This window comes from Carassius auratus, chromosome 14, assembly GCF_003368295.1.
Source record: "Carassius auratus strain Wakin chromosome 14, ASM336829v1, whole genome shotgun sequence".
In the NCBI taxonomy this organism is placed as follows: Eukaryota; Metazoa; Chordata; class Actinopteri; order Cypriniformes; family Cyprinidae; genus Carassius; species Carassius auratus.
The window spans coordinates 13,475,957-13,597,852 of record NC_039256.1 but is presented as its reverse complement, the minus strand read 5'-3'; the positions used below and the strand labels follow the sequence as shown (position 1 = coordinate 13,597,852).

The window sequence follows — 121,896 nt, the reverse complement described above, 5'->3', positions numbered from 1 at the left end:
AAATACAACTTTTACACTTCTCCAGTACTTTAAATTAATAAATATTTTGTTGTAGTTTTAAAAATCATAAGTCAAATAGCTTTTAAAGCAATGGATTTCCTGTTGAACATTCAGTGGTGTGTTATAAGGTTTGTGGTTTCGTTCTACGACTTAAAAGGCGCACAGTTATACCTGAAACGTGACTTTTGTAGTGTTTTCTAAAGAAGGCCTACCAAACACATAAATTTAGATCTGTGTGGTAGATGCTGTCTTTTCTTTCTTTCTTTTTTATCCTTTTTTTATTGCACAAAAACTTGTACAAATATACAAAAACAAGGAAGCGAGACATAAATACACTCCAACAAGAAGCAATCATAAAATAAAAAAACGACATTATAGATTTGCATATCAAATTAGTATTATTGATACATAAAAGTGCAAAAATAAACGTACATTCTTTTGGAAAAGGTGTCATAATACATCAGAAAATAACCACTTTTTTTGTTATTTGTAAGTCTAAGAGATGAAACAAGAGAGTCCAATTCCAAAAGAAAAAAGGGGAAAGACAAAGGAGACTTAAGCCATTTCTGTTTATGAATGAAGAATTTTGCATTCACTATAAGAAAATTAACAACATATTCAACAGATAATAGCTTTGGATTTTCATAATAAAACATAACATCTTTGAGGACAAAGGTATGGGACACATTTGTAAGGTTAGAAACATAGGCGCCCGGCTTAAGTCAACCCATAATTTGTTGGTAAAGTGCGGTAGATGCAGTCGATATTTAATTGCCTACAAATTGACGTCACTGCAGTGCAGCCGGTTACGCCCAAGTCACGTGACACAGATTCCATTCGCAACGCGTGTTTCCTCGAGCAGCGTCCGTCAACTCGAGCTCTGGCCGTACGGAGGTGAACATGGCCGAGGTGTCGGAGAGGACGGAGAGGTCGCTTTAGTCGTTTCGTTTGCGGCTGGTTTCATCGCCGGTTGGCAGGCAAACAGAATGCGAAGAAGGTTCTTGGACTGGCGGAAAAAGAGGTTACAAGACAAGCTCGCAGAAACACAGAAGAAGCTAGACCTGTCATGACATATCACGAAGTCGACCTGGTGAGACATGTGCTTTTCATAATGTCATAACTGTTCTTATGGCTTTAAATTACTTTCGTGTGACTCTATAACCGGTTTACCAGCTCTTTTACTTTCTAGTGCCTCAGTCATCGGTCAATACTAACGTAGTATTCCTGACTTCACAAACAGAACGAGGAGTCTATCAGCACCTCTCCAGCTCTCAGCAGGATCGGGCTTTCAACCTTGGATCAAAGACACAATCTTCAGGCTGGAGTAATGCAATACAACTTTCCCAAAGACTGTACACACAGCAGAATGTTGAATTCTATAAAAATCCGTCTGTGCTTTTCCTTTTCTCTGTCATTTATAATAAATTGAAATATTTTATTAACTGTGGACTCATTAATATTACCGTTATCTGCACGTTATTGTGACATTGAGCTCAAGTTTGATCCAACAAAAAGCTGAAAAGTGAACAACAGTGTTCATGAAATCATTGACGGACAGAACCTCAAATCAGGGAATGTGTTTCTGAGACATCTTAGTATACTTATATTTTGCTTAAAAATCTCCATGACTTTTCCACAAGCTTGTAAGATTTTATTACAGAACTTTTTCAGAACTGAAATTTACAGATTTGTGGGTCCCGAGAAACTTTGAATATGTAATTTGTTGCTAAATATGTTAGAATTCCTGCTTTAGACATATGCTTTATTTACTTAGAAGCACCTTTTTTCAAGAAAACTGTTTTACCACGTGTACACAGTCACAGCCCGAAACAGAAATGCATTGGGTTCAGTCAAAACAAAACTACATTGCAGGTTGACTTCAAATAGGCTACATTTACACATTTTTCAACAAAAATATTTAATGGTTTCAATAAACAAGATTTAGTTATAAAAAAAAAAGTCTTGGCAACCTTCTCTGGAGTGTCTGTCAGGGCACCTCCGATCAAGTCTGTTTTACTAAATCTGAGCACGACTGGGACATTTAATCAAATCGCACATTCAGAATAACGAGTATGATCAAATTTTCTGGTGAGTTGTGTTGAGGACGAATAGAAGATGACCTCTCAAAAGAATGATTGACTAAATTAAATGTTGTTCTTTTGCTATAGTGCGCACTGGATTTGATAATAAATCTACTTTTATCTTTCCTGAAGATGGATAATATGGTGCTGTTGCTAAACCAGACGCATCAGAAGTCTTCTCTGCCTCTCCAAGGTCTCTGTCCTGTCTGACGCATCTGGTTTAGCAGCCTGCTGCACCACACAATCCAGATAAAAGTAGTTAGAGTAGGCAGAGATTTATAAATTTTTACTTTTATACATATTAAATAATTAATATTTAAATTATATATATATATATATATATATATATATATATATAATTTATTTAATTTTTTTTACAATAAAAAAAAATTTTTTGGCCACATAGGATGGCCAGACCTACAGTTCATCTCAGTCAGAACAGGGGAATGAGGAGGAAAATAGTGATGAAGAAGATGAGAGCTCTGAGGATGAAGGTGCTGAAGAAGTACAGGATGATGATGATGTTGCAAATATTGGTCCAACTGCCAGAGGACAGGGTTCTGTCTCTTACGTTGCACTAAATGCATTTACGGGAGAGGAGAAAGGGGAACTCAGCATCCAGAGTGTATCATTTTATTTTAGTTATACAATCCTTGAATTCAGGTTATTTTCTTGCTTCTAGCAATTTGTCTTTGTTTTTGCCTTGTTTCAGAATGGAGAGGTTTTAAAAGTTCTCTCTAAAAAATAAGGATGGATGGTGGCTGGCTAAAAACTCAAAATGCCAGAAGGGCCTGGTTCCCAAAACCTTCTTGGAGGTGAGTGTAATATCACAGACACTCAGTGAGTGTGTTTACATGCACAAAGTAAATATATGATAACATGAAAGTCATTTACACACATAAAACTGTGTTTAGATCATAAACTTGGATGAATTACATCTGTAAATGTATTTTAACCGTGCGTTTTCAGATGGCTTCTCTGTATGGTAGTGAGAGAGAGAGAGAGATAATGAGGAGTGAAGAAGAAGAGTACAGTCTGACATAAAGTCCAGGTGATATTTCCTCTCTCTCCACTAAATGGCAGCATTGTGTTCATATGTTGTTGTTTTGTGTATGTCTGTTCTTTTATATTAATTAAAGAGCAGTGAATATAGCTCACAATTTCAGTCATTTCTAAAACTGAATAAATAAAATTAATAGTTAATAGGCAGCCTATATTAAAGAATTTGTAAAAAAAATTTTAACGTTTTACATTTTTCAGCAGCCACTACTCCAGCCTTCAGTGTTTCATGATCCTTCAGAAATCATTCTAATATGGAAATCGTGATCCTTTTATTTAGCAAGGACGTAATGAATTGTTCAAAAGTATAAGTAAAGACGTGTAATGTTAAAAAGATTTATATTTCAGATAAATTCTGTTCTTTTGAACTTTCTACTCATCAAATACTCTTGACAAAATAAATAACAGTTTCAATAAAATTATTAAGCCACAAAATGTTTTCAACACTGATAATAATAGAAACTATTATTAATAATTGAGCACCAATAATAATAGAGCAGCAATTCAGCATATAAGAACGATTTCTGAAAAATCATGTTAAAATTTAACATTGCTGTCACAGAAATAAATCACATTTTAAAAGTTATTGAAATAGAAAATGGTTATTTTAAGCTGTAATAATATTTCACAATGTCCCAGTTATCAAATAAATCTAGCCTTGGTTAGCACAAGAGACATCTTTCAAAAATAGTTAAAAAATCTTAATTAATCCAAACTTTTGACCTATAATATAGATAGAAAAAAAGAATATGTATGTGTGTATTTGTCAAGGTTCACGGACGCCTATGTTTAACCCTGACCCTGTGGAGTTGTTGAATGATCCCATCCTCTGGGGTCGGGTTACAGGTGCTCAGCAGACACGTTCAGCTCTGTGCATTTAACGATACACACACACAAAAACACTGCTGCACCTACAACCGGAATGACAGCCTCTTTATGATCTTAAAGGAGTGAGATTGGCGTACAGTAATCAGGGTGGAACCAACCTAAAACAAAGGACAAAACATCATGAGATTAACTGCTGCGGTGCTTGAAATAATAAGGTTACAATCCAAAAGCATGAGTGTAAAATAATACAGCATATTTGAGTCTTAGAGTTTAATCATTACTTGTTATCTGTACATCTTTCACAACTCTGGATTTGTTTTTTGTTTTTAGCGCACTGTGGATGTGAATTTTGTTTGATTACTTATTTTCAGTCATTTAAAATGTTTAGGGGAGAACCAAGAAATGTTTCAGTGCATGTTTATTGATGACAAGTGGAGTATCATTGTGTAACGTTCAGCATTCATTGTGCACAGTTATTTTTTGGTCAGTCATTCGGTCAGTCACATCAGTCTTTGATGTTTCTGAATGAGCCAGTTAAGTCATTGTAAATGACTTAAAATGCACATTCAAAACCCTTTGCCTTCTCAGTGTTTATTGTAAACTGGTGTCATCTTACTCATTGTTCCACCTGTTAAGTTTACTTTAATATTTTCCTTGTAAGGTTTTAAGTAGCATTCACACAGTCAAAGCTAATAACTCCAAAAACCAATAACTCCAAGATCCCAAAGACCTGGAGATTTTCTCCACTGGTAAGACTAAGCCTCACTTAAACACATGCAAATGCATAAACAAAATCGAAGGCCACTTAAAAAATGTTCACGGTGTGTGTGTGTTTGTTCACTTTGGATGGGTTAAATGCATATACTTTTATGTAATCTCACAGTAAATATGTTTGTGCTCTCTTTCAGTCCACAGCTGTTGCTTGGCATTCCTTAAACTATTTAATGAAACTATTTAATGATTTAATGCTCTACGGTACACATTAACTAACTTATTAGAATATGATAGATACATATCAGTTATATTTTTTCCTTACATACTTACTCACAAACTATATATAACTAAATAAACCCTCTTTTAGTAGCCGTGTTCTCATTAGTAAACACTATTTATGTTTCTATAAAAAATAAGTATAAATCCTACCCTGTACCTGAACTCTTCTTTTAACAGAAAATATTATATTATTATTACATTTGTATAATTATTATTGTTATTAATATTAATAATAAATATGTTTTATTTTTTTAATAATATGAATCATTAATAATTTAATTTAACTATAAAATAAACTGTTGTTGAAATATATTTATTGATACATTTATATACCAGAATATATTTTTTGTCTAGTTAAATTAACTTCTAGGGACAAAAGTCTGCATAACATACTTAGGGTGTGCTTGTTATAGATGGGTGTATATTATTAAAAATACTACTCTTAAACTTGATTAAACAGAAATCATGGACCGAATCAGAGAGTAACCTGAGAAGATCTGAAAAGGTACTGTGTGTGTGTACATCACATGATTGCTACAGTATTAATTTAAATGGTCCTATTATGCTTTATAGCTTTTTTTTTACTGTGCCTTTTTTTACTTTATAACTTTTATTTAATCTGTAATGTTGCTATCTGAGCATAAAAAAGATCTGCAAAGTAACAAAGTTCAAAGTCCACTTCAAAAGAAAATTTCAAAAACCTTTTCAAAAACTACAACGAACAACTCGTTTGGACTACAACACCTATTTTCCAGGATTTGTGATATCACAAATATCGAAGAAATGGGACGAGACCTGGTTGAGCTGCACTACAAAAAAGTCAACGAGTGTTATCACTATGTTGGAGACATGCTAGCTTTCCCAAAGCAGACGAATTTAGAGTAGCGACCAAATAGATTTGATTTTGACACAACATTTACACTGAAGCTTGCAGACAGCTTTGGTAAGGGACATGACATTTCCCGACCAGGCGCTGAGTGCAGCCAGTCACAACACACACTGGCTCAGCTAACCAATCACAGCATATTTCATATTTCAGAAGGCGGGCCTTCATTTGATACATGAACTATTCGAGCTGTTCATGCAAGACTGGGGAGAGAGGTCTTGTAATAATGTAAAATATCTGAAAAATAGTATGGTTTTCTATATGCCTGTTCTAGTACAACCCCAAAACAAAATCAAGACTTTTTAAAAGAGCATAATAGGATCCCTTTAATTTATTTATTCATGCTGTTTACATGCAATTTGTGTTTCTGTGTACGAGTCTGTGTAGAGACTGACTAATCACATGGTCCTCTAAAAGTGTCCAATTGGCTGAACGTGTGATTCTATTTTTTTTTTTTTTGTCTTTTTGAAATGTGTTTAGATATTAAACATACTGTATAATTAAAACTTTTGAATCTCTCATATCCAGCCCAGAAACCGAAATTCACAGTTATGTTGATAAGGAAATCGTGCCATACTGTACGCACAGCATTTGTGCATGTGATTGTTTTCCTTTCCCATGAAATTGTAAAACATCCCATGACCACCTTCCCTTAAATAATGGTCTATTTTAAGCACCACACCTCCTAAATAAAACTCCTCCCTCCTTCTTTCTCATTTTTTTTTTTCTCACACAAATGCATAACTACGTGATTTAAGTCCACACCTCTCTGTCTTTAACACAAGGCTCATGTTTGAAAATATTCCACTCCTTTAAAACAATTCGTACACTTAGAAACCTGTTCCTATTCTTTCCATGTCTGACACACCGCCTCGCCCAGCAATCCCGAGGTGTGGTGTCAGATGCTTATAAAGATGGAGACATGAATCAACATGAATTGTTCTGAAGAAACCCTACCATAGTATCGCTGATGGAAAGAGGTGTGACTGATAACATGCCAACTGTTTAATCTTCTTATACTGAATTATATAAGTTTACCCATAACTTATATTTGTGCTCTAATCAGTGTATTGTGAATCACAAGTAATGCTGCAACCACCATACAGTAGACAATGAGAGGATACATTCCCCCAATATCAAAATGGTGGCTAATCAAATGACTACAGATCAAGAATTAGATATGCTGCTGAAAAAAATGTTAGCTACATTAACAACTTTTAGTTACTCGTTGAGACCATCTGTAGTGTTTTATTGTGTTGGCATGCTTCTGACATAAAGACTGATGAAAAAGTTAAAGGAACACTCCACACTCCGTTTTCGAATCCATTTAGCCAATCCATTAAACCATTTAGCGGTAGCATTTTTAGCTTATCTTATAATAGATTATTGCATCTGATTAGACCGTTAGCATCTTGCTCAAAAATGACCAACAATTTTTTATATTTTTCCTATTTAAAATTTGACTCTTCTATAGTTACATCGTGTACCAAGACTAACGTCCGGAAAATGAAAAGTTGCGAATTTCTTTGCTGATATGGCTAGAAACTATACTCTCATTCCAGCGTAATAATCAAGGAACATGCTAATGGTCTAATCAGATTCAATGATATGCTAACCTAAGCTAAAAGTGCTACCACCAGACCTGGAGATTGACTGAATGGATTTGAAAATGGTAAACTCAACTGTTTAACTCTGTAAAATTAGCTGTTTAATTTTAAAAACTGTTTAAATTAGCCTATTTTCAAAAAAGTGGAGTGTCCCTTTAAGTAACTTGATGCTGATATTGTTGGTCAAATTCTAAAACTGAATCATTGTGTTATGAAGAAGGCAATCTGAAAAAGCATTGCAACGAGCTCAGAAAGAAATAATTCAAGGTGGCAGATGGGGCCATCATATTGAAGAGAAATGAGTGATATTCATTCAGTACTGCTAAATACTGATAGAAAAAATAGTTCAGTGAAACTACAACTTAAATATTTTACCCAATATTTATATGGACTATGTTTTTGTGCTATAAAGGAAAAGTTCACCCCAAAAAAAAAGAAGTGTTGTCATCATTTACTTAACCTCATGTAATTTTAGCATGGTTTTCTTTTCTTTCTTTTTTTATGGAACAGCTAAAACAAAAATAATTCAAGCATTCTTCTTTTTTTGATTTTATCAGTGAATTATGATAGAATTTTCATTTTGGGTGATCATACTCCAAATGCTTCTGACGTTAAATTCTAGGACAAAACAAACACATATCTGTCATTCTATTATATATCTATTATATATCTATTATATTTTCACCATATTTCATGCATAAAATTTAATGTAAAAAGTGTTATGTAATATTATTATATATAATGAATTATGCTATAACAGTCTGTGTTTGTGTTGAAAACGGTAAGTCACCAGGAAATTATTTTTCCCTGCTGGTTTCTGTACGTCTCCACACTCCTGGTCTGACAACATTCCATCGTTTACTATTACCTGTTAGAATTCCACCCTATCTGTAAGCATATAGAGTTTCTTCCCTGGCATTGCATTGCTCATTCGATCGTAAAATAACTTAGTCTTCCATCCTCATTTTTCAAGACAACATGAACAGAAAGCTTGTAATTAGTTGTCATTTGTGGAGTAAACTTCTTCAATACATTTTTTAAGGAAGATGTGAGTATTTACATGTGCGTGGGTGAGTATCAGGCCTGTCTAAATGGGTGGGTTCCAGAGCGTTCATATTTCACCACCGCAGGGAAACACTAGTTAAGATGACACACCCGGGTGAACCTGCTGTAGTGACAGAAAAGCATTGGAGCTCAGTCACAACACACACACATTTAAGACTAAATTTTAATTCAAGAAGAATAAATAGCTAAGTTGTGTAAACTCACACCTCAAGTATAATATAGTCTGTACCTTTATGTGTTCGTACAGTATGTGTTGATAGTCAATATAGCTAAAATCACATTTGCTTTCAATATAGCAATACTTCGTCTTAGTGTGGTTTCAGATCAAATCACATTGAGTGTTTTATACCTAAAATCCCCTAAACTTTGTATATGATGCATGCTGAATTTCTCAACTATCAGCATAATACATTATGGTGCATTTGCATGCTCGATCTCCATGGAACAATAAAATTTGCTCAAGGTCATTGACAGGTCATCCCTCCTTGGGACTGAATTATTCACCTTGGTGCTATTATCTTGATTTTATTTTGTGAATTATGAGGCATTTGTGCATCTGTACTGTTTTCTAGGGCTGTTCATTTTTATTTGACATAATTAACAATGCGTAAAATACCTTATTTTCCCTTTTAAAATGGAAGTAAATTCCCACATCAGAGAAAATAATAGTAATAATAATAGTTATATATTATAGACTTTGTTTCATAATTGCAACCTAATTTCTCGAGATAGTGACTCCATATAACACAATTTGATTTTATATTTCAAAACTGCACTCTGTGGAAAGACCTGCATTGATGATTCACAGTTGTTTTACTAAAATTTTGAATTATGCATTGCTTTGTGTTTTGTTTTAGGGTTGAAAGAAATGTTTTAATTAAATTTTATGGAAAAGGTACTACTTTATATATTACAATTATGACTTTACTGCTCACAGTGTGACTTTATTATTTTTAAATGTATTCTCACATATACTTTTTTATTTTCTCAGAAACGTATTTTTTTATGTAAACTGACTTCCATATTAATAAAAAAGGGACATTCATGGTTATTGAAAAAAAATGAAAAGAGAATGGGATGTTTAACAGGCTCTGGTGTTGACTGAGCTCCCTAGATCTGATGGTTAAACATTCACATGAATTGTTTCCACAATGTAAATATTTTCTATCTGGAATCAATCTGAATCTACAGTATATTTTTATATTATATATATATACACACACACACACACACACACACACACACACACACACACACACACACACACACACACACACACACACACACACACATATATATATACATATATATTTATTTTTGAGTAACCTGATAGTATCACATCACTAATCTACATATGGGTGTAAAGGCAAGTAATTTCTTCACTAAGTAAACTGCTTTTGCTGCCAGATCAGGTGACATAACAGCAGGATTCACAGAAATATCCTGCCTGAGCCGGATGATTAGGGCAGAGGCACTAGAATTTACATTTAATCATCTCAAACACTGTTTGCAAGCTGCTGTGTAAATGGGAAAGTTTGAGATTCACACTTCTTATAAAATACTGTTTTCAAACTCCTGTATGTAACCAGCTGTTTAATAATGTGTGCACTGTGTGTTTGTAGGCATATATAAATGTATTAATGTTTTTATATGAGAGACTTTGTGTTTAGGTTTGCTGTGTGTGTGTGTGTGTGTGTGTGTGTGTGTGTGTGTGTGTGTTTTTTTTCACAGGTGTTTGGTGGATTGGTGTCGACGCTAGTGGCCTCCAACAAAGTGGAACCAACAAATCCTCAGGGCTGGGTCATGCTTGTGTCCCTTTTCTGCTTACTTATTACCACTCTCTGGTTCTTAATATTTATTTCTGGCATAAACCAGAGCAGCATCTGGCCTGGCTTGGTAAGAAACATATGTTTTTGGTTTTAACATGTTTTTTGTGCATAGGTTTTGGAAACTGCCTTGATATACCATATTATAGTCTCCAAAGCCTATGACTTAAAACCATCTTCAAGCCTACAAACTTATGTCCTTTTTTGAAAAAATAAATAAATAAATCACTGGGATATTACAACATATAGTACCACTACAGTACATTTTTGCATTGGTTTCCATGTTCAAAGTTTGGTTTCTCAGATCAGAATCAAAAAAAGCTTTATTGCCAAGTATGCTTGTGCATACAGGAATTTGCTTTAGTGACATAAGCTTTCAGTGCACATAGACAACAACTAAAAACAAAAACAAATTGTAACAGTTTAGTAGGGAGATGGCCTGTGTGGTGAGAAGCTGCTCCTATGCCTAGATATTCTAGTGACTAGTGTTCTGAGTGGCCAGCAGGACAGCAATATATATGTTGTGACCAGGGTGAGTGGAGTCTGTGATGATTTTACCTAGTACTAACTAATAATCCTTCTAGCAGTCTTAACTGCCTGTTGTAGTCTCCTGATGTCTAATTTGGCAGCTAAACCAAACCAGGCAGTTACAGATGACAGTTACATACTCTTTTTGTATATTATATGTCTGTTAACGCTGCCTTGTGTTGTCAGATTCTTTAGTGTTCTGCCGTGTCCAGACAAGCGGATTGTCTCCTGTTCCTCGATCCTTTCTGGTCTCTTATTCCTGTTGGGCTCCACTGTCCTGGCGATTGGCTGCCCATTGCATCCCTGCGCTACTCTGAGTTGCCTGCTTTCGCAAGAGCTTGTTGACACTCTCTCCTGGTTGAACCTTTATGTCAACTGTTCAATAAACTGTTCATTTATCTGCACTTGAATCCTTCTGTCTTATTTTCCATGACAAAAACTGCTTAACTTTCTTTTGTGTCATTTCTGAATGCTTGAGACTATAAAATCAATCAGACAACTTTATTAATAAAGTCATAGCCATAGTATGTAACTTTTTAAACTATGTTTTAGCATGCTTACTGCTCTTAATTCACTTATTTTATTTGTTTTAACTAATAATAATTTATTTAGAAGCACACTCAGTAATTCCTCAGTGACTAATATCTTCTGCTTGATTTAATTACAAAAATTATAAAAGAGGATGAAGCAGTTTTCGATTTTTTTAAATTAATTTATTTTTGCTTTTTTTGATAATATTTAATCTTTTAAAATGTTTTATTTTATATGTGTAATTATAGTTAGTTTTGTTTTTTTTTACTTCCATAATATTTGGGGGAGGGGCACAGCAATACAATTCTGCTTATAGGGCACCCATTTGGCCAGCAGTGGCCCTGCACACGAAGACTCAAAGTTCATCACAAGTAGCTTTTCCACAAGCTGAAGTTTATTCTAATATACAGAAGTGAGTCATTCATGCAAACACAAAACATTGTCATGGTAACACTGGACACTTAGATAATGCAATAATCATTCATTAAACAACAGAATAAGTAACATAAAACCGAAGTCCCTTTAAGGCAAGTCATGTCACTCAGCTGCCATCTTTGAAACGCTTCTCGGTCACGTAAGTGCATCTCCTATCTCTTTGAATGGAAAACATAAAATTCTCCAAAACTGTTTACCAAGCTTAAGATTAAGCTTAAGATTTCATATTTGAAACCACCAATGAAATCTGACAACTGTCTCATAAATGTTGTTTCTTTTGCTCAAATAGCATTCAAATTAGACCAGCCAGAGCATGCGTCATGAGCCATTTCTATAGCAAACATGAGCTGTTTCTATAGCAAACGGGACTTCTTGGCAGCTGCAGTGACGCGATGACTTTATCGTTTAGCGATCGCCTCTTTTACTCAGAAGACGGGGCTTCTTTCGATATAGTGGCCATACAGAGCGTTACATTTTCCCCCATCAAAAAACTATTCAAGTTACACGTCTTGGGTCTTCTATAGTCTATAATAAATCCCAAATGTAAATAACTGATAATAAAACTATTACTGAAACTTAATTATTTAAATGTGGCGTGTCAGGCAGTGAATTCTGGGAATATCAGTTTACAGTTTTTTGACTCTAAATTATCCACTGATCTGTTCTTTTTTTACTTCTAAAAACTGTACAATTAACAGTAATAAATGTAAAGTTATATGAAATGTCTGGTTAGATCTATGACAGTTTTCAACCCGTATATAAAGTAGTACTGGAGTATATAGTATACCTATTAACAGTTTTTTTCTCTGTAGTGATTTTGCAGTGTTACAGTTATTTTACATTACACTCATTTTCAGTGTGCTTTGATGAGCTGATAACTGATTAAGTGGAAAAAGTGAAAATCTGTCAAAGATATCGAACTGATTATCTCAACACCAAACCAACCAATCACAAACCAATCAAGAGGATATTAGAAATAGATCCTTAACCTAACTAGTCAAATAACAAGCAGAATATCAGGATCACAACCTCCAAATATAAGAAGCAACCCATCTTAAGCAACCAACAAAGGGATTTTTGAGGAGGTGCTTGAATGAAACTAGTAACAGAGATATGTTGGCAGTGCTTCTGTATGGCCAAATACTTCCAGTGCATTCTGCAGCAGATAGGCAGAGAAATAAAAAAAAGAGTCCATAAATGAATTGTAGCTTTATTTGAGCTGTAAAAAGCCTCATTGTACTTAAAGTGTGTATTTAATCTGAGCATTTAAAAAAAACATTGATATACAGTATATTACTGATAATTTTTGTCTATATTATTTGATTGTGTATATCATCAACATTTATGTCAGAAACTGACAGCGGTCGAAAATAAGGAATGATAACCAAGACATAGGCTATATTTTACAAGAGTAATGTTCCTACGAGTACTACTGATTAATGAACCTCACCCATATTTTATAAGCTTATTTAAAGTTATGATGTCAACATTGTTCAGAACTATGCCCTTGAAGAGAGAAGGGACACTCCTTGTCCTTATCGACTGTTAAATACAAAAGACCTTTTTCAAAGTAAAGGCTGTACAAAATAAACGATATTTATTTTTTTTTGCATTGCTTTCATGCACTTATTATACTTTCTGATACAATCATCATGTATTATATCAAATTGGGGTCGATCAAATAATATTTATATAAAATATATTATTAATATTCAAATAAAATGTATTAAAAAATAACTGGTTTTACCATCTTAAACGTGTTATAGTCTCCGGGTTTGAGCACATTGACTGGACAGCATTATACTGTCGATTATGATAAGACATTAAAACCGAGTTTTCCTCCAGCAGTAACATAAGCAGATTCTCATTTATCTCATGCTGAGAGAAAAAAGACCTAAGATGGTTGGCTGGTCTGAGCTGGTTTTAGCTGGATTAAGCTAGTCTCCAGGCCTGGCTAGGCTGGTCAAGCTGGTTTTAGTTGGTTGATCCAGTTGGTTTCCCAGCCTAACCAGCTAAAGAAGTGGTCAAAACCCTTCTAAAACCACCATGCTGACCCACTTTGACCAGGCTGGATGACCAGCTAAAACCAGCTAAAACCAGATAACCAGCCCAGGCTGGTTTTAGCCAATTTCTTTGTTTTTTTTGTTTTTTTTACTATGTTAACAATTTTCTTGCCTAGTTCAGTGTTTCATGTTCAAATGGAAGATTACACATATGGTAGGGCAGGGGTTCTCAAACCTCTCAATGAAGTACCCTCAGCGCTGCACATTTTGTATGTCTTCCTACAGTATATCTGACACCCCTACTTCACTTCAGGTCTTGCACTAATGAGCTGCTGAACTGAATAAGATGTGGTAATTGAGGGAGGCATACAAACTGTACAGGGCAGGGGGTACTCCAAGACAGGTTTGAGAACCACTGTGGTAGGGTATCATCTAAGACTAAATAGACCGTTTACTGATGTTTATTGTCAAATTTAAAAAAGTTAGTTTAATTCACTTGTCAAAAGCCTAGTGACATAATGCAGGCAGAATTTTTTATGCTACCAATCAAAACCAGATGTGATGACCGCTGACTGTGAATAAGGCCTATTATGCCACACTGTTAGCACTGTTTTAGACCCCAATTTTATTCACTCAGCAAGTATCTTCCCCTCCACAAACACTTAGTCAGCTGAGTGTGTCTTAAGGATGAATGATATCACTTATTTTGTTTTCTATATGATACCGGTACTTTTAATGCCATTGATATCGATACTGAAACAATTCCTTTAAACTGAACTTTTAAATTATGAAATTTATAAATTATTAAATTACTAAGAGTACAGTGGGTAATAATACCTAATCAGATTTATATTTGAAACATTCAATATGCCTTAAATTGCAACTTATTAGGTTATATTTTTGATTACACATGGTTAAAATTTTTACTTTAGTGGTAACCATGGAAATCTACAAATACTATAGTTAAACTATCAAAACTTCAGGAAAACCATGGTTTATTTTCATGGGAAATGTCAGTATGTTGCATGCATGAAATGCAAACCTTTTTATTCGGAGGGTGTGATTTATATTAACTATACAGAATAGAACATGAGCTTATGAACTTTCAATTGTCAAATTTAAATAAATGTACTGCACAATCTAGGGTGGGCTACTATGTAGGACTAAACCTGCAGAATTTAAAAATGTATTAATTAATATATAAATAAAGAAATGTAATAAAAGGAAAATACGTTATTAAATGATGTCATAAAAAAAATTGTTCATTTGTAATAAAATGTAATCCTGAATTTATATTTTAAATATCCCTTTTCCTTTATGTATTTTCTGTATTTATTTTACATTTATTTTTATTTTACTTATATTTCCTATTTTATTTACTTTCATTAATTTTATACATATATTTTATTTATTCATTTATTTTTAAATGTATTTATTATTTTCCTTTTATAACATGAATTAATTTATTTATCTATACATATGTATTTATTTCTGCAGGTTTGGTCCTCCATAGGTTACAATTTCAGTTTGTTTATTGTGAAATAACTTAAACGGTTTTTTTTTCCCCTGCATTGTTCTGCCCTGCCGTTCCCCAAAACAAATGCTTTCTTATGATAGGCTACTTTTGGGTAAGGCAGCTCTATTTAAATGCATTGTCAGAAGTGAGTAAACGCTCTCTGTAATTGATTGATTCTGCCTTGCAACATTTGCGTGTGTTCATAGTCTGTATAAAAACAGGTTCAGATGAGCAGGAAAATCCCTCCCACACAATTATTGGCTAACATAGGTTATTCTTCCAATTTAATGCGTATTGTACCAATAAACAGACAAAATCACTTGTAAATAATTGATATCGATATTTTTATTTGAGTATCGATACTTCAGGATTGATTCGCCCATCCCCAGTGTGTCTGTATATGCGAACACCTGAGCTGACTGACCTGTTCAATATTACTCAACCTGTCCTGTTGCCACACTGCACCCACATAAACAAGTCTGTGTTCCTCAACCTCACATCCCGCTCAGAAAAAAAGTGGAGTTTAAGTAATGGAAGAGCAGGTTTTTCAAGTCTCCAGTGGACATTGAAAAGACGCGCTCGTGGCTCCGTTACTCCATTCATTCCACTAGACTAGAGGATAGCGAGAACGTGACCATGGCAGCAGCCACGCAGCAGATGTCGAGTCTGCCCAGCGGACTCCGGATCTGTACCACCGTACCGGACATCCTCTACCTGCCCGAGCTGGTGCGTGAACGGAATATTTAATGCTCAAAATTAAGTTTTATCCTATTTTTGTAAATATCAGATTTTTAACGACCAGTGTAAGATTAAAAGAATATTTACCACTTAATTTTGAAATTATAATGTTAAACGTTTGTAAAGATAAAGTACTGTTATGTTATTAAATTAATTCAGTTTTTTTGAGTATTTCTACAGTTCAAGGTCAAATTTGATAAGTCATTATTATTTTTTCCCTCAGAACATTAGGCTATAGGCTATGTTGGCTGGACACAGATCATTTTCTGAGTTTTATTTAGGCTATTTATATTAAAAAGGAGAGTGGAACAGTTAGAAAGAAAGGGTTATTATTTAGGCTACTCAAAAATATTTTATTTATATTGTATTATGATATTTATGTATTTATAATAGGCTACTGGATGTAACTAACTGCTGCTTTCTAGAGGTAGCTATCAGTTCAGCACCCCAAAACACAGAGGTTAATGAGAGGCACATTATACAGTTCATCTACAGAACCCATACACTTGAATTAAACTGTGAGAATGGATCAAAGAATGGTGTTTGAAAGAAAGAGTTTGTTTTGTGGTAGGCTACTGGTTCTTGTCTGATCACCGTATAGGAACTTTGAAGGGCATGAATGTGAACTCAGGTCATGTATCAGACTCTCAAAAGAAAGATGATTCTGTGTGTGTTTGGAAGATTAGTGCAACACACAGAAATGCTTTTTCATCAGCTCATCTCACCATCTCTGTTCTCTGATGTATGAGCTATGCTTATACATTTATTCATAACAAAAGACGGTTTTTATGAAAGGATTTATTTGCTGATTTATGAAGCCTACTTGTGGCTACTGAAATATCACGATAGTTAAATGACATTTTGCCTTTTTGCGTATAGGCAATTTTTGTCATGAGAGTAAATTAATCTATGGGAGAGAGAAATGCATGTATAATGTTATCGTAAAAGGAGAGTGATGTTGCATCGCATGTTCAGGTTTTGTTAATGTTGGGAATGTAATTGTCATTATTTGTTTGTTTGTTTGTTTTGTGAAAATAACCCAAAAAACGTGAACTACAAATCTAAGCCTGTCATCATCAGAAAATAAACATCAATTAATTAATTTAAATAATATATTTAAGTAGTTTTAATTATATTTACAATTATACGATTTGAAGTGACCAAAGACTATAAAAAACGGAGGTGACGTGATGTGGCCAAATATGGTGTCCCATAATCGGAATAACACTATAGGGCTGTTACCAATCAAATTAAATCGGTATTAACAAAACCAATCTTTCCACTGCAGAAGAACCAGAATCAGCTGAAGTGGCATTTAGATGCATTTACACAGACAGTTTAATGAAGCTGAAATGTAGTATGGATGCAGTTACAGGGAAAAAGTTTAGAAGTTTTAAATCATTATTAGTATTATTATTTAATACAAATATGAAATGTTGGAAAAAATGCACTGGTAAGCTACTTTTAAATATGAAAGTAAACCACCAATAGGTGGCAGCAAGTGTGTGTCTTTTACTGAGTGAGTCATTGATGCATTCATATACGGCTGCTCTATAGAGCGCTGAATCATTGACTCAAATTAAAAAACGCAAATTATTAAGTAAATAGCAAATTCAGTCAGCGGTGCTTGCTTCCCCAATCAGATGTTTTAACCAGATTATTTGTCTGGTGTTCTGTCGATTTACCCTTTCAGATCTCGCTACCTCCCATTAAAACAGTGGGTAGTATTCGACGACAAAAAATGATAAGGGTAAAATTATGGTTTATTAACATCTATACCTACCATAACCCTAAACCTACCCTTACAATAATGCAAATATAGTTATTATGTGTTATAGTCGCAGTTGAAGCTAGAAGGGATACAGCTACAGGAAACCAGCAATAATAAAAAAAACTACCTATTCAGTTGTGCCCTTTTAAAGTCTACACCTATCCTAACCCTAAATCTACCCTTACAGTAATAAAATAAAATATTGTTATTTAGCAAGAGAAAAAGGGTGCAATAATGATGTGCGCAGTAAACCCTGGTAGGAAACTGACAGGATGAGATGTCAGGAAACCTGTTACACCAGTTGGGGAAGTAAAATTCTCTTTCACTGATTAGAATATTCCAGCGCATCATGTAATAAATTAGTAGGCCTACATTTTTGTTAATTATTTTTGAGGAGCTGTTGTGTATGCCTATGTGAACATTTAAAATGTTTATCTGTGCTGGTCTAGTGAGCTGTAATTATAAGCTTTTTATGGGTTTGTATTGTTGTGTACAGACACATCATGTTGAAAACGTTAAACAGCTTATTATCTAGATTCAAGGTCTAGTCCAATCATTTGGATGGTTGCACTATAGGTATGCACAAATTACCATACTAAATTTGCATTTGTGTGTGTGTTTGTCTGTCCCACAGGTGTTTGGAGGGCTGGTATGGATCCTGGTAGCATCCACACGTGTGGCAATGGCCTCATTTTTGTCATTGGCCTTACTTATAACAGTGCCAAACCCTCTAGGATGGGTGATGTTTGTATCAGTCTTCTGCTTTGTGATGACCTTCCTCTGGCTCATCATCTTCGCCTCTGGAGGGCACAAAAACAGCAGCAGCTGGGCTGCAGCGGTGAGCAGAGAGCGAAGTATTCTCTCTCTCTGTGTGTGTGTAATGAACCTGCTTTGATTAGGATTTCTGTGTGCAGGACTTCTTGTATCACCTGGTTGCTGTTGTATTCTATCTGAGCGCCTCAGTGATCCTGGCCAATGAGACTATCGCCATGAAAGCGTTTTCGAACGTATTATATCAGTACTATCAAATCGACATTGCAGCTGTGGTAAGCACAAAATACACACACTTTATTGGTAATTGTTGATACTGAATTGTATTTTTTTTTTCAATATAATTTCCCATTATTTATGTTAACTGTATCATCATCTAACTCTCATTAAAAATAATTATAATTTTTAATAATCTTTAGCAAATCTTAATTTCCATTTTTGGAAAAAACCTGTTTAAAGTTTTTAAAACTTAAACTTTTAGCTGAATGTTTTACTCTGTCTTCCTCAGGTATTCTCGTTTGTTGCCACATTGCTGTACTTCATCCATTGCATCTTTTCTGCTATGCGATGGAAATCCTTCTAATCAAAGTATCTGAGCAAAAGAAAAATACATTTGACATGAATTGTTTAAATATGTTAAAATAAACACTGAAAAACCACTGGGGCTGAAAAACTAATTTCAGGGGTCAGTCCTGTCCATGTCTTCTACTCAAAAACACAAAACCACAGAAATCATGATGGAATAAACCCACTTATACTTTTAATAATGTATTATTCTAACTTCAGTACTTTTCTAATGATGATGTGTTCTTTTATTTGGGGGAAGGGACAATTTGAAATGCTGTCTGTACTAGTACACTGACACCTCGTGTAGATGTGGATGAAGAAAGATTGTGGATTTTGTATACTTCTTGTAACTTTGTAACAGATATATGAAGTGTTGTATATTTAGCTACTACACACTATGAACAACATACTATTTTAATAAAAGAATATGAACTGGACAGAATTCCCTGTGTTATTCATTCCCCCAGCACTCAAATTGTATTAAATTAATTAATCTATAACGAAATAGCTTTCAAAATATTGCTGACTAAATTACACCTATGACTATTTTGTATATTTAAAAGAACCGACCAAAAGAGCCATATAGACCCTTTAAAATAACTTTACTTTTGCATTTAATTCATGTTAACTCAATTATAAAGCTTTGTGTGCAAGACATTGTTACATATAAAATAGTGATGTACTATATAAAGGGTCTTTCAAATGGAACAGGTTTTTGCATTACATTGTTTTTCAATTTTTTCTATATAAACATGAGATGGGTGGGCATATTTGAACATTGTGCTTTTCATCAACTTTAAAAAAAAACCACCTTTAGTCTTATAGTTTTCATGGCCGTAATCCAGTCATTACAACATGAATCCATGCTATTTTTGTGGGAGAGTGTCACATTTTTCTCATGTTTGAAAATGACTTCTTTGTGAGCTGTGCTTCATATATCGCTACAGCATTGATAAATAGCAGACACTTTTGGTCGCATCACCTTGCTGAAATTACGCTACTGTGACAATACCTTTAAATAAAACATAAACAAGATTAATGACTTGACACTGAATGTGGGTTTATTGTAGGTTTATTGTTGCTCTTCCAGTCCCAAGTCATGTGTAGGTAAGTCTCTCTTTATACATTCACTTCCACGCTCCTCTTTCATGGGCTTGTGACATATAAACACCCATTTCTGGGGTCATGTAGAATTTCATGACCTTCACTGTGTGGTCAAATAGTGGTTTAACAGCATGATTCCAATCCAATCCGTGCTTCAATGCTCCCCAGCAAACGGTTGTCAGTCCTGCACTAGAGTGTCAGACTGCTGTACAGACTGGCTGGACATTATCGTTCAGATCACCAGATGGTCCTTTTAACACCTGGCCACACTGATCTCTTAACGCCCTGTGAGGCCTTCACGTCAGCCCAGTGCAGAGGAGTTTTGGGCACATTGTCCTCCACTTCAGGCTCATTACGGGCACCAAGCTGGGGTCGTGCCACCACGATGGGCAGAGCACCTTGTTCTGCCCTGAACTCCACCACATTCAGCTGCTTTATATCAGATAGATTCTGATGAGTCTCCTGTAGTATGACAGTGGAGAGGAAGTCCATTATAAGCATGAAAAGTACAGTGACACAGTTTAGAGGGATCTTAGTTTACTATGATCAATACATTCTCAAAGGAATAATAAAGGACTCAGCGACTGAAATGATAAGGATTTAGCCAGAAGTCTTTGCATTTGTTCCTTTAAGAAGTTCCAGGATGTTTAATGGTCTTGGGACAACATTCCCAAAAACCTTCAATCTGACTTTAGTGTCAGAGTTAGGGATGGAGTAGAGGCTTGAACAAAATATCCTCATAATATCCTTCCGACTTTATAGGTGAGGGGTAGGGCAACAACTAAGGTTATCATGAAACATTTTATTAGTGAATATTCACATATTAGAGTTAGAGCTAAGTAACCTGGATGTTATTGAACCCACTTGATTGAACCCAGTTAAATATCATTTAAGACTATGTTTGACAGGATTTGTGCTTCCAGGACTAACTGAAGATACTTGGCAAAATAATGGTCACTTTATCAGATAAGCCACTGAGACGTGTATAAAGACTCATCTGATTGGCTACTGTTCTGTTATAATCTCTCACCTGATTGGCCAGGCTGTGGAAGAGAGCCCTGGTGATGTTGAGGACCTTAACTGAACCATCTACTTTTGCATACATATCCTCAATCCCAATCAGTTTACAGAGAGTGATTACTGCCCGATGACAATGCAGACTATAACCTGAAAGACAGAAAATAACATGATTATATTCATCTTTTTTGTGTATATATATATATATATATATATATATATATATATATATATATATATAGATTTTGTGTGTGTATATATATATATATATATATATATATATATATATTGTCACGGGAGGAGCACAAGACAGACACAGTGGGCGTGGCGTCAGGCCTCGGAGAGGATTTTATTAACAGAAATCATAAAACAAAGGGAATAAAAGTGGCCAAAGGGGGAAAGTGTCCAAAATAACAGGGAATCTGGTGTCCTCGTCGTGCTGCGGGGTTCGTGTGGGTAAGGCAGTGTTCATGGAGGAAGGGTCCAGGTAAGGGGCGGAGTCCGGCGGCCGCACGCGCTCCCCTCCTTGGTCCGGGGCGCGAGGGGCGGCGGCTTCCTCTAGCGGCCGCATCTCTCTCGTCGGCCGCGGCGCTGGTAGGGGATGGACGGCCCGGCATCCTGGCCCGTCGGCCGTGTATACGGGTGCGGTTCTCCTCCGGATCGCGGGTCCGGCTGCTCACGTCTTGGTGGCGCGGGAGTCCCTCAACGCACCCTTCCTGGACCCACGAGGACACCAGTGTGCATGCACGGGGAAGAGACCGGTCTCCTGAGGAGAGGCGCGTTGGGCTTTTAAACAGCGGCGGTAATGAGGCTCCACTTCCTTCAGGTGTGCCCCATCACACGCCGCCAGCCCTGACTCGTCCAGCGCCCCTCCTCTCACACACCCACTCCAGTCGGGAGCCTGGTGAAGGGCGGCGATTTAGGACGGGGTGCCGGTGATAATCAGGGAGGAGGCAGCTGACTCGTCACAATATATATAGTTTTGTCAACAATGCCCTATATAAGCTTTGTACATTTTTATTTATTCAGTAACTGAATAAATGGAACTTTCCTCAGTGGAACACAACACAAGATATTCCCCCTTCCCTTTCCCCCACTTCAACTGTATTTTTTCTCCAAGTCAACAGGAACTGAAACTGCTTGATTACCAACATTTTTCAGTCATACAGTCATACAGGTTTGGAGTAACATAAGTAAATAAAAATGTTTATTTTGGGGTGAACTAATGATAATACATAAAAATGTGTTACATACACTAAAAAAGGTTTTTTATTATAAGCAAATGTGTCAATTCAATTAACATATTTTTCATCTTGTTTCATGTTGAAAAAGAAAAATCCTGTCAACAAACATTTTCAAGGGTGAGATTAACAATGGAACTCAGAACTCAATTACCATCAGCCACATCTCAGATCTGAACTTCATCATTTTAGCTCTGATGTCAGGAAAGAAATAAACCCATTGTAGCTCAATGGATGTGAAGGGAATTCTGATACTCTATGCGAGTACAGGTCTGGATATCAGGAAAACATTTGCTTGACCTGAAATGACAGAGTCTAATTGGCATTTTTTTAAATGAAACATTTAAAATAAAATACAGTAAAAAGTGAATAATAATATAAATGTCAAAAAATCATTGTGAATATATTATGAAATTAATATATACCACCCAGCCCTACAAGAGATCTTTCAAAAATACATGGAATATTAAAACATGGAAACCACAGATTACGTAAATGTAAATAATTAATACTGTGACTCAGTAGAATCCTTCTCTCACACCGCACACGAATGCACACATTTCCACATGAGATTTACGATGTCTGTTTGTTATATGATAGTCAGTGACCCACATGTCTAACACTCGCATATGCACAAAGAGTAGTGTGCGACTCACTGGTATGATCGTTGTAGCTCTCAATGTAGTAGAGGTAATGCATGGCTCTGATTTTTTGCCTGTAAATCTGTATGTCCAGATGATTTAATTAAAACCTGATCTGGTAGCTCTAACACAAACATTAGATGTTCAAATATTGTAAGTGTGTCATGTGAACTGAGGAATTATTGAGCTCACAGCCCCGTTCTGTCATTATTGTGCCCTTCGGCGAGTCATTTAATCTTAGGTTTCTTCATTTGGGAATTGTGCCTGCAATTAGAGTCCGGTATGTGATTTGGTTCGTGAGTGAATGAGTGCGCATGTGACTTACTTTTCTAAGTGCGGTGTTCTTGTCTGCTGCTTTCCCCAGTGCAACCTCTGCAGAGAAGTGAATAAAACAGCTCATTATCACTGATTATAGCCATTGTATTTTTAGCAGCCACATATTCAACTACTGCATTGTTCCATCTACTCCAGACCACAGACGTGCCAAACTGCATACTTTCAAAATCAACTTGTCAGTGAGTTGCCTTAACAACTACTTGAGGCTAGTTTAATAAGGCCCACCTGTTGTCAACACACAAGGCTAGTGATTAATACTAGTGATAAATAATAAGTAAATAAATACTTTTTATTATATGCAGTTCTTTATTTTCATATATAATGCTCCATTTTCATTGCCCACAGCAACCAAAGCGCTGATGGATCTTTTCCTGCTCTCTTTGGCCGTGACGTTAAACATGCTCTTGACCTGTCAATCAAACCACAAACATCACATATGACTGTCTATATCTGCGAGGAATCAATCTCTGTATATGTGCTTCCTTGAATCAACCAGCAAGAGGCAGTACAAGCCTACTGGAAAAGGCTAATACGCTCCCTTTGAAATGCTTATCAAATACTGCAGTCTTGTCACACATACACACTCATACTCAGATGTTCAGATGTGTGCGTAATTGCATAGTATAAAGTACTTGTTCAGAATAACAGCATTCTCGCTCCTGATCCTTACTGCAATCCGTTATGCAATCTTTGCTGTAGGAGTATTATTGATATGATGAGATATATGTGCTGAAAGAAAAAACCCCACTGGCAAGAACTAAACACATTCAGAGGAAGTTACAAGGTTGATTTCAGCCTGTTCAAAGAGCTCAAGCACATACATTTATAGGCTGATTATGTCCTAAACCAGCAGTCAGTAACCTTTTGAAGTGTCATCTTGTTTCATTATAATAGTGTGCTGAGACTTACCCGTCTCATTTTGCAGAAGGCCTTGCTTGTGGCATCTAAATAAAATAGCTATTAAATGCCAATGGTAGCACACATGCGTTTGCAAAGGGTGATCCTAAATCTTCAGTATCATTAAATTTGACCTTTTCAGATGTTCCTTTTCTGTTTATCAGTGATTTCGTTTCAAGGTCTTTACTTCAAACTATTAAATGATAAGAGTTCAGTGTCTCATTAGAAATACATAACTGAAAAATTCCACCATCGTTCAAAAGTTTATGAACAGTAAGTTTACTTAATTTGTTTTAAAAGAAGTATTTTATGCTTACCAAGACTGCATTTATTGATCAAAAACACAGATAATTGTAGTATTGTGAAAAAAAAAATGTTTTCTAAGATGTAATTTATTCCTGTGTTGGAAAAGATGAATTTTTAGCAGGAATTGTTGCAGCATTCAGTGTCACATTAGCCTTCAACAATCACTCAGATATCAAATATGCTGATTTGGTGCTAAAGAAACATTTCTTATTATTAATGTTAAACAGTTGTGCTGCTTAATATTTTTGTGAAAACTGAGATACATTTATTTCCAGGAACCTTCCAGAATGTCCCAGTGAACAGCATTTATTTGAAATCAAAGTCTTTTGTAACTACGTAAGCCCTTTACAAAGTTTTGATGAAATTAATGCATTCTTGCTGAAAGTAGATTTTAATTTCTTTAAAAATAAATAAATAATACTGACCCGAAACAATGTAAATTTTTAAGGATAACACATTTTACCACTTAGTCACAAATACTGACGTATCTACTGTATTGGTTATTACCCAAGGTAGTCTTTGGGCACTTGAACCAATATTTTATGTATATAAACATTGCTCAGTGAGAAAAAAAGTCACCCACAACCCCATCTCAAGTGAACCCAGGTTGAGAGCCTCTGATGTATGTAAAAACACATCTCTTCCATCTTTCTTTGACCCTCTAACTCTAGCACTCTCTATTCTAATTCTATTCTTTATAAAATAAAATAAATAATTAAATAAAAACGTATCCCTTTTAGATTTGGACTTGGGGTTTATTTACTAACTGTTTATTTCTTAACAACAAAAACTTGTTTCTTATTTCTTAGTTTATGTATTATGTGTTGTTAGCCTCTCTTAAGTAGGTATTAAGAGATACAAAATGAGTGCTGTGACACCCATATTTGAAACAATACAGTAATATTGCTGTAATTACTATGGGGATTTGAAGATTTAATAATCCTGGCTAGCTAATATGTCTGACATTATATCTTTGGGGTGAGACTCTGGTGCATGTCATTTATAATTTGCAAAGATAAACACACTCATAATGCATTTTTTTTTTATCCCTGAGCATCACACAGTGGTGGTTTTTGCATTTAATTTAAATGATAATTTCGGGTTGAGCCAACGGTTGTAGTGATTGCATAATGACATGACCCAGACCTAGTACAACAAATGCGCAGATGTGCATGTGTTTCTATACAAATGTCTGTCATTGTTTGGAACAACTTGTGTTTGGTTTCCTTCAGAAGAGAATTGTTTTGATTTTACTGGAGTGTGTGTGTGTGTGTGTGTGTGTGTGTGTGTGTGTGTGTGTGTGTGTGTGTGTGTGTGTGTGTGTGTGTGTGTGTGTGTGTGCGCGTGTGTGTAAGTGGTCTTGAACAGGCATGTATTTCAGCATCACACTGACAGAATGCAGAGTAAACATTGTTCTTCTTTTTATCCCCATCATCCATTTCATTTAGTGCTTTCAGTTGAACCACACAGTGTCCCATTATTTAGACCCCAGTGATTTAGAAACCGAGGTAACGACTGTGGTGGATCTTAGAGAGAGAGAGAGAGTCACATGCTACAGTCGCTAGTGATTCCTGTAAGTGTATTTATCAGTTAACCATGTGTTTGAGGGGATGCACATACATTATATTACATTTACATTTAGCAGATGCTTTCATGCAAAGCGACTTACAAATGCGCCCTCCCGTGGCAGGACCTACAACCTGTCCCTTTAAGGGGGACAAATTTGTAAATTATGCATTTTGTAGGTCTGAGCATGAAGTGTAAATCATGTCTTGAAAGTACTTGAAAACAGCATAAAATAACCACACAATTTAACTAACTACATGGTGAAATATGCTAAACAATATAACTACAGAATAATATTTTGATAATTGAACCTCGACTAATGTAAAATATGAAGACATAATGTAACCTTGACTACTGTAAATTCTCACAACATAATGTAATTAACAACAGTGTAATGTATACCAACAAATTTAACCTGAACTGTAAGATATTTACAAATGTAAATTAACTACATTGTAAAGTGAGGCTACACAAAATAAAACTGAAATGATCATGCTGCACTTTAAGTTTAAATAATGTCGGCATATTTCTGAGTCAACCATGGCACTGATCCAATGTTTTGTAACTATAACAGAATGACTATACTGTAAAGTCTGCCGACAATGTAGTCAATTTTATAGTGTAAAACATGCCTAAAGAATAGTGTGATAACGATATCAAAGTACTGAACTTGACTAGACAATGTAAAGTGTGAAATGGTGTGTAAACTGCAGAAAAGGAGAATAAGATAATTCAACCATTCCCAACTACAGATGGGAACCTAAAACCTCTTACTTTAATCTATCACGTTCCTCTTACTATCAGCCATATCTCATGCCCTCCTCTGTCTGTCTCGCTCTCTCAGTCTTACTCATGTATCATCCGCTCTAGAGCATTATGGCTCTCTTGGCAGACATCATGTGTCCTTGAGAGAAGTTCTTGAGTTAACAAGAAATATTTGGCTTAATTAATGTGGCTTTATAAGTACTTGGGCACTTTCAGTCTTTACTTGTGCTTTTTCTAGGACACCCAGGAGACAGCACGAAGGGGGGTCGGGGGTGAGGACTGCACCACTTTAAATGCAAGCCTTATAATGTCACCAAGTTTTTCAGAACCTCTTCAAATGAATCTGCATCCACTGAGACAGGGGTTCTGGAGAACTGCAAATACTCTTCATTTCTGTGTAAGCCCTCTAGTGTGTCTTTACTGGGTTATCTCATAAATTCTGGCGTAATGTGGGGACAGCATGCCACCATGTGCTTGATCACATGCGATATATAGTTGTCCAGGCTCGGAGCTAATGTCCTGGACACTGAAAAAGACTGAGGGGGTCTGACTTACAGTCTGTGGTGGTTCATCTATTGCCAGTGGCCATAAAACATCGATCAAAATGATAGAACAGAGGAAAACAGTGACAGAATAGTTATTTACAAAACCCAGTGAGCTGTTTTCATAGGCAGTATTGTGAATTCTGCTCCCAAAGGTAGGTAATTTCATTATGCGGCCTGCTAAGACATCGTTTTGGCAACACTGCATGCAACTTTTGCATAGACCGAAATAATATATATTATGTACAATTACAAGCTCAGTGAAAAAAAAAAACAAAAAAAAAAAAACATCCAAGGTGGATTTGCCTCAGTATTTATTTAATGAATTTATTTATTATTGATAATATACAAAATAGTTCTATAAATAATCGAATGAATGCCGTTCTTTCAAATTTTCTATTCAACAAAAAATTCTGGGATTAATATTTTTTTTTTTTTTTAAATATAGAGGTTCCATGAAAATAATGAGCAGAACAACTGTTTTCAACAAATTATAGTTACACAAAAAAATATGCAATTAGGAGATAATTACTTTTTAGGACAATGTAAATGCCTTGTAATATTTCACATCTTTAATTCAATTCATTATTTGTAACGTGCCTGCCAAGCAATACGTTTTGTGCTTTGTTACTTTCAATCAGAAATAAATGATCAGTTTTCAATTCTCTGAATTTGATAACAAATATATGAACTATAAACGTGTTTTTTTTTGCCACAGAAAGACAGCAAAACACAAAATGTCACATAAAGTCACAATTACCTCAGGAAAGACATTCATTGTACATAAACTTTATATTCAGCTATATAAAAAATATATAACTCAAGAGAGAAACATTGTATTACATTTATTATATTTTACTTAACCTTGATTAAATCTGTCATGGGAGTGCGCAGGGAGACTTCAAATATAAAAACATGAATTGTTAGGAAATGAAACTCAATTAAATCATGGTGGGGAGGCTACACTTAGGTTGTGTCTTGAGCAATTCAGTTCTATATTAATAGTCTTAGCCATTGCGGCTGTGAACGTTGTGTCAGCTATATCTATAACTGCTGGAGAAAGTGCTGGCATGGACGTGCATTGTCTACGCGGGCCGTAGTTGTGCCTGATCATAGTTTCAGTTGGTAAAAACAGGTGTAAATATTTAGCATAAAGTGGGACGTTGCAAAGCCCAGTGTAGGGCTACCTTTGTGCAACCAACCCCAGGTGTATGAGACAACCTTTGTGGGCAGTGGGCAATGAGGCAGCCCACAAGGTTTTGAAACAGAGCTAATGAGAGTGAGAAGAAAGGAAATCACTTCACCTAAATCATTAGCCTTCCATTTGATTCCATGCAGAGTTCAGACAGAGATGACAAAACTTTGGCTGTAAACCTGTCCACTTCTTTGCCAAAAAAGCTTTATGGAAATGAAATAATCAGAGGATGAAAGAAAGACAATACGGAGAAGGCAGTAAAGTGAAAGAGAGACGAGGACCCGAGGTAAACTTCTGAACTGATTTCCATTCTAAAATCAGCAACATTTATGCCAAATGAGTCTAGTGGTGCCAGCCAGGGGCTCTATACAGAGGTTTGTTTATCAAACGTTCATTGTTGTGTATAATTAGATAATTCTCCAAATACTCCACACTACATGGTAATTTTGTGCTGAGCAGTTTTTGTGCCCAGACTGCCTCCCATTTAGGAGTTCAAGAGAGTGGTTTAGAAGCGCTGAGATACACGCAAGCAATCACACACACAAAGGTGATAGACACACTAAACAACACACACAATTCTAATGGCAATCAATGAAGAAACAAGACAAAGCAGATTAAATTAACCCCTTGTCGCATATAGGAAATATTATTAAATTCAAGTTCAAGTTCAAGTTCATTTATTTATATAGCACATTTAAACAGCCGCTAGACAAGTGCTTTACAGAACAAGCATATAAAAATAAAAATGAAATAAAAAATAAAATTGTTAAACCATAATAAAATAATTCACTTTTAACAATCCAATCAAATCTTAATTAATATATATATATATATATATATATATATATATATATATATATATATATATATATATATATATATATATATATATATATATATATATATATATATTATATTTATATAATTTATAAGATATGCACTTGCAATTTCATGTTAGTAAGACACATGGTTCTGCTTGTACTCACCTCTATCATGCGTCGAGTCAAAATCTGCATACGTTTCTGAAAAGACGAAATAGTACAAAGTCAGAACTGTTTATAAATGACAAAAAAAACATAAGGTCATTAGCACAGGTTGAGATTGCTGAAAAAGGCTCACACAGCCTATTTGTTTTTGATTAGGGACAGCAAGCGTGTTAAAAGAGATTATGTGAGTGGTCTGTTATGACCTATAACCCCAGGGCTGTGCTGTTGCCGCAGTAACTCATTACAGGTGTTTCATTTTGCCTGCGAGAGACAAGCATTTTTCCTCGATTTAAAGGAGGAGGTGTTGCTGTGGTGACTCAGGGGTGAGAAGTTGTTGGAGCAGATCTAGGAATGATTTAAACACCAGGCCTCACCGTTGCTCGGCAATCCATCACCACGACTACCAGAGATTGCACCCACATCCCGTTGGCCAATCAGACGACAGGAAATCTATTCCCACTGTAAGATGGTGAGCGGCAGAACAGAGATGAACAGCAGTGTAAATTACAAGGAAATTGCATTTTCTGCATCTCGTTTCACTGTGTGTGTGTGTGTGTGTGTGAATGTTGAAGCAATCGAAGTGTGTAGATGCAGGTGTTGTGCAATACATCCTATTATATGATCAAAGACCATGTTTTTAATCAAACTGTTTGACTATTTCAGTTACATCCATTATAAATCAACTATACAGCCATGCATCTCCTTTACCAAGCATTTTCAGTAGAAAGGGACAAATCAAAGAGCTGTCCAACACACACACCTCCGTTGGGACCCGGATCCGGCTGATCCCACCCCAGGAGTGGCCAGTCCAGCCCCTCTCTTCCTTTATCTTAGTCTTCCAGCATTTGTCCCATTCATCTCTCTAGCGTTCCAGGGCTGCTGTCACCTCCTTCTGCAGTGTCTCTCCCCGCTGTTATGGAATATTCAGACCGGGCCACAGGTAGCCAGCATGACCTAAAGAACACACAAGAAAGGCAATTATCAAATCATAATAGAGATTATTTACATATAAGTCTTAAGGTAGCGAAAAGTAGCAAAAATAGCGAGTTTAATTACTTGGGTTAGAGAATGATGTGGTGTTTTTGGTGTTGTTGTTGTCTTTGAATCTTTGAGCAAATACCAAATTGATAAAAAGGCAGTAAAGACATTTATAACAATACAAAAATGTTCTATTTCAAATAATTGCTGTTCTTTTTACTTTCATAATTAATCAGAAAGAGACCTGAAAATACTGCATCATGGTTTCCACAAAAATATTAAGCAGCTGTTATAACTTTAATGATAAGACTAAATTATTATTCAGCACCAAATAAGCATATTAGAATGATTTCTGAAGGGGTATGTGATACTAAAGACTGGAGTGAAGGCTGCAGAAAAGTCACCTTTCTAATCACATAAATAAATTACATTTGAAAATATACTGAAACAGAAAACAGTTATTTTAAATAAATTGCAATTTTTAAATTGCAGCAATATTTAACAAAATCACTGTATTTTTCAATCAAAAAAAAAAAAAGCCTTGTTGTAAGGCTAAAAAATAAATAAATAAAATGTGTTTAAAAATAAATAAAACCGACAAACCCCGAATTTTTCTGAATGTTGATGTGAATTAAATCTAATTATAATCAAATGTAAATTATGATTTGATTTTCTTATTTAAAAGTTATTGTCCTTATTTAAATTATAATGTTTTGGTACAAGAAATATAAGTTTAAAACTAAGCCCCATAAAATGTTTTTAGTGTGCTCTTTCAATGCTGTGAAGTAGTCAAAGGTAACAGGAGATTACGGGTAGGATGTACCTTCTCCAAGGTTCTGGCCTCTCTTCAGATTTTTTTTTCATTTTATGTTTGGTTCTCTTTCCTCTTCCCTTTCTGGCACCGGCACTTGATTCAGCTAAGACTCCCCACCAAAGCTTGTCTGCTGTCACTAAGGTAATGATGTCAATAAATCACACACATCTACAGTCGCATCACTAATACAGTCTATAAGTGTACAGTCTATAAGACTCATACACACTCAAATAAGGTGAAGAATGAATAATAAAGCTATGAGTAGTGTGTTAACCTGTGTATTTAGATAATGACTGCACAGTAAAAGTCAATTCCAGCTTTTGGTTTTTACCATGCAATTATGAAGTTTCATCTAAATTCTGTGTGTGTGTGTGTGTGTGTGTGTGTGTGTTTAGAGGGGTTGGGTAATCTGGGACGTTGGGAGTTGCTTGATGTTGTTCTGATTTAATTAGCACTTAATTAGATGAGACAGAGAGGCCTGCCAGGCTTAATGAAGCATCCGATTCCAACAAAAGCAATTCAAGAAATTTCATAATTCTATCTGACAAACAGACATCTCCAACGCACACTGATGCATACAGTATTCAAACAAACACTCATGTGTGTACACGCAACCACACCATCTGCAAGAGAGATGCTGAAGGCATATCCCTACATGGATTTAAAAGTTTAAAAACTTTTAGATGATGTTTTTTAATTTAATATTTAGATTTAATTTCAGCTTTTTCAATTAAAGTTTTTTGTTCGTTTGTTTGTATGTTTTTTTTAATAGTGTTAGACAGTTTTAGTCAATAATAATTACCCTGAACTGCATGCCAATGATATGCTTCTGTTCAATGGATTTAATACAGTATTAAAATATTGATTGTTTTTGCATTGTTTATTGAATGCTTTACTCATCTTCCGCAGTATCTGCAGTCATAGTCCCCTCTGGAGTGACCTGAGGTTAAGCACTATTTTCAAGAGTACATCGGTGAAAAGAGATCTCATTAACTCCATCCTCATGCTATTGAGAGTCAAACCTGTGACCATCACTCCAGGATCTTGACTGACACTCACCAAAATCAAACAAAGCCTATCACAGCTGCTTACATTTGATAAAGAAGCTTGAATGGAGCATAGTGGGTGGGACTGGGACCTGCCAAATGGGAGAGGTGAGCAGCGCCCCCTAGAGCTCTCAGAGCTCCAACACCTGTTGACAATAGAGACAGAGGACAGGACATTTCTTAAAAGCTAAACTAAAAGTCATGGGCCCATATTCACAAAGGCCAAAATTTGCTCATAACTTGCAGACTTATGATAAAATCTTAAAAATAATGGCAGTCCTGAATTTAGGACTCCTAAATTTTTGCTCTACTGCTATTTCACAAAGCGTTTTAGTGCTAAACTACCTCCTACATCTGTGAAATGTTAGGAGTAGTGAAAAGGAGTCCTGAGTCACTAAGATCAAAACACAAACTATTCCTAAAATGGCATTTGAGAATCCTCTTAATCCAGCATTGAGAATAGGTTTTAAGACAAAACTTAGCAAAAAATATTACCTCTATTTAGGAGAACTCGTAGTGGTTACATACAATTTTTGTGATTATGGACCCTGATCTGTACCTATACTGAACAAAGCCAGATGCACAGAGGTTATTATCCATTTTACTGGTTCATAGTATATGCATGTACATAATTATTCAACACCCAAAAGTCTAAATTTGTGTTTATTGTTTATGATACGTTGCCTCCAAGTGCTTAGAAGCTTATGTTACCTCTCTACAGAAATCTTAGTCCACACCTTGTACGCAAACCTTTCTAAATTGATGAATATATTTGGTTTGCATATATTATATAATACATGCAGATATATTATACTGTACATTTGGACCACTAAAAAAACTAATAAATAAACAAAGAGTACACGTAATGTGCTTAAACATTTGATGAAGTCAAAGTCAGGTCACAGTTCCTTGGATACATTAGTCATTTATAGTACTCTAAACAAGCAAAAGCTACCACTAAGCAGCTACTTGCAGCTTTTCACACAACATCATGTAAGGTCAGAGTTCTCATATTTCAGCTCACAAATTACAAAGATATTTGAAACAATAACAACAAGAGATTGCGAAATATATTGTATAAATATATTGTATAATTTTGCAGTGTATCTAATAAAATAAAATAAAAAAAAATAAATAAAAAAACATTGGCTATCTTTATTAACACCGAGTCAGCAGAACAAACACAGATTAGTAGTCACTTTTACTAGCCTTGCTTTTAGACATGACTACAAATTAAGAAAGGGGTTTTGGAATTGGAATGAGTATTTTTTTGGGTTGAAGTATTTCTTTAAATAGATTTTTATGCCAATTTTATCATCTGCATATCATATGTAGGCCAGCATGAACGTAATTTTGGATGATTAAGGCCACGTATGCAATGCCTAAAGAAAAACATGAAAAATTGCATTGAAAAGCTGAGGGCTATGATCTCCAGAATCATATTCCTCAGCTTTTCAGTGCAAGTTACAGAGCTCTGGAGCTCTCTTCAGGGCACACATTGATGTCTGTGCTGTCTTTTGGGACATTACACCCATCTGTGCTCTGCCTGTGATACAGACTGGAGGAATAACACCTGCGTGTTCAGTAGAGCCTAGCCTCATATCCTTTAATCAGCAGCTCCGTTATCAGCTTTAGTCAGACTGTGTACTGTTCAGGCTGCTTCAGAATCACAGGGGAACGTGCCTGAAAGAGGTGACTAGAGAATCTGAATCAGTGCAAATGTGCTCGTAAAGAAGAGAAGAAGAGAGTGGATAAAATGGGAAATGATAGGGGTAAAAGGCTGTGTCACATTCCACATTCCATTAGATCCCTATGGCATCAAGCAGTATATTAAAAACATATATTTGATTGCTAGCAAAGACATTGATCTTTTAAAAATTAGGTCATTTGTGAAAAAATTCAATAATTCAATAAAAATTCAATAACCTAATTTTAAAAAATTAGGTCAATTGCCGAACATAAATTAACAAATTAATAGAAATATAATCTCTAATTCAGGGTTGTTATAGTTAAAGTTATAGTTATAGTTATACTTTTTCACTTAAAATAAATAATAAATATTAACTGAAATAAAATAGAAAATATTATAAAATTAAACTTATTTTAGTTGGCAAGGCAGCATTTCAAACGTGGTGGACTGGTATTTAAATAACTCAAACTAAAACTAATTAATAAAAATGAATATTTAATAAAACAAAAACTAATCAAGATGACACAACAAAATTACAAAAGTTTAAACTAAAATTAAAGTGAAAACATAAAATATGAAAAATAATAATGCTGAATAATAAGATAAAAAAATAACACTGCCCTAAATAAAATAACACTGCTCTACTAGAAGGATTTTTCATGGAAATAGTGAACAAAATGTCAAAAAGCAATATAGACTGTGTGTGTGCGTGCGTGCGTGCGTGTGTGCGCGCACAATAGAAATGTCTGACTCCCTAGTTAGTAGACTTGCTACTGAACTACAGTAGGGAGCTGACTAAGACATTCTCAGAGAGAGGAGAAGAGCAAGGGGGCAAGAAGAAGTACAGAGGGTGAAGAACCAAGATAACAGCCAGGAAAGGCATAAATAACAAGATAGGGGGGAAAGGAGGAGAGAACCTAAACAATACATAACATGAAGAGTTGCTTCAGTGACAGTTTGATCCAGGCTGTCAGAGAAGGGCAGCTGACTGGAAGAAGCAGTTGAAAGAAAGGAAGAGGACAAGAGTTTACAGAACTGTCAGGCTGATAAATGCTGTCTACAATTTTAGAGTGGTGTTCCTGCGTGCATCCAAACACAAGCTTTTCCAATTCCCTGTGTGACAGCCCAAGCCATCGTCAGTGTGACAGGAAACAGATTAAGTAGCCTCTGCAAGATCTCTGTCAGCATGATGTGGATGTTTATTAATCAGTAGAATAATCTTGATATTACACGGGTGGAAGGAGAGGTAATTGGTTTGGCTATTCTGTGTCAGCCGCAACACAAGGATGTGTTTTCTGCATGTATTTATGCTTTGATTTGAATGAAAACAGCACATCCATGTGGCACGCCGGCTGACACAGAAGAGCACATACTGCTTTGCATTCAGTTCATAATCTCCAGAAGGGTGCTATGCTGATTCGGAGAGACACAGAGGAGACGAATTGTTGAAAAAAGTCATTATTTTTGTTTTATTCACATACAAAAAGTATTCTCGTCATTTCATAACGTTACGGTTGAACCACTGATGGCAGATGGACTATTCCGATGATGCTTTTCATACTTTTCTGGACCTTGACAGTGCATTTTACTTGGCAGTCAGTGGGACAGTCACAAGCCTCCTGGTTTTCATCTAAAATATCTTGAATTGTGTTTCGAAGATGAAAGAAGCTTTTACGAATTTGGAACAACATGGTGGTGATTAATGACAAGATTTTCACTTTGGGGTGGAGTATCCCTTTAAGATTCTTGAGCCTTAAAATTGATTTACTAAAATGAGCTGGCAGTATATACTTTAGTTCAGTATTGGGACTGCAATGCTTGTTCTGTGTGTTTTGGATTCAGTTAAAAGAACTTACTAATAAGAATTATTTGTTCAGCAAACAGACTTGATTGCTCATGCTGAAATGTTTTTGATTCAGTTAAAAATAAAAATAAAAAGTAATTTGTTTGGGAATCAAAGCCACACTGGATGGGCTGTATTTTTTCAATTTTCAGGACTTTTTTTTATTTTTTATTCTTGTCATCTGTCGGGAATCAGACTAGACAGATTGCACTGTATGTTCTTTATTTATTAAACACAACCGACCCCTAATAATTATTTGTTTAGGAATTAGACTACAATGGCTACATTGTATGTTTTCAATTGACAAAAAATAGTGGCCCAAAATATATTTTGTTCTGAATTTCTGACTCTTTTATTGACAGTATATTCACTGTGAGGAAACCAGTCATCATTAGTTTTCTTTTCAGATGGTTCCTAATTTTGCATGTGATTTAATTTGGAATAAGTAGCCTACTGAAAGTTATCATAAGAAATAAATGCCCAATTCTTGATTTGTTTAAAGTAACACTGATTGTTTTTAGTGTTTTCATTAACATCACAACCGAATGTGTCCTCAGGTAGAGCCTCTTGTGGTGAAGCTTCTCTGTGGGTTCTGGGTCTGCAATCACACACTCACCAGTGCCACTGAACGTAATTGGCAGCCTCTGGGTTACATAATCATCTGAGATGGAGACCAAAAGAGTGTTCTCTCATCTGTGAGTCCATGCAGTCCTCTGAAATTATACTTTACCTGTGAGCATCAATCAGAGTCAAGGAGACAAACTACAGACCACACACGAATAGTGAGGATCAAGAGTGTGATTTGACAAATCTAGAAAGATTTAATTTAATTCAAGGCACATGGCAACACACACATTTGTCAATCTCACAAACTTCATAACATCCATAAATTAGCCTTTTTATCAGTCTAAACACACTGATGAGACACATACAGTAGTGACATTTAATTAAAATGTGTTTTGTTACATTGATTTGGAAAATACAGGACTGGTTCTTTTATTGCTTAATGCATTTGTCAGACTGCATTTATGATAATTTGTAGCTTTTTCCTGCAATTCTATAATAACTATAACTGTTAATTTCCAGGTTAGCCTTCAGAGCAAATAAGATATTTCTAGGCTAAAGTTTTGTGATGTTTTCTAGCCCGATATTGATCGCTGTTTTGCAGAGCTGCTCTCATTAGCATAAATTTTACAAGGATGCCATGAAAAAAAAAAAAAAAAACATGCTTGAGAGAGCCAGGGAATCTCGACGTAAATAAAAACAGACGTTTTCATTCTCATTGAGTTTTTTGGGCCTTTGCAGCTTTTCAATCTCTTATACGCACACTCATGCACACATACAGATGCTTGAGTGTGAATACACCCATGGATTCATTATTTTATTCTGTGTAATACAAATGTGGCTTTCCACAAAGTGCATCTCAGCCAGAGATTTGTTTTGAAAATATCAATATATGGAGCGGCTGTGTGTGTGAATTCATGAGAATGTGAGAGATGGATAAAGACAGGAATGTTTGTCCTATGCTCAGTACATAATAGACTGACTTTTTCCATAGCCGCACAGCTAAACAACCATAACAAACTCAATAGTCTATAAACATTTACTGTATAAACAATGTTCAGTTGTTTATATCAGTAATGGAAGAGAGGTGTTGTAAAAACAAAGCACAAACCATTTGTTTTCCTTTATCCGTTTATATGTAAGCTTTTTTTTTTTTTTTTTTTTTTAGTTTTGTTGTGTAGGCCAACACACATATTTTTGAGTCACTAGATATTAAAGTATGTTGTTGATATAGATGTAGATGAGTTTATTTCTACATTGGAATAGACTTTATTAGAATAGATAGGAATAGATCAATTTAGCATAACTCCACTTGTTCATCAATAGATTCTTTGCAGTGAATGGGTGCCATCAGAGTTCAAAGTTGATAAAAGCATCACAATACTCCACGAGTAGTTCACATGACTCCAGTGCATCAATTAATGCATTGTGAAGTGAAAAGCTGAGTGTTTGTAAAAAACTAATCCATCAACACAATTGTTTCCCTTCAAACTGTTTCTTCCAGCTAAAATAGATGTCCTCTATACGTATTTTTTTTTTTTTTTTTTTTTTATTAATCAACTGGAGTCATGATGTGGATTATTGTGATGTTTTTTATCAGCTGTTTGGACTCTCAGTTTGATGGCGACCATTCACTATAGAGGATCCAATAGTGAGCAAGTGATGTTATGCTAAATTTCAAGATGTCTTGGCACTCTTGCAGTACTTTTTTAAAGATCAATTCTGCAAGACTTCAAGTGTACATCAAGTATGCCATCCTGGACAGAGTCTAAAAGAGATTGGTGCAAGGGTCAAAAATACATGGCCAAAAAGGTGGTTGCAGACTTATTACATTTCGATGAAAGGTTGCAAAATCTTCTTTGTATTCACATTCACTGGCAATAAAAGGTAATGTCTAATATAAAAAGTATCATGTTTACTTCATGCTGACTTTAATGCCTCATTCAAAAAAGTGAAATTAACAATTGTAACAATACACTAAAATAATACATAGCTCTAAATAATTTAAATAGAGTTTGAGAAAATTGCAGAACCACATGAATAATAAACGAGATTCTGTGTCAAATTAAACATTCATGATGTCAGATGATGTAACTTTAATTGGTAGGAGTTTTTGTTGGAAACCCTGACCTCCAAAAGAGGTCATTTGAGAGAATAGTGGAAGAAAGAGAGTTTGAATGAGTTTGAGCATAGAATTGATTGCCAAGCTTTCATTTAACATGCTTGAAGTAAACTAGATTTAGTATACAGGGATCTCTTCTGTTTGGACTTCATCAAACCAATTTAAGGTCCCATACATATGAATTAGGTTAATTAACATTAGACAGACAACCTCCATTATTACAGAAAAAAAAGAGAGAGCAAGGAAATTAGACTGAAAGAGATAAAAGGGAGGGGAGGAAAACAAAAAGAGAGAAATGGAAACAGACTTGCAGTTGGGCAGACATGTGGGAGAGAAGTGACCCTTGAAGAGAGCAAATGGAGGAGCAAAGGAAAGAGTGGAGAAGAACAGACCATTACACTAACAGCAGATTTGAAATGACAGCAGGCAGAGCGCAGATAAATGAGACAGGAGAGGAGGTGACCCTGTAGTGCGAGCACATTCGAGTGTTTGATTTCCTGTCACGGTGGGGACTTTCTGTCAACTTTGTGTTTTGCTATCTTAATATTTTAAATATTAACTCTCACAAAAAAAAACATTTTGCACTTTTCATCATCACCATCAAAATAGTTTTTATAATTTTTGATTATACATATTATTGAATGGATCTTTTTTCATATTTTCCTAAATGTTTTATCTTCAGAAATTTTAAGTATTTTTATGTATAAAGGGAAATGAACAAATAAATGACACATGCATCTTGAGACAAAGTCTAAATATTACTTTAATATTTAATTATAACCTTGAAATCAGACTTAGGTATAAAATATTTGCTTCAAAATCATTCATATGTGAAAATCAGTTGAACAAAAGCATTCTAACCTGGCTCAGGTTAAAATAAAACCAAAAGGGATACAAAATGCATATCATAGGTGTTAAAATAGTGTGACATGCTATATTATTATACTATATTACCTATGTTATTATCACATATATTATTATAGTTAATTTCAGATTTTACTCTGTTTTTTTTTTTACTCAGATTTTACTACCTTCTTAACTCTGAGGACGCTCCAGGCATTACAATGTGAATTACTGATTTGCATAACAAGCATTAGTTTTGCTCCTCCCTGGTACCTCCTCCAAACATGCACGATATTACAGCATGAAGAGAAACACATAAGGGAGGAGAAAACATCAAGTCTAGAGGAATGATGGGATGGAGGAGTGAATGTCAGAGAGAGATGGATTTGTGTATCAGTGTATAAATCAGTGTAATTCAGCATGTGGCACAAAGCCTAGAGCAGGTGAGCAGTGTGTCATCTCTCTCTCTTCATTGCTTATGTCATCCCACATTCTTCACTCCTCCAGTCCAAACCTTCAATCCAATCACTTTCTTTCCATTGTAAGACAACTCAGATAACAATATTGTGAATACACTTAACAACTAATAAAAATCCAGTATTGACTGATGCGATATATCATGCACCTCTTCCTCCTTTTCATCCATTTGTACTTGTCTATTTTTAAACTGGGGCCCAGCCTAAGTTGCAGCTGGAAAAATGTGCTTGAAATGATTCCCCCTCCATTATTCAGGCTTGCATTCAGAGGTTATTATGTTTTATGAATTATGAATGAACCTTAATAATTTAGTGTCACATAAAAATGGTTCAGCATTAACATTGAGCACAATTAGCTAAATGAGTGCTGTATCAGGCAGAGCTAAGATACCACAACAACTCCTCTGAGATTACATGTGTGTGTGTATATGAACACCTTCCTTTATGAATTATTCTACATAGCAATGTAGCAGTTGGCGGTGTGTGTGTGTGTGTGTGTGTGTGTATGAGGAAGTATGTGAGTTAAGAGCGTGTGCAAATTTGTTTGGATATGCATCTTTGAATATTTTAATAGATTTTAAGGAAAGATTTCCTTATTTGTCTTTCCAAATTCTGTAGTTTTTCTGCTTAATCCCAGTTTGAAATATTTACTTGATTAATCAACATCTGTCAACCAGCTGAATAAAATTCATGTATTATTAATCACTGTGATTACAGTCTTAAAGAGAATTTAAATGCATTAAGTCAGATAGCATAATCCTGATGTAAATATCTACACTACATCTCAATTTTACATATCAAACTTAATGTACATTTTAATGTATTTTCTTCTAATTGTTGATGCACAAACAATGCTAATTGGAGTCCATTAAATGCATAGGATTTTAATAAGGGATTGAACAGATACATGGAGAAAAAATTATCACTGCAGGCTAGTGGGTTATTGCATGGTGATCAAGAATGTCAGCCCTGTGCATCCAGAAATATTAATTTATTAGCTCAATTTACCCTTATAGTTGATGGCCTAATGTGAATGTTATGAACTTTGTAATTTGTATAGCAATACACTAATCTATAAAACATAATTGCATAAACAGACAATCTTTGTTAATTAATATGATACTAATTTGTAAGCATCTTATATTGTTATAGAAAGCAGTTTGCTTACCTGGCCGACCCTCAAAACAAACATTAGTTTGCAACTAATTGGGCTCCTAATGCAGTAGAGAATTGATCTTGAATTAACCTTTTTTCTCTCCATTTTCATATAGTTTTTAGCAATGTGTTCATAGAGAACACTCAATTGTGCTTAAAATACATGCTTAAAATAACTAAATATAAAATAGGCCTATGAGAAGATGAACAGAGGAAAATTATATACTGCAGTTTTGCTTCTCAAGCTTATCTTATTGTTTTGAAAACAAGAGAAACAATTGATTATGTAAAATATTTTTGAAGTGCACAGTTAGTCTGCTAAGAATCAACTGAAGTAACTACATAATGTTTGTGTTAATTTCTATCACTTAGTCACCATGGCAATGAATTAGAAGACAAACCTACTCCAATATTTACAGCACACACGCTCACACACTTTTCATTAGCATTCACCTTTCACCAGACAGAGGGAAGCAGGGATGTTTGTGTGGAGAGATAAAAAGAGGTGGAGGGTGTATTGGAAGGAGAAGTGAAAGAGGGGAAATGTGTTTGTGAATATTTGAGAGAGAAATCTGAGATCAATTCTTTTCCTTAAATGGATGTGGGTGTATTTGCTCTAGTCACTTTCATTCATCTATCAGAACCACAGAAAAAGGTACCAAACAGACATTAAGTGTGTCACCACAGAGACTTTATTCAACATCATTGGATGAGGATCATCCACTCACTTTATCACAAACACACACAAACCCTGAGATTTTACTACCACTCAGTCCCACATAGCAATTTCTTTTCTGGCCCAGCTCTGGTCTACACATATCCTTTTCCCTCTGCCCACTGACGAAAAGATGGATGGCCTTGGAGTGGACCGGATCTGGATTAAAGACAGAGGCCACACATGGGCCATAACTGGCCGAGCCTGAATAGGTTTTAGCACTGCTACTTATTCTCAGCCAGAAGCCCCAAAACTGAGCCATACCTGAGCCTTATATAGGCCAGACATAATACAAAATATTAAAGTTTTACTGAATTGCTAAAACACATTTCTTAAAACCTTCTCTCATTTTCTCGAAAACATAAACACAAATCCAAACCTTCAAACTAAATTCACCAAAAAAAGAAAAAAAAAAAACATTACATTACACTAAAAATTATTTTGAAATACTATAAACACATACACACACACACACGCACACACATATATATACAAAATAAATCACACCTTAGTTTGGTGAATATATTGGAGAAAATACAAATACTCAATTTACTCTCAAAAGGGAAAACACACACACACACACAGTGTAAACGTATATGTATACTGTATAACTGATTATGGTGGCAACTCTTTGTCCTGCGTCTGTCGTTCCATGAACAAGAACATGGTCTATCACAGCATCTCTGATTTTATATGAAATGACTGTTCTTGGTCTTGCTCTTCCACATCTTCCTCTTCCTCAATCTCGAATATGCACTTCCTCTACCTCTCAGATTGATGGATGCACCCATGCCATCTGTGAACTTTGAACTGGCTTATTTTTTGTACATTCACATCTTTAGAAACAAGTGTGAACAGTTTTGAATTATTGTGTATAAATGATGATAGCAATGTTGCAGTTGTGCTTTCCTTTTGCTTTCTTCTGTTTAGGGTTTTGCATCACAAGTTTATCATGGTGCAAATTGCATTTTACTGAGTGAGAATGTGTTTAGAGTTTTGCAAAAAAAAAAAAAGTGCATGAGATCTGCAAACAGTGTCTAAACTTCCAGAATTTGTTCACGGTTTTGCAGAAAGAATGACTTATTTGACATATTGGTTTAGGCTATTAAGAATTTGGTTCAGAGAATGGGGTTTAGCATCTTAGCAAATGTGAAACACTGTAATATTTGATATCATTGCATTATGTATTTCTTTTACAGTAATTGCCATTATTTTGGAAAACACAAACTTCACCAATAAAGTACATTTAACTGAATCAAAATGGGGAATGACCCAAGGCACTGTTTTTTTTTTTAGAATCAGAATAAACTTTCCTTGTCAAGTACATAAACACACAAGGAATTTGTTATGTTTCCCCATAAATCATCTTTAGACTACTCGGAAATGTAAAACCCTGCCTTTTTACAGGGTTTGTCAGCTTGTAAAGGATAGAATCATATAGAGTGAAAAAGCCTTGGATAACTGCTGCAGCCATTGTTCTCAGCAACTTTGTGACAACTTTTCTAACGTTGTTAAAGTCTTATCTAACTGGCTAGTTTTGGTCCAGTTATTATATAACTGGCACTGTTCTGCTGATTTTGTGAAACTGACAGTACTTTTTGTGTGTACGTGTTGTGGTTGTAAGTTTTATTACTTTAATTCTGTTGTAATGACATCTTTATGAAATCACAGATTTGAAAGTAAGTAAATGCTACAGAGAGTAAATTGGTCATCTCTGAGAGTAAATAGTACAAAGCTAAATAAATAAATAGCCTTACTGCTTTTTTTTACCACAACCTCTCTGTTGTTGGACATTTTCTTACAGAATAAATTGATCATATTTTTTAAAAATCGTGTGGACCTTTAAAGTTGGCATGGAATGAAAATTCACCCCATCTGTTTTCTAAATGCATGTTATATCAGTATTATTGTGAATGATTTATCTACTCATCCACCATAACCCTTTTGCTTACACTCAGATCTGCCTCCATCTAATCGACAACTGATGGATAGAACCAAGACTCTGCTCCTAATTTTGTTTTCAGTCTGTTTCACTTGGATATAAGTCACAATATGGAAGAAAAAAATGTCATTACTTCTTCTGAACTTTAAAGACCCATTTACATGATTTATGTAAAAATTCACTGAACTCGATGAAGTGAAGAAACAAGCTACAGTGTTGCCACTATAGTTTTATAGTTAAATAAGGAAGTCAAAGTCACTGAGAGATTTGTTAAAGCTGTGATGTGGTCATGCAAGCATGTTCTATAATATATATTAAATGGAGGTTGTCTACAAAAAGCACATGAAACTGGTCTTCCATTCTTCTTCCATCTTCTGTTTCCTTTCGTTATTCTTTCCTGTTTTGAAGTTCACTCTGAAGATTGAGGCGGTAGCTTTCTGCTGTTTTCCTAGAGATAAGGCTACCATCTAAAAGCCATTTATTCCCTATAGGGACTGTCATTCAACTTTGCTTTGCACTGCCTTATATTTGCTATAAGCGCTTGCTAAGGACTGTTCTGAAGATTTTGACAAATACTGTAGGCTCAGATGATGCAATGTACACATTGTGCGGCTGATATAGATTAACAGCGATGACAGCCACAGCATAATTTATGTCATACTGAAAGCTAATTAAATAAAAATTACATATTGTGAAAAAGCCGTAGAGATTAATATAAACTGCTTGATGAATGCTATGTCATGGACATACAGTTGCTTACAGGAAAAGTTTAAGGTCATTGAGCAAGTGTTTAAATAAAAAGACATGGTGAACATCGATATTTATGTGCTGAAAAGCAAAATCAATAGAGTTTAGCTGCAGTTTAACAACGGCAAAACATCACTGAACCGAGAGGATAGCAAGAACAAAGATTTTCTTTCAAAAATGTATTGTAATCTAGTCATGGAAATAACGTATCTGAATTCTCCAGGGTCTATCGGTCACGGATACATAAATGGCTATATAGTGCCTTTAATAAATGTTACTCACCAATCCTTCCTTAGCTAATATTGCTCTTGCACTTTTTAAAAAAAATATATGAATATATAGCAGTGTGTGTGTTTGTATTATTTTAGGTGATATTTTACTGAAATCAAAAAAAAAGGGTAAATTGGTTTTGTTCTTTCATTATCCACATTGACAATAACCAGTGTTCATGTTATCATAGTGAGTAAGTTGTAGAAATGTTAGAACAGTTCTATTCACTTACCCGATCTCTTATCAGTTGTAATAACTTTCAAATTAGGCCTCTATCTTTTCAGTTAACTGTGATAAGTATTTGCCTTGATTCTTTGCAGTGTTTAATCACATTACTCTGTAATTTGTCAAAATGGCAGATAAAATATGCTTTGTAGTTTCACACTCAATTCCAGCCCACAAAAGAATATTATCAATTCAATTTTACCACTTAATGAGCACATTTTACTAAAAGTCATGAAATCTCCCGTTCAAGTGGGAAGTTCTACGAAGACTCTTTAAGCACGAAACAGTCAGTCAGCAAGAGGAGTGGAGCTCAGAAAAGGGTCAGTCTGTTTACTGCATGCAGAAATAAGCTATCCCACGCTCTGTGAGAACAGTACAGTGTGTTCAGTTCAGTCAAATCATTTCTGACATCTGTATTCCTCTGAATCCCAATGTTTATATCTTTGACAGAAGTTTGTGAGAGTATTAGATTGAAATCTAGCAGTCTGTGCCTTTTGTATGTCTGGTTGTGCAAATAGTACTTTCACTGGCATAAAACTCTAAAGATCTAAGGTTTTTGGCTCAGATTTAGCCAATATTAATGATTTTCTGGATAAATACAGGTCTGTTTTAAAACCTAGGCTGCATACGAAATCACATACTCTCTAAAAATAAAAGCACTTTCTGTTAAAACAGTATGTTCTATATACAGTATACTGCATAGTACAGTATGTAATCCAGACATACTACATTCCTTACGTTGTCATTGTCATGTGACCTACTAGTGGTGCTTCACTTGCTCCTGACAAATCCTCTCCCATCATTGGGTACTGTATATTTTGAAATATTGATAACATATTGTATATGTTCATATTGGTCCATTTGGGAAAGGCAAAGTTTATTCATCCGGCCTAAACAACTTGATGCATTGCACTTACTGCCAAGTCACCATTTGAATGTTTTGTCCAGGATCATAATCCATTTCAAATGTGTCTATGAGGACTTTTGCACTGTCCTTTTTATTATTGTATAGCTATCCATGAAACAAATGGTAAAACCAAGTGTAAATAGCCCTATGATGACTCCCTAGGTACTATAGGTATTGGAACAGAACAAGTATTAAAACTCTGAAGTGACATAAATGTAGCAATGTAGGAGTATAATACTCCTTCATTTTCAATCTCTTCAGAACTAATCTTTCCTGTACTCCTTGTTGCTGCAGGAAAATCTTGACCACTCTTCTTAAAAGAGTCAGTCTTCACTGAGACATCCTGCTGAGAGAAAAGATGAGTGTCTGGAGTGAATGTGGCTGAACAAGAAAGAGAAAGAATAGCAAAGACTCAAAGAAAGAGTGAGTACTTGAGTTTGAGAGGAAACATTTAACATTTTCTAGCAGCCCAAGCTGTGACTGACAGCTCATCCTTTTAAAATCAAAGTCAGCCTGTATTTAGAGCTAACCTTTGGTTCTGTGTGGCAGTTTTAAAGTGTTAGCGCCTGCTCATGTGTTCTGAGGTGCTGATTGGCAGTGCGAAAAAAGCTTTAAAAGTAATCTCCAGGTGCAAAGAGCTTTGACTCATAAATTATGCTTACAAAGGCTGCATTTATTTGATCAAAAAAATACTGTAAAAACGGTAGTATTGTGAAATATTATAACCATTTTCTTTTTTATATATAATTTTAAATGTACTTTATTCCTGTGGTGGCCAAGCTGAATTTCGCAATCCTTCAGAAAACGTTGTAAGATACTCAAGCCAAATTCCTTATGATTATCAATGTTGAAAACAGTAGCTGCTTTATATTTTTCACAGAAACCATGATACATTTTGAAGGATTCTTAGATGGACAGAAAGTTAACAAAAAAATTCATTTCAAATAGAAATCTTTTGTAACATTATAAATGTCTTTACGGTCACTTTCAAAGATTTAATGCAAATTTGCTTGAATAAAAGTATTAATTTCTTTAAAAAATCTTGCTGATCTCATACTTCTGATCGATATGTATCTCCTGTTGCTACAGACAAGGTGGCATTACCATTTTTCTAATATTCAACATTTAAGTTTTTGTGCCGCGCACAGAATGACGTGATATCAGTTATGATTTATTCATCATCTTGTAAACTCTGTTTACTGTAGACGTTCTTACCCCGACCTATTGAAAATGCCGTCCACATTCTATGTTAGTATTAATGTGGCTGTTTTGCTCTTTACACTCTCTATGTTCAGTCTACACTGTCCAGTTAATTCGATTATTGTTTTTATGTTTTATTGCTGTATATTTCGTTATTTGATGTTGGTTATTGGATTTGGGATTTGGTCAATAAACTCTGCACACAGGTTCTGTTTCCCCTGCCATCCTGATATAACACACAGGGCCTGCCAAATTCTGAGCATTGGTCTTTTAGCAAAAGCACCAATCACTGAAGGGAACCAGTGTAGATGCATTATTGAGATTTCAGATGCAAACAATCAGATTGTGATTTAAAGCTAAAAGGATGTAATGCTGCAATTTGTACAATGATGTTTAATATGGAAGCACTGTTATTTATCGATAAGGTTAGTCATTAATCTGCCATAACTTTATTATCTGTGTGATTGAGTGGAGCATTCAGTGCATGATTGATGGTTTTGTTTTGTGATAGAGTTCAGATATTTGCTAGATACTCTTTCACTATCTCTCTCTTGCTCATCTTCGTTCTCCCTCAAGCCACCGTTCACAGTAATTGGTAAACAGGCGCATTCATCACTCACGAAGAGTGAGGATAAGACAAGTTTTATAGAAACCCACTGAACAGAGACTTCAGCTCAAATGCTTTCAGTGATAATTTCAGTGCAGTGATAGCAAAATCAGATAAAGGGGAGGAAAGAAGCATCAAACAATGCCTAATTTTCTGTAATGAGAAAAACATGATAATGGTAGAAGGATGAAATTATGAAAGACACACAAAGAATATGCATAATATGATTATTGATGATTTTCTATGTATTTTAATTTTATATTCATATTGTGTATTTATTGACCAATCCGGCTTTGTTGGCACCATGATGCTGTTCATCAACTTCCTTTGTCAACTCAGGCTTTGACCCTGAGTTTGTGGAGCACGTGCACATGAATGTGTGACATCACTGGCGAACAGCCAATCACGAGCCTTTCAACACAACGCAAGTTTGATTTACTTCTCGTGAGGGACCCAGCGAGATTCAAAACTAAAGGTTAAAGGTTTTGCTAAAGGTTAAGAGTTTGAAGAATATGACAAATTTAAATGTCATATGAAAAATGAAGGAGGACAAATAAAACAAATAATCTCACTCTATCAGTGGAGTGACAAGTGAAACTTGTTAACTTAGTTTATACATTTGATAATATATAGTGAAAGAGACTCCAACATGTAAGGTCAGATTTTTTTTTTTTTTTTTTAACAGTGCAATCTTTTGATACTACAGCTTATTTATATTACATGATCTGCATACATTAATATTTATTTAAAATAAATTATGTATAATAACTATTAAACTAAAATTGCTTGTGTGTAAAAGATAAATAATAATAATAATAATAATATGAATCACAATAATTACATTAATCATAAAATGACTCAGTAATTATCATTAAAGCCAGACTTCTTCAATTTATTATTTTATTTTTTTAACATTAGTGACCCTTAATTTGGAGCAAGATAAACTGGAGGAGTGACTTTGAGTCAGACGTGTCACTTCTCTCACATCTGATTGGTGCAACTTCAGTTTGAGATCTCTAAGCCAGAACATAACCTGTCCCGAAGCAGGTTAGCCGTGGAGTGAAAGTTACTATGGCAATGAATGCCGTTAAAAGCCAAGCCACTTACATGGTACCTGAAACCCAGGATTGCTGCAAACTAACCTCAAACTTACCTGGCTAACCAGCTAATCTAGCTTCATACAGGCCCCTGGTCTAATGTATATGTAAACAATAATAATAATAATACATTTATTTTTATTATTAATTAAATTAAATAATTTCACAGCCATTGGTCACCATGCATTTCTATTTATATATATTTGACAACCTCATATGTAGTTAACAGATGACTCAACTCAACTTACTGTACTACATATTTGATAACCAACATATTATTAATGGGTTTAATGGCATTGGTAAGAAATGGTTGGTCTCACTCATACACACACACACACACGCACACACACACACACACACACACACACCCACACACACACACATGTTTGTTTTTGTGAAAAATGGGGACATCCCATAGGCATAATGGTTTTTGTACAAACTGTATATTCTATCTCCCTTCACCACCCTACACCTAACCCTCAAAGGAAACTTTGTGCATTTTTTACTTTCTCAAAAAAACTCATTCTGTATGATTTACTGTCTGAAATTGTATGTATGTGTGTGTGTGTGTGTGAGAGAGAGAGAGAGAGAGAGAGAGAGAGAAAGAGAGAGAGAGAGAGAGAGAGAGAGAGAGAGAGAGAGAGAGAGAGAGAGAGAGAGAGAGCACTTATGAAAACATGTTAGATGGCAGCACATGCAGAATCTGGACAGACTCACATTGTTAATCAACCCTGAACACACAGACACACACACACACTCTTCGTGTCCTACACTTCGTTGTCAAGTGTTTTCCACGTGAATGTGAGCAGTGAGTGTTTTGAAAAGACACTCAGGCACACATTTGTAATGCAGAGATGAAACCTTGCGTGACAAAGACAGCCATGGGCAGTCAAAATATTTCATCCTGTGAGATGTCGTGTTTATGAAATAAATATCCCAGCAGCAGCTCTTAATAATCAAGGCCAGATCTGATAGTGATGGATTAGTGTTTTCTGACCATTGAACTATAAAATCATGTGAGGTAGGTCAATAACCTATATTTTTATAGTTTGTTAAATTTAAAGTTTTTCATTGACTATGTTTGCTTCCACTATAGCTATCAAATCTCTTAAAGCTACATTTTTAAACTTGGCACATCTTGTTTAGTCACAAGAAATTCGAGAAATTAGGCATATTGTGTCATTAATATTAAACCAAGCACGATGTGTCTTCATATGCACCTTCGTTCCATTAACAACTTCGTAGCGTTTTAACACTTCCCTCCTGAATAAGGCAAAACATGTCCCTCCACAATCAGACCTTCATTTACAGTCTGTGTTTGTGTGTTTGTGTATGCATGGAAAGATAAATGTTGTTATAGTTTAAGCTCTTCTTCCTTGAAATGAAAGATTTCAGTTGGTTTGGATGTAGGTTTCAATCATAATGCTTCCCACAAAAAGGCTGAGATGTTTCACTGTGGTGTGCCACACGGAGTCATACTTGATCTACCATATGAGCAGTGGTGGAGGAAGTACTTAAGTTTAGTACTTAAGTAAAAGTACAACTAATCTGCAAAATATATACTTAAGTAAAAGTATAATTACTACATCAACATCTTACTTAAGTAAAAGTCATAAGTACATACTTTTAAATTTACTTTAAAGTATTTTTTTAAGTAAAAGTACAATCGTTGTCTCAATGTCTGGGCTGTTCAATTGTAACAATCACAAACAATATCTATTGTGTACTGGAAAGAGTTGTTGTGCAATACTGACACTGTAAAAATCTGGTTATTTACTTATTATTCATTAAATAATAATTAGGCTAAGCCAATTATGACGTACAATTTATTTTATTATGACATACAATTTATTTTATTTTTACTATACTATTAAGAGCAGTAAAAAAAACTCAAAAGTACACAGGTGAGTGTTATTCTGAACACTTTAATCAAATTTGTATGACCAGTTTATTCTGCACAATATTACTCTGCTCAATATTACATTTATTTCTGTATTTTTGATCAAATAAATGCAGGCTTGATAAGAAGAAGAAACTTCTGTCAAAAACATTAAAAATAGTAATGTTTCCAAACTTTTGGCCTGTACTGTGTATATATATATAATATCATGATATTGACGAAAAACCACTGTCATAGTTCAAAATTGTTTACAATCGAATCAAACCAAGATATAGTTTTGCCTGCATGCTTGTGAATGTCAAATAAATACCCAATGTTGTATGGTAAAGAAGCTAGGACCCGACGCCGTATAAATAGTTTGAAAATGTTTTCATCGAGTCAAAACAAACAGCTATTTTAGCCAACTACGAATGTACAGATATAGCAGTAGTTTGCTCATCTCCAAAAATGTAACGTACTAGCAAGCTATCGTCCCTGCTGTGCTAATAACCAGCTAAAGAAGTTGCCCTGTTAGGGTAACAGTTACCACTAACTTAAGTCAAACAAATATTATAATATCTTCGATTTACATCAGTTCCGCTTGTGTTGTTTCAAAACACGCGCTGAGCGCGTGAGTTCTTTGGCCAATCAGATCTCCGATCTGTTTCAACGTGCATTGGCCAGCAACGGCAAAACGTCAGTCGACCAAAAAAATTTTTATGCAAGATTCGGAAGGATGTAACGACGCGCATTTTAATAATGTAGTGGAGTAGAAAGTACAGATAATTGCTGAAAAATCTACTTGAGTAAAAGTATAAGTATGCATTATTTTTTTTATTTAAGTAAAGTATAGATACGTAAAAATTTACTTAAGTACAGTAACGAAGTACAAATACTTCGTTACATTCCACCACTGCATATGAGCATATTTCATACTGGGAAAAAATTATTTATGATTTATGTTTAAAACTAATTGTACAGTTTTGCTTTTAAAGTACTTTTTTCTTGTTATAAGGATGCTCAGATGTTTTACTGCAAAAAGAGACAAAATGCGACAAAATGCACACACAGACCCCTGGATTATGAGGTCTGTTTGAATGCAGCACACTGTTTCCTGCAGCCAGACATCTACTTCCTGTGGTTTGCTTTAAGGAAATAATGAGAGTGGAAGTGCTGACTTGGCTTGCTTCATGCCTACTTTGTGTACAAGCTTCTTTTATAATCTCTATGACTAGAGTAAAGTACCATTTCCTGACAATCACACCCAGCTTTCTTTTATACAAAATGGTGTCTACGTTATTTGAGACCCTCTTATTTTCTGTCTCTTTCTCCTTTTGTATTCTGCTGTTGTTACTTTTTGTGTTTTTATGTTTTCTTTTAGTCCTTGCAAGACAGTCAAGACAGCAGTACTGAAATTCCCCTCACTACTTTTTCTCCTACTTATCAAGAGTCTACAATTCAGCTCAAAACACAAACTTAATTTTGTAGATAATGCCAGCCTTAATGTGCTGTACATTTACAAACTCTGGGCCAGTGGTTCCCAATCCTGGTACTGGATAACCCCCAACACTGCACAATTTAGATGAAGCCCTATTAAAAACAAACCTATTTCAACTTATCAGCTCATTAGTGAAGACTCCAATAGCTCAAATGTGTGTGTCAGATAATAGAGACACCAAAAACCTGTTGGGAGTTCTCCAGGACCAGGATTGGTAACCACTGCTCTGGGGAAATGTTTTCAATTCTCCCATTCAAAATCTAACTGACAACATCAGTGTAATATTTGCATATGCATAATGAAATATGATCTTTTCTTTTTAATATGTTTATCTTCAGCCTCATTACATTGCAAAAGGCATTATGTCTGTGCACCAAAAAAAAAAAAAAAACATGTACAAATATTTATGTTAGTATGTGGCATGTTCTTGCAACTAAACCATGTTTACACTCTTTTTTAAGCAATTTAATTTTCCATGTTATTTCATATACTGAGCATCTTGATTGGTCTGGGATGTACAATATTGCCAATAAAATTTATTTTTCCCATTATGATTCAGAAAGAGCAGTAGTGAGAAAATTTGTTTTGTTTAGTTTAGTTTTTCGCATGAAAATGTCAGTATAATGTCTGAGAATGGTGACTGCAATACAGGAAATATTTGAGAGAGGCTATTATTTTGCATGTGGGTTTACTTTGGGCACTAATTTGATGCCAGAATTTTGCAGAATATTGCTAAACTTTTCTTAAAATAAATAAATAAACATGCTGTGCAGAAATGTTTAAATGCAGAAAGGTTTCTGTCATGTTTTGAGGTTAACAATAGAAAACATCATTAGCTCAACATTAAAACAATAGCCATTAGAAAGTCCTCACCATGATAAAAAAGATTCAGATGTTTTTGAGTGGGTGTGTGTAAATGCATGGTTGCTCTGTTCAGAGTGACTCACACAGCTCTGCTCTCTGGCTTCAGGCCCAGGAAACTGACATAAGATGTCAGTCAAGCAGGAGAAAGAGAGAGAAGGAGCTGAAGACTGAGTCAAAAAGAGATACAGAGAGATGGATGGAGAGATAGACACATACTCTCATCTCACAGCAGATACTCAACTATTAACTGCTATTAAGAGTTGCACACACACATAGGCTACAGACACACACTCATTTGTGTGCAAATAAGCGAGTCATTATCGCTGGGAGGACATTATTACAGCAATGTCATTTATCAACATCTAATGAAGATTTGACACCAGTCACTGTGAGATTGCATACATCTGGAATACTGAATCACAGAAAGGCATTAATATGAAATGCTGGACCAGAAATGCCATTTGTCTCGAATATTGGATCAGAACTGGCAATAACTGGAATACTGAATAAAACTGACATTAAAATAGAAAAGCAGACCAGAAACTGCTATTGAACTTCAGTATTCAGCCTGGTCTCATTGTTTATATGTAGAATGTAGAAGATATTAAAGAGATACTATATATACATTATGTCTATTGTTTATACAGTATGTAACATTTACCGGTATAAATAAATGTAGTTTTTATATGTTTAGGTAGAAGCTAAAATGTACAAAATGTACAAAATGTAACAAAATAATTTTAGTTACAATAGTTACAATAAAATAGCTACAATAAATGTTTGTGTGGTAGAATCAATTTTTTTTTTATATAAAATACATATGAGATCATGTTAATTTATATTGAAACAGAACTTGTGTTTTTGATATTGTATTTTTTTTTTTAGCAGAAGTTTGGTTCTTGTTTTCTCGAAAGTAAGCTTGCTGGTTTGATATAAAACAGCAAAGTTTTAACAGAAGTACAGCAGACAAAATAAAATAACTACATGTAGGGAGTAATAAGATATCTCAGAAGAGTTATCCGATTCAGCTTGTAAGTATGCAAATGGAACAACATCAACATAGATTGAAACCAGTGTTAATTTCGTTGACTAAATATTTTCGTCATTATTTTCGTCACGAATATATTTTTGCCGACGAAAACGAAACGAAAACTAAAATAGAAGGCACTGATGGAGACTAAAACTATGACTAAATTGATTGACATTATCGTCAACGAATAAAGGACGAGACGAAAATAGACTGTGACGAAAATCAAATCAGCAGACGGGAGAGATGCGAGGAATGAGCAAAAGAACCGGCAAAACAGAACAGACTGCATGAGAGAAGAGAACCAATCAGAGCCTGACTTATTGAGACGTGAAGCGAAGGTTTTCAGTTTTTATGAGCTCCCGGGAAGACGGCATTCGAAGAGGTGATAGGGACTTTAAGCAACAGCCTCTGGTGGAACGGCAACGCCATTCTGGCGTTGTATTGCGCCTGCGCGAATTTAACTGCTACTTTGTGACGTTCTAATTTAACGGTCTACTACGGGAGAACAGCTGATTTGCCGGACTCGCTACAACGTGAGAGGTTAGGTAAATAAATGTTATGTTTTTAGACTTATTTACATCATACAATATTAAAAACTCCTCTTCTGACAAAAGATTGTCATTTAACGCCAAAAGCAATCCTTCTCTTGCTTTTTTAAATTATATATTTTTTTGGATCTCAATAAATGAATTAATGCTGCGTTGCGCTGTTCTGTTTTACCGTTGCTTAGTGACTTTTACGTTCTTGGCTACAGCGGTGTGACGGCAAACTTCCGGTCGCTGTAGCCGTTCCATTCGCAGCTGTTGCTTAAAGTCCCTACTGTCTAAAAGAGCGACAAAATGTCCACAGCTCACTTCACGTTTGACGACGAACAAAACAAAACAAAGTGTAAAGCACGCAGAGCGCTCATTCGTGGCAAGAACACAACCAATTTGAAAAGACATTTACAGACGAGCCACCCGGACATTTTCTCAAATGTAATTTCACAACGATGTTCTTTTGTTTATTGAGCTAAGCAAAATTGGAATAGTGCAGTGCGTAGATGTTGTAGCATTAAATATTACGAACTGAAAAGTACTGTAAAATAGCCCCTTCTTCAAATTAGATGCGAGCACAATACTAATACGTAATATCATGATAAATACATTTGATTAATACTAATGTTTAGTATATTTTATAATGTTCTACTTGTTGACAATATCACAAATATTTCTATATTAGTCATGTGAAACATGAATGTTCACATCCTATCATTATACATACAAATCTAGCAATATTGTAGTATTTAAAACATACAATATTGCTAGACAAATGAATCTTGTTACTTTTTTTATCCACCCAACTTATTAAATATTTACTTTAAATGTATGCACATATTGTTCAGCTCAGCTGTAAGCTTTAAGGTCCTGGTCCTAACGTTATTTTTCTTTTATTGATGGTCAATTGGCAGCTAGTTATTGTTTACATTATCATGACAGTGTTTGCTGCTGCATAAAAGCTTTTGAATCAAAATAAAGACACAGTTGTGTTGAAATAAAGTTGAATTAGTGTTTTATATATTTTGGTTAAGTTTGTTTCCTATAACAGCTGTAAAAAATTGTCTAGTAAATCTGTTATTGATTTTAGTCTTATTTTAGTTGACTAAAATACCAAGCAATTTTAGTCGACTAAAATACCAAGCAATTTTAGTCGACTAAAATAAGACTAAAATTAAAACAAATCAGATGACTAAAACTTGACTAAAACTAAAAAGAATTATAGTCAAAAGACTAAGACTAAAACTAAATTAAAATTTCGTGTCAAAATTAACACTGATTGAAACATTTATTACTTATTTTTCCTGTTTCTGGCCTGTAGAAAGCTGCTGAACCACTGAAACTTGCACTCTAGAATGTTTTGCAGACACTGCATTCCCCAGTGAGCTCTCAGACAGATGTAACCTTTGGAAAACCAGCTGATTTAATACCACAATCAAATCTATAAATGTCCACCTTTATTTTCCCCTAGCATTAATACACAGTGTTGTCATCTCCACAGGACCACGCTGTGAAGAGATTCAGCCCATCAGTTCGATAGAGATGGTGTGATAAAGTCTAAACCAGGGTTCCCCAAATCTTGTCCTGTAGGGCCAATGGGCTGCAGAGTTTAGCTCCAACCCTGATCAAACTCACAATCAGAGAATCCATAGTGGCTCTGTCTTGTGTTCATCTGTGAGATTCACATTTTATAGACTGGCTTTTTTTTTTATGAATGATAAATGATGTACAGCAAATGTAAAAAAAATATATATAAAAAATAAATGAAAAAAATAAATGTTATATATATATAATAAATAAAGCAGGCCTCTGCACTCTGGTGCCATTTCAAGTTTTGTTGGTATTATGTTGTCACCATTACTATTGTCCATTGTCCATTGTCCATGCTCTGGCGTTCATTCATGTTGGCATTCGGCCACTCTGAAGTCTCACAGAAAGTGCAGACACCTGCTGTGATTTCACGCCTGATGTGAGTGGGCTCAGGACTCCCCCGACTCTGCTCACCTCTGACAGACTGACCAGAGGACCCGAGGGTAGAAACACTCACACTTGAATTATTGATGTTAATGAGGAGCTGTGAGCTGTCATGTTAGCCGAATTACAGTGTCAAAACCTGCTGGAACAGTTGCTTTCTCTCAGTCTTTATATTTGCCTATAACATTTGTATCTATTACTTCAGTGGCATTATTTTTGTATTATTAATAATTATACATAATTATTATTGAGTACTCTGACCAAATCATAAGGAATTTGTTAAGATAGTAGCTAATTAATTCCTTCTAAAAATTCAAGCTTGATGGTTCTCTTTTTTGTTTCCTCGTTGTGGCGAGTGGGGCGGGGCCGAGAGACGTGGCACGAGGAGTGAGGCCGGGTGTAGTGATTGGAGATGCGCTGCACCTACGCCCCACTGCCGATCTCGAGTCCCACGTAGGAGATGGAAGGATATAAAACTGGAGCGACGATAGTGAAGGACGAGAGAAGACCAGGCCTGGGATCTTAGTTTATGTTTTGCTTTTTATTTGTGCGCACCAGTCGTCCGCGAGGGGCTGGTGCACTGTTTTGTATTTATTTTGAATATTAAAATGATGTTTGATTATGCGCAGGTTCCCGCCTCCTTCTTCCCGATGATTACGAAGTTTGAATATCATTACACTCATTAATATATGTATTAATTTTTGCACCTCTGCCGTTTTCAGAAAAACAATATTAATGTGAATACGGCCAGAAAAGTCAGCATATATATTGTGTGTGTGTGTGTGTGTGTGTGTAAGTATATATATATATATATATATATATATATATATATATATATATATATATATATATATATATATATATATATATATATATAAATGAAAGAAAAAAGAGGAAAAAAGATGACAAATTGAATGTACTGGAATGGAACTAACTGGTAGACCAACGAAGACATGCTAACAGAACCCCCCCACCCCGCCCCCCAAAATAAGAAAATCAAAAAGATGCTGGACTATGAAAGTCTCTAAGGAATGCCATTGCTGAGAGCACTATCTAAAACACAACATATGCTAGTGCCCAGCTTAGCTTTTTCTTTTATTAAGTTATTTTAGAAGCAGGGACTGGGACTGCATGGCCAAAGGTTGCAGATTCAATGCCAGCAGGGGGCATCCTGTGATTTGGAGAGTAAAAGACGCAAGTGTCTAAACATGGCCTTAGCAAGGCATTTAATTCGTGAAAGCTTGAGGCAGACTGTTCCTGCATCTGACACACTTAGATACTAAGATGGGTGAAATGTGTCTGCTAAATGCCAAGTAACCTATTGTTCACAGCAACCTGCCTGGCATGTACCCTGAGCTCCCTTCTGAGGTAATTTTCCCAATCAAAATGTGCATATATATTTTGGTTCACCAAGATAATTAAATTGATCTAACGTTATTAGTTTTTTCACTTTACATTATTCTGCAGGTAATTTAAACCCCCTTGGCAAACAGTATCTGATTCCTCTCAGCACTGTGCTTTGATTCTCCCAGACTATTTTCCTCACGCACCCCTCCTCCTCCTGTGTCCAAGGTGACCTCAACGTTAAACCGGGCGCTTTGGGATGTGAAGACACACCGTTGCTGTAGTGTTCTTCAAGGCTAGGGCAATTGCTCCCCGTCACCATCCACTAAGAGCCCTGCCATGGCCCAGCGGAGCACCGTCACCCAGATTCAGGATGATGGATGGAATCTATGAAGAGAGTGTCAGAGCAAAAAAGGAGGAGAGAGGAAACGAAGAACTAAACAGTGGGAAGGAAGGGGAGAAATGAGAGAAGGAAAGCCTCAGAGGATAGATTGAATGAGGAAAGACAACTCGTGAAGGTAAAGACAGCACGAGAGGAAAGAATGGAAAACAGAGGAGACATTTAATATCGCCTTGTTTCTCCACTCTAGAAACTAGGATTCTGAGATTCCAGCTGTCATTTGAACTTCTGTCTCTCTTTGCACTTTGGATACCTTAATACTGTAGGCATTTCAGACATCCGAGAAGCTCTATAAATCACTCTCCGCTCAGAGGGGGAGACCAGTTCGTCCGGTTCCCGGCCCCAGTGAATCACAGCAGGACAGAGTTTGGAAAACCAGTGAGTTGTTTCTGGTTTTTCGCACGGTTCAATTTGAGCAGATAACAAGAGGATAGACGGTACACCCCAGCAGCCCTGAGTAGTTGACAGAGATTTAAGAAAAGAGAGAGAGGCAGATGGCAACTGTGGAGACATTAATGGAGGCTGCAAAAGCACAGCTCAGATGGAGACAGTGTTTCTTTGATGTTGTAGCTTCAAGCTGTATGTATAATAGGGTTTAAAGATCAGGCCAGTCTAACGCGCTGGAGTCCAACCAGAACACATTCAAACTTAGATTTTGCTGCACTCATCAGAAACAGAGGAGTGGGGAGAGGACTTTTAATTCATACTTTCATATACTTTTTAAATTCATAATTTAATTTAAGGATCATGTGGCTGAAAATTAAGCTTTTCCATTACAGGCATTAATTACATTTAAAAATCTATTAAAATAGAAAACAGTTTCTTTATATATATATACATTATAACTGATATATATCAGCAAATAAACCAAAATAATTGTTGGAATTTTTTTGCTAAAAGATGTTTTAAAAAAGACATCGAGAGAGAGAGAGGTCAGATATTATGTACTTTTATAAAACAATTTTATAGGCTGTTGTCTACTAATCATAAAGAATATGCACACACAGTACTGTATTTTTTTAGCAATATCATTTTTTTTTTTTTTATCAGACTGCATGTCTGAGGTTTCAGTTGGATTACTGACAGATTGTTAAAATGCATGTAAACATAACTACCATAGCAGATTTTAATGGGCTGGAGCTGCAAGCAAAATGACAAAAGGCCTGCTACATGAATCAATCACAAATTCTCTTTGTAAGTAACAAATGATGTGCTTATTGAGCAGTATTTCGCATGTGATTGCCAGACAGTGATTTTCAGTGCACTAATTGCAAGATTGTATCCCTCTGGTGCAGCCTAAGGTTAACTGCAGTGCTCAAGGGCGCAATGGTGATAAGGCAGAATAGTGATCTCAATAACTCTCAACAACAGAAAAACGGTTGGCGCATGTCGCCTGGGCGCATGGTATAAACGGGTTGTCCCTATATATATATATATATATATATATATATATATATATATATATATATATATATATATATATATATATATATATATATATATACATTTTGCACAAAATGAGCGAAATGCATTTGCTGATTAAACGATGTGGCGCTGGACGGGAAAATGCTAACAGGGCCTGACGGAAACTACTGTAGCAAACACACTTGCACTGCCCCTTGTGTCACATTGTGCCGGGTGTATTATAGGGCATATAGACATAAGGTTTTTTTTTTTTTCAAGATAAATTGGTAATATCATTTACCTTGGTCTCTCTGCTGAAAAAAAATAAATAATAAAAAATAAAAAAATAAAACCAGCCTAAGATGGTTGTCTTATTTGGTTTTATCATAGTCTTCCAACCTGGCTGAGCTGGTCAGTTTGTTTTCCGGTTGCTCAGATTTCTTTGACGGATCTCATAAAAAAGTAACATTATCTAAGTATTATTTCCATTGTAGAAGCCAATAAGTGCTATTATGTTATTATCCTCCATTTCATCACTGTACCAAGTATTTTTTGTTAAAGTCATTTGGAGGATTTGATATGCTAACTCTAAATTAGCACAGACTGCCTACTATCCTGTCTCTTTTCCCCATAATTCATTGTCTGTCCCTAAACCATTATGAGCAAGGGAACGCTTTGGCAAAAGCTGTAGGGGCTCATTGTGAATTTTGTAGTTGAATCATGTTATGCTCTAACAGATTTAATGTAACGCAGAGGAGAGCAGAGCTGGCATCAGGCCAAGTAGCAAAAGAAGCTAAATACATTAGCCTAGCGCTTTCAGGCCAATATTATCACAGTTCTTGGCTACCTTATGTTTTCTGTCAAAAACTGATTTAGACTCTGACGCATCTTCTGCCATCTTGAATAGCCATGAAATCAGTTTCAGATGTATTTTATTATGACAGTATCAATGACTGGTTAATAATGAGTTGCTAAACATGATTTTTTTTAATGCATATTTCTGAGCACTTGACCCTTTATCATGATTTCCCATTTTTATTAGGTTGTGTGTTGTCGTTGCTAAAATTGGCTTTCGTGACCTTGAAGAAAACATTTGCATGCTCCTCAGTGCTATGATGAAATTAATGAAATGTTGCTGGACTTATTCCTCTTTCATTCGACTAGTTCTACACATTCTACACATTATTGTTGTAAAAGATAAACATGAATTGATGATGAAATTGTCATATAACACTTTAGAAGAAATATTTGTATTATGGTCTTTTTTGGGCCAAGCATAATACCCTGCCTAAAAAATCCCAAGTTGACACTTTTTTTTGATGCAAATATAACTTTTATTTTACTCCTGCAAGGAAAATATCCACATTCACTGCAGAAACATATTCATTGATATTAATTCTGAGATGAGAGGTCCATAAGCTACAATATGAGGTTGTAATGGTTTATTTTTCACATTTTATGGCAATTTGAGAAGGCAAAAGGCATTATGCCCTCCTGATGAAATGCATCGAAAAAAGGCTGATGCTTCTCTCAGGCAGTGTTTCAATGTGTATGTGTGTGTGTGTGTGTAAGGACAGATTACCCTTGAGATTTGTTCTGATAAGAAAAACATGCAAAACTAAAAAAAGAGCTGAATCTTGGCTTATGAATGATTTATGAAGCATCAAGCCTTTGACTCGTTATGGATCAGTTCCATAATGTTTCGTTGCCTCAGTTGCACTGGGCCAGAGGGTGAAGATTCTAGGCAAAGTATAACACAATTTAAAACATAAATAAACATGGTTGAAGAGATACTCAGCTTAGTAGGAGGGCAAAATATGTTTACAAGATTTTTTTTATGCTTTTTGATCTGAATTGTAATGATTAAAAAAAAAAAAATGAGGAATTTACTCTTGGTTAAGGCACTTTGCTTAACCACTGTGCTCTCAAAAATATAACTAAAGCCACAATTTTTTTTCTTCATTCATTTGCAATTAGTTGGGATGACTGTATTTTAAAAAAAAAAAATGTTCAATATTTAAACTTTAGTTTTGACTGCTGACTAGTTTTTGTGTTGAGTGGCACAGAATAATAACCCCAATAAAAACAAGATCTGATGCTATGATGGTAGATCTACACTCACCGACCACTTTATTAGGCCGAAAAGCTTATTGATGTCAGAGGTCAGAGGAGAATGGGCAGACTGGTTAGAGAAGATAGAAAGGCAACAGTAACTTAAATAACCACTTGTTACAAACAAGATATGCAGAATACCATCTCTGAATGCACAACACGTCGAACCCTGAAGCAGACGGGCTACAGCAGCAGAAGACCACACTGGGTGCCGCTGTCAGCTAAGAACAGGAAACAGAGGCTATCCAACAGGCTCACCAAAATTGGACAATAGAAGACTGGAAAAACGTTGCCTGGTCTGATGAGTCTCAATTTCTGCTGCAATACTCAGAGTCCGAATTTGGCGTAAAGAACATGAAAGCATGGATCCATCCTGTCTTGTCTCAACAGTTCAGGCTGGTAGTGGTGGTGTAATGGTATGGAGAATATTTTCTTGCAATGTTTACAACCTTTTAAGGGGTCTATTGAAATGACTGAATTTCACCAAACAAAAATTCACCAACAACAGTAAAAGTGACCACAACCTAAGCCTGCTGCTTTGCTCCCATATCAATTGAATTGGTATTTGAACCAAAACTGGTCATTTTCTCTAGCAGCATTTTTTTTGTTTTCTCTAACATCTTCACTCTTCTGTCTTTTTTGATCTGCCTTCTTTTATTATGAGTTTTTTTTTTTTAATTCAGTTTGTAAATTCATGTACAAAAATTAAAATGCTTTAAATTGTGCAGGTTGAAAGCACTCTTTGTACTTCAGGTTGAATTAAACTCTCTAATATGCAGTAGATAAACGTGAAGATGATGAAAAAAAGTTTGGTGCACATACCGCAAAAAAATCAGTGGGAAAACAAAATGTGTTACATTAAACCTGGTTTTCCGAAGTATGAGGGGAGATGCTACTGATCACAATGCCAGAGCTGTGGCATTTCGTTTAGCTGATCTGTGGTGTTGCATCTCATTTTCTAAATGAAATCTTTGAGTTGCACTTAATGGAATTGCTTGCATTACATCGCCAGCAGCACTGACATCAAACCCTAACCCCCCCCCCCCCCCCCCCCCCCCACACACACACACACACACGTACGTTCAGTCATCCAACAGGCCATGTGTGAGAATCCCTGCTGAGTCATTTGTCTGACCACACACCCTTAGAGCAGACACACACATCCATGGGTATTCCTTTCTTTGTCCATCATCTCATGATGAAGAGATGGTATAATGCTGTTACACTTTCCCCCAGCAATGTTTAGAACAGCATGCTTACTTACTGCATACAGTGTATACAGCCTACTATTTTTTTTTAGATATGGCATGTGAAATGGCATTCGCTGTGCAGTGATGGACCTTTCAAAAAGTAGTATGCTCAATGCTTGTCTTATTAAATTATAGCAAATAACATCGCATTAATAATTTGTCATTTGCATTTTTTAAATAAAATGTTATCTTAAATTTGAGCAGTGTGATCAAATATTAAAGATCAGGTGTTCAAAATCAAGATTAATAGGATAATTTTATTTAATGCTGGAAATGGGAGATTGGGTTGAGTGCATTTCCAGTATTATCCACACATTTTGGATATGTTGTAGCTTGTCCTGTTATTACATCTATACTTTTTTTTTATTATTATTGTGCACAGTATGGATGCCACATTTCATAAATGGTATGACTATTTCAAACTCTTCTCTCCTCTTTCTCTTTGTAAATGATTGTAACTCTAAGCTAGCTCAGTTTTAAACAGATTATCACAGTGTATATTATATTTATAGAGACTCTTAACTTTATTAAAAACACTTCAGCAACCCTGAAGACCCAAGGTGCACATTATTTTAAAATGCTGTAGACTCATAAATTATCACTAAGTGAGACTTTAAGAGCAATTAATAGTCATATGAATAATTACATGGCAGCACATAAACAAAAACCTTTTCCATTGAACCAAAGTAAAGGCAGTTGTACTGCAGCCGACATCTGTGATGAAATAGCATTGCACTGTTGCCAGTCATTTGCAGCACATTTGGTTCTGAATTTTAAACACTCAATGCAATAGCAAAGTTCTGCATGGTGTGTGAGAATCCCATCATGTAACTGGATTACTAAGATTGGTTCACATTCTCAAAGGATTTACCCTATAATCCTCATATTTGCCACTGACCAATTCAACACAGCACTGGTTTGACAAGGAAAAATTGAGTGTAGTGATGTGAGACACTGACTCTCGTCATGTGGTCTGCTGATGGTTTTATTGTCCCTAAGGGCTGAAAAGCACTGGAGATTAAAAAATGTGCTTGTGTTTTCCTGCCTATAATAATATCTTAGTTTTAAGCCCCACCAGTCTGAAAAGGGGGTCTGGGGGCAAAGTTCCTATTGCAGTCTGCTATGATGGGATTTGGGGCACAGTATGAACAAACTATATTGGACCCAGCAGCAAACCTGATTCTCATTGAATTTATATTATATTATCTTAATTGAATTTCTCATGCAAGGAAGGGGTTCAGCATAAATAAGAAGCATCATTAAATATAGAGGTCTTAAAAGTACTGAAGTGAAAACAGTTTTCCAAGGATAAGAAAGGTTGAAAATATTAATGTAGAACTGAAATGCCAATAAATCACAGATTATTACATTACCAATGTAAATTGGACTTCAGAGGAAAGATGTTAGTCATGTACTGTAATTAAAATGTGTTGACTGATAACTGATAAATTGTCAATATCAAAGTTTTAGAGTATTTTGTCAAAAATAAAATGTATGAAAATTTATATTTATTTTGACTTAGATTTGATTAATATATATATATATATATATATATATATATATATATATATATATATATATATATATATATATATATATATATATATATATATATATATATATATATAAAGGTTAAGTTTAGGTAATGCTTTTAAATAAAATAAAATTGTTTAATTTAAATCAATAAAAATATCTGATATCAGCTGATAACCAATATGGTAATGATAGACTGCACAAAGGCTCAACAAACAAATAATACAAATAATAATCACTACAACAAGTAACATAACATATAGCCTATCCCTTTAAACCCACAACTCTTATAATACATACAAATTCATATTTAGATCCTATTTAAAATGGCAGTTGGAATAAAGGTCTTCTTATACTGGGCGTTTTTCACCAAAGGAATATGCATGTGCCAGATGGAAGTGACTAAAATGAACTATGCAGGGGATGAGAAGAGTCTCCCACAATAACAGAGGCTTTCATTTTTAATGCCACAGTATAAAGATCAGTCAGAGGTACTTGTCTTTCACCAATAATCCCACCTGCTCAACTTCCTCTCTATTACATAAAGGCTTACAAAGTGTTGGTACATTATTAGCCCCACAACACATTTCTTCAGTTTTACTATTATTATGCTGCAAATAACTATATGGCCCATTTTACTATTTTGCACCATCTTCCAGGAGGCGATGAAGAGGAATATCTCTGCGCAAGAGCTGATGCATCACTTGTAATCCAGCATTTTATTTGTGTGAGGGTTTATTCTATGTCAGTATATCTCTCTCTTCTTTAAGCAGGCAGTGCACAGGGTTTCCCACAGAAATAGAGCAAAACAGAGAGGGACGTTTCTCAGCTATTAATTAGACTAGGCAGATGTTGAGACAGCTGTAGCTTTACTTAAAAACATCTCAAATCTCTTGTCATACGCTCACAGATGAAAAAACAAGCATCATATATTTTCTATAATGTCTGTGTGTGTGGTTCTGCATTTGCATGTTTATAATGCTCGAGATTTAGGGAAGGATGAGAACAGGCTACTAATCTAATTAATTCAGCATTTGGGATGATTTTTGTGGCTAGCTATAAAGAGTTAACTGAGGGCTGAAATAAAATGATTTAGCTTTATCTAAAACTATCCATCTGTGAGTATCATGACTGCACATGCATGACCTCATTACCTGCTACACTGTGCTCTCTTCCTGTGAGTGGACTAGTTAATTTGGGCCAATTCCACTTCATCAGGAAATAATGAATACCTCTTGTTATAGTCCAACCCTAAGACCGTTTGATTAAAGCTCAAGTATATCATTTTTGCTGCACTAGGACTACTGATTGAACAGTAATGATGTTTTTAAACAGGTGTCCTCCATGTTCATGTTCTGGGTGTTTACCTATCGGTGGCTCGAGAGACTGGTATAATCTCCAGACCATACACCTTACATAGGAGGAAGCGGTTTAGAGAATGGATGGATTTCGTGGTAAATCAGATTTCCCAAACATCCTATACGCCGTTGGTTTGACAAGCAAGTAGTCTGCCTAGCTCAAACTCATGTGACTGGTTGAGCTATTGTTTTGTTGTAATGCTAAAAGATAATAGAAAGGGCAATATTACCACAATTATTGCCCTGGAATTGTTTCTTTGACTTACTCTTTGACTTACTTAATTGTCTCTAAATATTAAGCTGTGATTGGAAGTTTTATTTTATCAAAAGAAAGATCACATTTTTAGCTTCATAATTGCTTCGGTTTATCTTTACTGTATTAATACATATGCATGTCATAGACAGACAGACAGACAGACTGAATGTTTTACACAAACAGTATACACAAATGTACTTCACATTGTTTTCATGAAAATAATATTTTTATTACTTTTTAATATAGAACTATAATATGGAATATTGTATTTCATAACCATGTTTTAAACCTGTTTCCATTGGTTGAATAAACCATAACAGAAAGTATTTACTCTCTAATGTGTCTGTACTGTATGTGTGTTTTTGGGTGGGTGGTTGTTAGGGAGATGCTCCAGTGTTGTGCTGCAATTGTATTGATGAGCGTATTGATGGCAACAGGATAAGTAATTTCTCCACCCTGTCCCCTCATCTCCACTTTCTCTTCCACTGCAACAGAAAATCACAACAGAACAAGATTTATTTCATCTCGGTTAAGTATACTTAATGTAAAGTGAGTCCATATGCCCTTTCAAGGAAATGTTACTTGGACACCTGTTGCAATTTGAGTGGGTGAAAATCCACTCTTTACCTTAAAGTACTGTAATTACATTTAATAATTAATGACAGAGCCATTTTATGACAGGAACATGGATAAATTGTTATTATGAAAGTGCAGTCAAGCATTCAGCAGCCAAGTGTAAAGACTAAAGGGATATAAAGTTATAAATGCACTCTATTTGATGTTTATATATATATATATATATATATATATATATATATATATATATATATATATATATATACAGGCAGGAGTGCAGCTCAAAAGATGATTTGGACTGCTGCAACTGAAGGTGATGGAACCCTCTCTTTCACTTTTTTAACTCACTGAGCAGCCTGTCATGTTGTAGTTATGGAGCTAGGCACAATATACAGTCATGGCCAAAAATATCAGCCCCCTTGGTAAATATGATCAAAGAAGGCTGTGAAAATTAATCTGCATTGTTAATCCTTTTGATCTTTTATTTAAAAAAATCACAAAAATGTATCCTTTCAGTGGATAATAAGAATTAAAATTTAAAATGGGGGGAAATATCATTATGAAATAAATGTTTTTCTCTAATGCACATTGGCTACAATTAATGGCCCCCTTTTATTCAATACTTTTTGAAACCTCCATTTGCCAGTTTGACAGGTCTAAATTTTCTCCTATAATCCTCTAATTTTCTATAGGGTTCAGGTCAGAGGAATGTAATGGCTATAGCAGAAGCTTGGTTTTTAGCTCAGTGACCCATTTCTGTGTTGGAAGATCCAAACATGGCCCATTATAAGATTTCTAACAGAGTCAGCCACTTACTGATTTTTTATCTGTTGGTATTTGATAGAATCCATGATGCCATGTGTCTAAACAAGATGTTCAGGACCTCCAGCAGAAATTTAGGCCCACAACATTTTTAGTTTCATCTGACCATAGAGGCCAGTCCCATTAGAAGCTCCAGTCATGTCTGATAACTGAATATGCTTTAGTTTTAAGGTTTTAGGGGGGGGAGAACAGGCCCTAGAACTCCGATGAAGGTGCTAAGAAAGCTATCTCACCCTGGCTAAATGGTGAGACTCGATTTTGTCCACACCCTCTGCAGGCTAAGCTTATATTGAGTGGGTGGAGGAAATAGAGAGATTACTGTCTGACAGATACTGTGAAAGGTTAGTGGCTTAAGAATGCTCTTAAAAACCCTTAAAATAACAATTTTCTATTTTTATATATTTGATAATTAATCCTTGTGATGACAAAGCTGAATTTTTATTAATTCATTCATTAATTCAGTCTTCAGTTTTACTTGATCCTTCAGAAATCATTCATATATATATATATATATATATATATATATATATATATATATTTTTTTTTTTTTTTTTTTTTTTTTTTTTGTGTGTGTGCATAAGAAACATTTATTATTAGTGTTCCTGTGGCTCAAATGGTAGAGCATTGCATTAGCAGTGCAAGGTTGTGGGTTCAATTCCCAGGGAACACGTTAGGTAAATAATGTTAGCCTGAATGCACTGTAAGTCACTTTTGGATAAAAGCGCATTAAATTAATTTATCATTATTATCAATGTTGACCACAGTTGTGCTGCTTAATATTTCTGTGGAAACCCTCGTATATTTAAAATATTAATCTTTTGTAACAATATGAATGTCTTCCCTCTCACTTTGATCAATTTAATTCATTCTTTGATTGATTTCTTTCAGCAGCAATGACAAAAAAATTACTGACATCAAACATAAAAGAAAAACGTGAAAAAAAAATCAGAATAAAAACAAAAGCAGTCAATGAAAAGTGCCTATCATGATAGAAAAACAAATGTGTTCATATATGTATGTGTGTGTGTGTATGTGTGTGTGTGTGTACGCTATTCCACTCTGTGTGATCGTTGTATCATTCTCTCATCAGTTAACAAGCCACCCTGATTATTCTTTGTTTACTGCGTCCATGCTTGACTCCCATTTGCTCGTAGTCATCAGAAGATTGAAACTAGTGATAGGTCCCGCTGGGCTCATCTCATGTATCACACGGGGGACGGAAACTGTGCAACCGTTCTATCAACCTCTGCATTATTACCAGCTCACATGAGTGAAATGTGAGCTGCAGGTTAAATCTCACCATGCTGAAAATAAAAACACCTTTCATGCTTTGAGTGTGGCAATGACATCCATTGGCAGTTTTAAGAGATGAATCAGTTTCTGTTTTCTGGTTTGATCTCTGAAAAAAGCAATCCATAAACCATATTGGGCCCTTTAACAAGGTACCTACACTCCGGTTGCTCCAAGGGGATTCCAGGTTGCTCAAGGGATTACAGGAATCCCTTTGATAAGAAAATGAAGAGGTTCTATAGCGACATGTTGTGAAAGTCCTATTAACGATTTCCCCCGGCTCCTAAGTATGATGATCAATCAAAATTCTGTTCTACTGGTGATAAAGGATTAAGGAAAAGGAAAGTTCTGTAATTTTGTTTCATATTTACACTTCTATCATGTTTACTCATTTGCATGCTGCAAGTTGTATACAAGCACATTTTTCCATTTAAAAAATATAGGCCTTAAGTGTCAGAGAAACAAGTGCGCAGCTATATTTAGAATTTTGTCTTTGAACTTCCATTTTTGCTGCATCTCTGTATATTTCTATAGCATCACTGTTGAAGAGTAATTAGCTGGTCAAGTGGATTTACATAACAAACGTCAGTAGGCCAGGAAGATTTTAAAATGTGCGGTTCATTCTTAAATTCATAGAAATTTAGTTTTGCTTCATGCTCTGGAAATACAAACAGAAGACAGACGACAAGGAGAGGAGTGCTGAAAAGGGCCGGTCTGTAGATCAAACTGATTTAGTTTCTACACCCTTCAAAATAAAAGTCAGAGTTAGAACAAAAACATCCCAGTTGTATACGCTCCTCAAATAATGTTTTATTTCTTTAGAAAATCACCTATCACATGTAGTCCTTCACTGAAAAAGGTATAGACCAATCTGAAGAACCTCAGGAATACATCAAGAACATTTCAGTGTCCTACTTTCTACAAAGTCAATGCAAGATCCTCATACACAACACTACTGTTCAAAAGTTTGAGATCAGTTGAAAGAAAGTAGAGCAATAAAATGATTTAGATGGGAGGAAAGATTGATGTGGGCTCTCTAGATTATAGATCTCTAGTTATATCTCCCAAGGTCAGCCCATGTGAAAAAAAATTATTGTAAAAAACCACTATAAACATTTTTAATAGTGAACATTTTTCGAAATCATTCTTTGGAAATGTCCTGCTTAAAAATAGATTCATTCTTCACTGATTTACTTCTTTTGACTACAGTTTTAAAAGAACTATGAATATACAGTGAATACTGTGACCTTCCGCAGCACCCAACTGCTGTGACTACTCAGACAGTATGTGTTAAGTGTGTGTGTGTGTGTGTGTGTGTGCGTGCGCGCACATTTCTGCCTGAATGACAGATGGCAGCATAATGAGCTGCAGAACGTTTCATCACTGAAGAGAAGATCAAATGTGATGCCGCAGTGAACAGGAGGTTGAGGAAAAGAGATTTGTCTTAATAGTGGAATAGAGCGTATATACTGTAAACTGCTAACTACAGCTAATTTAAGGAGTACTTTTTCCCTATTAAGCATTGCTATGTTCTAAATATAACAACATTCAACTGTTTACTACATACTGAACCATAGGGGAAATATGCCACCCTAAGAACAATGTGCATTTCCTGTGTATGTGTGTGTATATAAATATATATATATATATATATTTTCCACAGATGAAATGTACGAAATGAGAGTGAGTTATCTATTTTTGTTTTTCGATTTTCGTGAAGTATCCTTTTAAATTCAGTGCATTGAATTGTGAGATGTGTTGTATGTTGCACGTTGGTGTTTCCTGCATGCAAAAATAAAACAAAAGAACTATGTGCAACTATCTGCTATAATCATAAAAACAGAGTATATGAGAATTTTGCAAGGAATGGCACGAACTAGAATATACTGGTGCGATTGTGGATTAAAAATCCATCAAATCGGATCAGCACAGAATTTTTGTAAATTGAATACTAATTTTCAGGTCGGCGAAGCTGAAGGAAAAGTGTGGGTTTTACAGAATACTCTTGTAAAACAGCAGTATATCAGATAATAAAGCCTGACAGTGATTGGATTAACCTTCTAAAACCAGGTTATGGACTATTGGGTACCAGAAAGCAGTGAGAGCTGATTTATCTAACGCTTAGTGGCCTGAATGGACCTTTTAACACTAATTTAAAACCTTTTTAGTGTAGGGTCTTGACATTAATGTCTATCTATCTATCTATCTATCTATCTATCTATCTATCTATCTATCTATCTATCTATCTATCTATCTATCTATCTATCTATCTATCTATCTATCTATCTATACAGTATATATATATATACAGTGTTTAGGTATATTTATTTTTCTTCTATTCTGCTTTCCACCGAGTCATCTCTGCTTTCTCAGGCGGTGCAGGTTTATACTATCCATTTATTAGCGTGCCAATAGGAAAATGTTTTTTTCCAGCTCTGCAGTGAGACATTCATCATTATTAGAGTAGGGAAAACTCTCTGCTTTTGTGTGAAAGCATAAGATGCATCTCCAAAGTTACAGCATATGCATTTTCCATCTTAGCATGTGTCCTTTCACCCTGTGTACCTGCATGACTGTGTGTGTCACAAACAATAAAGATCATACTAAGAGAGTACCTGCATGTGAGTGTTTACACTGAAAACAACTTTACACTGTGCTCTGTGTTCTGTGACTTGAATGTCTAAATTGGTCTAACAAGATTATTATCTCAATTCATCTATTCAACTGAAAGACAGGGAAGTTGGCCTTTCTGAATGTAAAACTCTTTGTTGTGTCACTGTTTCTTGATTTGATTTGATTTGATTTATTTCATGTTTGTTCTTATGCAACAGTCAAAGTCCTCAAATGTTTATAATTATTATTTTTATATTTTATAAATATAAAGTGTTTATATTAATATTATAAATAATATTATAAGGTAAAATTATAAATCATTTTGTATTTTTGCTCTATGATTATTATTATTAATAATAATGCTATGTTATTATACTTTTTACATGTTTTTATTTTCATGAAATGACTAAAAATGTGGTTAACATTTCAATTAATTATTCATTTATTTTATTTAATTTAGAAATTATTAGTAGAATTTATTTGATTATGCAAATTTACTAAATTGTAGGAAGGGCATTCTGGTGTAAAACATGTGCCAAATCGGTTGTGCGGATCACTCTGCTGTGGCGACCCCTGATAAAAGGGAGCAAGCCAAAGGCTTTAATTAAATTAATTAATTAAATCTGAATTCGCGAAAAAAAAAATCATAACAGATTTCATCATGCATCTACTTTTACCAATGGACATTAAATAATAATTTTTTAATTATGAATATTCACATCCAGCTTGTGACACTTCCTGTCCTGTCCCCTCCCCTCCCCTCTATTCTATCTATCTACTATCTATTATTTACTTTCTCTTTCTAATGTCATCTAAATAAAAGTGTCAAACTCTAGAACTGGTCAAAGTCAATGTTACAAATTTAAACAAACTAAGTCATTACATTTTTAATATCCATCCCAGACCACAGCCAAATCCAGCATTAGGGCAGCAAAGTCACTGATCTTCTCACTGGACCAGTTACACAATGCACTCATGCAGGACACACGGTACCGCAGTTCATAAGAAAGCTGACGTCACTCTGAGACACCCTCCAGCCTTTAGTCTAGGTCTGCAGCTTTCATCTAGTCTGCTGCATCTGATATGAGGTGACAGCAAAGCGACGACATGTCTGATGATGACATTTGCTGTGGAAGACGTCCAAGATGTGCAAGTGTGGCTGCATGACTAATTATCATGAGAAATATCTCCCGAGGAACACAGACAGAATGCAGGGAACAGAGATAGATGGTGGCGCAGCTCTTGGCTCTGTAGGAAGGAATGAAGAGCTCTCCAACACAATCATCCACCCCCCGCTAGCTATCTAGCACATGGCAAAAAAAATATATATATATTTTGTTTTCTAGTAAATGTATACACTGTAAAAAATCTAACTCACAAAAAGTTAGACTAATGATTATATTTTAGTTAACTGGACAATTAAATGCAAAAATTTTGGCATAACTAGTGAAAAGACGTTGGTTCAAAAATTATTGGACCAACCTAGAATTGATTGTAAATTCAATTTGTAAATTCAAATTGGAGGTTGGAGGTTGGAGCATGCGCACTGTAATGACAATGAAATTGGCGCATGTGCAGTGAAGCACGCCTACACCAAACATACAAAGGAACATCACCCTAACTGTGGTGTATAGGGTGAATAAGCTAAAGCCCCAAAAAGTCAGCATACTCCTTTAACTTGCACTTATATTGCTCGTTTTGTAACATGTTTTATGTTAACAATTTAAAATGTTAAACATAGAACCTTTAAAGTATTTAGGAATACTAAATATTGAATGAGATAACACTTTGAATTTTTTTCTTTTTTTCTTTTCTGCCTGCTCATTTAATTACTTTTTTTTAAGAATGAGTATGGCTAAAGTTACCAATGTGTTGCTGCTGGTTTGAAATAAAACCTGGACCAAAATATCAAGCATGTAGTAGTTTTTTTAACCTTGTGATGCTGTTTAAACACACATTTTTATTCAACTGAACGAACTTTTATTAAGTCAAGTGAAAATAACATTAAAAGTTGAAATTACATAACAAAAGTTTTTTTAACTATAAAAACTCAATCAGCTGAACAAAAGATCTTAAGTTGGGAGACATGTGACCTTAGTGAATTGAGTTAAGTGAACTAATTCATTTAAAAGTTGAGTAAACTCAAAAAAGCTGTGCAGCAAATTACCTTGTAATTTTAAGTTAATTCAACTTTTCTTTTTTTCTTTTTTACAGTGTAGAAATATCCTTAAATCAGGATCAATTTACTGCATAAAGTATTAAGAACTAGTTTCAGACTAAAAACAAGAAAGATCTGTTTAGGAAAATAGAAAAGTATTTTCTAGTACAATTGTGCTCAAGTGTGCCTTTTTAAAAGATGTTCATACGTTTAGTACTGGAAAAGAAGATAATAATAATAATAATAATAATAATAATACTGATTAATACATTTATATTATTGTTGTTGCTGTTGTTTTTGTGCCGTACATGTGCTTACTCTGCACATGCTGCGCCCCAGTGCTGTCAGATGCAGTTTGATGGAGGGTGGGGTTTTTCCAGTGGGCAATTTGTGTTTAATGACCCTGAACAGCTAAAGAGCAAGTAAATAAAGGTATAGTGATATATCAGCCTGATGACAATCATCACCACAGTCACCTGTGCCCAGATAGGCTCTCTCTACAGGTGTTAAAGGCAGATGCCACAAAAACTCTATATATGTTTGCATTTCTTTACGAAATCGGTGTGTGTCTAGTGATAAACATCCTCAAAACAAGATAAATTAATTAAGAAGTCAAACTGCTTCGTATATCTTAAGGTTAGATGCTACGGGAAAAGTAATTTTTCTTCAATTTCTAAAGCATTTTTCAATCACGCAGTGAAACTGCACGGCCATTGGTTTGTGGGGTTCGATAGAAACGATAGAGCTTATGGCGAATGAGCCCGCCAAGCCCGCCAAAAAATAGAGGGGCATCGGGCTAAATAAGTGGCCATCTCAGTCAGCTAAACTCATTAAAGGTGCTGTAGGGAAATATGTTTTACATATTTGTTAAACCTGTCATTATGTCCTGACAGTAGAATGTGAGACAGATAATCTGTGAAAAAAATCAAGCTCCTCTGGCTCCTCCCAGTGGTAATATTGCCATTTGCAGAATCTCCATCGCTCCCGGTAACTTTGTTTGTGTTCAAAATGTAGAAAAATTTATATAATAAGCGAGTAAACCATGAATCCATTTTCCAAACCATGTTTTTGGCTTGTCCTGAATCACTAGGGTGCACCTATAATAAGTGTTTATATTCTGACTATTTTAGATTGCTTCGGGGATACCGCGGCGGAGTAACCCAGTACCTTTGTGATTCTTCATAGACATAAACAGAGAGAAGTAGTTCCGGCTACGATGTTCTTCCGCAAGAAGCAAGCAGTTCTGTTTTTTAACCGCTAGAGCATCAAAAGTTCCCTACCGCAGCTTTAAACTTCCTTCAGCGACAACTGACATCTCTTCGCTGGATCTGAGACCTGAAGCTGATCAGGCAGCTGTGATCACTCCTGACCAGCTCTTCATTCTGCATAGCAGTTCAGCTCGCGTCTAATTGCTCTCCCCAGCAGCTCTGTTCCCGCACCGCTTCACAGCTCCCGGTCAGCGCAACACCTTCAGGGCTTCCACTGAGCACATCCGTGTCCTGTCCAAGGCCGTAGACGAACTTGGGCTGGAGTGGTCTGCGCCTGAGGAGCCCTCACGCAGCCACCTAAATGAGTGGTTTCTGCTGGGACGCCGCCAGGCACCTCTTGCCACTGTTATGGCGGATTCATTAAAACACAAGCATACTCAAAAAGTAAGAGTACATTTTCTCTTCCACTATTTATGGGCACCACAGTTCCTTATAGCGACTAAGTGCCCGAACCGATACAACCCCTTGCCAGGTGGGCCGAGGCCTGACCCTCCATCCCCAGAGTGTCAGAGTTGGTGTTGAAAACGATAAAACAAGGTTGTGCAATGCAATTCGCTTGGAGTCCCCCGTTATTCATCAGTGTGGTCTTATCATTTGTGACAGTCGAGGATGTGCATGTCTTTTGGTCAGAGATGAAATCTATGCTGTCGAAAAGGGCCATAGAAGTGGTGGCCACATGATTAAGGTGAACCAGGCATGCAGTGCAACCCTGGCCCCTTGGCCGAACTCTTGGTATGTGCATGGGGTGGAGGTAGGGATAGTTGGCAGATGGAAAGACATCTTCACAGATGCTTCCAAGATGGGCTGGGAAGCCCTGTGAGAAGGCCATTCGACCTTTGGCGTCTGGATGAGTGCAGAAAGTGAGCTCCATATCAACCACCTGGAAATTCTGGCTGTATGTCGAGCTCTCTACAGTTTCCTACCACTCCTGGCAGGGAACCATTTCCTAGTCTGGTTGGACAACATGACAGTGGTATCCTTCAGAAATCTCCAAAACCCCTATTCACTCTAGTTAAAGGCATCCTAGAGTGGGCCCAGCACCATCTGCTCTCGTTGAGGGCTGCGCATGTGCAGGGCATTCTGAAAACAGGGGCGGACATTTAGTTCCCAAACCATTTGGGAGGGCAGACATTGACCTCTTCACGTCAGAAGACAATTCTCATTGCCATCTATTTTTCAACAGTCAAGGATACTCTGGCCCATGACTGGCCCAGTCTCCTCCTTTATGCTTTTCCCATGATCACACTGATCCCCCAGGTTATCAGACCAATCAGGAAAGATGCCCACAAGGTCCTCCTGGTAGCCCCTCTCTGGAGGAGCCAACCGTGGCTCTTGGTCCTGTCGCCGTTGTTGCTAACAGAGCCAAGGTGATCTTCTTGAGACAGGTCCTCCTCTCTCAACCAAACGGAACGATTTGTCACCCCAGACACGAGCTGTGGGCTCTCCATGTATGGCCTCTCGAGGGGAGTCGATAGACCTCACAGAGAGCATCATGAATACCATATTTCAGGCCAGAGCTCTGTCCACAAGGAACCTCTATAGCCATAAATGGTTGATTTTCACCACCTGGTGCACAGCCCAGGGTGAAGACCCGTTCACTTGTGACATATCTCAGATATTGTCCTTCCTCCAAGATTTAATGGATAGTAGCCGTACTCCCTTTACCCTTAAAGTCTATGTTGTGGCTATCCGTGGGTAAGAACAGCTTGGTTGCTGTTCATTTTCTGAAGGGGACAAGAAGACAGAACCCTCCTCACCCCTTCACGATGCCCACTTGGGACCTATCCATCCAATCCATCCAGTTTCCAGCCTAGGACCCCGACTATGTCCAGGCCTCTGGTTCTAGCTTCTTCCCCTACGTGTTCTCAGGCTTCTGAAGTGCCTGAACCGTATGAGGTCAACAAGATGACTATCAAAACTGAATCCCTGGCGTGTCTGGGATATTCTTACATGTTCGTTACAAACCCTTCTTAGTGCTTTGGACGAATACTCTGTCATCCTTCCTGATTGCACATCATCATTGTATTGTCGCCATAGCATCTAGCATACCAGCATATGACACAGTACGAATGTAGCATCAAAACAGTTTCACTGCATGATTAAAAAAGGCTTCCGAAATCAGAAAAAAATGACTTTTCCCATAGCGTCTATCCTGATAGCATAAGACGCAGTATTCGTTCTGTATCTAAGGAAACCGAAGTTACATTAGTAACTGAGTACATTTAAAAAAATGTTTTAATCATAAATCTAACAAAATAAAATAAAAAACAGCTTATTTTTAAAGATTTTATTATATATAAAAGGATTAACATTATTCTAAAAAGTTTTTCCCCATCCTGTTATTTTTTTTTGTCTTTCATGTAAGTGTGCGTTCGTGCATGTTGTGTGTGTGTGCGTGTGTGTGAGAGAGAGAGAGAGAGAGAGAGAAGTGTAAGATAAGTATAGCTTTCAAGAGTGCTTTCCCTGTCATTGCTTCTGGCTGTGTAGGCTGCACAACCTTCCTTCTGGGTGCTTTATTGATTGACGTTGTTGAGTACTGATGCTGGAAAATCATAAATCTGTCCTACGCATTTCATTTTCATTCCTTTCTTCTGTAGTTCTTTTGCTGTCTCTTTGTCTTAGACCACAGCACTGCAATGGCCATAAGGTAAAAGTCTTTAAAAGGACCGCCCAAAGATTCATAATTCTCCATGATCAGTTAAAGAGATCAATTTATCCCCCCCACCCCACCCCCACCCCTCTCTCTCTCTTTCCCGAAGGTTTCCAGGATTGCCATTAGTGCTCATGGGTTACAGGTGTAGAATATCGGAACATATGTTTGTGTGTTTGACACTAAGGAACATTGGGCAGGAATGTGCAGAAAAGAACAAATAGTAAAGCTATCAGAAGCTAAAGAGTTTCAACCTACCAAGAGATTGTGAGGGGAGGCCAGACACTTCAATTTATGAGTGTTTATCTCTCTCCTACACACACACTCACACGTTCTTTAAAGAACACAACCATTACAGGCAATGTCAGCACTTGATCTAGCACACCATCAACAATTGTGTACGTGCTTTAAAAATGTGTGTGTGTGTGCGTGACCATAATCGTGCCTTTCTCAGATGTAATTTTCTTTGTCTTTAGTTTTTCTCAGACCAGAAGTCAGAGGGGATTCTGTCGATTCAACTACTGAATGAAGAACAACCTCTGAGACTCAAATGAATTTGAAGCTCAATCAACTTTACAAAGCAATTACCAATAGCAGCATAATCTGCTGTTCTGGTTAGAAAGCGTAATAGAATTTAATGCATTAGTGATGAATGGAGGGGCATGAACTGATAAAATCAGGAGCTTGAAGACCTCATCAGGGTGGAAATGGCCTGTTTACCCATGCAATGAAGGAGTCGGATCCCTAAATCAAAGTTCATTCCACAGATTACCATAAATATGCCATTGCACTCTGCAGTGATTTACAGTATTTTTTGATATTGCATGCTTGGTGTTCATAATTCTCTCTCAAAGGCGCTGTGGCTCAAAGAATCATTTGTTTTTGATCCCTTTTGGACCTGTGAAGTAAAATGTGTTTTGTTCACTGCTCAAAATGCCGCAAAGCACCACAGTAATTGCAGCGGGGTCCCAAGACAAAGTTCTCACGGATGTAGATGAAAATATCAAGCCATAATGAAGGAGAATCACATGCGCCCACACAAAAGGATCACGGCATTCTTCCTCAGTTTTGATTGTGCCAGACATTAATGCAAACTAATGAAAAATGAGGAGGACAGATAAAGGGTTGCATGCTTTGATAAGACACAGTTCCACACCTGCATGAACACTTAGAGAAGGGAAACAATATTACCCTCCGCTCTCCAGAGGAAATGGTGAGAGACTCATAGAACTAATATTTGCCATAGCGCTATCAAACTTTATTAAATTAGCTTTGAAATCTGTCACACGGTCTCTTGCTGGGCTGCACAGATCAGAAAAAATGTATAATATATATATATATATATATATATATATATATATATTTTTTTTTTTTTTTATGAAAGCACTTTATTTCGGTTTTATCCTCTTTGCACTTCTTTTGCTTCTCTTATACCTTCTCGAACTTTTTATTGAAATTTTTAATGAAAGTGAATCAAAAGGCTCTGATAGTATACTATATATATATATATATATATATTTTTTTTTTTTTTTTTTTTAAGAACAGGAATATTAGGTTCAGGAATGGAATAAAACAGTAAAACAATTTAACACATGAGATCAAAAGTTAATGTGATCAAAAGTTAAAAGAACCTTCTTTCTTAGCGGGGATAACATTTTAATACCTTTGGTTCAGTGGAAAGGTTCCATGGATGTTGAAGGTTCTTCATGGAACCATAGATGCCAATGAAGAACCTTTATTTTTAAGAGTATACTGTCGATTACGAAAATAATGTAATGGTTCAAATGGATATTTGATGCAGAACGTTCACACTGTATACAGTATGCATATCCCATGACTCTCTGTCCCTTTTAAGAGGCAGTTGCTACTCTAAATGCAGGTGTGTATCACCCAAAGACTGACTAAGCTTCATAATTTCAAGTTAAGTAGAAAAAGGGATCATCTGAGACTCTTAATCCTAATGTATTTCAATGGTTGTCTAAACAGTTGGTGTGATCTAATCATTGGAGGATCATCAAACTTGACATAATACTCATATCAAAGAAATGCTTGCATGTACTGAATGAATAACAAGACTTTTGTGAGTTATAAAAGTGTATCATAAAGCTTATCATTGCATGTTTTTTTAGCTTTGTGTTTCTGGCAGATGCTGTATTACATGGAACTGTAGATCTGTGAATCTGTTCAGCATCAGCAGGGCATGTTCATCAGCTGTGTTGTTTAGTTCCTCTATCTGTGATCTTTGTGGTCCACTGGCCCCTCTAATGAGCAGCAGAACAGATTAGGAGAACAATTACCCAGGTTTATAGGATTAGACTGACAGAACCTCTGTAATGAATTAATAACACTCTAACGTACTGTTATTTGCAACTTTTAATATCTAATTCAATAGCTAAACTTTCCTCACCACACGTAATTCATTTTGACATTAGTGTTTATATTTATTTTTTTGTATTGATTAGAATTTTTTTTTGTTTTTAACTTTTGCAAAAGACTAGTTGGTTTATATATGTAAAAATCCAATGTATAAATATATACTGTATATATTGAAATGAAACCCAACAGACATACAGACAGACAGACAGACATAGATAGACAGACAGACAGGCAGATAGAAAGATAGATGTGTTTTTTTTTGTTTGTTTTTTTTTGCGAGTGGATTGAATTGATGCACAATCACATTTAGTGTAGAACTACATCATGTTCACACAGTGCACACAATGCCTCTGTACTTTTTGATTTCTCAATATGGGGACTAGAGCCTTGTCAGTTAATAAATGGGAAAACAAAGTAACTGGCATTAGTTTTTTGAAAATGTAACTCAGATATTTTCTTTTAAATTAAAAAGCAATGTGGTACTTTACTAGTAACTTGAAAAAATTAATCTTATTACGTAACTCGTGTTACTTGTAATGCGTTATCCCCAACACTGTGTGTGTATAAATATATATATATGAGGTGGCATCTCATACACTATTTACACACATAATATTTGATAAATTCAAATATCATATAAGCCTCATTTGATTTATATTTTTTGTTTAAAGCTCAATTTGAATCTAACAAAACATGAAACTACATTTTTTAAGATTTCATCTTAAAGGACTATGATGGAAGGAAACTCACCAATTCATCAATCTCAACAAATTAGAATTCTTCATAAGACCAATAAAAAAAAATATTTTTAGTGAATTGTTGGCCTCCTGGAAAGTATGTTCATTTACTGTACATGTACTCAATACTTGTTAGGGGCTCCTTTTGGTTTAACTACTGCCTCAATTCAGCGTGGCATGGAGATGATCAGTGTGTGGCACTGATGAGGTGGTATGGAAGCCCAGTTTTTTTGACAGTGGCCTTCAGCTTATCTGCATTTTTTGGTCTCTTGTTTCCCATTTTCCTCTTGACAATACCCCATAGATTCTCTATGAGGTTCAGGTCTGGTGAGTTTGCTGGCCAGTCAAGCATACCAACACCATGGTCCTTTTAACCAACTTTTGGTGTGTTTTTGGCAGTGTGGGAAGGTGATTAATCGTGCTGGAAAATTAAATCAGCATCTTCAAAAAGCAAGGAAGTATGAAGTGCTCCAAAATTTCTTGGTAAACAGTTGCAGTGACTTTGGTTAAAAAAAAAAAAAAAAAAACAATGGACTAACACCAGCAGATGACATTGCACCCCAAATCATCACAGACTTTGGAAACTTAACACTGGACTTCAAGCAACTTATGCTATGAGCTTCTCCACCCTTCCTCCAGACTCTAGGACCTTTGTTTCCAAGTGAAATACAAAACTTGCTCTCATCTGAAAAGAGCACTTTGGACCACTGAGCAACAGTCTAGTTCATCTTCTCGTTAGCCCAGGTAAGACGCCTCTGACGTTGTCTGTGGTTCAGCAAATTCCTTGACACGTCTGTTTGTGGTGGCTCTTGATGCCTTGACCCCAGCCTCAGTTCATTTCTTGTGACGTTCACACAAATTCTTGAATTGATTTTCCTTGACAGTCCTCATAAGGATGCGGTTCTCTCGGTTGGTTGAGCATCTTTTTCTTCCACACTTTTTCCTTCCACTCAATTCTCTGTTAATATGCTTGGATACAGCACTCTGTGAAAAGCCAGCTTCTTTGGCAATGAATGTTTGTGGCTCCTTGTGAAGGGTGCCAATGATTGTCTTATGGACAACTGTCAGATCAGCAGTCTTCCCCATGATTGTGGAGCCCAGTGAACCAAACTGAGAGATCATTTTAAAGGGTAAGGAAACTTTTGCAGATGTTTTGAGTTGATTAGCTGATTGGCATGTCACCATATTCTAATTTGTTGAGGCAGTGAATTGGTGGGTTTTTGTTAAATGTGAGCCAAAATCATCACAATTAAAAGAACCAAAGACTTAAACTACTTCAGTCTGTGTGCATTGAACTTAATAAATTAACTTTTCCATGACATTGACATAAATTCAGAACAATATGGTAAAAATAGAAAGAGCAGTTCCACATTCAGAAATAGATTCTGTTGATGTTTACATTTTTTATTTGTAATACTAATTAAGAAAATTATTTTTTACAGTGCAACCATAAGCAACTTAACGGACTGTTTGTGTACAATCTATGTGTGTGGTTAAGGATTTTTTGATTAGTCATCCTGTCAGTATGGATTTGTACACCATGTGATCATTTGGGCATAAACAGGCAGGTTTGCTTAAATTTTCCTGTCATCTTAACACTGGCTAATGTCTTTTGTTCCGTGAGGTCATGAAATCCTGATCTAACTGTGGTCCTGTCACCCTTAGTGAATCTCTTGTGCTCTTTATGAGGCCTAGTGCAAGAGCTGACCTCCAGGCTTTGACAGCAGTTGGTGCTATCAAGATTATTGTCGTGTTATTCCAGGACACTCCGGATCTTTCTACAAGCCATCCAATGTGAGTCACGTAAGAGTGTCATAAGACTAAGATATAGTGCTGTAGGATGGAAGTAGAAAATGTTGCTCTCTGAGACACAACTGCATGTCTGGGTATGTGAGGTAATGCAGCCCTCAAACGGCCCCTGACCATACATCTACTGATAATTCTTCAGGAGGTGACAAACGCTCCTGGTTTTTTTTCTCCACTGTTATGCCTGTGTCATGTCTTACATCTGAGTGTTTCAGCAGGCCCCTTGGTCTTTTAGTCTCCTTAAAACACTCTTGCTTGAGCATACATGCTTTTTGAGTGTGAGTATATTAGGGTGTGTGTGTGTGTTTTGCAGGTTATCCATGTGACTATATAGGAGACATCTTGCAGAGTCTATTATTCTAGCTCCATTCCCTGATTATTAGCTGTCCCGCTGTATTGTATCATCAGAGGCAGATCAGGACATAATGGTTCAGTGATATTTCATGTTATTTTAGGTGTGGTATTTTGTTAACTGTATATGAACTCAAATTATGCTGTTTCAACTTAAGGGAATTTTAATTTAATGTTAATCATACAATATTCAAAGGTGGACCATAATAATCATTATAATTGCTATATGTAATTTATGGTGTTTGCAGAAGAAATGGAGATTGGTCAGTACCAATTTAATTGCATTGAACAAAGTAAAATTAAGATGTGACTAAATGTTTAAGATTTCTGTTTTATCAGACCATTTCTATTAAGTAAATATGTAAACAAGTAGTAAAACTATTTTTGTGAGCGCTCTTTCAGACTGTTTGTAGTTTATTGCAGCATTAGGCTATATTTTGAGGGGGTTTATTTTTGTCGTTTTATTTTTTACCTAATTTACTTTATTTATTTTATTTAGTTTAGTCTAGAAAAATTAATAAGAAATGTGAGTTTTTTTTTTTTTTTTTTTTTACAAATTATTTTTATGTTTCCAGTGAACCTTTTGGTTTGCCAAAAATGTTGAGAGAAGAAGTGAACCTAGGCCTATTCCCCAAATGGTCAGAACGATAAGTTCTCTAATCAAACTGATCCGTTTGCAGCGGTTTTCCAGTAAATAACTCACTGAATCAAAGATTCGGTTGGCACGTGTCACGAGGTTTGTGCGAGGATGTGACTGACAAAGTAAGAAGTAAATTGTAAACTATTAAAAATCATTTTAAACAGTGTCATTAATTATAATCCGTTATGATTAATTCTGCGTTCATAGATGCATATGGTGTAGACAAGATGCTAGTAGCTAGGCCTATCGCTTTATCATATTTGGGTTTTAGAAATGAATGAGATATAATGACTGTTAAGAGCTCATTGAATGTTTAACATCACGTTTAAGACTCAAATCATATCCGTTTCCACTCCCTGAATATTGCATAGCATAAACTAAATTATGCTTATTCATTTAAAAAAAATAATAATAATAATAAAAAGAGTAAATTATATTAAGCATGTTTAATCTGTTTTGGTGTGAAAATGTTTTAACATTTGGCAGTCCAATCAAGTAATAAGTAAAGAAACAGATGTAGGCATGAATGCAAGCTCATTTCTCACATGAACGGGCTGTTACATCTGTAACTTCCCTTAAGGTTTGATAGGTCAGCGTTACCTGATTTATACTGCTCTGCTTGTCTTTTAACACCATGCAACTTAGCTGCAACATTACCACCATAATTAGTTAATTATGCCGTATGTAAAGATAATCATTTTGCTTACAGTCATCATTATAATCAACAACCATGAGCATAACACCCATTAGGTGTCTGATGCCTTGTTGACTAACCAACATGCTGTAATTCTAATCGACGCACTGACTTGTTGACCCAGCCCGGTAATTGTACTGCTTTTAGTAATGATGAAAAAATCATTATCCAGCTTCAAGCATGCACACTGTCACTGTGGTTTTGCAACTTAGAAATATGAAAGCGTGGAAGTATGGCAGTGAGCATGAAATGTGGTCCTGAGCATGCCTTCATGTAACTGGTCAGGGATTTGTGTGGGTGACACTCTGTGGCGAGTGGGGCGGGGCCGAGGGACGTGGGAACAAGGAGCGAGGCCGACGGAATGATTGGGAAATCAGCAACACCGGCGCCCCACCGCCGGTCTCGAGTCCCACGTAGGAGATGGAAGGATATAAAACTGGAGCGACGACAGTGAAGGACGAGAGAGGACCAGGCCTGGGCTTTATTTGATGTTTGCTTTTTATTTGTGCTGTTTTGTGTTTATTTTGTTACTAAAGCTTTCAGTTGATTGTCCACCGGTTCCCGCCTCCTTCTTCCCGATGATTAGGAAGATTTTATTATTACACACTCATATTGTAAATGTATGCATAATATATATATATTTTTAAGCATGTAACTCAATGAAATATGCAGAATTTCAATAATAAAACAACTAAATGTATTCACATTATATTTTAATAATTGCATTATTAGCAAAAAAAATAAATGAAAAACATGAAAACATGTTAACACATTAACTTTGACGTCCTAAATTGTATGATTTAATGTGTAAATCTCCCACATTTCACTTCAAATTGCACATCATATTTTATAAATGTATGCTTTGTATATTATAAGCTTTCATCTTGGCAAAGGTGTTGGGTTGAAAACTTAAGTTTTACTTCAGGATGTGTTCTGTGTCACTTATTGTGATCAGAATGTGTTCTGTTGCAAATGTTGGAAATGTCAACAAGAGCTAAAATTAAAATTTAAGTTAGTGTCATTCAACTTGTAAACTCAAACTGGAAATATTAGGAAAACATTGAAGTTATAAGTTGAATAACACTAACTCTGAACATATTAGAAACATTTAGAGGGTTTGTTTAGCTCTTGTTGATATGACATTGCTTCATGTTGAATATTCTATCAATATATGTTGACAATGTGTTCTTGTTTGTGGAATCCTTGATGTTCGTTATTTTTTTTTTTATAAATCACTCCACAACGAGGATTGAGCTTGCAATGCAACCTTTGTGCTTACAGTACAGATCCATCACACCAGATAAACCTAATTTTTTTTCATTTATGTACTTATTACAAGGACAGTTTTTTACAGTGACCAGAGGTTGGAAGGATTTGCTGAAGGACATTTGAGAAAGAGCATGTTTTCTGTGTCATCCGTACCTGGGATTGCTCTTGTAACCTTTGGATCGGCAGCCTTGTGTTGAGAGATCCTCAGGAGGTCAATTGTTTTATGTGGAGCAGTGTGTTGAAGACATCGCTGTGAAAGTTATGTAAGATGTGTGTGTTAAAGTATTTTAAGGGTGTGTGTCTAAGGGATAGGGAGAATGAGGAATGGCTATGTAGAATGACCTGCTCTTTTCCATATAATTAATTGCTGAGATCCAGGAAAAAAATAAAACATTAAAAAAGTATCTCAGCAGCTGAGTACATGTTTGATGTGCTATAAAAATAATAAAATAATTTTCAGTTTTCACAAAGTAAATGCAATTAAAACATTAAGCATGAAATTTAGAAAAAACTAAAATAGTATTTTCTTCTAAAACATTCTCCAATAATCTTTATATACAACTTTAAAAAGGCATTCTTACATTGTATATTCAAAGTAATCTGAATCCATAATAGGCTTGTGTTAGAAATAAACTGAAATTTAAAACTTTATTCAAGTCATTTTTATTTGCATAGTAATTTACACAATGTACATAGTTTCAAAGCAGTTTTGCAGAGAAAAATAAACACACAAACATAGAGATCATAGAGATACCCAAAATGAACATGAAAAATGACAAATACTCAAATATTTTTCTCCAGAAATACCTTCTCCATAAAGTTCTATCATTATTTTTGAGTCAGCTTTCTTATTGTTGCCTTAACATACTGTCTTTAGAGTCAACTCACTTTTTTTTGGAACAGTGTAAATATTATCTCAGCAAAATTCATCTGTATCACACGCACACACACATACATGCACACTGGCTTTGAAATGACTATTTAATGAACTAATTCTGACAAGCCCATAATGAACATCACTATCTGTCAACACACACACACCGCTGGTTCTTTTTTTTTTTTTTTTTTTTTTTGCCAGACTCTATTACCCAAGAGACCTTGTGCAGATTATTCTCTGCCCCCAGGACTCAGCAGCTGGTGCAGTGGTCACCTGACCTCCTGACCAACTGTGTGTGTTTATATGGAAGAAGAATCTGCGCTCATTTGTCCTTCTTGTTTAAGCTCTCCTTTGTGTGTAGCTCACACTCTTTCACCCGCTCTCTGTTTTCAATAGATGTCTTAACACTGTTGTGGGAGGCTGTTTTAATTAACACTCACAAAGCACTGGTGCGTGTTTGCAAACACACAAATAAGTTCACTTAACTATCCTGTGGTTTCTGAAGAACAGGGCAGTGATAGTGACTGGACTGTGAGCACCTGGTTTGCAGGAACATTTTCCAGTGAATCTTAATTCATGAGGCTTGTTGAGGATAGGTGTGCTTTCCTCGTAATCCGATTTTATGAATTTTGTCTGGCAGGTGAGGATTTTACTAGAAAGATTCATTCAGATTGGTTCATTGATGATCTTTCTGCAGGATACATTGTTACACCAATAGCTTGCGATAGGGATGGGCGACATTTATTGTCTATGATAATATCATAATCGTTGATTCAACAATGTGCAAGCTGACATAATCGTGCATGTCACTAACTTTGCCCAAAAAAATAAAAAAATAAAAAATAAACCTGCAGTGTTTCCCATACATTTCTTTATGGCGGCCCACCACAATATGAAAACTGACCGCCACAAATAGATTTTCCAGAAACCTTTGACTTTGTTGAATAAACCTGAGCACTGCACGTTTCAAAGTCAAAACGCGATGAGAGTGTTTTCATATAAATGCATATTTGTGTGTGTATATATATATATATATATATGCATTTGTTTTGCATTTCTACAGATGTAATTAGAGACTTCAAGTGCTTAAATACATATGGGTTCCCCCAAAAATCATTGCATTGCATTTTTTTATATATCCAACTTGGCCAATATGCAGCTACCTAGCATTGCAGCAACCACATTAATGCGCTAAAATTAGCAACACCCTAGCATCTCTCTGCAAGTTTTGCAAAGGCACTCACATTTTCCTGATAAAATTAACAAATCTGTTTCCTCCGTAAAACATATTCATCAACACATTTGAGATTCTATCAGTGAACCACCTTAATCTGCTTTTGTGAGGTGACAAGCTAAAAGCTAGATCAAGATTGTGTTGTTGCCGTGGAGATCTGTGGTACCCGTGTGTAAACTCCACGGTCTTTAATCTGTAGCTTTCATAGTTCTAAAAGACAAACCCGCAAAGATCCCGAAGATGTTTAAAGGCTTTATTTTCCTGTTTCTCATTTGAGATACACAGCCCTCGACTCTTTCACTTCATCTCAGCCGTTCATGACATGGAAAAAGAGAGAGAAGACGCTTGAAAGAGAGGGTGACCAGATCAATATGGCAGACAAACCCATCTCTCTTTGAAGAAAGTGTAGAGCTGGAACTGAAGGAAGGTAGGGGTTGTAGTAATGAAAGTGTAGTGTGTTCTGTATGGAGTGAGAAGAGAGAAAGAGAGGGGACAGATTGGACGGTTGTCCCAGCTGATGACAGATTCCAACAGATTCACTACCCATCTGAGATTCAAATCAGCTCAGTGCTGAGAATGTCAGTCTCCTAGAGCAGAGTGAATTCAGAGTGAACGCCAATCAAATGCGAGGGGAGGGGCTTGAACACAGCAATTAATTCCTGGATCACACTAGAGGTTAGAAATTTGCTAGACATTATTTTCATGCTATGGCCCATAATCCATAAATGTAAAGTTATGCTGTTTATAATATTTTGTCAAAATAAATTTGAGATTTGCTCGAGATTATATTTTGTGTTATTACATCATTCATGATTTATATATTATTCTAACATGCATCCAAGTGAAACAGATTATTGATAAGAAAAAGAAGAATGGGGTATTGGTTCAACTGATTGGTTTGAGGCAGATCTGATCGTAAGGTTGCAGCTGATTGTAAGAAAGAGTGAGGTTTATGAGACTAAATGATTGGAGAAGTTCAGCATATGGCACGTAAAAGATGTCTGTGGTTTTTCCTGAAGATTGAGTTTAGGGGGCAATATAGCAAAAATAAAAATCACATTAACTTTAAAAATCACATTGCAAAAACAGCACGATCGTGCGTGTTTGCACACCGCAACATCAGGAAAGTCAAACCCTTCCTAGCAGAGCATGTAACATAGCTTCTCGTGCAGGCCCTTGTCATTTCTGGATTGGACTATTGCAATGCTCTTTTGGCTGGACATCCAACATGTGCAATCAAATCTCCGCAAATGATTCTGAATGCAGCAGCATGTCTTTATCTCAATGAGTCCAAGAGAGCCCATGTCACCACTTCTCATCTCTCTGCATTGGCTTCCAGTCACAACTCGCATCAAGTCGAAGACATTGGTGCTTGCCTACAGAACTGCCACGGGCTCTGCACCCTCCTACCTCTGCTCTCTCTCATACGTGTCTACATCCGCTCCAGAAGCCTGCAGTCGGTAAACGAGCGATGGCTCATGATCCCATCGCAGAGAGGCACAAAATCAATCTCAAGGACATTTTTTTCACTGTATACCTGGTTGGTGAAATGGCCTACCTAACTCAATCCAAACAGCCGAATCCCTCACAATCTGCAAGAAACAACTAAACACTCATCTCTTCCATGAGAAACTAACTGCCTCAAATAATAATTAAATTAAAATAAAACAATTCTATGCCTTCACCTTTTCTGTTCTCTTATTATCCTCCTTTCCTAGTTTTCTAGTATTTTGAATGATCACCTAGCACCTGCCCAAAACACCCTGGCAACTTCATGTAACTGCATACCAACGCCCTGCAACAGGAGATTTCATGAGCTGTAGAAATAGCTCATAAATTGTATTTTTTTTTTTTTTTTTTTTTTGGAATAATAAGGATATGAACTGGGCACCACCCATTGCATCATGTTGATGGTAAATGAGATCACACCAGCTCACTGAAATGAGATAATTACATACAGTACTGCCTGTTTAGTACTGCCTGTTTGAATCAGCTTGGTATTTGTATCTGGTATAAAAAAATAAAAATAAAAAATAAAAAAGTTAGTGAGCTGTGCTTTCTAATGCACTGAATCCAGTTTGTAAATTTGGACCTCGCAGTCTGAATATCAAGAACTTTGAAAAGTCAGGTTTTGTAAACGCTACCAGACGTTGGGGAAATGAAAAACATTCTCGAAAGATCTTTATAACAGGCCAACATTTGTAAAATAATGAGTTTGGGAACCACTGAGCACTTTCAAATTACTTTTAACCTTTAGTCATGTTTCTAAAATCAGTTCTTACAGCACATTGTGGCAAAGATTTCTTTACTGTGCACAGCGAGACTATGACTGTGATTTGTTCAGATAACAGATGCCAAAAGGCGATAATAAGCATCCAAGGCCTGTTATTATCCAGAATGCCAGAGCACAGGGCTTAGGAGAAACATGATGTCTGCCTTAATGGATGTCAATGTTTCCAGAGGAACTCACATACACAGACAAGATGTTAAAGTTACACGATTTCTCTGAAGTTATTCTGTGTGCTGCCTCTACTTCAAATTTGGAGGTCAAATATAAGGAGCGTCAACAAATAACAGCCTCTAATTCCAGATGCACATTATTTTTGATTATCTAAAAACCCAAAACACATTGCCAGTGTAAATTCTGACTTCCTCCAGTTACATAATGACATTTAAAAACAAAATGGTTTGTGTCTTTTCGGTAAAGTGTTAAAACGCCTATGGGCCATCTGGAGGAGATGAATACTGTAAGAAGTGTAATGAAGTAAGCTGTCTCTGAAGTATGCCATTTATTTTCCATTTTCACAGCTGAGGAGTATGGTGACATTTTTCACTAGACCAGAATAAAAGACATCATCGGATTTGCTCTTGCGCTTTCTGGAATATTACTCGGTCTAGATGGAATGAGCACTGGAAAAAAATGTGATGGTCAGTCCCCAGAGAGATTTTAGGAGTTTAAATGATACCCTCTCAGTGAGGGACTGGTCAAACCTAATAGTGAAAAGGATGGGTAATTTTGTTTTCATTTATTATTATTAATACGTTGCTTAATATATTTTTGTTAATATTATAGAAATTGGTTATTATATTATTATTCTTTATTATTTTTGTTGTTGTAATTTTACTATAAATTGAATTGCATGATGAAAGTGAATAGTGTCCACAATACAAACATATGTCCATGTGCTTTTGTAGTGACATTAGTTACACATTTTCTGACATAAGGCTAGTTCTTGACATTTGCATGGTGGCATTTCTACTGTGACGGATTATATAAATTGAACTAATTCACTATAATTTGTTTACAGTTTCTCACCCAAACTTAATTTGTATCTTTTGGATATCATATGGTTCAATTGCACCTTATGTGTCTCACGTTTTCTCTTTTTACTTTTTTGACAAGTCGCCGTTCAATACTGTGTGTTCTCTCTGTCTTTAACAGGATTTTAATTTTCAGTTCCTGCTGAGTTCACATCAGTCGGCATATACTGTAACTATGCCCTCTTGCTTCAGTGGTTATTTCAGTGTTTGTTAATGGAGCCTTTGTAAGTGGGAGTCTGAGTAAACATTCTGGTACAGTGAGTTAGAAATGAAAATATTGTTTTAGTTTTTAATATGCTTTTGTCTCGCTGATTTAATCACTGCCATCTATATTCGCTTGGAAGTACAATTTTCCCAAATGCAATTACATTTGTTTAAAATAACCACTGGTGTATTCGCTCTATCTAATATGTATTCCATCAGATCAGTTTAGTAAATTATGTGTTCGCTCGTTGGTTTGCACATGCAAGTGAGGGAGAGAGAGATGAGGGAATATGGGAAAAAGGAGAGTTAGACAGCGAGGAAGAGAATATAAGTGCGAGCTGATGACTGGATAAACACACATGGGGAAAAAAGTGTTGTGATCAGAATATCAGAAAGATTTGTGAGACAATTGAAGTCATGTTTTTCTCATTGCAAGTCTAAAGTCTAAACCGACTAAAGCAGTTTTAATCTGCAGCTGACAGATCTGGAGACAGAACCAGGAGGAAAGGACACATGCACACTTAGCAGTGTCTCGCAGAATGGACCTGCCCACTGCAAAGAGAAGCACTGCAGAAATAAGTATTTATTAAATTATTATTTATACCAGTATTTTTTTTTCTTTTTTCTATAGAAATATCTAAAAGAGAAATTTCCTTGGGGAGTTTGATATAATTTATACTTGTTTCAAGTATACTTCAAAATTATTTATACTTCAAAAATCTGTATTTAGTTAAATTAATATTTTGTAGTTCTCAAACCATATGACACAAAAGTATATAAAAAGTAAGACATTTTGATATATTTTAAAATGTAAATCGTTCCTGAGAGGCCAAACTGAATTTTCAGCAGACATTTCTCCAGTCTTCAGAATCACACGAAAAGTCTTTACTCTTACTTTTGATCAATTTAATGCATTCCTGCTGAACAAATGTATGAATTTCTTTTAAACACGCACACACACACACACACACACACACACCCACGCACACACACACACACACACACACACACACACACACACACACACACATACTGTATATATTACTGTTATCAAAGTGATCTACAGACTTAAATAAGTATTTTAAAATTATATAAACAGTGAAACTAAATAATAGAGAAAATAGAGAATAATAAAAGAATTGATTTAAATGTTATTAAAATTATTAAAAAGTAATGTGCATGAAACGGAATAAAAACCAATTAAGATTTTTGAAGAATATACAGTACTGGCCATTCTTTGTTATTTAATACAACTGAATGTTGAACACAATGAAGAAAATAATTCAGTTTCAACTTGTTTGTTACACAAAGCATCATATGACTTAAATTAGGAATATTTTTATTACTGGGTATACAGCTGTCCCTGTTTTCGCATTTGTCCTTCTGAAGTAAATTTATCTGGATTAGAAAGATCAGGAATTATAAAATGAACAGATACAGTAGGTAGTTACAGATAGTTAGATAGAAATAAAGATAGAAAATGAGAGTGAGAGAGCTAATGTGAGTCACGGGGAGAGGAAAGGAGAGCTATAGAGGAAGTCGCGGGAGTGAGAGAGTTGAGTGATTGTGATGCCCGTTGCTGGGATACTGAATACTGTGTAGTTGAAGTGCATGTGAAATGATGGAGAGCCGCACTGAGTGATGTGGGCTGACAGCTGTGTGTGTGTTTGTGCATAGCATGTCAGTGTGTGCCTTCATATTTGCGGTCGTCTCTGTTTCTTTCCCAGTTGAAACTGAGTGTGTAGATCTACACTAGTGATAAAGGCCACTGATGAGAACCCCTATGGAATAACAAACATCAGAGAAATCTGCAGGTGTGATTAGGAAATGCCACCCTCAGCACCTGAATCCAGGATAAACTCTGCTGTTCACCACATTTTAAACAAGAGCTCTGCAATAGTAGCACAGGTTTACAAAGAGCTGAGTGTTCAACATCTGATCGACAGCACCTCTGAGGGAGAACTGAGTCCCCGCGAGAACACAGCTCTGGAAGAGTGTGCCTGCACAGAAATAGTAAAACATGTTTCTCAACTCTTTTTGCCTTAGGTCCCCCTACCAGTACATCAGTAAGGCTCAAGTACAAGGGTTATATCATTCATGATTCATCTTGAAAAAAATAAATAAATAAATAAATAAAAATTAGCATTGAGAATGAAAGTGAAAGTCATGATATTTGCCAAGTATGGTAGCCCATACTCATTGGAATCCCTGTTCTAGAATAGAATAGAATAGAATAGAATAGAATAGAATAGAATAGAATAGAACAGTGGAGTAAAATGGGCTGGATAGACAGGTAGTATACTGTAGATATCATAGAATATGTATTTTTTTTTTATGAATAAAAGCCCTTATAGGGATGAGTGTTGCAAATTGTCTTTTGTTATAAACACTATTACTGGCATTGAATGGATGTTTCTTGCTGTTTTAACTGTCCACATTCAAATAAATTAAATAGACAGATATATAGTAGTTGTTGGTAGTTGGGGTTTTAACTGTTTAACATACATCATGTATTGTCACATATGGTAAAGTTTGTGATAACACACATGTTTCCATGCATGCATTTATAGATGGTGTTGAATTGCAATGATCACTGATACAGTATTAAAAATGTGTCTGTGCTTTCAGGCGGACGGTTGCGTAATTGATACTGTGCATGTGCCTGTGTGCGTATTTGAGTGTGACGGGCATGATGTCTGTATAATGTAGTTTTAATGTCGCGGAGTGATCCCGTCAGTCACAGCGCTTTGTCTGGCTGTGATATTGTGAAGTTCTGAGTAAGAACACGGCTCATAAATCCTTTAAATTTAGCAGCACTATTTTCGCTGAGTATACATATGAAAATGCTTCTGTTCACTTTCTCGGTTTAAATTGAGCCAGAGGCCTGCCGAGAGAAGCAGCATGAAGCAACCACAGAAAAAAAAGAGGATACAGGAAAGAAGAGTGGGAAGAGCTGAAGGAAGAGTGAAAGAGAAACGGTGTATAGTTTTGAAACAAATCTTATCATCCAGGTACTTCTGAAGTTTTGTTGTTTAGGTCCAGTGAGAATTGCAGGCTCCTCTGAGAATTCACAGAATGCCGTTTACAAAGGATGACAGGCCGTAAGTTCTTCCAGAAAGCACCCTTGTCATTTCAAGTCATCTTGTTTTCCCAGCGTTTTATTGTTCTTTGCCGTTGAAAGCACACATGTGAGTTTTTTAATGCCATAATAAACACAGAAAGACTCTCTGCGATTATAGTCTTTTCATCTTGTTTTTATGTTTGAACTGTTTTGTAAAAGGCATCTCTTGAAAGTGGTTTCGGACAACCTGCAATCTGTATTTCCCACAAAACAGTTTTATATGATTTTATCTGATGTTTTGGTCTGAAATGATTCTTAAGATCTTCAAAAACCAAGAGTGTTATGAATTTGAGAACATATTTTATTGTTTATAATAATTCAAGTCATCTTTCTTATACAGTGTGTATTTTGTAGCATTTTTGCTTTCGACAACTATTTGCAACTAAAGAAGTCTTGTATTATCTTTTAATCACCAGAAAAACTTCCACAATCTTCCTCTAAGCCAGGTTATTTGTTTAACTGATTCTCAGTCAATTTTTTTCACATGAATAAAGACTAGGTTAAATATAGAATATTTTCAAAACTTTGGAAACTTGTTTTTTTTATTTAAATTGTATTTTGTGCATTAAAGCCCATTAAAGCTGATGCATGTGTATATGTATTATAATTTTATTTTTTATCTTCGTTCTTATTTTGTGAAAAAAAAAATTGTTTTGATATTTCTGATCTCAGCATCATCAAATAAAGTCATATTTGCACTTTTTTTTTAAAATCAAATGATACGGCACATGTGTAGTTATTATTAAAATGTACATAATTTCACTTATTTATTATTTTATATAATAATTATATAATGATATGTAAATGTTACATTATATTAGGCTCCATCAACACTACATAGGACAAACAGATTGGAGAATTGAAGGGTATTATGTATTGTATTTTTCCGTATCAGTTTGGGTTAGTATTTAAAGTTAAAGAGCCACACAGATGGGAAATCAAAAATTACCTGTATTACAGTGTATGATGTAGCTGTCCGTCAGTGTAAACAATGTGCAAAGTAATTAAACCAAAAAGTACACGATTTATAAAGTTATTGGCTTCTAAAGTAAGGAGTCGACTCTGAATCGCTGAAACGAGTCGTTATAGATTTCAAATCTTTTGCCCATCTCTATGTACGTCACTAGCAACACTTTGCATAATAATCTCCGCCTACTGTCTTGAGAGAAACGGAACTCTGAGCTGCCCCCCCCCACACACACACACACACACAGACGCTCTGGTTGGTGTGATAGCATCATGTCGAGGAGACCGTGTGTTTTTAATTGTAAAGGCAAGTTTGTTTTAGTTTCACTGCCAAAGAATGAAGATCAGAAGAACCAATGCCTAAAATTCATTTTTACCACAATACCAGAGCAGTACAACAAATCCCTTTTGTTGTGTTCACAACATTTCACTGATGACTGCTTTTCTAATCTCGGTGAGTACAGCCAGATTTTCAAAGCGTTTGGCCATAAAAGAGGGTTCATTACCAACTTTATTTAGAACAACGAGCATCTCCGAATCACAACGCGAAGTATGATTATGAAGTTATGTGTCTGTTTTCTCCCGAGCGTCTTATCAGTATGTGTGCTGTCTGCAGCCTTTGTTTGTGCTAATCCTCATGTACAAACACGTCATTAAAATGAAGTGTAACTCCGTGAATACTCAACGAAGAGACATGAGAGAAATATCTATAGAAAGCTTGACATGTCTACTTTAAAACTAAACAAGTGCTGCCAAAAACAGATATTCTGTGATAAAGTAATCCATGATGTCTGTTTTTCATGTCTCCCTTTTAATGTGACCACGCCCCCGCGCTGAACGTGCTATTCAGATGCAAACTGAAGCGCGCGGCTTGAATGCACCCACACAGAAGAAAAAGCACCGAGACTGTTCAAGTTTTTTATTTTACTGTTTGCTTCGCGGTGAGAGGAATACGACATAATTCACCCCAAACAGATGCTAACGCATAGTTTGCCGTGGAGGTGTGTGCAGAACAACCAACCCAAACTGCTTATGTTAGTTGACCAATCAGAACATAGTATGCTCCCGAAAGGTGGGGTTTAAGGAAACTGAATCTTTTGAACAGCTTCGCGCGAACCATTTGGGGATCTCTGAGAATTGAGGCAATTTTAAAATTATATTTTGACAAAATTACAATGTTTTTTAACCTTGGATGGATTTAAACCTAATGTACAGGACTTATAAACAGTGATAGGAAGCTTAGAATTTTCATCTTACTGGCTCTTTAAATGGTAGACTTGGATGATGTGAGTTAAGGTTGCATTTTAACAAGACTGCGTTTAGTATTTAGGCTTTGCAGCGATGACCAACATAGAATGCTGATCCAGTGACATGTCCTGCATGACTAACTTGTGTGCCTTGAGAGGACCCACTTCTGTCTGGTTAACTCTGTCAAAGCTAAATTGGTAGTTAAAGCTTTTCTACAACACAGATAGGAACCAGACTGTCTGAGTGATCACTTGAACCACTGAAAATAATTACATTTTGTGAGCACCAAAGAGAGGGGTAAATAAAAAGGATTAATGTCCTTCTCTTCAGAAGAGAATAACGTAATCCATTCTCTTCAGAAGAGAAGGACGGACAAATAAAACTAGTTTGGTCCACTCAGATGGTCTTTGGAGCATTTGGAAAAGAAAAGAGATCATCCAATGCTGGAAACTCTGTCTCTATTCATCCTTGTCTCCTTTCTCCTCTTTGTGTTGAATCACTGGGGCCGAGGCTTGAAATGTCCAAGTTAAAATGATCTATGAGTGCTTTGTTAGAGTAGAGGCCATTGGGACAGACAGTAGAAGACAGTAATCCAGAAAACAAGCTGGAATAATGTACTGTAAATGACAGGAGCTATTCAGCGGCTTGGAAACTCGAATATCTCTGGCTTCATCTCTCTTTCTCTCACTCTTTCAATCCCTGAGGTTACATTTTAGTGAGTGATATGGGTTACTCACAGTGTCATGGTAACAGTAACTGGGGAGAAGAGTGGGAGGAGTCAGCTTTCTCTGATAAACAGGGTCCATGTGTACGGGAACCAGGGGCAACCTTAGTCAAGGTCACAAATTGACTAACCAATCAAACGTGGTGTTTTAATGCTTCAGGCATTTAGTAGTCATACCTCCAAATTTTCTAAAACACTTTGCATTTCTTGCATGTAGCTTACCGGTTTGTTGTGATACACTCTCCAAAAGTTGGCCAGGAGGAGAAACCTGCCTTCCTTATTGCTGCTTAACTTTCCTACCTCCTTAAATATCCACATAAATAATAAAAAAACAAATCATTTGGCTGTGTCCGTCAGAAGAAATTGCAGTCCAGTTTTAGAAAAGGCAACAGGACGTGCATGTGGATAACTCACAATCGAAAGGTTGTGAGTTCGAGTCTCGTGCCGGCAGGAATTGTGCAGTTATGCTGATTCGTATTTTTGTAGAATCCATACTTTTTTTATTTTAGGAATCTTTGATAAATAGGTCCAAAGAACAGCATTAATTAATTCATTGTAACCATTACAAATGTTTTTATTATCACATTTGATCAAATTAATGCATCCTAGTTGATTATATAAAAATTCATTACTTTCACACAAAAAAAATTACTACTAAATACTACTATTTTTATTATTTAAATGATATTAAATATTAATAATAATAAAAACAATATATATATATATATATATATATATATATATATATATATATATATATATATATATATATATATATATATATATATATAAATAAAATTAAAAATATTACAAATGTTGTAGTCACATTGGCTCTGAATTTTAGGGAGGTTTTTATATTATTATTTTGTGTGTGTTTGTGTTAACTCCATTACAGATAATGTAAAATAATTTTATGTCATTTTTAGATAATTCCTCTCATTTCATTTCCCCATTTTCAGGTCTGTGGCCTGTTTTGATCGTGGGTTTAGTGGTGCATGTGTGCATAAATTTGTGAGTGTATACATCAGGTAAAATAATTGTTTTAGTGCCCCAAGTCTTTTTCCTAGAGGCTAGACACACATGCACACAGTGATATTGGCACACAAATGCATTCACACAGCGCCTGTCTCTCTTACTTAAGTGCTAAACACTACTTTACCCTCTGTATGGCTTCATAAACACACATATTTAAAGAGCACACCCTGGACATCTAAACTCCCCTGAAGGCTTAAGAACAAAATCAATGGATTCCCACAGATAGAGCTCATCGTCTTCTGCCCCTTAACACACATCCAGTTAATGGTGGCCAAACAGCCACCTGGAGTCTAACCTGGAGACACACACACTCTGATAGAAACACAGTTTTTTTTTTTTTTTCAGTGTGCACAGCTGCACTCAGTGATTATAGTTAATGCTCATGCTACTCTGTGGTCAGGCCTGGAGGAGGCGGACAGTTGTTTTGATCAGAGAGAGACTTGGAAGAAAGAGATGGAAGCATGGGGGAATGGAAAAGAGTGAATGAGCAAGAATAATTGGATGAGCTCAGAGATGATGTGTAAGATTATACGTAATATGTGGGTATTTCAACAATTACATAACAACTATATTATGAGGTGTCCACATATTAATCTGAAGTGTCTTAGAAAGATGGATGAAAAATGCAAAAAGTATTATTATGATGAATGGTTTTATTTTATTTAATGTCGTGTCGTGTGCTTAATCATTTCATTATTGTTTTTACTCTGAATATTGTTTTTTCACTCATCTCTTTATCTTTTTATTTGCATAGACATGAGATAATTATATATATTCACACACACACACACACACACACACACACACACATGTACAGTATATAAAGAATTGTGCATGAATGTAACAATATTAATGAAGCATACTCAGCACTATATATACTGTGTATATATATATATATATATATATATATATATATATATATATATATATATATATATATATATACTAATTTAAATGTATTATGTGTATGTTCTATATAATATATTTTGTATGTAAGTGCTGTACTTTGTTAATATTTGTGCCAATCGTTGATTCTGACTCTGAAATAGCACAGTGAGATTAGATGGCAGCTCCACAGATGGTTTTCATTTGCTTGTGCATCAGGGTGTGTTATTGAGGCTGTTCTCATAAAAGGCATGACCTCCACTTTGTCATCAGCCATTATAGAGATATAAACCAAAGCAGAGCTCCAAAACACTGCAGACCTTTTCCTTCCTCTTTGGCCACAGTAATTATGTGCTTTGCCCTATGTTTGCGGTGGAGCAGTGCCGATAGGAGTTCTATTATAGCTGCGGTAATGATAAAACATGTAATAATATCATTGTGGTAATTGTGGGAAGTGTGACGGTGTTGCTGTGGTAATAATTAGAAGTGTGTGTGTGTGATTTTATCTTCTTAATACACACACATTGTACAACAGCAGTGTCACAGCTGAATTCACACACGTGTGTGACCGGATTGAAAGGCTCAACATGGATATTTCAATAGTACCTATTCTATTTTTTCTTTATTATTTATAAGTACTGCAAATTCTTAAATTTAATTATACATAGATAAAAAACACAATTTCCATAACATGGATCCCTTGTAAATTTTTCTATATTGAAAACGTTGGATAAAAGGGATAGATAGATAGATAGATAGATAGATAGATAGATAGATAGATAGATAGATAGATAGATAGATAGATAGATAGATAGATAGATAGATAGATAGATAGATAGATAGATAGATCGATCACCATTTGCTAGCATTATTAACTAAATGTAATGATTTTTAACCATTGCATTTAATGGCCATTCAAAGTCATTCTCAGACAGCTAATGACATCAATAAGTAAAACCTGAAGGACGCATGCATTACACAACAGACAATACTTGACCACGCTGCTCTTCTGAGCCGCTCAATGAAATGTTTCACTCAATAAAACCATTACAGACAAAGGAAGGAAGAATTATTGAGGCCTCAAAAGACTGTGCTCACAATGAATTCTGCAGGGCAATGGAGAACACATTACAGCAGCTCCTTACATCTCTCATATTTTAAACCTTAAAGGTCACCAGGTTTAGAGTCCAGATGGAAACTGTTGACCTTGACACATTGAAACCGCACACAGACAGCTGATGCATAAGCCCATATTATAATTTAAATATGATATGGCCTACCTACGTGTGCCCTGTGAGACATTGAATACACAATTTCCTCGCCACACACACACACACACACACTTCCCCCATTCACACACTCCATTCGTGAAATATTACCTAAGCAGGTGATTCAGTATATTCCAGTGACTAACTGGTATTCACATCTTACCAGGCATTTTCCAGTGCTGTGAGAGAGAACCTGCAGAGCTGTCGTGAACATGGCAGGTGAGACTCATTTCACACACGTTTTACACTCCGAACGTGTCATTTTCCATCGATGCAGCAATATTTGCACTTTGAGTGACGCTTTGTGTCTGTGTTCGCAAGTCCAGTTAGCTGTTTCCAGTCAGGCTGTTTTAAGGCCTGAAGAGAACAGTATTGTTCACCCTATGGGACAGCATGAAGTTTATTCTCATTTTGTGTCACTGTCCCTGTTAAAAAAATAAATAAATAAAAAAAGCACCATATTGCTGCAGGATTTCTACAGGGTTCATTAAAATGAGCTGGGCTCGGTGTCTCACTGCAGCAGCTGAGCGCTGACTGTGTAACTTCTGTTTTCTGCTTCTTTATAATGTCCTTCTCCTTTGGCTGCTTTCTTAGTCAGAGAAAAATCAAAGATAGCAATTAACTCTAAATCTGTGAACTGCATTGAAGTGTATAAATATGTATAAGTTTGTGTTTCTGCTTTTTTGGTCATTCTGAAAGTGCCCCATGCATGAAGCTAAATAACATACATATTTTTAGTAGTGTTTGTGTTGTAACATGTAGTTGAGTTTAAAATAATAGTTTATAGTTTAATAACCCTCATGTTGTTCCAAACTGGTGTGGCTCTTTTTCTCATCTAGAATGGCAAAGGAGAAAAAATAGGAATTTACAAACTCTTTTTTTTCTTCTGAAAGTGAATTGTGACTAAGGGCTGTCAATCTCAAATACATACATTAGTGTCATAAAAGTGGCCCATATGACTCATGCACTATATTCTGATTTTATACAATATAGCGTTGTGTAGAGAACAGGCTGAAATGCTTCATTATTTACTGAAATTCTCACCATAAATTGAGCTTGACATCTGTGTTCACCATTCACTTTCATCGTATAGAAAAAGAGCTTGGAAATTCACACATTTTTATGATTGCAGAAGGAATATGAAAGTGTGTAGGAGCTAGAAAGGAATGCAACACACTTGACTCATTTAATGAATTTTTCACTAAAATCTTTACATTAACGACATCACAGTCATGTCTGTTGGGCCCTGAAACAACATCACAGCCCCCGGAAATAATCTAGCAATTTCTCAGGTGTCCCAATATTATTGTAAATTACTTTGGTTTCTGTGCAACCAAGTGTTACATAAAGCTCTTGTATTATTTTTTATTCCTCAATTTTTTTTAAAAAACGGTAAAGCACAGTTCCCCCTCAAGTCCAGCCCCATATTGTCACAGTAAGCTAATTTCAACATTTGCTGTAATTCTTGTGGTAACTTCTTTACTGAAGCTGAAAGCAGTCAAGAGAGGACACGATTAGCACTTTAAAGTGGAGGGAAACACTGTGTAAATAAATTAAAAAAGTGCTGCCTGAAGTGATGAGACAGACACTTTCGGTAAGTCAAGAAACAGCCTCATTCACATCAACTCTGCTAAACAGCTTAGTGGGTTTTGTGAGACCAAACATTCCAGTGAGACGTGAACAAAAGCTTGACATTATACAGTTTGTCAAAAGCAGATAAAGCTGAAAATTAGATATGCACAAATTAGAGATGGTTTCATATTATTTATTGGCTGATATTAGAGATGTATTTTTTGTTGATATTGGATATTTACTTGCACGTTCATTTAAATTATTTTTACATTTGGATGCCATTACCCAATCTTTAAAAATGCTAATAATTTTATAAATCTTTTAAATATAATCTTTAGCTATTTTTTTCATTATATATTTTTTTTTTTACAAAATAATGATCTGTTTATCGATTGAGCCAGAATTTTTATATTGATGCGCCCCTGAGTGCACCAAGAAAAAACAATCCTGTAGTTTTTACAGAGAAGAATTTTTTTTAAAAAACTAGCATATGTTTTCCAGAATAAATAATATTGTAAAAATACAGTAAAAATGTCAAAAATGCTTAAAAAAAATATATATTTTAATTTAAAACTCTAATTTATAAAGCAAAAAAATGATGGCCACCGTGTTACTAAAAAAAATAAAAATAATTATCCCTAACATAAAAGCCACTATAATAACACAGGTGGTATTTAACAGTATTTTACTGTAAACATATTTTACATATTTTTTATTAAAAAAAAAAAATGTACAGGGTATGAATGGAATATTGAACAATTTTGTGAGATGATCTTCATGAAGAGTGTCCTTTTCCAGGCTTTTGAGCAGATGTCTTTCACATGTCCTGATGAGAAAGGTGTTGTTTTGATGCTCGGGTGTTCTGTTGTGATGTGGTCTGGTCAGCGTGGTGCTGTTTCTTCTGAAATCACAGCTGCAGGCACAAGCTGTGACCCATTCACTCTCAGTCACAGGGAGGCAAATGTCCATGAGGAAACTTTGATATGTTAGCCCTTCAAAAGAAAGAGTGTATCAACAAAGACAGATATACTTGCTGAAAAACGACATTGTGTATGATATCAGAGGTAACTGTAGTCTCTGTTTTTCTCACAAAATCCTAACTAGGCAAAATGTAACTGAAGAATCAGTTTCTTGGGAAAAGGTTAGCTGTTTTCTTCCACTGGTTTGAGAATTGATTGGCATAAAGACGGCAGAGCTGGTGATGAGCTGTAAGCATTGTTATTTCTGCTTCCATGACTTCTTATTCTGCATATTTTCCTGCTGAGAGTGTGCATGTATATGCATGAGAATATGTGCATGTGTGATTTGTAATATCAGAAGAGCTGCTAGGCTAATTTTCAATTCCTTTGATCTGACTGGAAGCCACTAAAAACTGGGACCATCTGGAAAGTACATGTATTTATGAGAATATAACAAGACTGAAATGCCCATGTGGCTCGCTTTAAACATTAGTTTTGAGATTTTTGAGATTTTTCGGTGTGTTTTTTTATTATTCTTAGCTTAATTCTAATGCTGAGGGATGCTATTGATCAAGACTAGGAAGGGAAGGGGTTGTTTTGGATAGCACAGTAGTTGTATTCCTTTTGGGATTGAACCAGCAACCTTTCAAAAACCAGCATACTTCTAGCCCCGTAGTTGTTGAGTTTGGAGTGTAGTCCTACAGAGATAATGGAGGTAGTGTTGGGATAGGCTTCAGGTGATGTGTGAACATTGTTGGTGTTTCTTGAGTAGTTTTAGGAGTGGTTTTGGATTACTGAGGTGATCAGTGTGTGACTCATTCAAAACCTTTCAGGGGTTCGTTCAATTTTAATTGGTAATTTTCTAGGTGCAGTTGCATAAGTTTGAGCAACCCAGGTTTGACCTAAAGTGCCACTGGTGCAGTTACTGTATCTAACGTCAACTCCCTTTACACATTTCAAATTCTAGACCACAGGTGCGGTCACTTTCAGTGAAATTCACACAGACAAAAAGGCCTATTGTCGACTGTCTAAGGTGTAACAATGAATGAAGCACAGGTCATACAGAAGTAACTTTCAACCCAATCAGCTTTCTATCAGTCAACGTGGCAAATCTGCATGACCAACCTGAACCCACTGTGAAATCTTGTTGAAATGACTGGATTTTGAACATTTGAAGAACAACAGGAAATTTGACAGTACCTTAACCTTTTTTTTTTTTTTTTCTGTTAAAATGTCTAAAAGTTGTTCAAACGAATTTACTTGAGAAGCAACAATGCATAAAATACTAAGACTTGTTTTCAAAGACTATCTTGAATATTAGTGTCGTATAAACAAGTGAAATATAATCTGTCAAAAGGCCTAATTAAAGTAAAAAAAGCCTATTGTTGCTATACGAACCTCCTCAGATAAACCCAATTTTAGCTAAAGGGTTTACGCAAATGTTGTTTGAAAATGTAAAACTAAATTACGGGGTCAAACCCCACAATAATTCACATCTTGTTGGAGATAATGTTTAGATATAATTTTAGAAGTAGATATACACGATACTAAATTTCTCTGTCGATACTGATTCAGAATGAAATCTGCCAATACGGATGCTGATAGTTTGATTTTCTTAAGGGGAAAAAAACTCATGCCATGTTAAGTGACATGCTGTTCACAATCTATTTATTGGCAACTTTCCGTGGTTGAAACACTGATTGAGCTATTATATAAGACATGATACATTTTGGTGAGCTATGTATCCTTCAACATAACTTCTGGTGTTCATTCATGTTTATCTTGCACTATAACTTATTAAAGTTATAGCTTTTCCCACAGCTTTTTAATTGGCAGGATATAATCGGCCTTGATCACTGGCTGATTTCGATATAAATAGATTTTATCGGCCAATACGGATTATTAGACAATACATATGTGCATCTCTAGTTCGAACCATGCTTTTTCCTCTTTAACAGAATTCACATTTCATACGAAAAGTCTCTTGCACCTGTAGAATCTAAGATTTTTCATTACGAGTTTATTTGATTGGCAGGTAAAGAGAGTCTACCCATGCTTATGCCCATAATCGCTATGCTAATGACAGGGTGTTATTCAAAAGGAGGTGAAAGCGTAGGCTAGAGTCTCTCTTTAAGAAAGGCCGACACAGGTTAAGAACAAAAACTTCAGACGCCATTATAACACTCCTGTTGAGAGATCTATTCAATGTGTGTCTGCTTTCATTTGTAAAACCACAGAATGTAGCCAGTATGTTAAATCACAGTCTTTGATTTCTGTTGAATAGCATGTATTAGGCCCTCAGTATAAGTCCAGCCAGTTAGAGGTTACCTGACTGAACAAAGCTGGACTAAGGTTACTTTAGATCATTGTTAAAGAAAACCAAATAGCCTGTTCTTGATATCTTGACAATTGACCCACGACCTCCACGACACTCTTCATGTGATGAGCAATCAAACACAGGCAAATTTTTCCAAGAAATATGCTGGATCACTTTGATTGAACGGCTTCCTGTGTCATGCTAAACGAGAGGGTTTCTGATAATTATAGTAATTACCTTTTAAGTAGCCGAGCCCAAGACCATTAAAAGTTCTTACATAAATATGAAGCGGCGGTGCAACGTGTACTGCGTTTTTGTGCTGGGAGCTGACAGCTCCTGTGGTCCTGCGTGCCCACTCAAACCTTTCTGCTCAACAAACCCCTGCACTTTATTCACACTTACATGCGTAGACAGTTGCACATAAATCTCTCCCTTCTTCCCATCTTCCACTCTCCTCTATTCATCTTTGGTCCCTTCTGCACATGACAGACCACAGCTGGCTTTGAGTTCTGTCCCCATTACTCCCCGTATTTTCTTTCTTTTTGTTTCGCATACACATGCTTACACACACACACAGCAATTATCAAAGGCAATGAGACAGTTAGGTTGATGGATTGTCTATTATAAAGTCGCTGGAATAGAAAGACCTGAGTATGGGAGCATTTGCACGAGTGTTATGAGTTTCATCTTTCTGGACATTGTTGGGGAATGTTAATGGAGTTTTAAACAAATGATTTATTTTTCCATTTAATCCAGTCAATAGCAAAGCAAATCACATTGGGGGAGGGTGTTTTATCTCTCTCATGGAAAATGCGAACACATTATATTTAAAAAAAATGTGTAATTTTTAATGGTATTCTGTATTGATACCTTTTTATAAACGTCTGCACTAAACTGGCTACTTAAAGAAGTTGTTCTATTTATTTCATTACTGAACGGTTTGTATAATATATAATATAATAGAAGTTATTATTAAATAGAAGTTTAATACAGTAATACTGTGTACAAATATCATTACAATTAAAAATATCGGTTTTGCTGAATCATGTGGACTCTGTAGGTATATGGGAGTACATTATGGAGAAGAGAGAAGTGTACAGTTATATCTGTTAGTAAATAAATTACACAAATATAAGCTTTATTACGTATAATGTGTATGACGTATTTGAAAATATTAGCAAAAAGTGATGTGATTATGTTTAATGCAATACCATCAACATAGCTGATGACTAAGGTTAAAAAACAGGGTTAAATTGTACAAGGAAGTCTTAATAATGCTTTCAAAAGTTAAATTTGGGTACAGGCAAGAGTTGCCATACAGCTTAATGTGATGATTAAACTTCATAAGACAGTTTAATAGTATACCATAGACTTTGCCCTACCCCCCTCATATGGTATTAATTTTATTTGGGCAGGCCTTAAAAAAAGTTCTTTAAAAGTTACATTTGAGCTTAACAATCCTACAGCAATCCTGAAAAAGCAAAGGCAGCCATTTTTGGCTTAAAGCGTGAAATGCACGGACAGATGAGCACACATACAATTTTTCTCTCACATTCATAGAGTCTGTTTCCTGAGCAGGTTCTTAGCATTTCTGTCACACAGAGAGGACAGGGGGGTCATCAGTGGTGGCGGGAGGTCATGCAGACTCACTCCTGAGGGTCAGTGTTTGGCTGGTTAGCATGACCCTGTTATCCAGAACTACATCATCCAAGCCATTAAAAAGTATTTTTAGACATTTTTGTACAAGCAACATAAGGTTTTGTTATTTGCCAAATGTTTTTTCAAATGTGCCTTTAAAAGCATGAAAGTAATGTTTTCTGTCTGCTGCCTTGACAGAAAAGCTCAAGATTGTTGCTAGTGGAGTGTTTGGTTATGTGTGCATTCTTGTGGTGCCATCAGCCAATCAGCACTGTCATTTCCACGCTTTGGTTAAACCACTTTAGGCATCTGATAAAAAGCAAGTCTGTGTGTTTTATTTGGCGTTTTGCAGTCACATTTGCATCGGTTAAAAGGTTGAAGCTACATGAAAAGAGCAAATAACCACATGCAATATCTCGAGTACATATAAGTCAATACAGATGTTTTTCATGTCTTGCAAAGTGGAGAGACTTCACTCACATCCTTAAAAATGTTCTTGTGTTTACAGTAATAAGACCTGTCACTGACTCTCAAAGTAAGACCATGGAAAAGAATACTGTGAGGTTCACTTCTGTATGAGTTTATGCGCATCTGTTAGTCTGTTTGTTTGTCATTGTAAACAATATGTTTGCAGAAGGCTGCTTATCTACAAGTGAATTAACAAGAAATACATATGGAGACATAAATCAAGCTTTATGGTTGGTGACTGTTTGTAATTAGTAGATCGTTGTGTAATGAATAACAATATCATTGAGATTTGGTATGCAAATTTATCACATATAAATTTGCTGTAATGACCAATTTCATTATTTTAAGTATGCCAGTATTTGGACATACTAAATCATAAAACGGCATCTTTTTGTCCACATATATCTTTATCATAGACTGTTTAACTAGAATGTATGGGTTGCTCCCTTTTTTTTCGCAATGATTTTTGGACTATAATTGTAATCTCATTATGGATGGTGCATAATAAATATACTTTTCTTTAGCAGTATTTTGTCAATTTCAAGTAAAAAAAATAACATCTGAATAAATGTACTTTTATACTTTTACTAATATACTTTTAAATTATTTTTCTTTTTCCCAACAACTAAATTCTAATGGGGTAAAAAAAAAAAAAAAACTTGTTTGAAAACAACTCTAAATATCTTAAGGATATATTTTTGCAATGGGTTTAGTGCAGGGTTATTAATAGCTATTTGTGGCTGTATAGCTGTATTTGTAGCTTCGAGTGTTTTTACAGATTTGGCTACAGTAATATTCAGATTGACAGTGATAAGAGCAGGCCCTTTGGAAACAGATTCTGGTGTGTTCTGGGTAATACTATGCTGTAAACCCACACATAGAAATGTAATATGTACAATACTTGCCTGCAGATTCTGTCTGACGTACCAGCTTTGAAATATGATGTTTTCAGTTTATTATTTTAGCCTGTATCCTAGGTTGTTTGATGGTAGTAGAAAATAATTGTTTACTGTGCCACAACAGTCCTGGATGTTGTTTGGGTTTTTCAAATGGTGTTCTGACACTACAATAACATATTGGGGTTAGTTGCAGTTTTAAAGACATTACACATGTAGTTATGATGATCTGACTCCGTATGTGATAAAAGACATCAGCAGTTATTAATCATTACTGTTAGTATTAATGGAACATATTATGGCAGAAATCCTCACAGTCACAGCAGGGGTTCAAGTACAGATGTTAGGCACACACACACACACACACACACACACACACATACAAAGACCCAGTAATTTGAATAATACTAAGTCCCATGACTCCACAGCTGATCTGAGCTCAAATTGCTTGCAGCTGAGTACACTCCTCCTGAATCGGTTTGGTTTGTGTTGCTGGCTAGTCTTTGGGTGTGCTTGAACAAACTCAATTCCTACTCAAATACTGACACAGCTAACTTAGAAAATCTGTCACGTTTTGATGAAATGGGAGTAATGAAATTTTTATAAACTGTTTGGATGCAGACCGCATGGCAAATAATCAAATTGTTTCTGGAACATGTCCATGGATGTTTGTTTCTGTTATCTAATTGGTTCTTAAACATGCAAACAGTCATACATATGTATGATAATTAACTGATAACATTTGTGCACATATGCAATTTATTATGTCACTGTCTGGAAAAATGTGCAGAAATTATATTTCAATTTTTTAAGAAATTCAGCAAGGATGCATATAATTGATCAAACATGAGAATAAGAACTTTTTGCATTGTTAAAAAAATATAAATATTTCAAATAAATGCTGTTCTTTGAACTTTTTATTAATCAAAAGTTGAGAGTAGTGAACAACACGCACAACACACAAAATGTATTATTTTCACATATACTTTATTCTACACAACTCGTTATTCTCGACAAAACAGTCTGTTGAGTTCCTAGTTCTATGAAGCCTCTCCTTCAGAAATACGCAATGTGCTTTGACTGTTTAGTAGGCTCAGTATGTTTGTATGTATCTTACCACCTAGTGCACTTGTAGTTGCGTGTTTAATCATAATCAACCAAGCCTTTAACACAGCGTCATTAATGGGTTCTATGAATCACCGTTTGCCATATATACAGTTTTTCCTTCACCAAACATTGTATAATAGACCTCCCATGTCCCATCCAATAATCACAAATTACTTTGTGGTTTATTACTTCTGATAAGAAATAAAGTGTCAGTTTTCTAATTCTGTACATTTTATAACAAAATTAGAAAATTAGTTTTGATGCTTTTGTAATTGGTTCGATAAAAGAACATAGATGAAGCTTGTTTATTGTTAATTATATTTGTATGTTTGAATAAATCTGTCAAGACGTTTTTATGAAAACTACCTTATGTGCAGTTGAGTTTATTTGAGTGTTATTATTATTTCTGAAAATAAATATAATTGAATATAAGTTTTGTTGTTAATTTTAACCTCTAATATTATTTATCAATTGAGCATTAATTGGGAGGGATTTTTTTGCTTAAGAAACTAAACTACCGGTTTTGTCATCAGTATCAGCCGATATTATTCTGAATAATTTGTTATCGGTATCGGCTGAGAAATTTAGTATCCATGCATCTCTGATGATAATAATTCAATGATTTTTGTTTGTAGAGCACCCAGTCAGTATATTAGAATGGTTTCTGGGGAATCTTTTGATGCTGAAGATGATTTTAAATTGTAATAAAATGTAACTATTTTTTTTTCAGTGGTGCCGTGTGCATGAACTGTAATGTTTGTGCACATGATCCTCCTTTTAATTTGTCAGTTTTCTTTCTGATGATTGTTGATTGAGAGGAGGAACACTTAAGGTACAGGAACATAATCTGTGATATAAATATAAGGCAATATAAACCATGTTCTGATTATTAAAATACATCTACTTTCACACGCATGAGCATGTCCAGAATGAGCAGATTCCACTGTGGTGACTGCTGTCATGACCTCTGGCGATCTGTGCTGCCGACACGGTTTGGTCTCAAAAAGAGCAGCACACAATGCCCCTGAAGGCAAAGCCAGACCCACTGAACCTCAAACATGCACTAATAGCTGCACTTGCGATTGTAATGATAGTTGACCCAAAAATGAACATTCTGGCATCATTTACTCACCCTCAAGATTTTTGAAACCTGCATGATTATTTTACCATAGAACACAGGAGGAGTTATTTAGCGCAGTGTCAAGGCTGTTCTTTTCCCACAGAATATAAAAAAATTCCTTTGTGTGAAGAACCAATTGAAATGTTATGCACAGGTTTATGAAATCAATGCTTTTAAGACCTTTCCACAACAAGACTAATATTTGGTGTATAAATTTGGTACAATTTTTTTTTATTTTTTTCATTCCACTGTGAAGAAATCAGGCCAAACAGTGAAAATTGTGTTTTTGGTCACATGCACAAAGCTGCTGCTACATAAAAACTACAACGTAGGTGCTTACAATCCTACATTGCAACATTGAATAACAGACAAAGAATCTGAAACTTATCAAGCGGGTGTCATAAATGGACATACGCACAGCGCTTTGTTTAACAGGGTATTTCATTGTTTTCATTCAGTCCCTCTGGCATTTATGCATTGATCTGAAGAGACAAATCCCGGAACAATTTTCACAGACATTTGTGTTGGTGTTAAAGGCCTTGCTTCTGCCGTTTTGGCCAGGTCTCTCCTGAAAAAGTGATTTTAATCTTAAAAAATTACCTTTTTGGGGGTATTTTTTATTTCCCTGAAACAAGCACAATGCAATATAACATACTGTAAGTTCTTGGTTTGGTAATGCTTTGGTGTATAAATAGCATATTTATATAAGTGTAAATATCGAACAATTCTGTTCGGACATACTACTAGAGATATATACAGGTTTTTTCATCCATGAAGAAGAGAACACACATGTACACACACAGAACATATTCACTGTCATCATGTCACGAACAGCACAGAAGACAAACAGGTTTTGTGTCGCAGTAGGTCTGAGTGAGATGAAACGGCTGCGTGGGAAAGGTAAGAGAGTGAAGAGGACAGCTGAGAGCTATGAGACATGGCTGACAGGAAGAGCCTGGTTAAGTTATCAAATGTTATCAGAGAGACAGGAAATGGTTCTGTTATGTTAAGCGATGAGAACACCAACCCCCCAACTCCCTGTTTAATTGCATTGAGTCTATCACAGATCAGAGTCCTGTTATCAGAGAATATGGCCTTATCATATAGCTAATATTGTATAAAAAAGAAAGAAACAGCTCTGCATTCTGACAGATTCTATAATGCGTTTTTCAGTTTGTCAACAAAATGTAACTGAGTAATTGTAATTATATTCAGTGGTTGGCCTTTTCACCCTTTGTTCGGTATGAATAAACGTTAATTTTTGCAGAGATCCCTGTGGGGCCTAAAACAGAATTATACAATTACAGAATTAGCGGATTATATAATGTTAGATTCTAGTGTGCATTTGTGTCAGAAAATACCAGCTTCATTGATTTGCATGTCGGCTTGACTATACTTATGGCGTGGACACACTAGACTTTGAGCAGGAAAAATATATATGGATGCTGCGTCTTTTTAAACAAACATAAATTCAACATATATCAAATATTAATAGATCCAAATGGTACAAATATACAATCTACCCAACTGTATCGCAGTGCATTCACATTTGCTTGTATTTCTGATCTCATGCAGTTGACATCAATGGGGGGGGGTAGCATGTCCCCCCCCCAAGTTTTTGAAAATGTCTTTAGAAATATAGTGAAACGTGTCAAAAACTTGTGATGGCATTGAAGTGCTTTGTACTGTTTGAATAGCTCATAATTCATGTTTGACTCTAGATCTAGTAATGTCAATGGATTTGTCTGAAGGTTTGGGCACTATAAATTGCCATTTAATTTGTATAAATGTTTTAGAAAACTATTACGTCTGTTTGTGTGTGTGAAAAATAATGGTAGTTTAAACTGGCATTTTTACATTTCAGGCTTGCTTCAGCTGGCAGTAAACTGCTGGATTGACACTGGAGGATGAGACAGACTGTGAGGGCGAATGAGGGATGAGTAGAGAAGCAGTGAGAGAGAAGGAGAGAAAGAGAGAGAGAGACATCTCCCTCTGGCCAAAATGAACAAGAACTAGGCCACACTGTACCGCACCTGAGCAAAGCCAAAACTGCTGCTGCTTCTTTTTTAACTCACCTTTAGATTTATTGAGGAGAAAAAATAAAACAACTACTGTAACTTTATTTTTATATTAGTGGCAAAGCTCAGCGTCCTCTACTCTGACCACAGTGGTGTCTAAGGAGCTGCAAGGACGTAACTTTTGTGTGTGTGTGTGTGTGTGGCAGTGTGTTCAGTAGTTTAGGTTGCATCACTGTTGCTGAGCTCTTCCGGGGGTCAGATGTAGCCTTATAAAACACACATCTGAGCCAAATACAGATGAAAGAAACAAATCGTTTTAAACAGTAGAGCGCGAGCAAATATTTGCACATGTCTGGCATTATTTGCCACACCTGTCTGTTTCCACAGAGTAAAAATCAGTTGAGGTAAAATGCATGATTTCCCTCTGTTGTTTTATACGGTGCCCAGGAGATGACATGGTCAGTCACTTAGTTTTGTCATGGCCATGACATAATAATTAGTTGGAACTTGATAATATGACGTGGCCATGAGATATTAACTTGTGGGAACGTCATATTATTTCGTGGCCACAAAATCATTTTGACGAGTTAACGACATCCTTATGTAAAGAAATTAAAGAAATTGAAATGAAGCAAAAAATGAATATAAATGAATATAAAAAATAACCAATAATAAAAGTCTAATAATAATAATAATAATAATAATAGTATACAAATATTACGGGGATCTGTTAATGGACTTATAAGACTGTACAATGCATAAAAATTTTTTCTTGTAGGCATATTTTATATTATGCACGTTATGTAACATTTATTCATGAGAAACTTCATATTTCTCAATATTGATATTGTCAAAAGCATCAAAAATGTGTCAAGGCTAAGCAAGTTTCTGATGGGGCTATAGCCCCGTCAAGTCCCAGCCCTAGGCATATGGTTAATATGATAACTATTTTCTATAATAAATAATATAATAATTTCTTAATTTAAAATCAATTATTAATGAATAAATCTCTGAAAATCCCGGGTTGCTATGGTCACACAGGTTTGTTTATGCATTAAACGTCGCCTCAACATAAGAAGTCATGGCCAAGAGAAATGGATGTCCTTCCCTTAACAAAGCATCTCGAGGCTAGGACATAAGGATGTGGTTATCTCGACAAAATGATCTCGTGGCCACGACATATTATCACGTTCCCACGAGTTAATATGACGTTCCCACAAATTAATATCTCTTGGCCACGACATATCACATTCCCACGAGTTATGTCATAGCCACTACAAAACTAAGTGAACCGACTATGTCGTCTCCCAGGCACCGTAGTTTTAAACTGTTTTAATAGGTTTAATTCCATGTATTCATGTTTTATTTGACTCAGAACTGGGCGCTTGCTTATCCTTTATAATGATTTAACAGTTTGAGAGAGTAAGAAAAAATAGAAGCTATTCCCTTAAAACCACCAAAGGTGAATATTCACCTGTTCTGTAATCCAGAGCTTCATGCCTCTCTGGCGCCTCTGTTGGTGCAATGTGTTACTGCAGCCAAAATGTAGGTAGCCAGTATTAAGCAAGAGACAGATTACTGTAAAATACTCTCCCTTTTTGATGCAGACATTTAATGCCATTTTGTTTCTAGATGATGCGCAGTAACATTAAAAAAGAATATCAGATTAATTATCTTGATAGCTAGATACATGTATGACTATCAGCCTCTTAGAAATAGTCATGTAGCACGTGGAATAATATACAGAAAAGGGGACTGCGTTTAGAAAAGGATGAAGATAAAAGGAATGTGCTTAGTTTTTAATAAAATGATGCAATTAAGATGTAAATTGGATTGGATTTGAAATATTTGTTGCAAATTAATTTTGCGAAAAGTTATTTTAATAGAACAGAAGAACATAAATATTCCATATTAAACAAGCTTAACCGAAAGAACTGATTTCGCTGAATGAGCGGGATTCCCCGCTTTATACTTATAGCTGGCTCGAGAGGTTGAAGTAGGAATGTATTACACCACAACAAATTAAACCGGTATTGTATCACGTGGTCGCCGTCCTTGTTAGGGACTGGTAATTAATTCATTGATCATCAGTAATACGGATAAAGGACCGTTTGTGTTCATACATGAAAGAGGGCAACAGGGAGGGGAGAAAAAGAGAAACGTTGAAACAGAATCTCTCTCTCTCTCTGTGTGTGTGTGTGTGTGTGTGTGTGTGTGTTTCTTCCCGAACGCAACGCGCGTATTTCCACTCGCAGATTGCGAGGCTCCGCGGCACGCGCGCACACGCTCGCTCGCTCATACACTCACGTACCCAGTCACACACACTCTGAACCAGCCGAGAGAGGAAAGAATGAGGAAGAACTCGCACGCACATTTCAGCTCTCACAGATTTGCTGATAAAGCAACAGATTTTTGATCACTGCGTATCTGTTTGGGGGAATACTCGCGTGGGTCTCTAATATTTCCTGCATCTCCTATATAAAAACCTTGACTAATGCGAGCTGGGATACTACGGACGGCTTCCGACACGCACTGTCAGCGTTAAGACTCCTTCTGCCGTTTTCCCACAGATTGACTACTTCATTGAGCACCGTTACGGTAAGATATAACCTTTCTTTATATATGGGTTTACATGGAGCTTGGTGGTGGCGGTATCATTGCACGAGGGTTAATAGGGTGGAAGATACACTCCGGGTATCACATTCATATGATCATTACAAAGAGTGACCCATTTGATAAAAAGGTGCGCTGTCGTGGCCGTCCGGTGCGGTGTGGTCCGGTCCGCAGTGGTCCACGGATGAGGATTTAACCGGCCGTTCGCCTTCAGCTCGTTTTACAGGATTCCGGTGTGCACGAGAAAGTTGTATTAAACATGATCTGGTTACACGAATCTTTGTGCTCTATGAGCACATCACAAAAAAAAAAAAAAAAAAAAAATCTCGAAAGGCAACCTCAGCCAACGTTTATCCCAAAAATAAGAGCAACCAAATAAGAAATGATGCGTGTCGCCTAGTACCAGGTTGTGGGAAATACGTTGTTTCATCAGTGGATGGGGTAGAGGTGCTGAATGAGAGCAGTAGATTGCGGTACGTAGATGTGAATGAGGGTGAGCAAGATTTGAGCAGTGCTAAGTAAAAGCGCTCTGTATTCGGTTCTTTTACGTTTCAGATCGCTAAACCGAGGTAAAGTGATCGTTAAAGCTACTGGAATTCGTATGATTAAATAATTATGTAGGCCTATTAAAAGCTGAGTGGTTTTAGTTTCATATGAATATGTGAGTAACGTATGCAAGCTTTTGCTATGGACTATGCCCATTGATGACTGCAGATATGAGTGTGTGTGTGAGAGACACGGTGGGCGTGTGGCCATGCATCTGTTTTGCACCATGATAAGTGTTTCTTCGGCCTCAGGGGCCGATTGAAACCCTTTATCTGAGGGTGCATTTTGCATTGTTTGAAGTCAGGTCCGCTTGCTTGCAATCAAGCACCAGTGTCCCAACCTGAACTTAATTTGATATTTTTTTTTTTTTGGAACCAAATGCTTTGGACTAATAGAGTTTTAAGAGGATAAATAATTAGCAAAATGTAATGTCATTGAGCACTGGGCTTAAGAGAGCATCTGGACTTGTTTATGCATTTTGTTGAAGTGAACCTGATGGTAGAATTGATAAACAAATTTGACAAATGAATAATCAAGTCCAGATGCTCCAGAATTATTATTATTATTATTTTACCTGACATTTTGGGAACATGCCTTTCAGCAAATAGTGATGAAATGTTCCAAAAATGTCAGTGTCAGACATGCTGTAATAATGCAGTGGTTTTTGAGAACACATGTGTCATTGCTTGTTGGTGATCAGTGTCCTGGTTTCATTTCAATAGTTGATTTCTTTTCTCTTCATCCCCCTTTCCTCTTTTTATTATTGCAGAAGTTTGTCGCCAAGTAAGGAACGATGAGGCACCGTGAGAACTCCCCACGCCTCTTCCTGAGCTTTCGATGTCTAGTCATCATAGTAATAATGCTCTACAAAGTCCACCATGTGACAGCAGAACATGCTCCAGACCACAGCCAGGATCACAGTTCTCCTGCCAACAAGTCTTTAAATTGTGGTGGGACAGTTACATGTCTCTCAGGAGTAATCCTTCCAGTGTGGGAGCCCCCAAACCCTTCGTTTGGGGACAAGGTAGCCCGGGCCACCGTTTACTTTGTGGCAATGGTTTACATGTTTCTGGGAGTTTCGATTATTGCTGACCGTTTCATGGCATCCATTGAGGTCATCACCTCTCAGGAGAAGGAGATCACCATTAAGAAACCAAATGGTGAAACGACCACTACGACTGTACGCCTCTGGAACGAAACTGTGTCCAACCTCACTCTCATGGCTCTGGGGTCTTCTGCTCCTGAAATTCTGCTCTCAGTCATTGAAGTGTGCGGCCATAACTTTGAAGCTGGTGACCTCGGACCCTCTACCATCGTAGGCAGTGCAGCTTTTAACATGTTCGTCATTATAGGAATCTGCGTCTACGTGGTGCCCGATGGCGAGCATCGTAAAGTGAAACACCTGCGTGTTTTCTTTGTCACTGCCACTTGGAGCATCTTCGCCTACTTGTGGCTCTACCTGATCTTGGCTGTTATCTCGCCAGGCGTCGTCCAGTTGTGGGAGAGTCTTCTCACTCTTTTCTTCTTTCCTATTTGCGTGGTCTTTGCTTGGATCGCTGACCGCCGCCTCCTGTTTTACAAGTATGTTTACAAGCGTTACCGAGCTGGCAAGCACCGTGGCATGATCATCGAAATGGAGGGGGACCGTCCTCTGCCATCCAAGGTGGATATTGAGATGGACGGAAAGATGCTCAACTCTCATGCAGTGGACTTCTTGGATGGAACTCTGGCTTTGGAACTGGAGGACAAAAACCTAGATGAGGATGAAGCTAGACGTGAAATGGCGAAGATTCTGAAGGAACTGAAGCAGAAACATCCTGATAAAGAGATGGAGCAGTTGATTGAACTCGCTAATTACCAGGTGCTCAGCCAGCAGCAGAAGAGCCGTGCATTCTACCGATGCCAAGCGACCCGGTTAATGACCGGAGCAGGTAACATTCTGAAGAAGCATGCGGCAGACCAAGCCCGCAAAGCAGTGAGCATGCATGAGGTGCGCAGTGACACTGGAGAAAATGACCCGATTTCTAAGATCTTTTTTGACCCTGGCTCTTACCAGTGCCTAGAAAACTGTGGAACCACGGCGGTGAACGTAATTCGACGTGGAGGTGATGTCAACCAGACCGTGTCGGTGGAATTCCGCACAGAAGATGGGACCGCAAATGCCGGCTCAGATTATGAATTTACAGAAGGCACTATCGTTTTCAAGCCAGGCGAGACACAAAAGGAGATCAGAGTTGGAATTATTGACGATGACATCTTTGAAGAAGACGAGAACTTCCTCATCCACCTCAGCAATGTCCGTGTGCTTCATGAGGGTGATGAGCCAGATACCACTAAAGCCAGTCACATGGAAACCATCGCTACGCTCGGTGTGCCCTCCACAGCAACAGTTACCATCTTTGATGATGACCATGCGGGAATCTTCACATTTGAAGAGCCAGTCACCCATGTTAGTGAGAGTGTGGGTATCATGGAAGTGAAGGTCCTGCGTACGTCTGGGGCCCGTGGAGTGGTGTCACTGCCATATAAAACCATTGAGGGAACTGCACATGGAGGGGGAGAGGACTTTGAAGACACCCACGGTGTTCTGGAGTTCCAAAACGATGAAATCTTGTAAGTAATAGTCTTATTTACACTATTTTTTATTGGATTTAGGTTCCTTTCCTGACGGGTCACTCCTAAAAGATTACTGTTAAGAAGAAACTGATTTTCATTTGTGTTAGTATAGTGCCCTGTCAGAACGGGAATGTAATGCATGTAATATGTTTTGAATTGTATGTGTCTGATGGAGCGGCATGCTTAATGCAAAGTATTTTGCTGTTTGACATCATTGTGATGTCACCGTGATATCAGAGGCATTGTGTGCAAATAGCAGCAGATGGAGGATGTCATCAAAAAGAAACTCCTCATATTTTCTTCTCATCTTCTCGTCTTCTCCATCTTTGTATCTATCTTTCACTTCACAGGTCTCTCTCTCTCTTTATATTTCAGCCTCAAAGCCTGATTACTGAGAGTCAGTGTGAATGATAATGATTATAATATTCTGTTTGGCAAATGTTTTACTGCTTATTTATTGCTTCATTTATTAACTGCTTTGTGATACCTTTGTGAATGTTTAAGTATTCTCTTTTTTTTATTTTGACTCAAGTTTCTTGTTTCTGTAGATGATGCATGAATGTGTGTTGCTGATTTCATATTCCCTCTCAAAAAAAAAAAAAAAAAAAAAAGCTTCTTAGGCCAGACTGAGCTGGTCTAGTTTAGTCCTGGTCATACTGGCTTAGGGAGGTTTTGGACATTTTCCACCTGCTGACCCAGCTAAACACACTTAAACCAGCCAAGACCAGTAAGCCAGGCTGCTTCAAACTAATTTTTCTTTCAACAGGGTCTGCACAGGTTCCATGCCATGTGACCCATATTTTTGCCATGCTGACATTATGACAGCTCCAATATTCTAGGCTACAGATCATAGTGTTGAGTGTGTTTTGTTGTTTACTGACAAGCTTGGCATGAGAGGGAAGCCTCAAATCAATCTCAAACATGTCTCCTGCACCTGAGCAAAGGTAATTGAAAGTGAATAATCAGCTCACTTGCATAAGACATATGGTAAAAGAGAAAATTGTCCATCTGCCCTGGTATACAAGGCGTTAGGCTAGCACATTGACCAATTGTAACAGGCCGTGTATATTTTAACCAGACTTAAAGCAGATGTTGAGGGTCAGACTTTCAGGGGCCTGTTGGCCTGTTGCATACTTTCCATAGAGCAAAGCTGTGCGTACCTTTAAGTGGATTTTAATAACACTCTTGTAATGAAATGATGAAGGGATGGGGTGTGTTGTGCACTATACAGGACAGGATTTGGCCTGCTTGCAGCTCAACTCACATTCAAGAACCCTGTTGCCTCAATTTCCTTGGGATCTTAAAAATGTCCAGAACATATAATTAGAACATTATCTCAGCATTCTGGAATATGAATGTGGAACAAGGTTGGAAAGCAGGGTTACCTCATTGTGCAGGACCATGATTCATTGCACTTTCTGAGCCCTTCTGGAACCGTTTGGATGCTCTGTTTACTAAATACAGCCCTGTGAAAGTTTTTCACTCCGAAACAGTGTTTGGCTATGCTTAGAAACATCCTGGACATCAGTGAAAGAAGAATACACTGCCAAAATCTCTCTCTAGAGCCAAACTGTTAACATCACGGATGTGCTTGCAGACACACAACTTTTTATTTTCCTTAAAGGATTGTGTGGTCTCACTGTCACAAAGTAGATCATCTAGATTCGAACTCATGTGGTAAATATCAGTTCAATATGCCCTTTATTGTGGTGGCTTCTGGGTCTAATAGTTGTGTTTTGGGGGTGTAGTAGTGTCATGGGATGTTAAGAAGTCAAGGCCAGATCTCATGGAGGGAGACAAGGCTGTGAAGCACCATCGCGCTGCGATGCCCTTGAACACAACCCAGATGCGAGGCAGAATGAATTGCTCTGAAAAAGAGAGAGGATGAAAAAAAGAAAAAGGGACTGAGAAAATAGATGATCTACATCCCAGACCCAGAGGCAAACTCCACCCTAATTTCAGTGTCGCAGTTTGTAAGAGAAAACAGAACTAAAGTTTGAGCTCCTTGCAGGCCTGGAGTTTCTTTACTCCCATTAGATTACTCCGAGAGTCAGGAGCGCTGGCATTAACTGATAAGCAGATTTCAGCAGAGCTAGAACACATGTCAATCACAAAGTCCAACACATCCCCTGATCCTTGTTTGTTTGTTATTGAAGATTCTTTTGGCTCCCTATACGTGTAGTACTGTAGTACCACAGATTTTCACCTAAAATGAACATGGAAAATTCTGAAATATTTTACAGATTCTATCAGAGCCTGCTCAGATTTTAATATAAGTTGAACTGAGGTTGAAAATAGAAGAACACTTCATTTCCTTTATTCTTCTTCTTGTCATTCCAATTCCAATTCAGCTGTGTGGCTACTCAACTCAATTCTGAGAGGATTCCAATTATTCAACTCTGTATTTTGCACAACTCATTTCTGTATTTTGTTTATATTCATTTCCACCAGAACCCTCTCTAAAAATATTTGCCAGACAAAACATATAGCACACACACCGTCACACTGCACACAGATTTGGAGTTCTGCTGCGTTATCAGCTCTACAAGGCATTTTGACATTTGTGTTCATGAAATGCAAGGGCAGTGGGTGGCAAGGAGAGTCATGCTAATGCTTGTATATCTGTTATTTACAAGTTAGAACATGGTCATTCAGGTGTATCTGTAGGTCTATGTGTGTGTGTTGATGTAGTCTGTGATTTTGAAGCATTTATTGGTAAGATGTCCTTAAGATCAGCTTTGGATCAGGTAACACAGCCATTTTTATGTGATTATGTGTGTGTAAATACAAAAAAATCTGCTGGTGTAAGTTATAAAACCGTATGACAAATGATGTCTGTATCTGTATCTGACAACTTAATCATCAGACTGTCTCACTGGACAGATTCAGAATGAAATGAAAGAAAGAAAGAAAGAAAGAAAGAAAGAGTAAGGATAAGGGAGAAAGAAATGTGTTGAGAACAAATTAGCTGATGAAATATTACCCAAATATGAGATTAAAATCCATTTGAGCTGCTTACATCGACAGCATTTTAGGCATCATAGACTATGATGTCCAATGAGTGCTGTCTAGGTAGACATCGTGCTAGGTTTTGAAACAGCCAGCTCATGAATTTATATTTTGCATGAATTTTATTGTTTTTATAAATACATGTTGTAGAAATGCAATATATAGGCATATCTAATATTAATTTTGGAAATATCTCATAATGTTTTTCCTTGCTTATTAGTTCAAGCTTTTCTATTTTATGTCACAACATTGTGTTTTGCAGAACAAAAAATGTTTTGAGAAGTGAAAGTGATATGACATACAGCCAAATATGGTGACCCACACCCAGCATTTGTGCTCTCCATTTAACCCATCCAAGTGCACACACACACACACACACACACACACACAGTAGTGAACACACA

At 36.1% G+C, this 121,896-nt stretch overlaps 2 protein-coding genes, 2 long non-coding RNA genes and 1 pseudogene across 6 annotated transcripts in view; 4 read left to right on the top strand and 1 right to left on the bottom strand.

The window, feature by feature from the left end:
- The first annotated feature begins 810 nt into the window (after nt 1-810).
- Nucleotides 811-1,442, top strand: LOC113114471 (uncharacterized). The gene is made up of 2 exons (XR_003293739.1): nt 811-1,090; nt 1,190-1,442. It is a non-coding gene; the product is annotated as an uncharacterized LOC113114471 (long non-coding RNA).
- A 1,096-nt stretch (nt 1,443-2,538) lies between these two features.
- LOC113114470 (uncharacterized) lies at nt 2,539-5,531 on the top strand. Its single transcript, XR_003293738.1, has 3 exons — nt 2,539-2,896; nt 3,051-3,132; nt 5,422-5,531. It is a non-coding gene; the product is annotated as an uncharacterized LOC113114470 (long non-coding RNA).
- A 10,411-nt stretch (nt 5,532-15,942) lies between these two features.
- Nucleotides 15,943-19,642, top strand: LOC113113702 (myelin and lymphocyte protein-like). Its single transcript, XM_026280121.1, has 4 exons — nt 15,943-16,084; nt 18,502-18,705; nt 18,782-18,913; nt 19,147-19,642. The coding sequence occupies exons 1-4, from the start codon at nt 15,995-15,997 to the stop codon at nt 19,219-19,221; spliced, it is 501 nt and encodes a 166-aa protein (XP_026135906.1). The 5' UTR covers nt 15,943-15,994; the 3' UTR covers nt 19,222-19,642.
- A 783-nt stretch (nt 19,643-20,425) lies between these two features.
- LOC113113302 (28S ribosomal protein S5, mitochondrial-like) lies at nt 20,426-76,655 on the bottom strand (annotated as a pseudogene).
- A 38,245-nt stretch (nt 76,656-114,900) lies between these two features.
- The window catches only part of LOC113113701 (sodium/calcium exchanger 1-like), a 90,126-nt gene continuing 83,130 nt past the window's right edge, over nt 114,901-121,896 (top strand). For 2 of the 3 annotated variants that reach the window (XM_026280117.1, XM_026280120.1), the window contains exons 1-2: nt 114,902-115,306; nt 116,637-118,480. In XM_026280117.1, the coding sequence (XP_026135902.1) occupies nt 116,661-118,480 (1,820 nt within the window). In that variant the 5' untranslated portion in view covers nt 114,902-115,306; nt 116,637-116,660. Of the gene's footprint in view, nt 115,307-116,633; nt 118,481-121,896 lie in introns of all 3 variants that reach the window. The other variant, XM_026280119.1, reaches the window with a different exon arrangement.

Coding starts and splice junctions, on each gene's coding strand:
- LOC113113702 (XM_026280121.1), top strand. CDS start 15,995: ATGGCAGCAGCCACGCAGCAGATGTCGAGTCTGCCCAGCGGACTCCGG. Junction 16,085..18,501: donor TCCTCTACCTGCCCGAGCTG/GTGCGTGAACGG, acceptor TCTGTCCCACAG/GTGTTTGGAGGGCTGGTATG. Junction 18,706..18,781: donor GCAGCAGCTGGGCTGCAGCG/GTGAGCAGAGAG, acceptor TTCTGTGTGCAG/GACTTCTTGTATCACCTGGT.